At 43.0% G+C, this 144,179-nt stretch overlaps 2 protein-coding genes across 2 annotated transcripts in view; one reads left to right on the forward strand and one right to left on the reverse strand.

Moving 5' to 3' along the window:
* Nucleotides 1–43,591, forward strand: part of LOC142194137 (glycerophosphodiester phosphodiesterase domain-containing protein 5-like) — a 227,434-nt gene extending 183,843 nt beyond the window's left edge. Inside the window, exons 10-16 of the mRNA XM_075263154.1 lie at nt 13,675–13,825; nt 16,668–16,859; nt 19,857–19,999; nt 38,320–38,467; nt 40,262–40,344; nt 41,436–41,497; nt 43,527–43,591. Of these exons, the coding sequence (XP_075119255.1) occupies nt 13,675–13,825; nt 16,668–16,859; nt 19,857–19,999; nt 38,320–38,467; nt 40,262–40,344; nt 41,436–41,497; nt 43,527–43,591 (844 nt within the window). The remainder of the gene's footprint in view (nt 1–13,674; nt 13,826–16,667; nt 16,860–19,856; nt 20,000–38,319; nt 38,468–40,261; nt 40,345–41,435; nt 41,498–43,526) is intronic.
* A 3,934-nt stretch (nt 43,592–47,525) lies between these two features.
* Nucleotides 47,526–117,636, reverse strand: MYO7A (myosin VIIA). The gene is made up of 49 exons (XM_075266236.1): nt 117,532–117,636; nt 107,121–107,234; nt 105,241–105,393; nt 98,660–98,844; nt 98,191–98,312; nt 97,548–97,690; nt 97,113–97,226; nt 96,700–96,853; nt 96,433–96,509; nt 94,723–94,842; nt 93,914–94,056; nt 92,712–92,922; nt 91,502–91,637; nt 91,204–91,310; nt 88,238–88,294; nt 83,554–83,691; nt 80,808–80,966; nt 80,010–80,102; nt 75,968–76,062; nt 75,660–75,744; nt 75,051–75,269; nt 74,544–74,651; nt 71,186–71,395; nt 70,842–71,045; nt 69,852–70,028; nt 69,473–69,562; nt 66,559–66,686; nt 65,767–65,893; nt 65,470–65,589; nt 64,220–64,393; nt 62,438–62,665; nt 61,984–62,154; nt 61,203–61,320; nt 60,858–60,984; nt 59,698–59,867; nt 59,333–59,523; nt 59,128–59,252; nt 58,843–59,000; nt 57,622–57,775; nt 56,842–56,997; nt 54,041–54,146; nt 53,198–53,311; nt 52,728–52,815; nt 52,245–52,351; nt 51,250–51,435; nt 50,975–51,091; nt 50,420–50,503; nt 48,590–48,709; nt 47,526–48,158 (listed from the first exon to the last, which is right to left on the reverse strand). Exons 1-49 carry the CDS (start codon nt 117,634–117,636, stop codon nt 48,069–48,071), a joined length of 6,678 nt encoding a protein of 2,225 aa, XP_075122337.1. The 3' UTR covers nt 47,526–48,068.
* Between the last annotated feature and the right edge of the window lie 26,543 nt (nt 117,637–144,179).

The following is a 144,179-nucleotide window of genomic DNA, read 5'->3' on the forward strand; positions in this document are numbered from 1 at the left end:
CATGGAGTCAAAAAACACCCTTGGATTTAACATATCCAGCCCACCCTCTCTCCTCTGTAGGTAGGTTATCCCTCTTTTTACTGGGTTCAACCTGTTCCCCCACAAAAGTTGGAAGAACAGGCTAAAGAGCCTAGCGGAGAAAGATTCTGGCAAAGGAAAGACAACAGAGACGTACAAGAAGACAGGGACCAGGTAAGTCTTCAACATTTTAACCCTTTCTCTATAGGTCAGCCTCCAGTTCTTCCATCGCTGAACCTTTGCATTTCCGGATTCCAACTTTTCTTCCCAATTTAGTCTGCAATTATCATCCCTCCCGAATTTCACCCCAAGGATCTTAATATAGGAGGAGGCCTGGGCAAACTGCGGCAGATCAAATGTAGGACCAGTATGACCCGTCCAGAGAGCTTGACTCTTCTCAAGGTTGACAAGAGACCCGGAGGCCTCTGAGTAACTTCTGATGGCTGCAGACAACATCTCCACCTCACGAGGCTCAGATATCACCACAGTCACATCATCCGCGTAGGCAACAACTCTCAGGGGCAAGCAGTGGGGGACCGGCGCCCCCTGAAAATCACACTCCTGCAGTGACCTAAGAAACGGGTCTATGGCAAACACATACAGTAATGGACTCAGTGGGCAACCTTGTCTCACCCCTGCCTCAACCCTGAAAGCATCACCCTGCCAACCATTAATCAGAGGAAAGCTCTCCGCCTCACGGTACAAAGTTCTCAGCCAATCCACAAATTGTCCCGGAATACCGTACTTTGTCAAAGTCGCCCATAGATACTCATGGTCTACTCTGTCAAAGGCCTTAGCCTGGTCAAGACTCACAACATATCTCCCACACCTCAGAGCTTTACATCTCTCAAACATCTCCCTTATCGAGATAACTGCTCCAGAGATGTTCCGCCCTTTAACTGTGCCAAACTGTGAGCCTGCCAACAGTGCCGGGGACAAACAAACTAATCTAGAGAACAGAATTTTTGCAAGAATCTTCCTATCGACATTCAAGAGGGCAATTGGCCTCCAGTTCTTGATGTCACTAGGCTCTTTACCTTTAGACAGCAGGATCAGGGAGGACACTCTCATGGATGGAGGCATCAGGTGGTTTTCTAGACTAGTTTTGTATACATCCACGAGAATTGGTGCCAAGAGGTCTCGGAATTTCTTATAGAACTCAGCTGTAATCCCATCTGGACCTGGTGCCTTCTTCAGATGTAACTTATCTATGGCCTCTTTCACCTCCTCCACTGTTAACTCTGCTGTCAAAGGAGAAAAGTCCAAATCATTAGTATCAGGACCTGGAGTTGCCTCCAAGAATTGAGCCACCTTCTCTCTATCCAAAACCTTCTTCTGAAACAAGTCAGCATAGTAAGTTCTCACCACCCCCAGGATACCCTCCCGAGACTCCTGTAACACACCCTGGGAGTCAGTGAGACCTGTGACCGATTTATTTGCCACCCGCTCCCTGCAATTCTCAAAAGGATCCGGAGCCCCTAAGGACCCATAATCCCGTTCAAGAACCAGGGATGTATACCTGCGGTACTGATACTGACTGATCTCAGATTTCAGCCGGTCAATCTTCTGTTGGTTATCCCCGCCCGCCGAATAGAGTGACTCTAATTCTTTCCGCAGCCTGAGATACTGGCTATACTTACTCTTCCCCTTCTTAACTGACAGTCTCCTTAAGAGGGATCTGATCTCCTCCTTGACATCCTCCCACCAGTCTGCCATGTTATCATAAAACACCACTCTCTCAAGCTGGTTCTGAAATAGAGAGTGGACACAACTCCGGACACAGTCATCGTCCAAGAGGCTGGAATTGAGCTTCCATAGGCCTCTCCCAATATCAGGGCGTTTTGTGGAGCCCAAGCAAAAATACAAAGCCAGATGGTCAGAATAAGGGACTGTCTTTTCACTTTTCTCACTAACATGCTCAGCGGGACTGACCAGAGCTAAGTCTATCCGACTGCATCTACCAGCGCAGGAGTAAGTGAATTTTGGTTTCCTACCACCCTCAGTAAACACATCAGACAGACCAGCCTGTGAAATAATTCTGCTTAAGACCTTGCAGTCCCTGGTGAGAGGCCGACCAGTAGGTCTGTCACTGGATGACATGGTGGCATTGAAGTCCCCTGCCATGACTACCGGAACAGATGTAAACAAGTACTGCTTGACTTCATCAAACAGACGTGCCCTTTCAATCACCGACTGCGGTGGACCATAGATATTAATGAGTCGGAGCCTTCTGCCTCGGATGGTAACTTCTAAAACCAGGCACCTCCCCATCAGAACCTCAGTTAATCTGTGTATGGTGACATCAGGGGTGTTAAACAGTATAGAAACCCCGGCATAAGGTTCCACAGCCAGAGACCAGAAGGACGGGCCAGATTTCCATTCTCTCTCTGCTTCTCGTATTAGTCCTAAAGTATTTAAACGGGTTTCTTGTAAGAAATAGACATCGGCATCAAGATATCTCAGATGTTCATACACTGCGTGTCTTGTCCTCCTTGCTCGGATGCTATTCACATTACTAGAGATAACTTTAAGATAGAAACCTGCCATCAGAACAACTAGGAATATGAGAAACAGAGAGATGGGCCCCATTGTCATAGATCAGAGTCAGAGGTGTCCTGGTGACCAGCTGTTTCCATGTCTGATTCGGACTGCCCCTCATCTCGGTGGGGTCTCCTCTTATTGGGAGGATCGCCCTCTGGCTCCTCCTCATACTCCGCCATCATCCGTGAGAGTTCTCTGTCTAGTTCTGCTTCTCCGTCTGACTCTGATAGGACACTAAATCTATTCCCCGTTGCAGTGACCTCGCCTGCACTACTTACTCTCATCTTTGTAGGCTTTTCTACCGTGGTCCACTCACCCTCAGGCTTACGGCTGGCTTTATCCTTCTTCCTCCTTTTATTATTGTTGGATGATCGGGCAGGAGAAGAGACGACCACTGAGGGTTGTACAACCTGCTCAACAACCTCCATGGTCGTCTCAATGGGACCTGACTCGGCCTGGTCTTGGGTGGTATCACCTGTATGTGGTTGAGGCTCCGCCTCCGTGACTACTGACCCTGACAATAGCGCCTCCTCCTCCTCCTGTATGTCATCAGCCGCTGCCAGCAAGTCCTCATCAGGGCTATCCTTACAGATGTTATGCCAGGCATCAGGACAATCTCTGTGGGGGTGACCGATCCGACCGCACAGGTTACACCTAATGCTTTGGCATGTGGCACTCACGTGGCCCATTTCATTACATAGGCTACACTTTACCATGGAGCATACACTGGCCACATGGCCGGCCTTCCCACACTTGAAGCACCGGCGAGGCTGACCCGCATAGAAGCAGATCCCTTTTTCTCGGCCTATAAAGAATGAATTGGGCAGATGTTGGGTTATGTTGTTCTGCTGACGCAACTTCACCAGGACCCTCCACCCACCGGTCCAGACCCCGTCTTCATCCCTGTTCTTACTAAGATCGGACATGAGGTCACAATGCCTCCTGAGCCAGATGACTATGTCCTGAGGGGGAACGGCTTCATTCCAAAATACAATTGTGACAGAGGCTGTATCTGGCCTAGAGATGGGGATGAAACTAAACTTATCCCAACCTTCCGTATCTCTCAACCTGGTGAGATTGGCCCAGAACCGGTCCAGATCAGACATCAGCTTAAAACTAACATCATACCCCTGGCGGTCAGGAAGGTTTATGACGGCCAGGATATCAGTCGGCACAAAGCCCATCTGGGTACATAGGAGCTCTCGGACCACAAACCTCCTATCCGGCAGATCCTCCTTGGCACCTCCGTGCCTAAACCTGACTACATTCCTCCTCCTGAAAGCCTGGCCTGTATAATTGGAGTTTGATGCAAAAGATGGAGCACCGCGGCTCCAGGCATTCCCTGAGGAGGTACGGCCGGATCCGCCATCTTGGCGTGTTTGTGGGCGCTGTGTGGGCTGCTGAGCACCTGTACCATGTGGTTCTGCTACTGTGCGAGTATCCAGAGGGGGAAAGTCCTGCACACTGGACTGTCCTGTGTCCGCCCCACCATCAACCTCTATGTCTGCAATATCACCAGACTCCAGAGACTGGACTGCAGAGGGGTCTGACGCCATAGATCGTGAAGGATCCCCCCCAGAAACACCTTCCCCTGCTGGGCCGTTATCACATACAGGAATATCCATAATATCAGGCACATTAGTCAGACAATCAGCGGCAGCAGAGTCCTGCACAGCAGAGTCCATATTAGTATTATAGTCAGCGGCAGCAGAGTCCTGCATAGCAGAGTCCATATTACCACTACAGTCAGCGGCAGCAGAGTCCTGCACAACAGAGTCCACAACCTGTAACCCCAAATATGTTACTCCCCCAGTACCTTCAGGTAAGAGTCCATAGTCCTGCTGCAATGACTTGTCTCCTGGGACTTGTGGTGTCTGCACAGCTGCTACTTCATTACCATTAGGCAGGGGTCCATGACCTGGTTGCAAAGTGCTGGTTGCTGGGACTTGTGGTGCCTTGCTGAGAACTGCTGCAGGTTTTTGCTGTTGCTGAACACTGGTCGCTTTCCCGTACAAATTCCCTTCCTTAAAAGGGAAACTTGCTGGCTGCAGAACTGGTTTTACATGGGACTGCTGGCTGCCACCTTGAGAGGGTTCAGACCCAGCTTTAGCACAAGGTGATGGTGACTTCTGGTATTCCTGGAACCGCTGCTGGTTTCTGTACGATTCTCCCACCGGTCCCATTTGCTCCAGTACAGTCTCGGTCTCCCGTACGTTCTCGGCGAGCTCTTTCGCCAGTGCGCTCAGCTTCCTGTCCAGTAACACCAGTTTCTCAGGGCATGCAGACTTTTTTAGATTATACGCACATTCAATCTGTCTCTGCAGATATATTTTACTGGCCTTCAATGTCTCCAGTCGCTTGACCAGTGCTGGGATCTCATCTGCCAGGCGCAGTTCTGGTGCTCGCTCAGTAGCTGTGACAGTCTGTGCATTGTTGGAAAGCTTTGCAGGTTGGTTACCCCCAGTATGGCTTCTGGTTGGTGTAGCCTGTGATTTCTGACATGCTACGGCTGTTGTCACTGCCATGGGCCCACAATGTCCAGACTGGGGACTATGTCCCAGTTTATTTCCAGTGACTGTACTGCTGGTACCTTGAAGCTTCCCCGCTGGTCTCCCTTTGATCTCCTCCACTGCCTTCACTACATTTTTGTAGTTACCGCTTCCAGATCTTGTCCGCTCAGACCGTACCAATACAGACTGCTGCATGTTCTCCTGCATGGTCTGCTTCTCCAGGGATGTTCTCCTCTGTCTGCAGGAGGGTGGGGTGGACTGGACACCTGCAACCTGCAATGGAGTCTGCACAGGCTGCAAAGTTTGCTCCTTACATTCAACCATTTTGCTTGGTTGTTGCACCGTACTACTGCTTGCTTCCGTTACTTCTTCCTTTACAACTTTCTTCCCATCTTGGCTTGCTGCACTAGGACTGCTGACACACTGGACACGATTCCCATTACTGGGGACTTTAGGATTTCCATCCATTTTTTTAGTTGTCTGGGAATTGCTTCCCAGAGAAGGCCTTGGAGCCTGGGCCTTGGCAGGGGAACTTCCCCACCCAGGGCGGCCCCGCCCTGGGCTATCTCCAGACATCAGGAGCCTCAGGAGAGCTACAAAAACACGTCCTCACAGCTAGGAGGTAGTATTATAGTAGTTATATTCTTGTACATAGGAGCAGTATTATAGTAGTAATATTCTTGTACATAGGAGTAGTATTATAGTAGTTATATTCTTGTACATAGGAGCAGTATTATAGTAGTTATATTCTTGTACATAGGAGTAGTATTATAGTAGTTATATTCTTGTACATAGGAGCAGTATTATAGTAGTTATATTCTTGTACATAGGAGGTAGTATTATAGTAGTTATATTCTTGTACATAAGGGCAGTATTATAGTAGTAATATTCTTGTACATAGGAGCAGTATTATAGTAGTTATATTCTTGTACATAGGAGGTAGTATTATAGTAGTTATATTCTTGTACATAGGAGCAGTATTATAGTAGTAATATTCTTGTACATAGGAGTAGTATTATAGTAGTTATATTCTTGTACATAGGAGCAGTATTATAGTAGTTATATTCTTGTACATAGGAGTAGTATTATAGTAGTTATATTCTTGTACATAGGAGCAGTATTATAGTAGTTATATTCTTGTACATAGGAGGTAGTATTATAGTAGTTATATTCTTGTACATAAGGGCAGTATTATAGTAGTAATATTCTTGTACATAGGAGTAGTATTATAGTAGTTATATTCTTGTACATAGGAGCAGTATTATAGTAGTTATATTCTTGTACATAGGAGTAGTATTATAGTAGTTATATTCTTGTACATAGGAGCAGTATTATAGTAGTTATATTCTTGTACATAGGAGGTAGTATTATAGTAGTTATATTCTTGTACATAAGGGCAGTATTATAGTAGTTATATTCTTGTACATAGGAGTAGTATTATAGTAGTTATATTCTTGTACATAGGAGCAGTATTATAGTAGTTATATTCTTGTACATAGGAGTAGTATTATAGTAGTTATATTCTTGTACATAGGAGCAGTATTATAGTAGTTATATTCTTGTACATAGGAGTAGTATTATAGTAGTTATATTCTTGTACATAGGAGCAGTATTATAGTAGTTATATTCTTGTACATAGGAGTAGTATTATAGTAGTTATATTCTTGTACATAGGAGCAGTATTATAGTAGTTATATTCTTGTACATAGGAGCAGTATTATAGTAGTTATATTCTTGTACATAGGAGCAGTATTATAGTAGTTATATTCTTGTACATAGGAGTAGTATTATAGTAGTTATATTCTTGTACATAGGAGCAGTATTATAGTAGTTATATTCTTGTACATAGGAGCAGTATTATAGTAGTTATATTCTTGTACATAGGAGCAGTATTATAGTAGTTATATTCTTGTACATAGGAGCAGTATTATAGTAGTTATATTCTTGTACATAGGAGCAGTATTATAGTAGTTATATTCTTGTACATAGGAGCAGTATTATAATAGTTATATTCTTGTACATAGGAGCAGTATTATAGTAGTTATATTCTTGTACATAGGAGTAGTATTATAGTAGTTATTATTATTATTATTATTGTTTATTTATATAGCACCATTAATCCCATGGTGCTTTACATTTGGGGGTTACATACATTGCACAAAATATACAGGTACATATCATACTAACAGTGATCGGCTGTCACAGTGGGGTAGAGGGCCCTGCCCGCGAGGGCTTACAATCTATGAGGGAAGGGGGTAGAGACAAAAGGAGAGGGGGAGACTGTACAGATGGCAGTGCGGTGATAGTGTTATTGGAGGTTGTAGGCCTTCCTGAATAGGGGAGTCTTCGGGGCCTTCTTGAATCCTGTGATTGTGGGGGTCAGTCTTATGTGTCGTGGTAAGGAGTTCCAGAGTATGGGGGATGCACGGGAGAAGTCTTGGAGACGGTTGTGTGAGGAGCGGATGAGGGCAGAGCGGAGTAGAAGGTCGTTGGAGGATCTGAGGTTACGTGTGGGCAGGTAGCGGGAGATGAGGTCAGAGATATATGGAGGGGACAGGTGAGGTCAGAGATATATGGAGGGGACAGGTGAGGATGAGGTCAGAGATATATGGAGGGGACAGGTTGTGGATGGCTTTGTATGTCAGCGTTAGTAGCTTGAACTCAATTCGCTGGGCTATTGGTAGCCAGTGGAGGGACTGGCAGAGGGGAGCAGCCGATGAAGATCAAGTGGTGAGCTGGATTAAGCGAGCAGCACAGTTTAGGGTGGACTGGAGGGGGGCGAGGGTGTTTGCCGGGAGTCCATGCAGAAGGGTGTTGCAGTAGTCTAAGTGGGAGATTATGAGGGCCTGGACGAGCATCTTGGTAGTTTCTGGGGTGAGGAAGGAGCGGATTCGGTAGATGTTCTTGAGCTGGAGGCGACAAGAGGTGTTGAGGGTTTGAATATGTGGTTTGAAGGATAAGTCGGAGTCCAGGGTTACCCCAAGGCATCGGGCCTGTGGGACAGGGGTAAGTGGGGTTCCATTAACTTTGATAGATGGGTCAGGTGGAGGGGCCATACAGGATGGGCTGAAGATGATAAACTCTGTTTTCTTCATGTTGAGTTTGAGAAAGCGGGAGGAGAGGAAGGAGGCTACGGCCGCTAAACAATCTGGAATTCTGGCCAGCAGGGAGGTAATGTCTGGTCCAGAGATGTATATTTGGGTGTCGTCGGCATAGCAGTGGTACTGAAAGCCGTGAGATTCTAAGAGTTGGCCCAGGCCAAGGGTGTAGATGGAGAACAGGAGGGGTCCTAGGACGGAGCCCTGGGGGACACCTACAGAGAGAGGGCGAGGTGAGGAGGTGGTGTGCGAGTGGGAGACGCTGAATGTGCGTGTCACGGAGCAAAGGTATACGTCCTTCCTCCGGATGGTCTTTTGAATCAACAGGGACGCAAGAGGTCGGGAGACAACAGCAATTTATTGTAATCCACAAAGTTAGTAGCCGGCGGCGGTCACATCAACCGTAATAACAATAAGTCCACAGAAGTCACAATCCAATGATAACTTTGGTTCCTTGGTCCTGTAACTAAATCCTGGCTCTCTGCAGAGCTGTGCACAGGCCGGCTAACACATACTAACTCCAGCTACAACTATATACTAAGACTGTTACACCTATATCTGTGGGTGGGAAGGGCTGAGTCACAGATCCTTCCCCCCTCACCTATACCAAGGAGAGCAGACTCCCTGTCTACTATGGACAATGCACCATCCAACATCTTCTTGGAGACACTGATCAGATTATCTCCACCCATTGTCCTCACTAGTTAGAGGTATTTGCATACAATGTGCTAACACACTAGACCCTAATCAGCCAACTACACATTGATGTATATAACAGGTTAGAGAATACATTCCACATGAAATATATATTACACATTGCCTATAGTATAGACTCTAACCATCCCGTGACAACCCCTCCCCCTCTCAAAACATGTGCATGACACAATTGGCCTACACAGGTAAATTGGGGAATGCACATCAGTCTCTATAGCTCATATGTCCTCCTGCCGGGATAACCCATCCGCGTTCTCGTGTTGGTTCCCTCGGCGGTACTGAATGGTAAAGTTGTAGGGTTGAAGGGCTGGCATCTGGCAGAAAATCCGGTCGATCCATGTTGGCGTCTCTCTGAGCTTGGCTTCGGGTCACTGCTCCCACAAAGTGGCACTGTAGATTTCCAACATCGTTGCCTAACAGAACATCGGCCGGCAGCCCGCTCATCACACCAATTGTGCATCGTTTTGGTCCATAACCATAGTCGAGTTCCACGGTAGCTTTAGGAATACGTTTCCGAGTACCTCCTGCCAACTCGATAGAAAGGCCAGGGCCCTCCTCTAGGGCCTCGGGTCGAACCACTCGGGGGTCCGCTACCGTTAGGAAAGCTCCCGAGTCCCGGAATCCAACAACTGTTCGGCCATCCAGTAGGACCTCCTGCAAGTGCTTCCGCTGAAGGTTTGCGGGATGTGTGGCGGAAGGCTGAATCCCATAGACCCCTGGAGGTGGAACAGATGGGTCATTCATGGAGTCATCTGGAAATGGGGCCAAACTTTCAGTCCTAGGGGTGGTTCCCAGGTAGTGAATAGGCCGGGATGCCACGGTGGCCCGTGCCCCCATGTTAACAGGGCAACTAGCTTGCAAATGTCCAGGCCGCCCGCACCCAAAACATCTGCGCTCTAGCATTCTTCCAGTAGGTTGTTGTCTAGGGACAGGGTTGTTCATAGCTGGAGGCCGATGGGCTGGGGCAGGGGTAGAGGGGGAATTGTAATCCTGAGGCCGGGCACGAAAGGTGGGTGGCTGGATGAAGGGTGTCTGGCGGACTGTGGTAGTTTTCCGCTCCTCTGCAAACAACCTCTTCCACTGCGGCTTGATGGTCAGGCCCTCATCTGCAAGGGAAGCAGCTTGCTCAACTGTGGCTGGGTTCCGTTCCAGCACCCACTCACGAATCTCAGCGGGGCACTGGGAAAAGAACTGTTCCTTAAGTATGACTTGGAGGATCTTATCGACTGTGACAGCCTCCTCTCCTTCTAGCCAGCGCTTGCATGCTTGCTTCAACTTGTGGGCGAACATGTGGAAGGAGCTTCCCCCATTGTAAGACAAAGAGCGGAACTGAACTCGGTAGGTCTCTGGAGTGACTGCATAATACTTCTGCACCGCTCTTTTAATGGCCTCATAGTCCCGCTGATCACTAGGGTCCATGGCTCTGAGAGCTTCCGCAGCCCCATCTCGTAGGTGCCCCACCAGATACCGGACCCAATCCTTTTCTGGGACTTCCATCAGGTGGCACTGGTGTTCGAAGTCCTGAAAATATCCATCAACATCCCCAGCCGCTTCATCAAAGGTCTTGAAGTGTTTATGGGAGACATATGGTGGTTCTCTCACTGTTGGGCTGGGGGTCGACGTTTGATTATAATTCCGCGTAGTTATCTCAGCCATTCGCATTTCATGCGCCATTCTTTCCTTTTCATGCGCCATTCTCTGTTCCTCCGTCTCCGTTTCCTGAGCCCTCTGTAATGCTCTACTCCTTTGCTCTGCAGTTGCTCCTAGCCCCAGCACTGCCAATTCCTCCTCACACAAAACAACCCATCTGCTCTTTTGGGTCTGTACCTGCCACTCCCGTATCTCTCCAGTCTCCTGGGGGCAGCCCTCCTCATGGTCGCTTTGCAGGGTCATCTCCTCCAGTGCCTCGATCAGTTGCTCTTTCGTTCTTCCCTGATAACTCAGGTTTAGTTCCTGGGCCCTTACTTGTAGACTTGCCATAGTCCAGTTCCTGTATTCTGAGGTTGTGGCTCCATTAATCGCTGGGCTGCTGTAGTCCATCTCGCTGTCCGCTGTTGATCCCACCGCTGCCAACCAGTTGTCACGGAGCAAAGGTATACGTCCTTCCTCTGGATGGTCTTTTGAATCAACAGGGACGCAAGAGGTCGGGAGACAACAGCAATTTATTGTAATCCACAAAGTTAGTAGCCGGCGGCGGTCACATCAACCGTAATAACAATAAGTCCACAGAAGTCACAATCCAATGATAACTTTGGTTCCTTGGTCCTGTAACTAAATCCTGGCTCTCTGTAGAGCTGTGCACAGGCCGGCTAACACATACTAACTGCTAGCTACAACTATATACTAAGACTGTTACACCTATATCTGTGGGTGGGAAGGGCTGAGTCACAGATCCTTCCCCCCTCACCTATACCAAGGAGAGCAGACTCCCTGTCTACTATGGACAATGCACCATCCAACATCTTCTTGGAGACACTGATCAGATTATCTCCACCCATTGTCCTCACTAGTTATAGGTATTTGCATACAATGTGCTAACACACTAGACCCCAATCAGCCAACTACACATTGATGTATATAACAGGTTAGAGAATACATTCCACATGAAATATATATTACACATTGCCTATAATATAGACTCTAAGCATCCCGTGACAGTGCGGTCAGAGAGGTATGAGGAGATCCACGAAAGGGCCAGGTCTGAGATACCAAGGGATGAGAGAATTTCTAACAGGAGGGAGTGGTCAACTGTGTCAAAGGCAGAGGAGAGGCCGAGGAGGAGGAGGACAGAGTAATGGCGCTTGGCTTTGGCGGTTAGCAGGTCATTGGTGACTTTTGTTAGGGCAGTTTCAGTGGAGTGCCGGGGTCTGAAGCCTGACTGAAGTCTGTCAAAGAGCAGGTTGGACGAGAGATAGGAGGAGAGTTCTGAGTGGACGTGTTGCTCAAGAAGTTTTGAGGCGTACGGGAGCAGTGAGATGGGACGATAGTTGGCAGGAGAGGACGGGTCGAGGGACGGTTTCTTAAGTATAGGAGTGACAGTGGCGTGTTTGAAGGCTGAGGGGAAGGATCCATTGGTTAGGGATAGGTGGAAGAGATGGGTTAGGGCTGGAGTGATAACTTCAGTGAGCATGGGGATGAGATGTGATTGAATCGGGTCGAGCGTGCAGGAGGTAAGGTGGGATTTGGAGATTAGGGAGGAGAGTTTTTCATCAGTGATGAAGGAGAAACAGGTCAGGGATGGGGAGCAGCGAGTAGTTAGGTGGATGGATTGTCGGGGGAGTAGGGTGAGGCTGTCTCTGATGGTGTCAATTTTAGTTTTAAAGTAGGAGGCGAAGTCATCAGCTGAGATAAGTGATGTCGGAGGGGGGGCGGGAGGACGGAGGAGGGAGTTGAAGGTGGAGAATAGTTGTTTGGGGTTGCGAGAGAGTGCGGATATGAGTGTGGTGAAGTAGTTATGTTCTTGTACATAGGAGCAGTATTATAGTAGTTATATTCTTGTACATAGGAGTAGTATTATAGTAGTTATATTCTTGTACATAGGAGTAGTATTATAGTAGTTATATTCTTGTACATAGGAGTAGTATTATAGTAGTTATATTCTTGTACCTAGGAGTAGTATTATAGTAGTTATATTCTTGTACATAGGAGCAGTATTATAGTAGTTATATTCTTGTACATAGGAGCAGTATTATAGTAGTTATATTCTTGTACATAGGAGCAGTATTATAGTAGTTATATTCTTGTATATAGGAGCAGTATTATAGTAGTTATATTCTTGTACATACGAGCAGTATTATAGTAGTTATATTCTTGTACATACGAGCAGTATTATAGTAGTTATATTCTTGTACATATTGGGTAGTATTATAGTAGTTATATTCTTGTACATAGGAGGCAGTATTATAGTAGTTATATTCTTGTACATAGGAGGTAGTATTATAGTAGTTATATTCTTGTACATAGGGAGCAGTATTATAGTAGTTATATTCTTGTACATTGGAGCAGTATTATAGTAGTTATATTCTTGTACATAGGAGTAGTATTATAGTAGTTTTATTCTTGTACATAGTAGTATTATAGTAGTTATATTCTTGTACATAGGAGTAGTATTATAGTAGTTATATTCTTGTACATAGGAGCAGTATTATAGTAGTTATATTCTTGTACATAGGAGTAGTATTATAGTAGTTATATTCCTGTACATAGGGGCAGTATTATAGTAGTTATATTCTTGTACATAGAGGTAGTATTATAGTAGTTATATTCTTGTACATAGGAGCAGTATTATAGTAGTTATATTCTTGTACATAGGAGTAGTATTATAGTAGTTATATTCTTGTACATAGGAATAGTATTATAGTAGTTATATTCTTGTACATAGGATTAGTATTATAGTAGTTATATTTTTATATTTAGTGGCAGTGTTATAGTAGCTATGTTCTATGTTTGATAGGTGACAGACAGTATTATATGCAGGGTATGCTAAATGTGAAATCTGAAATGAAGAAGTTATATAATTTCATGTGCCATATTGTATATTATTCTATATGAATTGCTGCTACATGTGGTACCACAGTTAATATGACTGCTATTTGCAATTAAGTGACAATTATTTGGGATGTAGATTTGATTACGGAGATGACTTTTGCAGTGTCCCATGTTTCTGGTCAGGATCTCCTCATTGTCATTGTATGAATGGACAGTTCTGTGTATCACTTGGTGTTGGCTCAGTGTGTACGGTCAGCGACTAACCTTATGTTTACCATAAATGACAGTAATGGTTTCCTTTGCAGTAAAGACGGCATCCCCTTTCTTATGCATGATCCCGACTTGAAGAGAACGACAGATGTGATGGAAATATTTTCCAACCGTACCAACACAGACGCTGAATCGTTTCGCTGGGATGAGCTGGCGTCTCTAAGTGCCAGCAAGTGGTTTATGAAGGTAATACCAATGCCCTGTGTGTACAGCGCCAAGCTCAACTACCGTGGATTTGGATTTAAGAGGTTGGCTGATTTGGGGGCCCATGTACCCAGAATTTCCAAATTAGACAGTGAAAATGGATTTAGTACATGTGAACATGCACTATCTTGCTTCAGGATGAATAGTTATCTCATAGTCATTGTACTGCTAGTGCTGCAGCCCAGATGGAGGGAATCGGAGGATGGGAGTAGTAGTGGCGGATAAGCCGAGTTCACCCAAACAATCTCCCCAGCTTTGCTCCTAGGCTGGACATCGAAGAGGCGGCCTGCTCTACTACCTGATGGTGGAGTGTAGTAGTTTCCCCCGGGGCGCTTCCAGTTGGAGAGGGGACCTCTCTGCTCTGAGCCGGTGTGATGGTATTTGGAAGGGTCCTGATGGTAAGGCAGGAACAACTCAGGAGACAGATGTGCATTCGAAACAGGGTGGAACTTTTCTCATCAACTGAACAAATAATCCAGTAGCTGCCAAATGGGGTTTTTAGTTTACCAGTATTCAACTCCTCCAGCCTTGGTCTTGGGAGGATGCCCAGGTATGTTAAAGGGGTTGTCCAGGCAAAAATGTACATGGTTTAGATCAGCCGGGGGCAGCAAATAAAATGTAAAAAATCGGTACAAGAGACTGCAAAGTGTGCAGCAGAGGAGTGAGGAGAGGTGAGTATCAGTGTTTTATATGTTAAACTTTGTCAGATGAATAGGGACATTATACTGCAGGGGCAGATGGAGAGGGGACAATAAACTGGGGGGCATATGAAGAGGGACATTACACTTTGGGGGAAAATAGAGAGGGCATTAAATCGTGGGACAGAGGATGAAGGACATTAAACTGGGGCAGATGGAGGGGGCATTAAACTGGGGGACATGTGAAGAGGGACATTACGCTTTGGGGGAAAATAGAGAGGGCATTAAATCGTGGGACAGATGATGAAGGACATTAAACTGGGGCAGATAGAGGGGGCATTAAACTGGAGGCAACTAGAGGGGGACATTAAACTGAGGGCAACTGGAGGAAACTCTAGTTGCCCCCAGTTTAATGTCCCCCTACTGCTGACCCTACCTTTTAATGTGACCCTTCAATTTCCCCAGCTCATTGTCCCCCACCAGCTAACCCCACAGTATAATGTCCCTCTCCAGCTGCCTCAGTTTAATGTCTCCCTCTAGTTGCCCCCAGTTTAAACTGAAGCAGATGTAGGGGAACATTGAAATGGGGCAGCTAGAAGGGGAGATTAGAATTTTGGTGCACCAGGAGAGAAAGTTTGTACTGTGTGGTCAATTTGAGAAGAGTATTATAATGTGGGGATATATAATATTAGGGTGACTGTAGGAGCATTATACTGTGCGGGGAGCACAAAGAGAAATGGATCGGAATGGGTGGAGTCAATTTAGAAGTGGGTGGGGCTAAATTTGGCGCAGTGCACATTTTATCCCTCTTTCCATTCTCTGAAAGTTGGGAGGTATACATACATAGAACATGTAAATAGAGCATACAAAGACATCCCAGAGGTACAAAGGCAAACTCAGTGTAAACAGGATCTCTATGATCTGCTGCCAGGCTGGGCCACAGGGAGTTGGGGCCCACGACCAGAAGGAAATGGCCGGGGCCTTGGCCACTATGATTGTGGTAAGGAAAAGCCTGGTTCCCTGACCGCCTAACATATCATTAATGGAAAGGGGTCCAATTATTGCCAGGCCCCTTTCCAATTGATGCCAGACCAGGGAAGGTCACTAAAAATAAAAAATAAAAATTATACTCACTTCTCCTGGGCTCAGCAGCCTTTCTGGGGCTCTTCCTGCTTGTGATTGAGTTTCCGCGTAATGACGTTATTGGGCCATACGTGACCGCTGAGGCCCAATCGCAGGCCCCAGCAGTGACGTCTTGGGCATGGGAGTTGTCAGGCAGAAGAGGACTAAAGAAGATGCCACAGACAGCAAGACGGAGCAACGATGTCCAGGAGAGGTGAGTATAAGTGTTTGTTATTTTTCATCACTTCCCTGGGCCTCTACTTTTTATACTCTGATAACTGAGGAGACCCCAGAGTATAATAATAACACTAGGGATCATATAATACTGTGGGGGAGGGCACTGTGGAGCATCTAATACTGTGTGGGGACATTGTGGAGCATATAATACTATGTGGGGGCCACTGTGGAGAAGATTGTACTGTGTGGGGGAGGGCACTGTGGAGCATATAATACTGTGTGGGGGCCCGAAGAAAATCCTTAAAATGAAAATGTTCATGGAATTAATACTATATACATGTAATACCACATTAAAAGGGGTTAGCCAGTTTCGTTAGGTTAGGCTAGCAAAATTAGACTTATTGGGGTTCACCACCCTGAATACCGCTTATCAGCTGCACCGGTATTGTGTACATGCTGGGAGCCATGATCGCCTGTGAACCGTCATTGTGACTTATCACCCTTTAAGACTTGCTCAGTGGGCGCCATTCCATACTTACCAACTGTGGGTTTCCTGAAATAGTAGGCAAATCTGGTGGCTACCGGCTACCATCTGCCGGGCTCTTGGTCATAATATCTATGACATTATTTGCCTAGGACGTTACAAAAACAGGCATGACCGGCACGCTTAGTGTCCATATTACAGAAAGGGGTGTGTCATACACTAGAGGGGCGGGGCTTATTTACAGGGGCTTGTCCATATAAAAATATTTGTGCTGCTCTTCACATGCCGGCTGTCCTGGACACCTTGGCTAGTATGACTATGATAATGGCATCTTATTACAGTACAGAATAAAGTGTTTTCACAGTTTCACTTGAAAATTGACCTTCTCCTTCCTGTTCTCCAGAAACCGCCATTTTCCGATATGAAGTCCCTGTCCCCTGCAGAACAGGAGATGGTCGTGAATCAGAATATATGCAAACTGGCCGATTTCCTAGAACTCGCTAGCAAAGAAAATAAGATGGTGATCTTTGACAGCGATGCACCGGAAAACGCTGTGCTGGAAGTCATCAAGAATTCCGGAATAGATAAAAATCAGGTATATAGAGATGAAAAAGAGAAGGCGTATATTCTCTTAAAGGGATAGTAGCAATGATAGTCTGTAACAGAAACAGTGTAGAGCTCTTCCTGCTGAATGAAATAATGTCCCTGCCGACATGTTCTAATTTATTCCAGCCCAGCAGGTAGATAGGTTAGTGTCACCAGACCCAGCATATCACCCCAGCCCTGCAGATAGATAGGTTATTGTCACCAGATCCAGCATATCACCCCAGCTCTGCAGATAGGTTATTGTCACCAGAACCAGCATAACACCCCAGCCCTGCAGATAGATAGGTTACTGTCACCAGAACCAGCATATCACCCCAGCCCTGCAGATAGATAGGTTACTGTCACCAGAACCAGCATATCACCGCAGCCCTGCAGATAGATAGGTTACTGTCACCAGAACCAGCATATCACCGCAGCCCTGCAGATAGATAGGTTACTGTCACCAGAACCAGCATAACACCCCAGACCTGCAGATAGATAGGTTAGTGTCACCAGAACCAGCATAACACCCCAGACCTGCAGATAGATAGGTTAGTGTCACCAGAACCAGCATATCACCCCAGCCCTGCAGATAGATAGGTTACTGTCACCAGAACCAGCATATCACCCCAGCCCTGCAGATAGATAGGTTACTGTCACCAGAACCAGCATATCACCCCAGCCCTGCAGATAGATAGGTTAGTGTCACCAGACCCAGCATATAAGATAAGATAAGATAATCCTTTAATAGTCCCACAGTGGGGAAATTTCAGTATGTTTCAGCTGCATAGTAATACAGATACATGATAATACACAGTAAATATTACAGAAGTAGTAGACACACATATGCTGAGAAAGATATACTAGGAGTCCTTAGCAGCTTAGGAACAGAGAAGAAAGAAGGAGGACATTCATAATCATTAGTTCTCTGTGCGGAGTGATATATCACCCCAGCCCTGCAGATAGATAGGTTACTGTCACCAGAACCAGTATATCACCCCAGCCCTGCAGATAGATAGGTTACTGTCACCAGACCCAGCATATCACCCCAGCCCTGCAGATAGATAGGTTACTGTCACCAGACCCAGCATATCACCCCAGCCCTGCAGATAGATAGGTTACTGTCACCAGACCCAGCATATCACCCCAGCCCTGCAGATAGATAGGTTACTGTCACCAGACCCAGCATATCACCCCAGCCCTGCAGATAGATAGGTTACTGTCACCAGAATCAGCATATCACCTCAGCCCTGCAGATAGATAGGTTAGTGTCACCAGAACCAGCATATCACCCCAGCCCTGCAGATAGATAGGTTACTGTCACCAGACCCAGCCTATCACCCCAGCCCTGCAGATAGATAGGTTACTGTCACCAGACCCAGCATATCACCGCAGCCTGCAGATAGATAGGTTACTGTCACCAGAACCAGCATATCACCCCAGCCCTGCAGATAGATAGGTTAGTGTCACCAGAACCAGCATATCACCCCAGCCCTGCAGATAGATAGGTTAGTGTCACCAGACCCCAGCCCTGCAGGTAGATAGGTTACTGTCACCAGACCCCTGTATATCACACCAACTTCAGCAACAGAGGCAGCGATTCAGAAGAGGAACACACTTATTCAGGTGGCACTAGCCTATCCATCTGCAGGATTGGGGTGATATACTGGGGTCTAGTGACACACTCCCTTTAAGGAACATGGCCATAGACATAGATATTTGAGTAGTTGAAGACAACTTTGAAAAGTTTAAGTGAAAATTTAAAGGTAGGTTGTCAAAATAACTACATCTACACCAGAGGTGTAACTAGGAATGGCGGGGCCCCATGGCAAAGCTTTGACATGCCCCCCCCTCCCCCAAGAGGGGTACATGGGCGTGCAGGCTGTATGTGAACAAGAGGGTGATGTGGGGTACAGGGTGTGTATGAGCAAGAGGGAAAATGGGGATGCTCACCCACACCCTGCATCACCCACTCCCCCTTCTTTCTCACACAGCCTGCGCCCCTACTTCACCCTCTTTGCTCACACACAGCCTACATGCCAATGTACTCCTCTTACTCACATAGGAGGGAATGGGGGGTGCAGACTGTGAGCAAGAGGAGGGAATAGGGGGGGTGCAGACTGTCAGCAAGAGGGGTACATGGGTGTGCAGGCTGTGTGTGAGAAAGGGGGGAATGGGGGTGCAAACTTTCTCACACACAGCCTGCACACCCATGTACCTCTCTTACTCACAGTCTGCACCCCCCCTATTCCCTCCTCTTGCTCACAGTCTGCACCCCCCCCTATTCCCTCCTCTTGCTCACAGTCTGCACCCCCCACTCCTCCTCTTGCTCACAGACAGCCTGCAATCCTTTTCCCCCATTGTATACTGACCTGTACAATCTGAGTAGCTCCGCCCACACAATACTTAATCGGATTCTATCTTAGTAGGTTAAAGGACCTTTGATGACATCCTGACACAGGTCCTGTAACTTACTAGGATAGATGCTGAAACAAGGTATCAGGGCTTGGGGACAGCGGGCAGGAGATAGAAATTTCTCCTGCCCACTGTCACCATACAAGTGCAGGGAGGCAGGAGCCCAGACAGCAGGCGGCCCCTGCTTGAGTACAGTAGTGAAGCCAGCAATTGCGGACTTCACTACTGTTAAAAGATGGACTATGGAGGAGGCCACTCCTCTCCTCTCCATCTTCATGCAGTAAATAGGGCCCGTTACCTGCTGGAGTTACTCCAGCAGGTAACGGCCTATTAGAAAAAAATTCTGCAGAGGTAGCAGATGCTACTGGACCCCCGAGTGTCCCGGGCCCTGTGACAGCCGCTACCGCTGCTACCCCGATAGTTACGCGCCTGATCTACACCAAACTAACTTTATATGCCACCCCCTGGTCCCATATAACGGCCATATGGTAGATGTGTCCCAGAGTGTAGGGTATACATGAAAGTATATAATATCTGTGTACACGAAGATATGACCTCTGACTCTTCAAATACCTGGGTTATTATTTTTTAGGTTTTTTGGCTGACCAATCACATGGGAGGATATTCCGACTATCAGAAGATATATAGTGGCAAAGGGAGACTCAAAGACCTTAAAGACAATGACATTCGGAACGTGAGCCTGCCGTACAGTATGATGTCCCAACATGATATCAGGTAGACCCACACACTGTGTATTATATCCTATGTGATGAGGCTCCTACTCTATATGTATAGGGGAACTCCATTGTAAGAATGCTTTAATTCATAATTCTGGAATGACAGTCAATGAACTGCTGTATCATCACTGACCCCTGCTGTGACATCACTGACCTCTCCCCTTTAAATTTGCATGTTATAATGTACTAGAATAAACCTCCTGCTTATCTTGGGCAAGAACTAAAGGCCATTGATGTTATACCTGAGCACAGCTCATGCGGTAGGTGGTGAGGTACATGCACACTCGACTATACTTACTTTCTATAAAAGTGGTGGGGCTGTTGAAAAAAGGAAACTTGCAACAGTTCTATCTGGGATCTATAGGTCTTTCAATGTCCCAAATTTATTGTCATAAATTCAAAATCTCCAAAAAGATGTGACTTCTTTTTGAGAACTTTTCCAATTTTCATCAGACTTTTTGGGGTTAAGAAGTAAGAATTATTTAAGGTTATAAGAAGGAATGTATTTATAAACCGGATTATTTGGCAGCAGTGACACAATGATAGTGCTGGTTATCCACACACTGCTATACAATCCAGGATCACAGCCGACTGCGCTGTCTAATGGCCCCTTAACAGCAATAGTCGCCCACACACACGCGAGATGTCCATGATCAGAGAAAACCAACCCAGTGTATTGTTATATAAGATCTGTATATACCCTGCACACTGTCACATCACACTGCAGACACCGACCCCTATACATAGTGATATATACCGGAGTGACTATTCTGCAGTTATACAAGACAAGGGTAGTATATCTGGTTATTAATCCCTTATGTACAAGAATATAACTGCTATAATACTACTCCTATGTAGAAGAATATAACTGCTATAATACTGCTCCTATGTACAAGAATATAACTACTATAATACTGCTCCTATGTACAAGAATATAACTACTATAATACTACTCCTATGTACAAGAATATAACTACTATAATACTGCTCCTATGTACAAGAATATAACTACTATAATACTACCTCCTATGTACAAGAATATAACTACTGTAATACTACTCATATGTACAAGAATATAACTACTATAATACTGCTCCTATGTACAAGTATATAACTACTATAATACTGCTCCTATGTACAAGAATATAACTACTATAATACTGCTCCTATGTACAAGAATATAACTACTATAATACTGCTCCTATGTACAAGAATATAACTACTATAATACTGCTCCTATGTACAAGAATATAACTACTATAATACTACTCCTATGTACAAGAATATAACTACTATAATACTGCTCCTATGTACAAGAATATAACTACTATAATACTGCTCCTATGTACAAGAATATAACTACTATAATACTACTCCTATGTACAAGAATATAACTACTATAATACTACCTCCTATGTACAAGAATATAACTACTATAATACTACCTCCTATGTACAAGAATATAACTACTATAATACTGCTCCTATGTACAAGAATATAACTACTATAATACTACTCCTATGTACAAGAATATAACTACTATAATACTGCTCCTATGTACAAGAATATAACTACTATAATACTACCTCCTATGTACAAGAATATAACTACTGTAATACTACTCATATGTACAAGAATATAACTACTATAATACTGCTCCTATGTACAAGTATATAACTACTATAATACTGCTCCTATGTACAAGAATATAACTACTATAATACTGCTCCTATGTACAAGAATATAACTACTATAATACTGCTCCTATGTACAAGAATATAACTACTATAATACTGCTCCTATGTACAAGAATATAACTACTATAATACTACCTCCTATGTACAAGAATATAACTACTATAATACTACCTCCTATGTACAAGAATATAACTACTATAATACTGCTCCTATGTACAAGAATATAACTACTATAATACTGCTCCTATGTACAAGAATATAACTACTATAATACTGCTCCTATGTACAACAATATAACTACTATAATACTGTTCCTATGTACAAGAATATAACTCTTATAATACTACCTCCTATGTACAAGAATATAACTACTATAATACTACCTCCTATGTATAAGAATATAACTACTATAATACTACCTCCTATGTACAAGAATATAACTACTATAATACTGCTCCTATGTACAAGTATATAACTACTATAATACTGCTCCTATGTACAAGAATATACTACTATAATACTGTTCCTATGTACAAGAATATAACTCTTATAATACTACCTCCTATGTACAAGAATATAACTACTATAATACTACCTCCTAGCTGTGAGGACGTGTTTTTTGTAGCTCTCCTGAGGCTCCTGATGTCTGGAGATAGCCCAGGGCGGGGCCACCCTGGGTGGGGAAGTTCCCCTGCCAAGGCCCAGGCTCCAAGGCCTTCTCTGGGAAGCAATTCCCAGACAACTAAAATAATGGATGAAAATCCTAAAGTCCCCAGTAATGGGAATCGTGTCCAGTGTGTCAGCAGTCCTAGTGCAGCAAGCCAAGATGGGAAGAAAGTTGTAAAGGAAGAAGTAACGGAAGCAAGCAGTAGTACGGTGCAACAACCAAGCAAAATGGCTGAATGTAAGAAGCAAACTTTGCAGCCTGTGCAGACTCCATTGCAGGTTGCAGGTGTCCAGTCCACCCCACCCTCCTGCAGACAGAGGAGAACATCCCTGGAGAAGCAGACCATGCAGGAGAACATGCAGCAGTCTGTATTGGTACGGTCTGAGCGGACAAGATCTGGTAGCAGCAACCACAAAAATGTAGTGAAGGCAGTGGAGGAGATCAAAGGGAGACCAGCGGGGAAGCTTCAAGGTACCAGCAGTACAGTCACTGGGAATAAACTGGGACATAGTCCCCAGTCTGGACATTGTGGGCCCATGGCAGTGACAACAGCCGTAGCATGTCAGAAATCACAGGCTACACCAACCAGAAGCCATACTGTGGGTAACCAACCTGCAAAGCTCTCCAACAATGCACAGACTGTCACAGCTACTGAGCGAGCACCAGAACTGCGCCTGGCAGATGAGATCCCAGCACTGGTCAAGCGACTGGAGACATTAAAGGCCAGTAAAATATATCTGCAGAGACAGATTGAATGTGCCTATAATCTAAAAAAGTCTGCATGCCCTGAGAAACTGGTGTTACTGGACAGGAAGCTGAGCGCACTGGCGAAAGAGCTCGCCGAGAACGTACGGGAGACCGAGACTGTACTGGAGCAAATGGGACCGGTGGGAGAATCGTACAGAAACCAGCAGCGGTTCCAGGAATACCAGAAGTCACCATCACCTTGTGCCAAAGCTGGGTCTGAACCCTCTCAAGGTGGCAGCCAGCAGTCCCATGTAAAACCGGTTCTGCAGCCAGCAAGTTTCCCTTTTAAGGAAGGGAATTTGTACGGGAAAGCGGCCAGTGTTAAGCAACAGCAAAAACCTGCAGCAATTCTCAGCAAGGCACCACAAGTCCCAGCAACCAGCACTTTGCAACCAGGTCATGGACCCCTGCCTAATGGTAATGAAGTAGCAGCTGTGCAGACACCACAAGTCCCAGGAGACAAGTCATTGCAGCAGGACTATGGACTCTTACCTGAAGGTACTGGGGGAGTAACATATTTGGGGTTACAGGTTGTGGACTCTGTTGTGCAGGACTCTGCTGCCGTTGACTGTAGTGGTAATATGGACTCTGCTATGCAGGACTCTGCTGCCGCTGACTATAATTCTAATATGGACTCTGCTGTGCAGGACTCTGCTGTCGCTGATTGTCTGACTAATGTGCCTGATATTATGGATATTCCTGTATGTGATAACGGCCCAGCAGGGGAAGGTGTTTCTGGGGGGGTTCCTTCACGATCTATGGCGTCAGACCCCTCTGCAGTCCAGTCTCTGGAGTCTGGTGATATTGCAGACATAGAGGTTGATGGTGGGGCGGACACAGGACAGTCCAGTGTGCAGGACTTTCCCCCTCTAGATACTCGCACAGTAGCAGAACCACATGGTACAGGTGCTCAGCAGCCCACACAGCGCCCACAAACACGCCAAGATGGCGGATCTGGCCGTACCTCCTCAGGGAATGCCTGGAGCCGCGGTGCTCCATCTTTTGCATCAAACTCCAATTATACAGGCCAGGCTTTCAGGAGGAGGAATGTAGTCAGGTTTAGGCACGGAGGTGCCAAGGAGGATCTGCCGGATAGGAGGTTTGTGGTCCGAGAGCTCCTATGTACCCAGATGGGCTTTGTGCCGACTGATATCTTGGCCGTCATAAACCTTCCTGACCGCCAGGGGTACGATGTTAGTTTTAAGCTGATGTCTGATCTGGACCGGTTCTGGGCCAATCTCACCAGGTTGAGAGATACTGAAGGTTGGGATAAGTTCAGTTTCATCCCCATCTCTAGGCCAGATACAGCCTCTGTCACAATTGTATTTTGGAATGAAGCCGTTCCCCCTCAGGATATTGTCATCTGGCTCAGGAGGCATTGTGACCTCATGTCTGATCTTACTAAGAACAGGGATGAAGACGGGGTCTGGACCGGTGGTTGGAGGGTCCTGGTGAAGTTGCGTCAGCAGAACAACATAACCCAACATCTGCCCAATTCATTCTTTATAGGACGAGAAAAGGGGATCTGCTTCTATGCGGGTCAGCCTCGCCAGTGCTTCAAGTGTGGGAAGGCCGGCCATGTGGCCAGTGTATGCTCCATGGTAAAGTGTAGCCTCTGTAATGAAATGGGCCACGTGAGTGCCACATGCCAAAACATTAGGTGTAACCTGTGCGGTAGGATCGGTCACCCCCACAGAGATTGTCCTGATGCCTGGCATAACATCTGTAAGGATAGCCCTGATGAGGACTTGCTGGCAGCGGCTGATGACATACAGGAGGAGGAGGAGGCGCTATTGTCAGGGTCAGTAGTCACGGAGGCGGAGCCTCAACCACATACAGGTGATACCACCCAAGACCAGGCCGAGTCAGGTCCCATTGAGACGACCATGGAGGTTGTCGAGCAGGTTGTACAACCCTCAGTGGTCGTCTCTTCTCCTGCCCGATCATCCAACAATAATAAAAGGAGGAAGAAGGATAAAGCCAGCCGTAAGCCTGAGGGTGAGTGGACCACGGTAGAAAAGCCTACAAAGATGAGAGTAAGTAGTGCAGGCGAGGTCACTGCAACGGGGAATAGATTTAGTGTCCTATCAGAGTCAGACGGAGAAGCAGAACTAGACAGAGAACTCTCACGAATGATGGCGGAGTATGAGGATGAACCAGAGGGCGATCCTCCCAATAAGAGGAGACCCCACCGAGATGAGGGGCAGTCCGAATCAGACATGGAAACAGCTGGTCACCAGGACACCTCTGACTCTGATCTATGACAATGGGGCCCATCTCTCTGTTTCTCATATTCCTAGTTGTTCTGATGGCAGGTTTCTATCTTAAAGTTATCTCTAGTAATGTGAATAGCATCCGAGCAAGGAGGACAAGACACGCAGTGTATGAACATCTGAGATATCTTGATGCCGATGTCTATTTCTTACAAGAAACCCGTTTAAATACTTTAGGACTAATACGAGAAGCAGAGAGAGAATGGAAATCTGGCCCGTCCTTCTGGTCTCTGGCGGTGGAGCCTTATGCCGGGGTTTCTATACTGTTTAACACCCCTGATGTCACCATACACAGATTAACTGAGGTTTTGATGGGGAGGTGCCTGGTTTTAGAAGTTACCATCCGAGGCAGAAGGCTCCGACTCATTAATATCTATGGTCCACCGCTGTCGGTGATGGAAAGGGCACGTCTGTTTGATGAAGTCAAGCAGTACTTGTTTACATCTGTTCCGGTAGTCATGGCAGGGGACTTCAATGCCACCATGTCATCCAGTGACAGACCTACTGGTAGGCCTCTCACCAGGGACTCCAAGGTCTTAAGCAGAATTATTTCACAGGCTGGTCTGTCTGATGTGTTTACTGAGGGTGGTAGGAAACCAAAATTCACTTACTCCTGCGCTGGTAGATGCAGTCGGATAGACTTAGCTCTGGTCAGTCCCGCTGAGCATGTTAGTGAGAAAAGTGAAAAGACAGTCCCTTATTCTGACCATCTGGCTTTGTATTTTTGCTTGGGCTCCACAAAACGCCCTGATATTGGGAGAGGCCTATGGAAGCTCAATTCCAGCCTCTTGGACGATGACTGTGTCCGGAGTTGTGTCCACTCTCTATTTCAGAACCAGCTTGAGAGAGTGGTGTTTTATGATAACATGGCAGACTGGTGGGAGGATGTCAAGGAGGAGATCAGATCCCTCTTAAGGAGACTGTCAGTTAAGAAGGGGAAGAGTAAATATAGCCAGTATCTCAGGCTGCGGAAAGAATTGGAGTCACTCTATTCGGCGGGCGGGGATGACCAACAGAAGATTGACCGGCTGAAATCTGAGATCAGTCAGTATCAGTACCGCAGGTATACATCCCTGGTTCTTGAACGGGATTATGGGTCCTTAGGGGCTCCGGATCCTTTTGAGAATTGCAGGGAGCGGGTGGCAAATAAATCGGTCACAGGTCTCACTGACTCCCAGGGTGTGTTACAGAAGTCTCGGGAGGGTATCCTGGGGGTGGTGAGAACTTACTATGCTGACTTGTTTCAGAAGAAGGTTTTGGATAGAGAGAAGGTGGCTCAATTCTTGGAGGCAACTCCAGGTCCTGATACTAATGATTTGGACTTTTCTCCTTTGACAGCAGAGTTAACAGTGGAGGAGGTGAAAGAGGCCATAGATAAGTTACATCTGAAGAAGGCACCAGGTCCAGATGGGATTACAGCTGAGTTCTATAAGAAATTCCGAGACCTCTTGGCACCAATTCTCGTGGATGTATACAAAACTAGTCTAGAAAACCACCTGATGCCTCCATCCATGAGAGTGTCCTCCCTGATCCTGCTGTCTAAAGGTAAAGAGCCTAGTGACATCAAGAACTGGAGGCCGATTGCCCTCTTGAATGTCGATAGGAAGATTCTCGCAAAAATTCTCTTCTCTAGATTAGTTTGTTTGTCCCCGGCACTGTTGGCAGGCTCACAGTTTGGCACAGTTAAAGGGCGGAACATCTCTGGAGCAGTTATCTCGATAAGGGAGATGTTTGAGAGATGTAAAGCTCTGAGGTGTGGGAGATATGTTGTGAGTCTTGACCAGGCTAAGGCCTTTGACAGAGTAGACCATGAGTATCTATGGGCGACTTTGACAAAGTACGGTATTCTGGGACAATTTGTGGATTGGCTGAGAACTTTGTACCGTGAGGCGGAGAGCTTTCCTCTGATTAATGGTTGGCAGGGTGATACTTTCAGGGTTGAGGCAGGGGTGAGACAAGGTTGCCCACTGAGTCCATTACTGTATGTGTTTGCCATAGACCCGTTTCTTAGGTCACTGCAGGAGTGTGATTTTCAGGGGGCGCCGGTCCCCCACTGCTTGCCCCTGAGAGTTGTTGCCTACGCGGATGATGTGACTGTGGTGATATCTGAGCCTCATGAGGTGGAGATGTTGTCTGCAGCCATCAGAAGTTACTCAGGGGCCTCCGGGTCTCTTGTCAACCTTGAGAAGAGTCAAGCTCTCTGGACGGGTCATACTGATCCTGCATTTGATCTGCCGCAGTTTGCCCAGGCCTCCTCCTATATTAAGATCCTTGGGGTGAAATTCGGGAGGGATGATAATTGCAGACTAAATTGGGAAGAAAAGTTGGAATCCGGAAATGCAAAGGTTCAGCGATGGAAGAACTGGAGGCTGACCTATAGAGAAAGGGTTAAAATGTTGAAGACTTACCTGGTCCCTGTCTTCTTGTACGTCTCTGTTGTCTTTCCTTTGCCAGAATCTTTCTCCGCTAGGCTCTTTAGCCTGTTCTTCCAACTTTTGTGGGGGAACAGGTTGAACCCAGTAAAAAGAGGGATAACCTACCTACAGAGGAGAGAGGGTGGGCTGGATATGTTAAATCCAAGGGTGTTTTTTGACTCCATGTTTCTAAAAGTAAATTTTGGTTGCCTGGACTCAGATAACGGCTCCCTGTGGGTAAATAGTATCAGGAATTGGATATTGCCTTTTGCAGAATCCTGGGTGCGAGGCGGCAGCCTTAAGAGGGGTCGATCGACTCGTGACTACCTCCCCCAGTATCTGGACTATGGCATAAGGTGCCTGAAAAAATGGGGAATTGAAAAGACCTATCTGGTGAGTAAGACCAGGAAAAATCTGTACACCCGGGTATGTAAGACCTTCTATTGTCTCCAGCCGGCATTGAGGGACTGCACATCTACAACCCTGCAGGATAGTCTGAGGCTCCTCACTGGTCTGAGGCTCCCTGCAAAGTTCTTTGACATTGCCTGGCTATCTTTGCATGGGAAGCTGTTTGTAAGAGGCAACTTAAAACATCTCAGTGTGTCAGATCGGGCATGTCCATTGGGTTGTCAGCAGGAGGAGACAATGGCACATTTTATATCGGAGTGCTGGGGAGGGCGAAAGATCTGGCAGGAAATATCCCGGAGGCTGAAAATTCCCCGATTACAGTCTCTCAAATACCCCGAGATTGTATATGGCATCCCAACTAATATAGGTGACATTAACCGGGAGACCCTGTACATTATCATAACTGTCATCAAATATTATCACTGGCATACGAGGACCCAGGTGTCCCTACACAGAGAGCCCTTCCATCATATGGCTGCTGTCACATATATCATGTCTGAACTGAGGTGGATAAAGTCTCTGGAGGTCAGAAAAAAGCCCGATAATGTAAAATTGTGGAGAAATGTAAATATCGATTGCTGAATACTCTGATAACACTGCAAATAAGTCTGTTCATTTATTTATGGATTTATTTTTTCCCCTTTTTTTTTCCTGCCAGCAATGGACTCTTAAGTTAAAGTGATTATCATTTGTGTTATCTGACGGACATGTCTGATTTATGTTATATTATTATTAGTTACTAATTCTGTTGGAATGTAATGTATTTTTGTTTTGTTTTTACTAATAAAAATTACCTCCTATGTACAAGAATATAACTACTATAATACTGCTCCTATGTACAAGAATATAACTACTATAATACTACTCCTATGTACAAGAATATAACTACTATAATACTGCTCCTATGTACAAGAATATAACTACTATAATACTGCTCCTATGTACAAGAATATAACTACTATAATACTACTCCTATGTACAAGAATATAACTACTATAATACTGCCCCCTATGTACAAGAATATAACTACTATAATACTGCTCCTATGTACAAGAATATAACTACTATAATACTACTCCTATGTACAAGAATATAACTACTATAATACTGCCCCCTATGTACAAGAATATAACTCCTATAATACTGCTCCTATGTACAAGAATATAACTACTATAATACTGCTCCTATGTACAAGAATATAACTACTATAATACTACCTCCTATGTACAAGAATATAACTACTATAATACTACTCCTATGTACAAGAATATAACTACTATAATACTGCTCCTATGTACAAGTATATAACTACTATAATACTGTTCCTATGTACAAGAATATAAGTCTTATAATACTACCTCCTATGTACAAGAATATAACTACTATAATACTACCTCCTATGTACAAGAATATAACTACTATAATACTACCTCCTATGTACAAGAATATAACTACTATAATACTACCTCCTATGTACAAAAATATAACTACTATAATACTGCTCCTATGTACAAGTATATAACTACTATAATACTGCTCCTATGTACAAGAATATAACTACTATAATACTGCTCCTATGTACAAGAATATAACTACTATAATACTGTTCCTATGTACAAGAATATAACTCTTATAATACTACCTCCTATGTACAAGAATATAACTACTATAATACTACCTCCTATGTATAAGAATATAACTACTATAATACTACCTCCTATGTACAAGAATATAACTACTATAATACTGCTCCTATGTACAAGTATATAACTACTATAATACTGCTCCTATGTACAAGAATATACTACTATAATACTGTTCCTATGTACAAGAATATAACTCTTATAATACTACCTCCTATGTACAAGAATATAACTACTATAATACTACCTCCTATGTACAAGAATATAACTACTATAATACTGCTCCTATGTACAAGAATATAACTACTATAATACTACTCCTATGTACAAGAATATAACTACTATAATACTGCCCCTATGTACAAGAATATAACTACTATAATACTGCTCCTATGTACAAGAATATAACTACTATAATACTACTCCTATGTACAAGAATATAACTACTATAATACTGCCCCCTATGTACAAGAATATAACTACTATAATACTGCTCCTATGTACAAGAATATAACTACTATAATACTGCTCCTATGTACAAGAATATAACTACTATAATACTACCTCCTATGTACAAGAATATAACTACTGTAATACTACTCATATGTACAAGAATATAACTACTATAATACTGCTCCTATGTACAAGAATATAACTACTATAATACTACTCCTATGTACAAGAATATAACTACTATAATACTGCCCCCTATGTACAAGAATATAACTACTATAATACTGCTCCTATGTACAAGAATATAACTACTATAATACTACTCCTATGTACAAGAATATAACTACTATAATACTGCCCCCTATGTACAAGAATATAACTCCTATAATACTGCTCCTATGTACAAGAATATAACTACTATAATACTGCTCCTATGTACAAGAATATAACTACTATAATACTGCTCCTATGTACAAGAATATAACTACTATAATACTACTCCTATGTACAAGAATATAACTACTATAATACTGCTCCTATGTACAAGTATATAACTACTATAATACTGTTCCTATGTACAAGAATATAAGTCTTATAATACTACCTCCTATGTACAAGAATATAACTACTATAATACTACCTCCTATGTACAAGAATATAACTACTATAATACTGCTCCTATGTACAAGTATATAACTACTATAATACTGCTCCTATGTACAAGAATATACTACTATAATACTGTTCCTATGTACAAGAATATAACTCTTATAATACTACCTCCTATGTACAAGAATATAACTACTATAATACTACCTCCTATGTACAAGAATATAACTCTTATAATACTACCTCCTATGTACAAGAATATAACTACTATAATACTACCTCCTATGTACAAGAATATAACTACTATAATACTGCTCCTATGTACAAGAATATAACTACTATAATACTACTCCTATGTACAAGAATATAACTACTATAATACTGCCCCTATGTACAAGAATATAACTACTATAATACTGCTCCTATGTACAAGAATATAACTACTATAATACTACTCCTATGTACAAGAATATAACTACTATAATACTGCCCCCTATGTACAAGAATATAACTACTATAATACTGCTCCTATGTACAAGAATATAACTACTATAATACTACTCCTATGTACAAGAATATAACTACTATAATACTGCCCCCTATGTACAAAAATATAACTACTATAATACTGCTCCTATGTACAAGAATATAACTACTATAATACTGCTCCTATGTACAAGAATATAACTACTATAATACTACCTCCTATGTACAAGAATATAACTACTGTAATACTACTCATATGTACAAGAATATAACTACTATAATACTGCTCCTATGTACAAGTATATAACTACTATAATACTGCTCCTATGTACAAGAATATAACTACTATAATACTGCTCCTATGTACAAGAATATAACTACTATAATACTGCTCCTATGTACAAGAATATAACTACGAAAATACTGCTCCTATGTACAAGAATATAACTACTATAATACTACCTCCTATGTACAAGAATATAACTACTATAATACTACCTCCTATGTACAAGAATATAACTACTATAATACTGCTCCTATGTACAAGAATATAACTACTATAATACTACCTCTATGTACAAGAATATAACTACTATAATACTGCTCCTATGTACAAGTATATAACTACTATAATACTACCTCTATGTACAAGAATATAACTACTATAATACTGCTCCTATGTACAAGAATATAACTCTTATAATGCTACCTCCTATGTACAAGAATATAACTACTATAATACTACCTCCTATGTACAAGAATATAACTACTATAATACTGCTCCTATGTACAAGTATATAACTACTATAATACTGCTCCTATGTACAAGAATATAACTACTATAATACTGCTCCTATGTACAACAATATAACTACTATAATACTGTTCCTATGTACAAGAAAATAACTCTTATAATACTACCTCCTATGTACAAGAATATAACTACTACAATACTACCTCCTATGTACAAGAATATAACTACTATGATACTACCTCCTATGTACAAGAATATAACTACTATAATACTACCTCCTATGTACAAGAATATAACTACTATAATACTGCTCCTATGTACAAGTATATAACTACTATAATACTGCTCCTATGTACAAGAATATAACTACTATAATACTGTTCCTATGTACAAGAATATAACTCTTATAATACTACCTCCTATGTACAAGAATATAACTACTATAATACTACCTCCTATGTATAAGAATATAACTACTATAATACTACCTCCTATGTACAAGAATATAACTACTATAATACTGCTCCTATGTACAAGTATATAACTACTATAATACTGCTCCTATGTACAAGAATATACTACTATAATACTGTTCCTATGTACAAGAATATAACTCTTATAATACTACCTCCTATGTACAAGAATATAACTACTATAATACTACCTCCTATGTACAAGAATATAACTACTATAATACTGCTCCTATGTACAAGAATATAACTACTATAATACTACTCCTATGTACAAGAATATAACTACTATAATACTACTCCTATGTACAAGAATATAACTACTATAATACTGCCCCTATGTACAAGAATATAACTACTATAATACTGCTCCTATGTACAAGAATATAACTACTATAATACTACTCCTATGTACAAGAATATAACTACTATAATACTGCCCCCTATGTACAAGAATATAACTCCTATAATACTGCTCCTATGTACAAGAATATAACTACTATAATACTGCTCCTATGTACAAGAATATAACTACTATAATACTACCTCCTATGTACAAGAATATAACTACTATAATACTGCTCCTATGTACAAGAATATAACTACTATAATACTGCTCCTATGTACAAGTATATAACTACTATAATACTGTTCCTATGTACAAGAATATAAGTCTTATAATACTACCTCCTATGTACAAGAATATAACTACTATAATACTACCTCCTATGTACAAGAATATAACTACTATAATACTACCTCCTATGTACAAGAATATAACTACTATAATACTACCTCCTATGTACAAGAATATAACTACTATAATACTGCTCCTATGTACAAGTATATAACTACTATAATACTGCTCCTATGTACAAGAATATAACTACTATAATACTGCTCCTATGTACAAGAATATAACTACTATAATACTGTTCCTATGTACAAGAATATAACTCTTATAATACTACCTCCTATGTACAAGAATATAACTACTATAATACTACCTCCTATGTATAAGAATATAACTACTATAATACTACCTCCTATGTACAAGAATATAACTACTATAATACTGCTCCTATGTACAAGTATATAACTACTATAATACTGCTCCTATGTACAAGAATATACTACTATAATACTGTTCCTATGTACAAGAATATAACTCTTATAATACTACCTCCTATGTACAAGAATATAACTACTATAATACTACCTCCTATGTACAAGAATATAACTACTATAATACTGCTCCTATGTACAAGAATATAACTACTATAATACTACTCCTATGTACAAGAATATAACTACTATAATACTGCCCCTATGTACAAGAATATAACTACTATAATACTGCTCCTATGTACAAGAATATAACTACTATAATACTACTCCTATGTACAAGAATATAACTACTATAATACTGCCCCCTATGTACAAGAATATAACTACTATAATACTGCTCCTATGTACAAGAATATAACTACTATAATACTGCTCCTATGTACAAGAATATAACTACTATAATACTACCTCCTATGTACAAGAATATAACTACTGTAATACTACTCATATGTACAAGAATATAACTACTATAATACTGCTCCTATGTACAAGAATATAACTACTATAATACTACTCCTATGTACAAGAATATAACTACTATAATACTGCCCCCTATGTACAAGAATATAACTACTATAATACTGCTCCTATGTACAAGAATATAACTACTATAATACTACTCCTATGTACAAGAATATAACTACTATAATACTGCCCCCTATGTACAAGAATATAACTCCTATAATACTGCTCCTATGTACAAGAATATAACTACTATAATACTGCTCCTATGTACAAGAATATAACTACTATAATACTGCTCCTATGTACAAGAATATAACTACTATAATACTACTCCTATGTACAAGAATATAACTACTATAATACTGCTCCTATGTACAAGTATATAACTACTATAATACTGTTCCTATGTACAAGAATATAAGTCTTATAATACTACCTCCTATGTACAAGAATATAACTACTATAATACTACCTCCTATGTACAAGAATATAACTACTATAATACTACCTCCTATGTACAAGAATATAACTACTATAATACTACCTCCTATGTACAAGAATATAACTACTATAATACTGCTCCTATGTACAAGTATATAACTACTATAATACTGCTCCTATGTACAAGAATATACTACTATAATACTGTTCCTATGTACAAGAATATAACTCTTATAATACTACCTCCTATGTACAAGAATATAACTACTATAATACTACCTCCTATGTACAAGAATATAACTCTTATAATACTACCTCCTATGTACAAGAATATAACTACTATAATACTACCTCCTATGTACAAGAATATAACTACTATAATACTGCTCCTATGTACAAGAATATAACTACTATAATACTACTCCTATGTACAAGAATATAACTACTATAATACTGCCCCTATGTACAAGAATATAACTACTATAATACTGCTCCTATGTACAAGAATATAACTACTATAATACTACTCCTATGTACAAGAATATAACTACTATAATACTGCCCCCTATGTACAAGAATATAACTACTATAATACTGCTCCTATGTACAAGAATATAACTACTATAATACTACTCCTATGTACAAGAATATAACTACTATAATACTGCCCCCTATGTACAAAAATATAACTACTATAATACTGCTCCTATGTACAAGAATATAACTACTATAATACTGCTCCTATGTACAAGAATATAACTACTATAATACTACCTCCTATGTACAAGAATATAACTACTGTAATACTACTCATATGTACAAGAATATAACTACTATAATACTGCTCCTATGTACAAGTATATAACTACTATAATACTGCTCCTATGTACAAGAATATAACTACTATAATACTGCTCCTATGTACAAGAATATAACTACTATAATACTGCTCCTATGTACAAGAATATAACTACGAAAATACTGCTCCTATGTACAAGAATATAACTACTATAATACTACCTCCTATGTACAAGAATATAACTACTATAATACTACCTCCTATGTACAAGAATATAACTACTATAATACTGCTCCTATGTACAAGAATATAACTACTATAATACTACCTCTATGTACAAGAATATAACTACTATAATACTGCTCCTATGTACAAGTATATAACTACTATAATACTACCTCTATGTACAAGAATATAACTACTATAATACTGCTCCTATGTACAAGAATATAACTCTTATAATGCTACCTCCTATGTACAAGAATATAACTACTATAATACTACCTCCTATGTACAAGAATATAACTACTATAATACTGCTCCTATGTACAAGTATATAACTACTATAATACTGCTCCTATGTACAAGAATATAACTACTATAATACTGCTCCTATGTACAACAATATAACTACTATAATACTGTTCCTATGTACAAGAAAATAACTCTTATAATACTACCTCCTATGTACAAGAATATAACTACTACAATACTACCTCCTATGTACAAGAATATAACTACTATGATACTACCTCCTATGTACAAGAATATAACTACTATAATACTACCTCCTATGTACAAGAATATAACTACTATAATACTGCTCCTATGTACAAGTATATAACTACTATAATACTGCTCCTATGTACAAGAATATAACTACTATAATACTGTTCCTATGTACAAGAATATAACTCTTATAATACTACCTCCTATGTACAAGAATATAACTACTATAATACTACCTCCTATGTATAAGAATATAACTACTATAATACTACCTCCTATGTACAAGAATATAACTACTATAATACTGCTCCTATGTACAAGTATATAACTACTATAATACTGCTCCTATGTACAAGAATATACTACTATAATACTGTTCCTATGTACAAGAATATAACTCTTATAATACTACCTCCTATGTACAAGAATATAACTACTATAATACTACCTCCTATGTACAAGAATATAACTACTATAATACTGCTCCTATGTACAAGAATATAACTACTATAATACTACTCCTATGTACAAGAATATAACTACTATAATACTACTCCTATGTACAAGAATATAACTACTATAATACTGCCCCTATGTACAAGAATATAACTACTATAATACTGCTCCTATGTACAAGAATATAACTACTATAATACTACTCCTATGTACAAGAATATAACTACTATAATACTGCTCCTATGTACAAGAATATAACTACTATAATACTGCCCCCTATGTACAAGAATATTACTACTATAATACTACTCCTATGTACAAGAATATAACTACTATAATACTGCTCCTATGTACAAGAATATAACTACTATAATACTGCCCCCTATGTACAAGAATATAACTACTATAATACTACTCCTATGTACAAGAATATAACTACTATAATACTGTCCTCTGTGGATAGCATTATACCCTCAGTGGCCAAAAGTCATGGGAAGGTACCAGATGCGCCACTAATAGAGGTCGCCCCTCCATGAGCCCTAATAACTGCCTGGGCTCCACGAGGTGTTGGAGGAGTTCTGGAGGGATATTGATCCACGCAGTCTGCACTGCAGCCTACAATTGGTTGGCGCTGAGTCCATGGAGCGGACACTGGTGTCCAGAGTATCCCATAAAAGCTGTATGGGGTTGAGGTCAGGCGAGCGGGCACTCCAATAGAGGGTCGTGAGGTCACTCTTGTGTTCATTAAACCAGTCCTGTGCCACCAACGAGCGATGACATGTTGCATTGTCCTGTTGGTACACAGCGTCCCCACCAGGGAACTCTAACACCAGAACGATGGGGCTCAATTGTGACCATGTGAACACGGCCCAGACCATGACGGAGCCACCTCCCGCCTGGACACGTCCCTGTTGGCATGCAGGATCCGTGACTTCATGGGGCATACGTCACACTCTCACACGCCCATCGGCTCTGTACAACTGGAACCGTGATTCATCAGACCATGCCACATGCCGCCACTGTTCCATGGTTCAATGATGACGGTTGCGGACCCATGCCAGTCTTGGAGTATGTGTTGCGGCATCAGCAAAGGGACACGGGTCAGGTGTCAACTGTTGAAGCCTATGCGGTGCAGTTCTCGGCGTTCACTCCTGGTGGAAATGGGGTCTTGGCACCCTACATTCAAATTGGCGGCGAATTGACCCACAGTAGACCATCGAGAGCCCCGTACGAGTCTGCGGAGGTGATTTGACGTCCATTCATCGAACACTCGTGGTCGACTGGTGCGCCGGTTTACGCGTCTGTCAACGTTGTCTCTGTGATATTGAAGGTCCACACGAGACACTGTTGACCTCAGAAACCCAAATTCCCGGGTAATCTCCAAAATGCTATGCCTCATGCGTCTTGCACCGATTATCATCCCATGTTCAAGGTCACTTATCTCGCGACGTGCTGCCATGTTCACGAGACACCTGTCTGCATCAGACTGCTCAGATATCCTGGCGACACTGGCGCCATAGGCCGCATCGCGTCACACTGTTTGGGCAACACAACCAGCACTGGGACACGCCTGCCCGTGACTTTTGGCCACTGAGTGTGTGTATATACATATGACCATGATGTACGTTCTTTCTGTGTCTTCCTACAACTGATCTCCGGGGTTATTTTTGTACTTGTAGTGTCTACGCTGTGGCTAATATCACCACTAACCTGTATGTGATCAGTGAGCCTTGGCTCTTCTCCTTGGCCTGGTGCTCTGGAGCTCATTCCGTTACTACAAATAACATAGAGCTGCTGAAGGATATGACGGCGCCCATGTTTCTCATGGTAATATATATAATATATTCTGAGTGTACAGTGATAGTTACATGTGCAATAACTATATACAGCACTATACACTACATCTCCCGGTATGACCTGGTGACTATACATGACCATAATACAAATATATTATATTCTATACATAGAACACTACAACCAGTGGCGTAACTAGGAATGGCAGGGCCCCGTGGTGAACTTTTGACATGGCCCCCCCGACCGACGCCAAAGACCTCGACTAACCCCCTCCTACGCATTCCTGCACGCTCTATTATCCCCCATAGTGTCCCCTGCACACAGTATTATGTCCCATAGTGGCCCCTGCACACAGTATTATCCCCCATAGTGTCCCCTGCACACAGTATTATACCCCATAGTGGCCCCTGCACACAGTATTATCCCCCATAGTGTCCCCTGCACACAGTATTATCCCCCATAGTGGCCCCTGCACACAGTATTATGTCCCATAGTGGTCCCTGCACACAACATTATGTCCCATAGTGGCCCCTGCACACAGTATTATGTCCCATAGTGGCCCCTGCACACAGTATTATGTCCCATAGTGGCCCCTGCACACAGTATTATGCCCCATAGTGGCCCCTGCACACAGTATTATGCCCCATAGTGGCCCCTGCACACAGTATTATGTCCCATAGTGGCCCCTGCACACAGTATTATGTCCCATAGTGGCCCCTGCACACAGTATTATGTCCCATAGTGGCCCCTGCACACAGTATTATCCCCCATAGTGGCCCCTGCACACAGTATTATGCCCCATAGTGGCCGCTGCACACAGTATTATGTCCCATAGTGGCCCCTGCACACAGTATTATGTCCCATAGTGGCCCCTCCACACAGTATTATGTCCCATAGTGGCCCCTCCACACAGTATTATGTCCCATAGTGGCCCCAGCACACAGTATTATGTCCCATAGTGGCCCCTGCACTCAGTATTATGTCCCATAGTGGCCCCTGCACACAGTATTATCCCCCATAGTGACCCCTGCACACAGTATTATCCCCCATAGTGGCCCCTGCACACAGTATTATGTCCCGTAGTGGCCCCTGCACACAGTATTATGTCCCGTAGTGGCCCCTGCACACAGTATTATGTCCCGTAGTGGCCCCTGCACACAGTATTATGCCCCATAGTGGCCCCTGCACAGTATTATCCCCCATAGTGGCCCCTGCACACAGTATTATCCCCCATAGTGGCCCCTGCACACACTATTATGTCCCACTGTGGACACCCATAAACAATTATTATACTCTGGGATCTTTTCAGACCCCAGAGTATAATTATCGGAGACTCAGGGGGAGAAAACCATAAAAAAAACTCTTTTGCTCACCTATCTCCCAGCTCCTACAATGTCGGCCTCCGCTGTAGTCTATCTTCAATGACGTCAGACGTCACATGACCTGGGACGCAGGCCGGGGTCATGAGACGTCAGATGACTAGGCCGAAGCCTGCCTGGATCGTGGAGAGGTAAGTAACAGTGTTTTTTATGTTTCTTACCTCTCCCGGGCCGCTGATCATTATACTCGGGGGTCCGAAAAGAGCCCGGAGTATAATGATGGCAGCGGTAGCAGCTGTCACCGGGCCACTAATGTCCCGGGCCCTGTGGCAGCTGCCTCTGCTGCTACGTCGGTAGTTACGCCCCGACTACAACCTCCAACATGGCCTGACCAGTAAATGACAATAACACTATATACTGTCACACTCTATACATAGACTATTATATGATTCCTCCTCCCTGTATACTCTCACCAGGTCACATGATCTCTCACTATATTGTCTTTCAGACCCCCGCTGAGTACAATGTGATGTGGACTCTCTCAGATATATTCTCTGGTTTGCTGATCATTCTCATCTTTGTGCTGCACTGGTAGGTTTGGCTTGTCCTACCCATATATATATATATATATATATATATATATATATCCTACCCCTATATGTCCAACCTCTCTATAGAGTTCCGTGTTCTGCCTTACAAACAATGTCTCCTATGTCCCTGGTAGTTGTGGGTGCTCCATCCCACACTACACTAAATATATAGTGTCAGATACCACCATCATACAGCCTCTAGTGTTAATGGTAATGTTCCCCGGTGGTCTAGTGCAGTGAAGGGTTAAATGCAAATATTACTCGTGTTCTACGGTATTGAAAGGGTTTATTTCAACTTCCCTGGTGATATAGAGTAAGGATAAATAGGCCCCTTCACTACCCTAGACCACTAGGGAGAAAGATATTATTACTGTCACAACCCTAGACCCCCCGGGAAACTGTTAATGTCCTCCTCCACTATCCTAGACCACCACTACTTTCCTTAGGATCTAAGGTAGTGGTAACTGTTTATCTGTTGGTCTGTGATAGTGGAGGAGATTATTAACAGTTTCCCTGGCGGTCTAGGGTAGTGAAGGGAATTAATAGCCTTTTATCTAGTGGTTAAGGGTAGTGGAGGGATAATAGTCTTCTCTCTGGTGGTCAAGAGTAGTGAAGGAGGTTATTAATGGTTTCCCTGGGGGTCTAGGGACGTGAAGGAAATAATAGTCTTCTTTTTGGTGGTCTAAGGTAGTGAAGGAGGATATTAGCGGTGTCCTTGGTGGGGTCTAGGGTAGTGGAGAGAATAATAGCCTTCTATCTAGTTATCTAGGGAAGTGGAGGACATAATAGCCTTCCCACTAGTGGTCTAGGGTAGTGAAGAAGGATATTAGAGGTTTCCCTGGGGGTCTAGGGTAGTAAAGGGTGTAATAGCCTCCTCTCTAGTTGTCTAGGGTAGTGGAGGGGATGGTACTTGTTTCCCTGGGGGTCTAGGGTAGTGAATGGAATAATATCCTTTTCTATGGTGGTCTAGGATAGCAGAGGAGGTTCCTGTGGGGGTCTCGGGTAGTAGAGGGGATAATATGTTTTTCCCTGGTGTGCTAGGGTAGCAAAGGGAATGACTGATCTTGTAATAATGATCTGTATGTTGTATAGGTGGAGAGAGAGGGGCTTCCCATGCTTGCCAAAAAGCGAATTGCACAACGCATCTATTTTGGGTAAGTAATCTAATGAGACGGTCGGAGAGCAATGAACAACTTTCTTACCCCTGCCCAGGGCCGGCTCCAGGTTTTTATGGGCCCTTGGGCGACAGAGCCTCAGTGGGCCCCCTTATAAAGGAGGCGGGGGAGTCGAGACACTGTGCGTTGCAGATGAAGCAAGTGACGTCACGCAGGAGTGTGGCGTCACCAACGCCATACCTCCCAACTTTTAAAGAGTAGAAAGAGGGGAAAAATGCACGGTGGCAAATCTGGCTCCACCCACTTTTATGTTGACTCCGCCCACTCATTCATTTATCATGTGCTCCCACACAGTATAATCCTCCTACAGTGACCCGTAAATTATGTGCCCCCCCCTCCATCTCTCCCCCAGTTTCATATACACCCTTCCTCTGCCCCCAGTTTCATGTCCCCCCCTCCACCTCTGTCCCCAGTTTCATCACGTTCTCCCCCTTCATCTGCCCACAGTTTCATGTCCCCCGTCTCTGCCCCAGTGTCATGCTGTTCCACCCCCCCATCTGCCCCAGTGTCATGCCGTTCCCCCCCCTCCCCTTCATTTGCCCCCCTCAGTTTCATTGGGCCCCCTCCATCTCTGTCCCCAGTGTCATGCCATTCCCCCCTCCCCTTCATTTGCCCCCCCCCCCAGTTTCATTGGGCCCCCTCCATCTCTGTCCCCAGTTTCATGCCGTTCTCTCCCCACCCCCTTCATCTTCCCCAGTGTCATGCCATTCCCCCCTCCCCTTCATTTGCCCCCCCCCCCAGTTTCATTGGGCCCCCTCCATCTCTGTCCCCAGTTTCATGCCGTTCTCTCCCCACCAACTTCATCTTCCCCAGTGTCATGCCGTTCCCCCCCCTCCCCTTCATTTGCCCCCCAGTTTCATGGGCCCCCTTCATTATGTTCCACCTTAATATAATACAAAACAAACACACTCACCTTCCATCGTTCCCCCGACGCTCCTCTCTCTGCTCTCACTCCATTCACATAGGCGATTAAAGCAAGAGCTGTGAGAGCAGGTCCTGCTTTAAAGCCGCGGCCCGGCTTGCGTGTGTAGGCGCGATGTGATGACGTCATCGCGCCTACACACGCAAGCCGGGCCACGGCTTTAAAGCAGGAGCTGCGCTCACAGCTCCTGCTTTAATCGTCTATGTATTCAGCTCATCGGCGTCCGTCGGACGCCGATGAACTGAAATCGGGACAGGCAAGTGCTGGGGCGGGCAAGTGCCGGGGGGCCCCCAGAGGCTCTGAGGGCCCCGGCACTTGCCCGACTATGCCGTGCGCTGACGCCGGCCCTGCCCCTGCCCATTAGTATAGTCATTGTAGGTAAATTCTGCCATCTTTATATGCTTGTTACCTTGTTCAGCATTCTGATGGTTTCCTTGTACTAGAGAGGTGATAGTAGTTATACAGGTAGAGTGGAGTCAGTCAGTCGTATGTGGCTCTATAGAGGATCTAAAACACTATCTGCTTCTAAGGGCAGACTGCAGAATTTTGAAAACAGCTGTGGGGGTAACTGGAGGAAATCTACAGCAATAAATATAGGAAAGTATTTGCAAAGTTAAAGGGGCTGTCCACATTTGACAACCTTGGACCTTGCAAATCCGTCCAGTAACCCCTGGGATTTACTAGGAAAATGTGTACAATCCCAGAGGAGTATCCTGTCGTACTAGCTATGGTCTAGCAGGGCATATAACAAACATGCTGATCCTTACAGGGGATCACCCCAGGAAGGGTGACCCGACCAATGACGTCCATGTCCATTAATCAGGGAGTGCACTGTCCCTTTAAATGTTGTGATGTGGTACACAACCTTTATAAAGCGCGCTATATAGCCATCTAGTGGTGAGATGTGATATGGCGTGTGGCTATACAACAAAAAGTAGTAATAGTACCCGCATTAAATCTGCTATATGATCATTGACTATATTACAGTGATGCTAGTGAAGGGGCGGGGCTGTGACAACTGCGCCTTCTGTGGTTGTCGCACTGACGTAGTTGTCACACAGATCTAATCACCTTTCATTCTTACAGACACGGACAGCTCTATATATGAGCCCACCTACTCCAGGCACCTACCGCTCTCCCTGAATGCCTGAGCCAAAGGTGAAGACTGAGCGAGAGAGAGAAGACCGCACCGACCACTCATACTCAGGTCCATATAGAGGGCCACTCCACCTGCAGAGATACTAGCCTGACCAAGGACTAGAGACATTCTGCCCAGGGTGAACCAGTATCCACCTCCCCAAATTGAGGGTCGGGTATAGTATGGTGACCCTATAATACTGTGATCCCTCCTACTTGTGCCCATTGAGGTAGCCACATCATAATAGTCTCCCTATTGTCAGACCCATTGAGGTTCCCGAATCATAGTGTCAGACTCATTGGAATAGTCAGAGTCCAGTCCTCACCCATCACTAGAGATGGATGTCTGTACATGACTGATGCCACTTCTCAGTGCTGCCCCAACAGGCAAGGAGGTGCCTAGCAATTTATGAAGCTCTGCAGTGGATCATCTCCTTCCATTATGGTCTTCAGATTCAGTAACCAGATCGCACAGAAGTCATCAGGTACACCTGGGGCCATATAAGGACAATGTACAAAACGAGACCCCATTGTTCTCCCCAAATCTGGAGCCACCGATGATGTCATCCTGCTTTATTTGATTCGGTGTAGACTATTCTGGACACATAAGGTCCTATTACATCCCTTGGTAGTGGACCTGACCTCTGACACCACTGCGCCCCATATGGCCCCTTCTCAACATGTACTGGTGACTAATCACAGCTTTCCCCGCACCCACATTTGCAGGAGGCTTAGGCTGCACTACTGAGACATCATGTTCTATCCTCTTCAAAGAACAACATAGGGACCTGGTGTGGAGCACTGAACCGCACAAAGTCTCCATGATAAGACGTTGAAGGGGTCATGTGATCATCAGATTCTCAGTAGTGCAGCCCCAGGCTTTGAAGCCTTGGGCTATAGTTGCTTTCTACTCCTGTAAGTATGTCGCTGTGTGTGTATAGCACCCAATTCATTTACACAACTCATAGCTAAAGGCTTAAGGGCCCTGACGCAAAAGTTTAGCTTAGGTTCCGCCCCCTTACAACTTCTTTTATGGCCGCCACCCCCGTTTATAAATATAGGACTACATACTGACGTCATGCAATGGAAAATTGCCAGAGTGCCTTTAATGTACATGAATGAGTCTCATTGTGACACAGGGATTGCAGCATTTTTCCTTCGATTGCAAATCGAAGCACCGTTGCGGCGCCCTTGGGCTACAGAGTGACCTAGTGTGTAGTCGTGGTCTATCAGTTGCAACTCTGGGACTTTTAAGTGACCCACTGATGCACTATCCACCATGGGCCTCCTTTATACCCCCTGAAAATTTAATTATGGATTCCACAAGGTAACAGTCCCCTAATAGTGCCCCCCTCAAATTTAAGTAATGTAATGTATGTACACAGTGACTGTACCAGCAGAATAGTGAGCACAGCTCTGGAGTATAATACAGGAAAAGTAATGTAATGTATGTATACAGTGACTGCACCAGCAGAATAGTGAGCGCAGCTCTGGAGTATAATACAGGATAAGTAATGTAATGTATGTACACAGGGACTGCACCAGCAGAATAGTGAGCGCAGCTCTGGAGTATAATACAGGATAAGTAATGTAATGTATGTACACAGTGACTGTACCAGCAGAATAGTGAGTGCAGCTCTGGTGTATAATACAGGATAAGTAATGTAATGTATGTACACAGTGACTGTACCAGCAGAATAGTGAGCGCAGCTCTGGAGTATAATACAGGATAAGTAATGTAATGTATGTACACAGTGACTGTACCAGCAGAATAGTGAGCGCAGCTCTGGAGTATAATACAGGATAAGTAATGTAATGTATGTACACAGTGACTGTACCAGCAGAATAGTGAGTGCAGCTCTGGTGTATAATACAGGATAAGTAATGTAATGTATGTACACAGTGACTGCACCAGCAGAATAGTGAGCGCAGCTCTGGAGTATAATACAGGATAAGTCATGTAATGTATGTACACAGTGACTGTACCAGCAGAATAGTGAGCGCAGCTCTGGAGTATAATACAGGATAAGTAATGTAATGTATGTACACAGTGACTGTACCAGCAGAATAGTGAGCGCAGCTCTGGTGTATAATACAGGATAAGTAATGTAATGTATGTACACAGTGACTGTACCAGCAGAATAGTGAGCGCAGCTCTGGAGTATAATACAGGATAAGTAATGTAATGTATGTACACAGTGACTGCACCAGCAGAATAGTGAGCGCAGCTCTGGAGTATAATACAGGATAAGTAATGTAATGTATGTACACAGTGACTGTACCAGCAGAATAGTGAGCGCAGCTCTGGAGTATAATACAGGATAAGTAATGTAATGTATGTACACAGTGACTGTACCAGCAGAATAGTGAGCGCAGCTCTGGAGTATACACTCACCGGCCACTTTATTAGGTACACCTGTCCAACTGCTCGTTAACACTTAATTTCTAATCAGCCAATCACATGGCGGCAACTCAGTGTATTTAGGCATGTAGACATGGTCAAGACAATCTCCTGCAGTTCAAACCGAGCATCAGTATGGGGAAGAAAGGTGATTTGAGTGCCTTTGAACGTGGCATGGTTGTTGGTGCCAGAAGGGCTGGTCTGAGTATTTCAGAAACTGCTGATCTACTGGGATTTTCACGCACAACCATCTCTAGGGTTTACAGAGAATGGTCCGAAAAAGAAAAAACATCCAGTGAGCGGCAGTTCTGTGGGCGGAAATGCGTTGTTGATGCCAGAGGTCAGAGGAGAATGGCCAGACTGGTTCGAGCTGATAGAAAGGCAACAGTGACTCAAATAGCCACCCGTTACAACCAAGGTAGCCAGAAGAGCATCTCTGAACGCCGCACAGTACGTCCAACTTTGAGGCTACAGATGGGCTACAGCAGCAGAAGACCACACCGGGGGCCACTCCTTTCAGCTAAGAACAGGAAACTGAGGCTACAATTTGCACAAGCTCATCGAAATTGGACAATTGAAGATTGGAAAAACGTTGCCTGGTCTGATGAGTCTCGATTTCTGCTGCGACATTCGGATGGTAGGGTCAGAATTTGGCGTCAACAACATGAAAGCATGGATCCATCCTGCCTTGTATCGGTAACGGTTCAGGCTGGTGGTGGTGGTGTCATGGTGTGGGGAATATTTTCTTGGCACTCTTTGGGCCCCTTGGTACCAATTGAGCATCGTTGCAACGCCAAAGCCTACCTGAGTATTGTTGCTGACCATGTCCATCCCTTTATGACCACAATGTACCCAACATCTGATGGCTACTTTCAGCAGGATAATGCAATGCCATGTCATAAAGCTGGAATCATCTCAGACTGGTTTCTTGAACATGACAATGAGTTCACTGGACTCCAATGGCCTCCACAGTCACCAGATCTCAATCCAATAGAGGAGCATCTTTGGGATGTGGTGGAACGGGAGATTCGCATCATGGATGTGCAGCTGACAAATCTGCGGCAACTGTGTGATGCCATCATGTCAATATGGACCAAAATGTCTGAGGAATGCTTCCAGCACCTTGTTGTATCTATGCCACGAAGAATTGAGGCAGTTCTGAAGGCAAAAGGGGGTCCAACCCGTTACTAGCATGGTGTACCTAATAAAGTGGCCGGTGAGTGTAGTACAGGATAAGTAATGTAATGTATGTACACAGTGACTGCACCAGCGGAATAGTGAGCGCAGCTCTGGAGTATAATACAGGATGTAACTAAGCAGAACAGTGAGTGCTGTGTGATGGCTGTTTTTAATGTCTGTGTGAATAAGGCCTTATCTTGTGTACCTCCGTCATGTAATCACCATTATGGGAAGATTGATATTGATCTCCTCTCTCCGGGAATGACACTGGTTTAGACAGATTTCCCATGGGTTCTGGCTGCCATCTTTATAGACACACATCAGTTTTTTACTTTTTCACAATTCTATATTTTTTTTTCAAATTCAGAACAAATTGTGACATCATCATTTTAAGTTAAATAAATAAAGGAGATGGATTTACTCTTAAATACTGGGAGGCTCCTCTACGGCTACTCTGGGATTCGGAATATATTATAATCTTTTTCATAAATTTTATATAAAAGTCCATTTTATGTTCTGGAGTATTTCAGGCGTCGCCCGTCACATCTGTCATGTCGTTCTTGTTCGGTGGCTGCGACCAGATCCTAAATACCGAAAATTTACACCAGATATAAGACACGGCCTTTGACCCCATGGAGAATCTTCTCCTTCACGATACAAAAGGGTCCGTCTAAACACAGCGCCCCCTTTTGTGACTCAGGGCTGTAAACGTCACTGCACCCTCACAGGTATTCATCCTCGCTGGATGGTGAGTTTGAACCTTCAGTCTCTGAATCGGATGAGATTTGGGATTCGGTCCTGCTCATGTTCCAGACTTGAGGGGAGAACGTCTTACCCCAGCTACACGGATACCCCACAGACTTCAGGCAACGGATCAAGTCTATCACAAGATGCCATCGCTCCTTCTCAGTTCACTTACTGCCCTTAGCCCCTCGCTGTTTGCTCATGGATGTCAGCATCTGGCTGATGTAGGAAGTCAACAGGTCGTCCATCTTGTATCCCTGACAAAGAAGAGATTAGGAAATTAAAGGGGTTAGGCCACAAAAGTATTTACCCCCTACCTATAGCCAATACTTGATTGGTGGTGCTCTGACCACTGAGACCACCACAATCCTGAGATACTGGGGGGGTTGGCTGGAGCTTTTCCCCACTCATCAAAGGCTTGACTGGTGGTGTAGACATCGAAAATAAGGCAGAAAGTGAATGAGAGCGCCATCCATCACAAGTCATTCCACCACCAGTGTAGTCAGGGTAAGCAGGGTCAACAGCAAGATCCAGCAAGATCTCGTTTTTTCGGCGACCTACTTCAGTCTCTGCCTTCCATTGAATACAATACGAATTTGGTGATTTAGACAACTGACCCCAAGGAGTGGGGTCAGGGTGAGCTGGATGGGGTTGGCTTAGTTGGCGCATAGACAATCGGATCACTCACCAGCGAGGTCTCACACAGCAGTTTGCTGCCTCTCACCAGATTCCCAATGGTTATATGGAAGTAAGTGTTCCCGCTGCTCCAGTTGGAGATCTTGGTGAAGGGATGTGTGGCCAAAATGTCCTGCAAGAAACGCCAGAAGGTGTTACAGTCCTATGAAAAAGTTTGGGCACCCCTATTAATCTTAATCATTTTTAGTTGTAAATATTTTGGTGTTTGCAACAGCCATTTCAGTTTGATATATCTAATAACTGATGGACACAGTAATATTTCAGGATTGAAATGAGGTTTATTGTACTAACAGAAAATGCGCAATATGCATTAAACCAAAATTTGACCGGTGCAAAAGTATGGGCACCTCAACAGAAAAGTGACATTAATATTTAGTACATCCTCCTTTTGCAAAGATAACAGCCTCTAGTCGCTTCCTGTAGCTTTTAATCATGTCCTGGATCCTGGATGAAGGGATTTTGGACCATTCCTCTTTACAAAACAATTCAAGTTCAGTTAAGTTTGATGGTCGCCGAGCATGGACAGCCCGCTCTCAAATGATCTGAAAACAAAGATTGTTCAACATAGTTGTTCAGCGGAAGGATACAAAAAGTTGTCTCAGAGATTTAACCTGTCAGTTTCCACTGTGAGGAACATAGTAAGGAAATGGAAGACCACAGGGACAGTTCTTGTTAAGCCCAGAAGTGGCAGGCCAAGAAAAATATCAGAAAGGCAGAGAAGAAGAATGGTGAGAAGAGTCAAGGACAATTCACAGACCACCTCCAAAGAGCTGCAGCATCATCTTGCTGCAGATGGTGTCACTGTGCATCGGTCAACAATACAGCGCACTTTGCACAAATAGAAGCTGTATGGGAGAGTGATGAGAAAGAAGCCGTTTCTGCACGTACGCCACAAATAGAGTTGCCTGAGGTATGCAAAGCAGATTTGGACAAGCCAGCTTCATTTTGGAAGAAGGTCCTGTGGACTGATGAAACTAAGATTGAGTTGTTTGGTCATACAAAAAGGCGTTATGCATGGCATCCAAAAAACACAGCATTCCAAGAAAAACACTTGCTACCCACTGTAAAATTTGGTGGAGGTTCCATCATGCTTTGGGGCTGTGTGGCCAATGCCGGCACCGGGAATCTTGTTAAAGTTGAGGCTCGCATGGATTCCACTCAGTATCAGCAGATTCTTGAGAATAATGTTCAAGAATCAGTAACGAAGTTGAAGTTACGCCGGGGATGGATATTTCAGCAAGACAATGATCCAAAACACTGCTCCAAATCCTCAGGCATTCATGCAGAGGAACAATTACAATGTTCTGGAATGGCCATCCCAGTCCCCAGACCTGAATATCATTGAACATCTGTGGGATGATTTGAAGCGGGCTGTCCATGCTCGGCGACCATCTAACTTAACTGAACTTGAATTGTTTGTCCAAAATACCTTTATCCAGGATCCAGGAACTGATTAAAAGCTACAGGAAGCGACTAGAGGCTGTTATCTTTGCAAAAGGAGGATCTACTAAATATTAATGTCACTTTTCTGTTGAGGTGCCCATACTTTTGCACCGGTCAAATTTTGGTTTAATGCATATTGCACATTTTCTGTTAGTACAATAAACCTCATTTCAATCCTGAAATATTACTGTGTCCATCAGTTATTAGATATATCAAACTGAAATGGCTGCTGCAAACACCAAAATATTTAGAACTAAAAATGATTAAGATTAATAGGGGTGCCCAAACTTTTTCATAGGACTGTATATACTGAGGAGCGGTACTGTCGGTGAGTCACCACGATCCCTATATCTGGGACACGATTGACTGTATATGGTACCTTTGACTTGGGATCTATTAAGCTGACTCCATGTTTGTTGATCGCTATCAGGAGGATTTCGGGGAAATGTGGCTCTGTGGTTTGCTGAAGAAAAAGAGGAAAAAATAAAGTTATTCATGAAATCATCAAATTCTGCAAAACTAGAAAACTTCAGCAAATCCGAATCTCACTCCAAAGGAGTTTCCTGTCCCCCAAGTGTTTTTTATACTGTTGACCTATTCATATGATAGGTCATCAATATCTGATTGGTGTAGGTCCGACACCAATCCAGCCACATCCCGAAGCCAGAAGCTGCTGCTGTGAACAGGGCTGGTAATAGCAATATCTATAGCAGAACTGTGGCCCCATCCACTGTATAGCGGTGATACCGGAGTATATAGTAAGAATACAAAAAGTCCTTGCTGGACCTTGGACACTAAGTCAGGATATTGACCATCGTTGACTATAGTAATATCCCATAGTCACGGGTGCTGCTGTGGTCAATAGTGGACTTCTATCCTTTCATACAGCCCTATAGATCTCAGCTTCTAAGCGTGAAACAAACCCATGTCTTACCTTAACCTCAAAGAAAGCTGAACCAAACGTTGGCCACTTGTAGATAATCTTCAGAAAGGCAACCTTGGATTCCTCTCGCGTCTTGCCAGCGTGTTTATTGAAGTAGGCAATAATGGACTGTAGGGTCGAAGAAAAAAAATCAGTCTCAGTATCAGTGATCAGAGTGATATAGCTCCCATATGCAGTGAGCTCCCCCTAGAGGTGTGTGCAGGCAGCAAGAATTATATCATTTATCAGTTCTAAAAACAGAGGATGGTGGGGCATCTCCTACTCACCCTCTTCCAGTCATCTGGATTTAGTTGCCGGATTAAGTCTTGAGGGACCAGTTCCTTCAGCATTTTGGGGATGTTTGGGAAGTAGGATTTGTCATCTTCATACTTGACCCTGTATATAAGGGCAGCCAGCTGCAGAACGTCTTCCCGGGTGCACTTGTGGTAACCGCGCAGGTACTTCGGAAGCTCCTGGAACAAGACCAGTTATGGAAGATGCTCAAAATTTGGTTTGAAGGAGCAAGTCCATGATTTCCTCCTAAAGGTGTGTGGCTACAAAGAAAGAGTCGTGGTCTTGTCCAAAAAAATTGGAAACCCACTCCACAATGTGGAGAAGAATGGTTGTAGTTGCCAGATTAAGCTATAAGGTTGGAGGAACATCATCAGTAGGTTTGAGCGATTGGGATCGGAAAAGATCGGATTCCGATTCCAATCTTTTCCTGCAGGATCGAGGTCGGAGGTTATTTCCCGCAAAGCTTGGCTACTGGCCAATCATTGTGGGAAAAGCTAACAATGATTGGCCAGTAGCCAAGCATTGTGGGAAATAACCTCCGACCTCGATCCCGTGGGAAAAGATTGGAATCGGAATCCGATCTTTTCCGATCCCGATTGCTCAACCCTAATCATCACCTATCCTGGGGCCCAGTGGCATCTTCTCAAGCCAGATGTTTAGCCTTACAGCTACAGCTAGCCAAGTGCTACCAGATCAACAAGTGAGTTGGAGTTGGCTTCCAAATTCTTTGGGCAAGACCACAGCTCTTTCTGTGTGGCCACCCAACTTTGGGATGTCTTTTTTATTACATGAACAAGCCAATGTCATGGCGATGTCCCTTTCGTGATTTGACTGGCACATAACATGTCTATGTCACAGGTAAAATGACGGTAGACACAGGAGCATGCTGGGCCCACTTTTTTCGGGACTCTAGGAGGTCTCCTCTTCTTTACAAGCTTCCGGACATTCTGTAAGAGTTGACAACTATGACTATAATAAGAACCCATACCTGGTAGTAGTGGAAGATGGAATCCGCCATCGAGTCCTTTCCAGGAACTGTGTTGGTCCACAACTTCTTCATGAAGAACACTTGATAGGTGAGGGAAGGCACTATACCTGAAATATGGGAGTATTAGTGTCATATTTGTTTACAGTTAGGGTTGAGCCGATCTTGAGATTTCAGGATCGTTTTTAAAATGCGATTTTCGATCATTTTCCAGTCGATCCCGATCATGAAATTTGCTCCATCACTGACCGGAATCTGATCTTTCCTGATCCCGATCGCTCAACTCTATTAATGATATATACATGAATATGGTTGAGCCGATCTTGAGAAAACCTCCGACCTCGATCTCGCCGGAAAAGATCTGGATCAGAATTCCGATCGTGATTGTGGAATTTACTCAATCGCCGATCGGAATCCGATCTTTTCTGATCCCAATCGCTCAACCCTACTTACAGTATTACAGTACATGGATTGGTCATTTCTTACCATCCTTGGATGGTCGGGCTTTCTTGATCCAGTCTGTCAGGTGTCGGACAAAATCAAAGAAAAAGTCTCCTTCAGGGACACTTATTACCTGCAAGATATAAAGAAATCTAAAAGTAAAAAAGTAGCTAATGGTATATGTGATTACCGCCCTACATAGTCTACAAATTACTGACATTTCAAGTCTTTTTATTGCCCCTTATGGCTATAATTGGTACTGCAACTTTTTAAAATTTGATTCTTATATTGGTAGAAACCTTCTAAATCAATTTAGTAAAAAAATAAATAAATAAGGGTCACACCGGCTGCCAAAAGATTTAATTGAGGTGGTAAACAGACCCTCAATTACACCAGTTGATTTAGTCCTGATTTAAAGGGATCTTCCATAATGACACACCACTTCAGACTCCCAGATAAAGAGTTAACCAGCCTGATTTTATTTGTGTCCCCCTCCCCTCTCGCCCAGTTCTTACCTTATCGGAGATCTTCACAAACAGACTGAAGCCTTCTGGGGATTTCAGGAGTAGCCGGTTCGCAATATCTTGGCAGAAATCCTTGGCTTTGGTGCTTGACTCCACTTCAAACGCCTGTAAGAGAAGAAGCGGTGTGAACATCCACAGTGACACTTTGGGATAATATTCTATCTTGCAACGTCTTATGAGTACAAAGGTGGGAAAGAGAAGCGGACTGATCCCATCTGCAGCGTTACAGTAAAGCATTGTAGTCCATGGAAGATGCTGGAAATGGGTCTGAGCCTGTCCTGGAAGGAGGTGAAGGAACGTGTCTGACACAGATAACTCTACCAGCTCATGGATCAGATACATTTCATACACCGATGTGTTTCACACCAGGATTTTCTTGCAACTTACAAGTTCCCATAGAGACATAAGACACCACAATGAGGACCCCCACTCTTATCTGACTGCCAAATCCTGGAGTGGCACAATGATCTAGGCCGCGGTCCTCTTCAGTTTGGTCATTGGTGGTGGTCTCTGCTCATGGACCTCCACCTAAAAACTGTGACTCTGTCACAGCCATGTTACATGACCATAACCAAAATTATTTCAGACCCGGATCAGAACCCTAAATTAATCTGGACCCCAAACTAATTTATACTTGAAACCAGACCCCTAAATGAATTCAGAATTCAGACAAATAATTTAGACCCGAGATCTGATCCCCAAATTAATTCAGACTATAAAGCAGACCCCTAAATAATTACAAACTCCAAATCAGATCCCATGACCCCAGACCCCTAGATCAGTCCAGTAAGGCAGACCCCACACCGCAATCTTATGATCAGAGTGTTTTCTCACCTCATCTGTGTCATCGGGGAAGTACACTTTGTGGAATATTTGAGTGGTTTTATGTTGAATGGCCTCCACTTCAACCAAATGTGGTGGATACTTTCTGGAGCCGTTCCTAAAAATGAGAGAAACAGCCAGGATTTTTTACTTTTGAGATTTTCAGAAAATGTAAGGAATGTAATGTAGAAAAAGGAATCCTATACATGCTGCGGTCTGGTGACACTAACCTATCTATCTGCAGGTCTGGGGTGTTATGCTGGTTCTGGTGACAGTAACCTATCTATCTGCAGGGCTGGGGTGATATGCTGGTACTGGTGACAGTAACCTATCTATCTGCAGGGCTGGGGTGATATGCTGGGTCTGGTGACAGTAACCTATCTATCTGCAGGGCTGGGGTGATATGCTGGGTCTGGTGACAGTAACCTATCTATCTGCAGGGCTGGGGGGATATGCTGGGTCTGGTGACAGTAACCTATCTATCTGCAGGGCTGGGGTGATATACTGGTTCTGGTGACAGTAACCTATGTATCTGCAGGGCTGGGGTGATATGCTGGTTCTGGTGACACTAACCTATCTATTTGCAGGGCTGGGGTGATATGCTGGTTCTGGTGACAGTAACCTATCTATCTGCAGGGCTGGGATGATATGCTGGATCTGGTGACACTAACCTATCTATCTGCAGGGCTGGGGTGATATGCTGGGTCTGGTGACAGTAACCTATCTATCTGCAGGGCTGCGGTGATATGCTGGTTCTGGTGACACTAACCTATCTATCTGCAGGGCTGTGGTGATATGCAGGGTCTGGTGACAGTAACCTATCTATCTGTAGGGCTGGGGTGATATGCTGGGGTCTGGTGAGAGTAACCTATCTATCTGCAGGGTCAGGGTGATATGCTGGGGTCTGGTGACAGTAACCTATCTATCTGCAGGGTCAGGGTGATATGCAGGGTCTGGTGACAGTAACCTATCTATTTGCAGGACTGGGGTGATATACTGGGTCTGGTGACAGTAACCTATCTATCTGCAGGGCTGGGATGATATGCTGAATCTGGTGACACTAACCTATCTATCTGCAGGGCTGGGGTGATATGCTGGGTCTGGTGACAGTAACCTATCTATCTGCAGGGCTGCGGTGATATGCTGGTTCTGGTGACACTAACCTATCTATCTGCAGGGCTGCGGTGATATGCAGGGTCTGGTGACAGTAACCTATCTATCTGCAGGGCTGGGGTGATATGCTGGTTCTGGTGACACTAACCTATCTATCTGCAGGGCTGGGGTGATATGCAGGGTCTGGTGACAGTAACCTACCTATCTGTAGGGCTGGGGTGATATGCTGGGGTCTGGTGAGAGTAACCTATCTATCTGCAGGGTCAGGGTGATATGCTGGGGTCTGGTGACAGTAACCTATCTATCTGCAGGGCTGGGGTGATATGCAGTGTCTGGTGACAGTAACCTATCTATCTGCAGGGCTGGGGTGATATGCTGGTTCTGGTGACACTAACCTATCTATCTGCAGGGCTGGGGTGATATGCAGGGTCTGGTGACAGTAACCTACCTATCTGTAGGGCTGGGGTGATATGCTGGGGTCTGGTGACAGTAACCTATCTATCTGCAGGGTCAGGGTGATATGCTTGGGTCTGGTGACAGTAACCTATCTATCTGCAGGGCTGGGGTGATATGCAGGGTCTGGTGACAGTAACCTATCTATTTGCAGGACTGGGGTGATATGCTGGGTCTGGTGACAGTAACCTATCTATCTGCAGGGTCGGGGTGATATGCTGGGTCTGGTGACACTAACCTATCTATCTGCAGGGCTGCGGTGATATGCAGGGTCTGGTGACAGTAACCTATCTATCTGCAGGGCTGGGGTGATATGCTGGTTCTGGTGACACTAACCTATCTATCTGCAGGGCTGGGGTGATATGCAGGGTCTGGTGACAGTAACCTACCTATCTGTAGGGCTGGGGTGATATGCTGGGGTCTGGTGAGAGTAACCTATCTATCTGCAGGGTCAGGGTGATATGCTGGGGTCTGGTGACAGTAACCTATCTATCTGCAGGGCTGGGGTGATATGCAGTGTCTGGTGACAGTAACCTATCTATCTGCAGGGCTGGGGTGATATGCTGGTTCTGGTGACACTAACCTATCTATCTGCAGGGCTGGGGTGATATGCAGGGTCTGGTGACAGTAACCTACCTATCTGTAGGGCTGGGGTGATATGCTGGGGTCTGGTGACAGTAACCTATCTATCTGCAGGGTCAGGGTGATATGCTTGGGTCTGGTGACAGTAACCTATCTATCTGCAGGGCTGGGGTGATATGCAGGGTCTGGTGACAGTAACCTATCTATTTGCAGGACTGGGGTGATATGCTGGGTCTGGTGACAGTAACCTATCTATCTGCAGGGTCGGGGTGATATGCTGGGTCTGGTGACAGTAACCTATCTATCTGCAGGGCTGGGGTGATATGCTGGTTCTGGTGACACTAACCTATCTATCTGCAGGGCTGGGGTGATATGCTGGGTCTGGTGACAGTAACCTATCTATCTGCAGGGTCGGGGTGATATGCTGGGTCTGGTGACATGCTGCATCACATCTTAAGACTAGTACGGACAATAGAGTTAAATGTAGTTTTAGTCTTTTGTACAGTGACTTTCGACCACTCACTGCAGACACTGAACCAGCAGGGGGCAGCAATTTGATGTCAGATCTGGTAACCTAAGGCCATGTTCACACTTGTGATGTGGTTTTTGTTCATTGCTGGTGTCAAATGAAGAGCAGAATGAGAAGATACAGGACTGGCACTTACCGGAGGGCTCTCTGCAGTCGGTGCATACAGTCTGCCGCCAGAACGTGCTGCTTCCGGGACTGGATGAACCTCTGTACATGAGGTAGTAGGATATTGCTGGGTGGAAAGAGACCTGTGGCCAACCATAGCAGCTCCCAGCCCTTCTCCTCACTGTACCTGAAACAGCATGGTCAGCATTAATGGGGCTACCCAGGTTAGAAAACCCATTTCCATACACAAAACCCTATAACGGTATGTTCACAAGTAGGAATTTGGTGTGAGACACTCGACTGATTAGCCCCAGGGGAATTCTTCCTCATTTTGCGTCATCTGAGTGGACTCTTAGAGTATTTGGAGGCAAGAAAATCTCTAATTCTGGACTTCTATGTTTATAAAGAGTGTCTCTCGCTCTGGAGGACCCAAAAAATCCATCTATTGCTTGAGCAGTGCATTGATTTTAATAGACACCATGTAATGCTTCATTTCTCCTGTGGTGGCGCTGCAGGCAATACTTATTCCCAAGATTCTTCACACATTGGGACCTTTTCCAACAAGAGTGGATTCTCCAAAATGCAGAGCCCCTTAACTGAACTCAATGTAAAGACTGTCACTAAAACGTATGTCCTGGTGAGGGTTGAGCGATCGGGAAAGATCGAAACCTGATCGGTGATTGATAAAACTTCACGATTTGGATCAGCTGGAAAATGATCGGAAATCGGATTTTAAAATCGATCCTGAAATCTCAAGATCGGCTCAACCCCAGTCCTGGTGACAGTGACATCACTGGTTGTAGACACTCACTTGATGTGGTTGTCTGTCAGCTGCTTGAGAATCTGACAGTACATCTCGTCCTTCAGGGCTTCTGCTTTTAAGGCACCTTCAAAAATTTGATCCGTCAGCTCGTTGACTGAGCGCATTCGCTTGGACGGGTAGTCTCCCATATACTTCAATATAGGTGCAGGGGACAAGTCAAGGAATATTCGGGGTAGTACAATATCTGTCACACATCTTAGGACTGTGATGGCGAACCTATCGCACAGGTGCTAGAGGTAGCACACAGAGCCCTCTCTTTGGGCACCCATCCGTGGAACAGATTGTACTGTGTGAGGGCCACCGTGGAGCAAATTGTACTGTGTGGGGGCCACTGTGCAGCAGATTATACTGTGTGGAGACCACTGTGCAGATTATACTGTGTGGGGGTCACTGTGGAGCAGATTATACTGTGTGGGGACCACTGTGGAGCAGATTATACTGTGTGGGGACCACTGTGGAGCAGATTATACTGTGTGGGGACCACTGTGGAGCAGATTGTACTGTGTGGGGGCCACTGTGAAGCAGATTGTACTGTGTGGGGACCACTGTGCAGCAGTTTGTACTGTGTGGGGGCCACTGTGGAGCAGATTGTACTGTGTGGGACCACTATGGAGCAGATTGTACTGTGTCGGACCACTATGGAGCAGATTATACTGTGTGGGGACCACTGTGCAGCAGTTTGTACTGTGTGGGGGCCACTGTGGAGCAGTTTGTACTGTGTGGGGCCACTGTGGAGGAGATTGTACTGTGTGGAGGCCACTGTAGAGCAGATTGTACTGTGTGGGGCCACTGTGGAGCAGATTGTACTGTGTGAGGGCCACTGTGGAGCAGATTGTACTGTGTAGGGGCCACTGTGGAGCAGATTATACTGTGTAGGGGCCACTGTGGAGAAGATTTACTGTGTGGGGGTCACAATGGAGCAGAAAGCTCCATAAAGCCCCATTCGTATGACCATATTTTGCAGGTCTGTAATTGTGTGTAATTGTGGATCCGCACATTATTATGGTTAAATTGCCGTGTTGGTATTTTGTGATAAATTATTGGGTTTTGGGTTGCAGTTTGGGCACTCGGTCTCTAAAACGTTCTCCATCACTGTCTTAGGACAACCCATTGAGGCCACCCCTTAAGGGACAAGTCCTAAACATCCCCCGCATAAACACCTCAGCTGAAGCCTGAGGTGCGATAAATTTTTGACTTAGGAAAGGATATCGATGAAGGCCATGCAGGCTTCCTGTGAGAGCTCGTCGCTCATCAGCACCTTCCTCAGGAGGGCCTGTTTTATGGGTTCCCGGGTGTAACACCACAGCCGGTCCTTCCCTCGGTTCTTGGTGATCATGACGCGGCTCAGGGTGTGCTTTGGAGGTGGCCTGAGGAGAATAATGAGATTACCGGGAGGATCGATCGAGATGAACATAATCTTGTTACAGTTAGTGGGATACTAATGGGTTCCTGGTACCTGAGGTCTCATGATGTTATGGGGGCACCCTGACATACCTGAAATAATCATAGGAGAATTCCTCCAGTGTGTACGGCTTTGTCTTCTCCTCCTGCTCCACCGTGGTCATCTGGACCGTCCGCACTACGTCCTGCCGCTGGTCCGGTGTCATCGTCACCAGGGTCTAAACAAGAGGACTTGGTTTTATATATTTCCAAAGAACATACTCAACCCAGGAACCTCAGCCCTAGGACAAGAACCTACCACAATCTCCGAGGGGGGCTTGGTGACGCTTGGCATGACGTATACAATCTCGGTGGGAAAGTCTCCTTTTTGCTTGGTCCTCTCATTGTAGCCGTGGGCCCAGCCAGAATTCATGATGGATTCCCCGGTGTCCTGGTCTAGGATTATCAGGTCTCCCTTCATAAAACTGAGGAATCCTGAATTTTCTCCGGCTGAAGAAGCCAAAACCCAAGAACGTGAGATCAGATAATACGGACAGATGTATTTAATAAAAGGAATTTGAACGTTTTCTGTATTTTTGGGTTCAAGTATGAAGCACTGGCCGCAATGACAACCACTAAATGGATATGGGTGTATTTACAGAGGAGTCTGGTGACTTGTCTTACCAGGGTTTGGATTGTCCTGAAGAGCCACCACGTACTTGGACCGCTTTCTAAGACCTTCTAGGAAGGTCACCACAAGTTCTCGGATATCTTCTGCATTGTTGGAGGTGAAGGTGTATTCGTCTCCTTTAATGGTGGCCAAGGTGAAACTCTGTCCCTGCAGCTTACCGCCCCTATAAGAGACCGCAATGACACAATGTCTTCCTAGTAAGAGGAGCATAAAATAAGAGGAAGGGGCTGCTTGTATAAGAGGGTGGGGGGAGCAGGACTCACAGGCTTTCACTATGAGTGGGGGGAGCAGGACTCACAGGCTTTCTTTATGAGGGGTGGGGGGAGCAGGACTCACAGGCTTTCTATATGAGTGGGGGGGAGCAGGACTCACAGGCTTATCTATATGAGTGGGGGGAGCAGGACTCACAGGCTTATCTATATGAGTGGGGGGAGCAGGACTCACAGGCTTTCTCTATGAGTGGGGGGAGCAGGACTCACAGGCTTTCTCTATGAGTGGGGGGAGCAGGACTCACAGGCTTTCTTTATGAGGGGTGGGGGGAGCAGGACTCACAGGCTTTCTATATGAGTGGGGGGGAGCAGGACTCACAGGCTTATCTATATGAGTGGGGGGAGCAGGACTCACAGGCTTTCTCTATGAGTGGGGGGAGCAGGACTCACAGGCTTTCTCTATGGGGGGGAGCAGGACTCACAGGCTTTCTCTATGAGTGGTGGGGGGGAGCAGGACTCACAGGCTTTCTCTATGGTGGGGGGAGCAGGACTCACAGGTTTTCTCTATGAGTGGGGGGAGCAGGACTCACAGGTTTTCTCTATGAGTGGGGGGAGCAGGACTCAGGCTTTCTCTATGAGTGGGGGGAGCAGGACTCACAGGCTTTCTCTATGGTGGGGGAGCAGGACTCACAGGCTTTCTCTATGAGTGGGGGGAGCAGGACTCACAGGCTTTCTCTATGAGCTACTTCTGAGCTCAGCTCCCCCCTCTCTATCATACACTGTCCTCAGATATAGACCTATAGACCCCTTTGCTCTGTAGTTCTCATAGTCTGGCAGTACATGTGATAGCAGAACTATTTCTTATACATATATTCCATTACTATATATTATTATTGCCTCTTACAAATACAGCCATGGATCTAATATCTGTCTGGTTGTTTTACCTGCTGCTGGACACGGCTGTGATCTCGGGGAAGGACAGCTCCAGGAGGACTTGCTCCTGCTCATCTACAAAGTAGACCCCGGTCCAGTTAACAGCCACGATCACGTCATTCTTGGGAAGGCTCGGTCCTGAAAAATCCCATGACACGCAGATTTGGTAAAGGTAATGCATAATGCATGCCTATATAAAATAAAAATAATCCAGCAACTGCAGCCTCCACTAGGGGGAGCCCTGGAACTTATTGCCTACTGTATAATTCAGTTCAGTATGCAGGATGCTCAAAGGCTTCCCTAGTGGTGGCTTCAGGAATTTTTAAGCAATGTGCTTTTGTGTCTGGTTACTGTACCTGAGAACTTAAAGGCCTCATAGAACCTGGAGAACAACAAAGGCCACTTAAACCGCGCAAAATCCACCACGTTCTCTTTGACCTTCTGGGCATCCGACCTCCTCTGGGCGTATATACCCTGCAGGGGCGAAAAGGGAATGTATCATCAATTTTTGGTTTTATTTTTATCACTTTTTTCTAATCTGTTTTTATTTCCTGATTGTAGATTTTATTATTCTATTTTCTGTCCATGATTATGGGGGCGGCCATCTTGCCTGAGCTTCTTCTCTGCCCTGTTAACAGCATTTAGTGATCTGCTTTACAGCACAGTCATAGCCATAGACAGCAATAGTCTGAAGCCGACTCATTCATGGACATGGTCGGGGGAGGAGATAAGCTGTGATGTCATCTATTGTCTGTAGTGATGTAATGATGGGTCAGCGGTGTTTTCTATAGAGGTGTTATCTTCTATTGTAATCCTGTCTGTGATGTACATGAGGCTGCAAAGAGAACCACTACAGAATTGGCATATCTCAGTCTATTATTAGGCTTAGTGGTCAAAGTGAAGATTGTAGGATATTGTACTTTTAGTGGAAAATTTTACAAAACACATCAACATAAAAACTTAAAAATAATTTTAAAAAATAGGCTATTTTCTGGTGACGCAATCCCTTTAAGAAATGAGATGAGAAGGAACGAGAACACATCATGGCAGGTAGTGCCTAAAACTGGTTCGTAAAATCGGGGAACCCCTTTAAGGTGTTCCTTATATATTTCCATAGACCGGCAGAGGGCGTCTTACCTTCTTGTGAGCGGCGATTATGTACTGCGCCCATTTCTCCACGTTTTTGGATGGCGTGATCTCACGGTCGGGGATGTAGGACGGTATAAGATTTAATAGTCTCTCCATTAGCAGCTCCGAGCCATAGTCCACATAGTACTGCTGGGACGCCAGCTCCGCTAGGTCTTCCTCCTGAGGGCAGGGCAATAATTGGGGTGAGGTGTAACACTCCGACAGGGTACAAGACAACTATCAGGGGCAGACATACAATTGGTGCAGCTGAACAGGGCCCCACAAGGTCAGGGGGGCCCGAGCACTTCAACACTGACTGTCTATTAGATTGTGAGTGAGTGCCTAAGCTAAATAGACTTCATGGTGTAAGGGGGCGCTCTGTGCTAAGGTGTTGGAAAACAAGGGGCCTATAGTTGTTTTTGCACGTGGGCCCTTGGTGGAGGTCATGGTGGATGGCGCTCACCTTATCACACCGGTACTCGCCAAACTTCACCCCCCTAACAACTTGCTGATAAATGAGACTGGTCGCCACGTTGTCTTCTGCAGGGTTGTGCCATGGGGTGAAGATTTCCTTCCTGAAGAAGAGTCTCCAGGGGGCGTTCCTCTCCTGCGCACCCTGCTCCTTGGCGTACTGTTCACATTGAGACACGGCGTCCATCACATGGTCATTCCCGCTGCCCAAGGAGGACACCTGGTGGGCACAGGAGGAAACGCACATGGAAGTCATACTGAGGTAGGTCAGAGATGTAAGTTACTACTAGTGAATGTAATGTAAGGAGAGGGCACTGTATATAGTATTAGTGCACTGTATATAGTATTAGTGCACTGTATATAGTATTAGTGCACTGTATATAGTATTAGTGCACTGTATATAGTATTAGCGCACTGTGCAGTATGGTTACGGTTATGTAATCATACTGAAGGATTATTACATAGGTGTTGTATGGTAGTATTATTTAGTTACAGTATGGTACTATTATTTGGAACTTTATCGTGCCATCTGTCAGCATTGTATATGGCACAGTATGGTGCAGCCATTAGCGCTAAGTAACGGTGTCATTTTTGCACTATTGGCAGTATTACTTGGTTATTGTAATGTACTATTACTTGGCACTGTGTGGCGGCATTTTTAGGCAGTGTATGTGGCACAATATTGTACTGTCATAAAGCACTATATAGGGGCATTATTTTAACACTAGATAACACTATCTTTCTTGCACTACATAGTAGTATTATTTGCCTAATATATAGTACTATTATTCAGCACTGTCTTGTGGCATATTTCAGACATTATATGACAGTATTATGTGGGCACTCTTATAGCACGGCATAGGGGTATCATTTCAGCACTTCTTGCACTACTTGGAACTGTATAACATTTGTAGGCTTTGTATATGGCACAGTATGGCTATATGGCACCATATAGGAGTATTATTTTATCACTATATAGCACTGCCTTTTTGCACTCACTAGCAGTTATTATTTGGTTATTATATAATAGTATTATTTGAATTGTATGATGCCATTTTTAGGTGTCTGTAGGATACTGTTATAGTACTGTATAGCGGTATTATTTTAACATTAAACACTCTTTTTTACACTATTTGGCAGTATTACTTGGTTATTGCTTATTATTATTCAGCACTTTATTGTGACAGTATTTATGCGAGCACTGTATAGCGGTATAGCAGTATTATTTGGTTATTGTATAGCACTGTTATTCAGCACTATATTGTTTCATATTTCAGACATTGTATGACAGTATTATGTGGGCACTCTATGACATTGTTACAGCTCTGTATAAGAGTATTAGGTTATTTTAACACTATACAACACTGTAATTCTTGCACTATTTGGTAGTCTTTTTACTTCCTTATTGAATGGTATCATTACTTGTCACTATATGGTAGTATTTGTTAGCTCTGTATGCGGCACAGTTGTATAGCACCTTATAGGAGTATTATTTCATCACTATGTGGCACTGTCTTACTTGCACTGTTTAGCAGCACTATTTAGTTATTGTGTAGTACTAATATTTTACAATGTGGGATTGTACACTATACAGCACTGTCATACCTGCACTATATTACAGTATTATATTGGTCATTGGCGCTGTATGGTGATATTATACAAACACTGAATAGACCAATAACGGAAGTGGGTCCAAGTTTTCCTTAGATTCTGGTGAGAACATGTACAAACATTGCACACGACGAAGATTCTGGAGTAACATGGCCGCAGGTACCTTATCAAATAGGGCGATGTATAAGGAGAAGCCAAATCTGTCCTTCAGGTTGACTTTATCGGCCAAGGAGTTGCAGAGTTCCTTGGCTGTGGTGGCCGAATCCGTCAGAAGGGTCTTAGTCGTCCCGTCCATGAAGGTCACAGGAAGCATTATCGGCTTCTTGGATTTGGTGGCCTGTCAAGAACCAAAGGAAATTTCGTAAAATAATCAATGGTGCACATTTACTAATACCGTACATGGTATAAATGCAGATCAGACAGTCTGAACACGCACCAAGTTATATGGCAGCAGGTGGTGCCAGTCCGGAGCTTTCTCCACTGTCTAGTCTAAGCTTATCGGATCTATTGGTTGGTTTACTTTGCACCTCAATTTTACGACAAAGGTTTGGCACAATTGGTGTTGCATCTTAAAGCACGGCCCTTGGCATCTAAGCCACGCCCCCTTGTCAAGTTAGACAGAAAACAGGTCTAAAACTAGGGCTAAGATGGGGACAGATTTAATACAGATTACCCCACAAAACTGGCACAACTTAAGGTTGAAATCTACACCAGTCCCCATTCTATGTCCAATCACCAGGTCCCCAATGATCAGAAAAACAGGGTACTGGCAGACCCCCATGTGTCCTCCTTGTGAATAGAGAATTCACTGCTATGGGGCTCACAGAGATTACTGGGCCAGCCATGCAGAGGAATGGAGGACTTTCAGTCAGTCATTCTCCTCAATGTTGGAGGACCTGGACGTGGGACCCTCAGCAATCGGACACATAAGTTTCCTTTAGGGTGATGTTCCGTTATGGACACCTATCCACAGGACAGGGGATAAGTGTCTGATCACCGGAGGGCCTGATGGCCAGGTCCCCAGTGATCCAGTGGATGGGGGACCAAAAGTCCCTGTAAGGCAGGGGTAGGGAACCAGCTGCTGTGAAACTACAATTCCCATCATGCTCCATTCACTTCCATGGGAGTTCCAAGAACAGCAGAGCAAGTATGCATGCTGGGAGTTGTAGTTTTGCAACAGCTGGAGAGCCGTACGTTCCCTACCCCTCCTTGTGAATGGAGCACCAGTGCACTTGTCTCACCAGTGCTCCATCCACTTCTATGGGGCTTCTGGGACTGTAATCTCCACCAGCAGCCATGTATAAGTGAATGGAGTCCATAACGGGACGACCCCTTTGACTGGAATCCACTGGATAAAGTAAAACCTCAGTAGAGCGCCCCCTAGGAAAGCAGCCCAAATATCAGGAAATGCACCTGAAGCTCCAGCCAGCTGGGGGGTTGTGTCCTGGTGCCGTTGCCGAATGTCCTTCTCAAGCGCTCTTCACAGTATGGAGCATATCCAGGGGGCCCGCCGCTAATAAAGTTTCTCAGATACTGAAATGAAAGATACAAGATGTGGTCACAAGGTGGAGCCACGTATGATAGTAGTACCCCTGAGGTGTTGTGGGCCCAGGGTATTAGGCACTATGTCACGTTGATGTGGGCACTGTGCCATGTTGATAGGGGCATTGTGACATTATTAATAGGGGTACAGGTATGGGATACACTGACCTTCACAAACTTCTCCGAGGGGGCAAAGCATCCCACACACAGAGACATGAGGATCCAACCACGGGCATGGCTGCTTTTGGAGGGGTTCTGGGTGAGTTGCTTGGAAATTTGGCAGTAGATTTCATCCCTGAAGGAAAAATAACAAAGAAAGATGAAAGGGTAACTGCACCGACGTCTACCATGTCATGTCATATCTTATGCTCCGGAGCTGTATTCACAATTCTGCTTTTGCCCTCTTGAAACTGATCAGACACGACCCATTCCATAGACATGGGTTACTATAACACATTTTTGAAGGTGAACCGGCCCTTTAAATTATGTTGTAAGTGTCAGGAAGCTGCAGGTAAAGGCTTCCATGGCCATTATTTATTCATGTCGGCCCATTGACAGTGATACGACGATCACACAGATGGCAGGTGCGGGCGACAGCTGCTACAGGAACAACACTGATCCATTATTAATAGTCAGGGACATGGTAAATTAAAGAGGCCTTTATAAGGGAGGCGCTGTGAACCCCTCACCTCTATTCATGGGGGGTCATGACGCCCCCAAGGAAGGTATTAGGAAATCTACATGTAATGCTGATGGGTTTACAGACACTTTGCTACCATCTAAAATTCATGCCTTGTGCTCTAGTCACATCCGGAGCTGCCGCGAAATATGTGCTATTTTCTAGATAACAAAGGCGAATGCTCTGCTGTATTGCATTGTAGGATGTGTAGTGTTTGCATGTCATGCAGCTTTAGAAGTGATTGGAGTAGAAGTCACGTGAGATAAGAAGGAGGGTCTGACCGTAGCGCCGGCCTCAGGATGCCGTTCCCAATGATAAAGTGGAGCTTCTCCAGGTTCGAGGTGGGGCGGTCCTCCAGCATGCTGTTACCCTGCAGGGTGGACTCTCCGTCATGGAGTCTCTTAGTGACCTGTTCAGTATTGATGAAGAGGAAGCGATGAGAGATGGAGGGAACAGACCCTACTAGATTTACTTTAGGGCCTGTAGGATGGGGGTCCCCAACTCAACCGACCCTAACACTAACCATGTGACCCTCCTCAGGTCCACCACTTCACCTCCTGCCAATCAATTGGTTAGGTTGCCCTAATCTCCTACAAGGGGCCTTCTATCCATTAGCAGGGGTGATGCTAACACTTTGTACTGGGGCACCTGGATATATTACAAGCACTTTGCACTGGGTCTCTTACAAGCACATTACATCATGGCACCTTGATCTCCTACAAACACTTTGGGTTAGGGCACTGCCATCTGTGGCTCTTGCAAGCACATTAATCTAGGGGAACCTTAGTTTCATGTAAGCACTTTGCAACAGGGGCACCTGAGTCTCTTTTATGAAGTATAATCTAAAACTTGGCCTTACTATAACTCCTAGGCAGCAGGCCCGCTGCCTCGGGGTCACTTGCACGTTCATGTCACCTCCACCTCAAAAACATCTCCAGAATACGCCCTTTCCTTACCAGAGATACACTAAAGACACTTACTGTCTCTCTGATTCATTCTCGCCTTGACTACTGTAACTCCTTACTAATCAGTCTTCCCCTCACTAAACTCTCCCCTCTACAATCTATTCTGAATGCAGCGGCCAGGCTCATCTATCAGGCTAGACCAGGGGTCTCAAACTCAACTCAGCATGTGGGCCGCAGAGCAAGATCCCAGCCAGTCGGCGGGCCGCACCGCGGCAAATTTAGCTCCACCCACTTTTATGTTGACTCCGCCCATTATTTTTTCACGTGCCCCCACACTGTATAATCCTCCTACAGTCACCCATAAACTATATGTCCCCCCTCCATCTTTCCCCATTACATATACACCCTTCATCTGCCCCCAGATTCATGTCCCTTCATCTCTGCCCCCAGATTCATGTCCCCCCATCTCTGCCCCCAGATTCATGTCCCCCCATCTCTGCCCCCAGATTCATGTCCCCTCCATCTCTGCCCCCAGATTCATGTCCCCCCATCTCTTCCCCCAGATTCATGTCCCCTCCATCTCTTCCCCCAGATTCATATCCCTCCATTTCTGCCCCAGTGTCATGCCGTTCTCCCACCTCCCTTCGTCTGCCCCCAGTGTCATGAGCCCCTTCATTCCACCTCAATGTTTAAAGAGGGCCTTTCACCATTTTGCCCACAGGCAGTTCTATATACTGCCGGAAAGCTGACAGTGCGCTGAGTTCAGCGCACTGTCGGCTTTCCCGATGTGGGCCCGGTGTGAAGAGCTTACGGTCCGGTACCGTAGCTCTTCTTTGGTCAGAAGGGCGTTTCTGACAGTTAGCCAGAGACGTCCTTCTTATCAGGGAGGGAGGGGGGCGTTCCTCCCGGCTCTCACAGCACAGCGCGATTGGCTGTGCTGTGAAGAAGGACGTCTCTGGCTAACTGTCAGAAACTCCCTTCTGACCATAGAAGAGCTACGGTACCGGACCGTAAGCTCTTCACACTGGGCCCACATCGGGAAAGCCGACAGTGCGCTGAACTCAGCGCACTGTCAGCTTTCCGGCAGTATATAGAACTGCCTGTGGGCAAAATGGTGAAAGGCCCTCTTTAACACACAAAAAAACACTTATACTCACCATCCAACGCTCCCCCGCCGCGCTCTGCAGTTTCACTAATAGACCTGTATGTCCACTAGCCGCTACGTTCGACAGCAGATCACTAGTAGTGGCTAGTGGATATAATGATCTCGCAATGTATTCAACTCGGATCCGGCGTCCCTAGGCTTGTGCGGGCCGCACAAAATTTTTCAGGGGGCTGCATGCGGCCCGCGGGCTGCGAGTTTGAGACCCCTGGGCTAGACGCTACAGCGATGCCTCCGGTCTGTGCCAGTCACTACATTGGCTGCCTATTCATTATAGAATAAAATATAAAGTTATCACTCTCATCCACAAGGCTCTCCATAATGCCGCACCTCCCTACATTTCCTCCCTCATCTCTGTCTACCGCCCAACCCGTGTTCTCCGCTCACTCAATGACCTAACACTTACATCCTCTATTATCAGAACCTCCCCCGCTCGTATACAAGACTTCTCCCGAGCTGCACCACTTCTCTGGAATGCTCTACCCCGGACAATAAGATTAACTCCCAATCTCTACAGTTTCAAACGCAAACTAAAGACGCATCTTTTCAGACCGGCCGATCACAATGTCTAACGTAAACCCTTAACCCTCCTCTGTCCCCGCTCCCACATTTCCCCACATGATATGATGTCATCTCAGGATAACTTTATCTGTCCAAGCTCCATCCACATGTTACAGGACACGACTGTCGACAGCTCATAAAGTTTTATGTTTGTGTAATGACAGTCACTTCTATTACAAAATTGTCTGAACACTGTATAAGCAATGCCGCCCCTGCTACCTCTTGTGTCACCCCCTCTACCCCATAGATTGTAAGCTCTTGCGAGCAGGGCCCTCAGTCCCATTGTGTGAAATGACGTTCTTTGTAATGTATCTTTCTGTCTGTATTTGAACCCTACAAATTGTACAGCGCTGCGGAATATGTTGGCGCTATAGAAATACAATTTATTATTATTATTATTATTGGACAGCAGGTTTTGTTTTAATTTGAGAGCCCCAAACAGTGTTGGCCACCTCCTTGTCATAGCTTGGTCACTGTGCAGGGGCACAACGTCTAGCCAAAGTTTGGCTATGGGCCCCTTATTTTTTGTTAGAGCTATGTATGTCTCTATAGATACAAGCACTGCACCTCCTCGGTCAGCTTGGACTTCTTCTTCAAGGTCAGGGACACCAGCTTATGTCGCACACTGTTCTTCTTCAGGCTGTCGACGTGACCGCTCTGCATTGAGAAGAAAAAACATAGCAAGAAACAGGGGGCAGCATAGTGCTGGAGAATTGTGACCAAGATGCAGGAACAAAAATACTAGTACACGATATACATACAGTTATACTATTATATAATGCTATCAATAAAAAACAGCGCCACACCTGTCCTCAGGTTGCGTGTGGTATTGCAGTGGATGGAGCTGTGATGCAATACCACGCACCACCTGTAGATTAGTGACCAATCCCATATCCCACCCCATACCATTGCTATATGTTCCCGTTCTTGGGTCGCCATGTCTTACCTCCCCCTCTCCTTGCAGGGCCTGGAGCTCTCTCTTGTAAGTCTTTTTCCCCAGGGTTTCATAGATCTTTGTCATCACCGGGATCTTCTCGCTCCCATCGCTCATGGCCGTGTGGTACTTTGGTTCAGGTAGATCACCCATGAAACGCAGAACAGTAATCCAAACAGCAAGCGCGGCCTGGGAAACCAAACCCATCAATAGAAATTTTTAGACACGCAAAAAAAATTTAATTTAAAAAATTCTAGTTATTTTTGAAAAGAGAATTCTCAAAGTCAAAAATTTACTGGCAAACTTGTGGCAAAACGGTTCCTACTAAACATGATCCTCCTGATCCAACACTTCCCGATTCCCAGCTGGTCTTGACAAACAGGAAATGATGCTCAGCCAATCACAGAATGGGGCGGGTCATTGCTGTGGCCTGTGATTGGCTGTGTATTGAGATTGGACCAGGAAGTAACATTGGATAGGCCGGGCAGGAAATTGGGAAAAAAATCATTGACAAAACCAGCGATATCTCGGCAACAGAGGAAGTGACCCTGACCTATCTGTGGGGTGATCTGATGGGTTCTGGTGACAGACTGCCTTTAAAGAGGTTGTCCAGGATTTATTTTTTTGTATTAGGCCGGGGAAGGTGAAAAAAACCCCCCAAAACATACTCACCCCTCCTGGGTACTTCTGTGTCTCCCAGCACGGTCCAGTCTTGTTGCTCCGTTGTGCTCTTGCGGCAGAAGTCCCTGCTCTACCGTGACATCTCGTGATTGGTCTCAGCGGTCACTTGCGGCGGGGACTTCCACCAGAGCTGTAGGAGCTGGGAGACACTGGAACACCGGGACAGGTGAGTTTGGACACTCAAGATGAGCGATTCAGAGGCCCTGTTCTCTGTCTCGGTGGGGATCCACAGCATCGGACCCTCCTCTGTCTACCACTTATTTCCTATCCATTGGTATCGTTGTGGGTCAACCCCATTCAAACCGGGCAGATATTACATACCAGTTGATCGCCTTCATCTTCATGGTAGAGCAGAGGTTGCTTTAGGGGTCTTCGGATATAGGTGTTAGTGGTGGTCCCTTGGAAGTAAGTGGCAGCAAACTTTGCAAACTTGTACTCGGAGAGATCTTCTTCTTCTTCTTCAGGGAGAGGCAGAGCTTGATCTAAATCCTCCTCCACCATCTCACCTTGGACTCTCTCCAAATCCTAGAAGACATACGTGATATCAATGATGAGTTCAGATCAGGAGTTGGCAAATCCAAAGTGTTGCGATCATTTGTTCGTGGGCTTCATGTAGGCCTACCATCTGTTGGGCAAGGATCTCATTAAGAAGGACCACACTGTACCTCAAAACCAGTTGGCGCCTGCCCCTCCTGCCCAGGCAGTGATGATGTGGTACCAAGGAAGCCGAACATTTTGTCAACCATGTCGGAGTCATTGACTGGTTCATTTCTGGCCTTCTCCATCTTCTCAAGCAGTTCCTTCTTCCGACGAGCTTCCTCCTTCTCCCGCACCTCCCTCTCTGCGTCTTCACGGGCCAGCTGGGCCAAACGCTCCTAGTGATAGAAAGAGGTAAATGCTCATCAAACCCGAGGGCAGTATCTATATATACAATGACGTCTGATATACAAGACAGACTGGGTGAGAACTGTATGAAATGTGGCTATAAATTGTCATTATCCGTGTGGCTATTATGTACATGGAGATAGATATTATAGTAGTTATATTCTTGTACATAGGGGCAGTATTATAGTAGTTATATTCTTGTACATAGGAGCAGTATTATAGTAGTTATATTCTTGTACATAGGTGCAGTATTATAGTAGTTATATTCTTGTACATAGGAGCAGTATTATAGTAGTTATATTCTTGTACATAGGGGCAGTATTATAGTAGTTATATTCTTGTACATAGGGGCAGTATTATAGTAGTTATATTATTGTACATAGGAGTAGTATTATAGTAGTTATATTCTTGTACATATGAGTAGTATTATAGTAGTTATATTCTTGTACATAGGGGCAGTATTATAGTAGTTATATTCTTGTACATAGGAGTAGTATTATAGTAGTTATATTCTTGTACATATGAGTAGTATTATAGTAGTTATATTCTTGTACATAGGAGTAGTATTATAGTAGTTATATTCTTGTACATAGGAGTAGTATTATAGTAGTTATATTCTTGTATATAGGAGCAGTATTATAGTAGTTATATTCTTGTACATAGGGGCAGTATTATAGTAGTTATATTCTTGTACATAGGAGTAGTATTATAGTAGTTATATTCTTGTACATAGGGGCAGTATTATAGTAGTTATATTCTTGTACATAGGGGCAGTATTATAGTAGTTATATTCTTGTACATAGGAGTAGTATTATAGTAGTTATATTCTTGTACATAGGAGCAGTAATATAGTAGTTATATTCTTGTACATATGAGTAGTATTATAGTAGTTATATTCTTGTACATAGGAGCAGTATTATAGTAGTTATATTCTTGTACATAGGGGCAGTATTATAGTAGTTATATTCTTGTACATAGGGGCAGTATTATAGTAGTTATATTCTTGTACATAGGAGTAGTATTATAGTAGTTATATTCTTGTACATAGGAGCAGTAATATAGTAGTTATATTCTTGTACATAGGAGCAGTATTATAGTAGTTATATTATTGTACATAGGAGTAGTATTATAGTAGTTATATTCTTGTACATATGAGTAGTATTATAGTAGTTATATTCTTGTACATAGGAGTAGTATTATAGTAGTTATATTCTTGTACATAGGAGTAGTATTATAGCAGTTGTATTCTTGTACATAGGGGGCAATATTATAGTAGTTATATTCTTGTACATAGGGGGCAGTATTATAGTAGTTATATTCTTGTACATAGGGGCAGTATTATAGTAGTTATATTCTTTTACATAGGAGCAGTATTATAGTAGTTATATTCTTGTACATAGGAGCAGTATTATAGTAGTTATATTCTTGTACATAGGGGGCAGTATTATAGTAGTTATATTCTTGTACATAGGGGGCAGTATTATAGTAGTTATATTCTTGTACATAGGAGTAGTATTATAGTAGTTATATTCTTGTACATAGGAGTAGCATTATAGTAGTTATATTCTTGTACATAGGAGTAGTATTATAGTAGTTATATTCTTGTACATAGGAGCAGTATTATAGTAGTTATATTCTTGTACATAGGGGCAGTATTATAGTAGTTATATTCTTGTACATAGGGGTAGTATTATAGTAGTTATATTCTTGTACATAGGAGTAGTATTATAGTAGTTATATTATTGTACATAGGAGTAGTATTATAGTAGTTATATTCTTGTACATATGAGTAGTATTATAGTAGTTATATTCTTGTACATAGGAGTAGTATTATAGTAGTTATATTCTTGTACATAGGAGCAGTATTATAGTAGTTATATTCTTGTACATAGGAGCAGTATTATAGTAGTTGTATTCTTGTACATAGGAGCAGTATTATAGTAGTTATATTCTTGTACATAGGAGCAGTATTATAGTAGTTATATTCTTGTACATAGGAGCAGTATTATAGTAGTTATATTCTTGTACATAGGAGCAGTATTATAGTAGTTGTATTCTTGTACATAGGGGGCAATATTATAGTAGTTATATTCTTGTACATAGGGGGCAGTATTATAGTAGTTGTATTCTTGTACATAGGAGCAGTATTATAGTAGTTGTATTCTTGTACATAGGAGCAGTATTATAGTAGTTATATTCTTGTACATAGGGGGCAATATTATAGTAGTTATATTCTTGTACATAGGGGGCAGTATTATAGTAGTTATATTCTTGTACATAGGAGTAGTATTATAGTAGTTATATTCTTGTACATAGGAGCAGTATTATAGTAGTTATATTCTTGTACATAGGGGGCAGTATTATAGTAGTTATATTCTTGTACATAGGAGCAGTATTATAGTAGTTATATTCTTGTACATAGGAGCAGTATTATAGTAGTTGTATTCTTGTACATAGGAGCAGTATTATAGTAGTTGTATTCTTGTACATAGGGGGCAATATTATAGTAGTTATATTCTTGTACATAGGGGGCAGTATTATAGTAGTTATATTCTTGTACATAGGAGTAGTATTATAGTAGTTATATTCTTGTACATAGGAGCAGTATTATAGTAGTTATATTCTTGTACATAGGGGGCAGTATTATAGTAGTTATATTCTTGTACATAGGGGGCAGTATTATAGTAGTTATATTCTTGTACATAGGGGGCAGTATTATAGTAGTTATATTCTTGTACATAGGAGTAGTATTATAGTAGTTATATTCTTGTACATAGGAGCAGTATTATAGTAGTTATATTCTTGTACATAGGAGTAGTATTATAGTAGTTATATTCTTGTACATAGGAGCAGTATTATAGTAGTTATATTCTTGTACATAGGAGCAGTATTATAGTAGTTATATTCTTGTACATAGGAGCAGTATTATAGTAGTTATATTCTTGTACATAGGAGTAGTATTATAGTAGTTATATTCTTGTACATAGGAGGTAGTATTATAGTAGTTATATTCTTGTACATAGGAGTAGTATTATAGTAGTTATATTCTTGTACATAGGAGCAGTATTATAGTAGTTATATTCTTGTACATAGGAGCAGTATTATAGTACTTTTATGTAATTGTAGACATTTATTTACTTGGTGTTTCTTTTCTGCTTCCTGTTTGGCTTTTTTCGCACTCATCTCCTTCTTGAATCGTTCTTCTTCAGCAAGGCGCATTTTTTCTGCTTCCAATCGTCGGTGATACTTTTTAAGGGAAATTGATGAATAATTAGGACATTTCTTTTCCTTACATCAGTAAATATATTATAAGTTGGCTATACATGATGATAACGTGATGTCATTTCAATGGGAGATGATCTAGATTACAACATCTCCTTTGTTGGTGTCTCAACATCTAGACCCCGATGATGTTTTCTATAGGACAGAAGGTGACATTGGCCTTGGAGCAGCCATAGATGGGAAGATCTCTTAAAGGCCTTGGGAATGGCATCTAGTCACCCTCGGACTGCGCATAGGGCCTAGTTTTAAGAAAACCGCTAGCTTGAGTGAAAGTATCATACCATGTATTACCAGCATTAAACTTTGTATGGCAATAAAATATGTCCCCATGCGCTGGCTCCTCCCATGTAGACATTTTCCTACCTCTCCTTTAAGGCGCTTGTAAAGTCTTCGAGCGATCATTCCCCGACAATGGGCCTGAATGGTATAAACTGCCCACAGCCGATGTCGGAACGCCTTTCGGACCAGGTACCCTCGCAGACGTGCCTGGAAATGGCTGATTCGCTGGCGAACGATATGGTACTGCTGGTGAAGTCTCCTGGAGCGGTAGAGGGCCTGAAGCCTCAGAAAACCTACTTTCATCTGGTAAAAAGATTGAAAAATAAGCGGCATCAGACTTGTCATCTGAACACAGCCTTAGAAATCAGGTGTTAGATCACATGACTGACAGAAGGAGGGGCCAAACCGCTGTCTGTTACCATGGCAATGCAGCTTCGGATGTGAATTGAGAAATAACAAATAATTTGGAAATCCTTTGTATCAGCAGTGATATAGGAATTTAGTAATGCTACGTTCACATCTGTGATGTCCTGTCCGTTGTTCTGATCCATCACAACACCAAAAGAATGAAAAAGCCGACCGTCAAATAATGGACAGCAATGGAACCTGAAGGACTTTAATGGGGTCAATCGGGAGTCCATGTTTTTTCACTTGGCCCGGGATCCCGCTGTATTGTGTATTGCTATCACTTACCACGGTGTAGTTCCTTCTGCAGTTGTATCCTCTCCAGTATCTCTGGATCATGAGAGCCGATTTTCTAACTTTTACAAAATTGGATCTGGAAATATAAAGAATTGTATTCAGTCCGGGGTGTTACCTCTAATGGACCATAACTGGGGCGTATTATATACGATGCAGTCACACCTTGGTGACTAATGGGGTCTTCCTGCCACATAGGAAGACACTACTCATGGCGTATGGTATGTGGGGGCCCTAGTACGGATTTTGCATTGGGTGAAGGAGATCCCAACATGGCTGCTGCACCTCTTGCAGATACTCACCTGTCCTTGAAGCCTCGCACCACCTTCTGGATGAGGATGACCTTGTCCGTAATGGCTTTGTCTCTTTCAATTTCCAATAACATATCATGGTGGTCCTGTAACAAAAAACCAAAATATAGATCAAACTTCCCTGACATGGAGTAAGGTGAAAATAATAACCCCCAACGCGACTGCTAGAGACCCAACGTATACTAATACAGAAATACTGTATACTGCACCGCTTATCTAAGCCACCATTATAAATAAATACACCCGCCACACATGTCCAACTGCTAACATTCATATAGAAGTAATAACCAAATTTTGAGTCCTATCCCAAAATACCATTTTTGTATTTTCTGTGAGTGATATTAAGATACACCTCTACTCATAGTGCTCTCCTATGACCGATGCAAAAATTCTGACACCTCTATCCAAAGTGCTTGTCTATGGCTATTGCAAAAATTCTGACACCCCAAGTCTTCATGCTCATTTATGGCCAATGTAAAAGTGATGGTACCTCTACCCACAGTTCTGTTCTATGACAAATGCAAAAATACTCACACCCCAACTCATAGTGCTCATCTATGACCAATGCAAAAATACTCACACCCCTACTCATAGAGCTCATCTATGACCAATGCAAAAATATTCACACCCCTACTCATAGTGCTCATCTATGACCAATGCAAAAATACTCACACCCCAACTCATAGTGCTCATCTATGACCAATGCAAAAATACTCACACCCGAACTCATAGTGTTCATCTATGACCAATGCAAAAATACTCACACCCCAACTCATAGTGCTCATCTATGACCAATGCAAAAATACTCACACCCCAACTCATAGTGCTCATATATGACCAATGCAAAAATACTCACACCCCAACTCATAGTGCTCATCTATGACCAATGCAAAAATACTCACACCCCAACTCATAGTGCTCATCTATGACCAATGCAGAAATCCTGACCATTCCATCCATAGCGCTCTTGTACTCCCAATAGAAAAATATTGATCCTTTTACCCATAGTGGTCATCTATGACCAATGCAAATATACTGACACCTCTATCCAAAGTGCTTATATATGGCCAAATCAAAAATACTGACCCGTCTACCCATAATGCCTGTCTATGACAAATACAAAAATACTGACACTCCCATGCATAATTCTCATCTATGACCAAATAAAATAACCTGACACCTGTACCCATGGTGCTTGTCTGTGACCACTACAAAAATACTGACACCCTCAACCACAGTGCTTGTGTTCGACCAGTGTAAAATTCCTAACATCCTAAATCCTAGTCCCCATCTAAGACCAATGCAAAAATACTGACAACCCCGACCACTTGTCTCTGTCCAGTGGATAAATTGTCATGCCCCCACCCATTATAGAAACACTGACTCTTCCCAAATGCCTGTCTATATGTATAAATATTGGCACCCTCTCCACAACCAGTGCAGAGACTCTGGCATCCCCTCCACCCCCTGTCTAAGACCAGGGCAGAAATCCTGACACCTCTCCATTCCCTTCTGACTGTTTTTTCTCCATGTATAAACATAGAAGATTCTTCCACAGAGACAACATCATGTAAAGCTCTCGCCCCGGCCGGCCGCGCGTTGTGTTGATGTTATGGGTCGTCCGCCCAGCTGTTCTCTCCATTTCCTACTGGGGAAACCTCCATTTCCTGCCAGTGTTTCCTCCAGGACTGGCAGAGTCCCGATAAAAGACATTAGAGGGGATTCTGAGCTGGGTAGGATGTCATAAAAAATTCTCAATGGCTTTTGTGGGGCCGGACAGCTGGAAAACGGGAAAGTGACAAGGACTTTCTAAGAAAAACTTACAGTTCTCTTCCGGAACTTTGGCAGATTGATGGAGAATTCACTTGATGGGTCATTACAAAAATTTCAGGGCCTGATGCTTTCCTACCGTGTAATGCTTAAGTATGGAAAAGAGTCACAACCACCTCTTCTATGGCCGAGATGTCCTTAAAGGGATTCTATCATTAAAATCACATTTTTTTTTCTCGATCACACGTAAGAATAGCCTTAAGAAAGGCTATTCTTCTCCTACCTTTAGATATCTTCTCCGTTCGCTAGAAATTTGGGTTTTCTTCAGTATGAAAATGAGTTCTCTTGCAGCACTGGGGGCGGGCCCCAGCGCTCAAACAGCACTGGGGGCGTCCCCAATGCTGCGAGAGAACTCTCCAGTGCCGCCTCCATCTTCTTCAGGAACGGCCTCTCTGTGTGTCTTCTTCCGAAATTGGGTTCAAACTTCTAGGCCTTGGGCAGCGCACAGGCCACAAGAAAATGGTCGCTTACTTACTGTGTAAGCGGCCATTTTTCTTATGGCCGCGGGCATGCGCAGTCGGCTCTGCCCAAGGCCTAGAAGTGTGAAGAAGATGCGCTCCGGAAGAAGATGTGCAGAGAGTCCGTTCCTGAAGAAGATGGAGGCGGCGCTGGAGAGTTCTCTCTGGTGCTGTTTAAGCGCTGAGGACCTCCCCCAGTGCTGCAAGAACTCATTTGCATACAGGCGAAAACTGGGTTTTCTACCGAATGGTAGAATGGCAAAGAAGACATCTAAAGATAGGAGAAGAATAGACTTTCTTAAGGCTATTCCTACATGTGATCGAGAAAAAAATGTGATCTTAATGATAGAATCCCTTTAAGAGGGCCAATAACAGAATCGGCCTACTGTCCCAGCCACAGTTGCCCCCTTTAAGACTAACCTTACAATCCAGATGGACAATGACCAAAAACATACTATGAAAGAAGCCCAGGGGTTTAAGGCAAAGAAGTGGAACTTTATATAATGGCCGAAATAAGAAAATGTTTGTTTTTGTACCGTGTTAGCCAGTGGGTGTGAAATATAAACAAAAACAAAAAACTTGAGAGTCTTCAGTAGATGATACTTTTTTAATGGCTAACTCATAATGATGACAGAATATAACGTTTCGAAGCTCTTTGGCTTCTTCTTCAGATATAACTAAGAACAATTTCTGCAGGCTGCATATTTATGTACAACAGGACACATAGGGATAGGATTTCAGGAGGAGGGGGGAAGAGACTTATTAGTATATACATGTAAACAATTCACAGTTCCCAGGTTCTTATCTTTATGGCTGTCTTAGTTCAGTGATTTCTATAGAATGACATGAACCCATGTGAGACATTCATTCCATTTTCCAGAGTGTTAAATAGGGTCATGCTCTTGTACTCCTAAATCCGTCGCTCCTTCCTTGATTTAAAATTCCCTCTTAAAACCAAAATTTTCATGTCACTGGTGATATTATGATCTTTATTGCAGAAATGTTTTGGCACGGGAAGGTCCATCCTTTGTTCTCTAATTGTATGGCGATGTGAATTAATTCTCATTCTGAGCTTCTGACCGGTCTCTCCAACATACAGATTTTCGGTGGAACATTTGGTGTACACTATTAAATACACTACATTAGGTGTGTTACAGGTGAACGCACCTGGGAATTAATTCACATCGCCATACAATTATAGAACAAAGGATGGACCTTCCCGTGCCAAAACATTTCTGCAATGAAGATCATAATATCACCAGTAACATGAAAATTTTGGTTTTAAGAGGGAATTTTAAATCAAGGAAAGAGCGGTGGATTTATGAGTACAAGAGCATGACCCTATTTAACACTCTGGAGAATGGAATGAATGTCTCACATGGGTTCATGTCATTCTATAGAAATCACTGAACTAAGATAAAGAACCTGGGAACTGTGAATTGTTTACATGCGTATACTAATAAGCCTCTTCCCACCTCACTCCTGAAATCCTATCCCTATGTGTCCTGTTGTACATAAATATGCAGCCTGTAGAAATTGTTCTTAGTTATATCTGAAGAAGAATCCAAACAGCTCAATGTGGTGGCTGAAGTTCGACTCACAGAGATTGTGTTACTGGCCTTACTGTACGTGCTGGACCTTACGGGTCTCCCACCTGACCCCATATCCTCACCATGGGTCTATTATAGGTTCCTCTGGAGTTTAGGCCACCCCTGTACCAACTCATCAGTTATAGTTCTGTGTACCTTTAAGAAAATCTTAGTCTTGCCGATCTGCCAGTCGCCATCCCTGCCCAGCACACACTCGGCTATGCGTTGACACGTCCCCCGAAGATCCCCCTAGAAAAAATAACAAGTTGTAATGTTTTCGAAAATTGCATTTTTTATTCATTTTAAAATATTGGGCAAATTATTGAAATTTTTGGATTTGGAACCGAGAACTTGGTATTTAGGGGTGAAGTTAGGGATGGTCAGGCTTATGATAGTCAAGGCTTTTCCTGCACAATGCAAGTCCCGCCCGTTATAAAAGAGGGTGAGGGGTGCTGGGAGTTTTGTTTGGCAAGTCTATGGATGATGGGTGTCACTGTTTTCCTATTCCCAGCAGCCAAGTGTGGGCTTTGAGATGATGGACGATGAGACGTCTTCAGTCTACAGTCTGTATGGGTCATTTCCAGACCCCCTTAACTGTCTCCCACTGTGACTGGACCCTTCATCCTAATTTCCTCCCTCCTCAAAGCAATTCATAGTTCTCAGCCCGGCCTAGTCTATGTTGTGGCTACATCATTCGCCACCATGTCAGACATCTCTATGGTAGAAGTGACGGATCTCCCAATGCCAGGCAGGCACTTGGGGGCAAGACTAACTCTATGGGGTAAGGGGCCTGTAAATAGCTCCTCATATCTCAGCTTCTTGGAGATGATATTTTCGGGATCATACCGCCATGACACAAAGATCTGATCTTATATATTCATGCCTGTATTTTTCCTATACAGCCCCAGCGTGCTGATACTTTTAGTGCCACAAAATACCGCGCCTGTATAATACCTGTTTGTACGCGGGCTTCACCCCTGGCATTAAGACGCGATATCGGTCCACAAACTCGACAAATGTGTAGCGTATGGGGTACCCCGCTCTGCGGATCCGGATGGTCTCCATCATTCCTGAATATCTCAGCTGACGAATACACAGCTCTCTGTCAAACAGCTGCAGGAGACAAGGACATCATTACTACAAGAACAGAGGACACTACGGAATCTGGGAGAGCAATACGGCAGCCATTACAGCTCCTGAATGTGTTGTCACCCAGCTTTCTCAAGCGCCTGAACATCACATTTTACACAATCATTGTCACCTTAGTCAGCCTGTCATTACCCTGTACCCCAAGTATCAGCCTGTCATTATCCTGTACCCCAAGTATCAGCCTGTCATTATCCTGTACCCCAAGTGTCAGCCTGTCATTATCCTGTACCCCGAGTGTCAGACTGTCATTATCCTGTACCCCAAGTGTCAGCCTGTCATTATCCTGTACCCCGAGTATCAGCCTGTCATTATCCTTATCCCAAGTATCAGCCTGTCATTATCCTGTACCCCGAGTATCAGCCTGTCATTATCCTGTACCCCAAGTGTCAGCCTGTCATTATCCTGTACCCCAAGTATCAGCCTGTCATTATCCTGTACCCCAAGTGTCAGCCTGTCATTATCCTGTACCCCAAGTATCAGCCTGTCATTATCCTGTACCCCAAGTGTCAGCCTGTCATTATCCTGTACCCCAAGTATCAGCCTGTCATTATCCTGTACCCCAAGTATCAGCCTGTCATTACCCTGTACCCCAAGTGTCAGCCTGTCATTACCCTGTACCCCAAGTATCAGCCTGTCATTATCCTGTACCCCAAGTATCAGCCTGTCATTATCCTGTACCCCAAGTGTCAGCCTGTCATTATCCTGTACCCCAAGTGTCAGCCTGTCATTATCCTGTACTCCAAGTGTCAGCCTGTCATTATCCTGTACCCCAAGTGTCAGTCTGTCATTATCCTGTACCCCAAGTATCAGCCTGTCATTATCCTGTACCCCAAGTATCAGCCTGTCATTATCCTGTACCCCAAGTATCAGTCTGTCATTATCCTGTACCCCAAGTATCAGCCTGTCATTACCCTGTACCCCAAGTATCAGCCTGTCATTACCCTGTACCCCAAGTATCAGCCTGTCATTACCCTGTACCCCAAGTGTCAGCCTGTCATTATCCTGTACACCAAGTATCAGCCTGTCATTATCCTGTACCCCAAGTATCAGCCTGTCATTATCCTGTACCCCAAGTATTAGCCTGTCATTATCCTGTACCCCAAGTATCAGCCTGTCATTATCCTGTACCCCAAGTATCAGCCTGTCATCCTGTACCCCAACGGTCAGCCTGTCATTATCCTGTACCCCAAGTATCAGCCTGTCATTATCCTGTACCCCAAGTGTCAGCTTGTCATTATCCTGTACCCCAAGTATCAGCCTGTCATTATCCTGTACCCCAAGTATCAGCCTGTCATTATCCTGTACCCCAAGTATCAGCCTGTCATTATCCTGTACCCCAAGTATCAGCCTGTCATTATCCTGTACCCCAAGTGTCAGCCTGTCATTATCCTGTACCCCAAGTGTCAGCTTGTCATTATCCTGTACCCCAAGTATCAGCCTGTCATTATCCTGTACCCCAAGTGTCAGTCTGTCATTATCCTGTACCCCAAGTGTCAGCCTGTCATTATCCTGTACCCCAAGTGTCAGCCTGTCATTATCCTGTACCCCAAGTATCAGCCTGTCATTATCCTGTACCCCAAGTATCAGCCTGTCATTATCCTGTACCCCAAGTGTCAGCCTGTCATTATCCTGTACCCCAAGTATCAGCCTGTCATTATCCTGTACCCCAAGTGTCAGCCTGTCATTATCCTGTACCCCGAGTATCAGCCTGTCATTATCCTGTACCCCAAGTATCAGCCTGTCATTATCCTGTACCCCAAGTATCAGCCTGTCATTATCCTGTACCCCGAGTATCAGCCTGTCATTATCCTGTACCCCGAGTATCAGCCTGTCATTATCCTGTACCCCAAGTATCAGCCTGTCATTATCCTGTACCCCAAGTATCAGCCTGTCATTATCCTGTACCCCAAGTATCAGCCTGTCATTATCCTGTACCCCAAGTATCAGCCTGTCATTATCCTGTACCCCAAGTATCAGCCTGTCATTATCCTGTACCCCAAGTGTCAGCCTGTCATTATCCTGTACCCCAAGTATCAGCCTGTCATTATCCTGTACCCCAAGTGTCAGCCTGTCATTATCCTGTACCCCAAGTATCAGCCTGTCATTATCCTGTACCCCAAGTGTCAGCAGATCCCTAAAATATATACAGAATAAAAAACACACATTAAGGAGCGTCAGTCATCCATCAATAATGATTTATGGCCACAAATGACACAGATTTAGGAGAAATGTCAACAACCATAAGTTTTGGCCTAAGGTCCTAACCCCTCCCTCTTCTATACGTCATTGGTAGGGAAACCTATAACACACCGGTCAGTCACATGTCATCATAAGAGATAGGGAAAGGCGCTGCATTTACATTATTTGGGGTATATGGACGCCATGGGCTTCTCCTTGGTATGCTGTGATCTGTAGTCCCTCAGCACTGGCTCCTTATCCAGGTTAACCCTCTCCATACTAGGCTGACTATACCTAGTCTTATGGATGGTGTAGGTAACGCAGGATGTAACATATACATAATAAGAAGTATTTGCCCCCTGAGGTGACTTACCATAGGCTTCTTGTATTCATTGGGCTTGATGCAGCGGACGAAGAAGGGCTGACAAACGCTGAGAGTTCTCATGAGCAGCTCCAGCGAGCGCTTGAACTGACTGCTCAGGGTGGGCGAGCGCTTCCTGGTCTCGGCCCCCTAGAACAAAAAAAAAAGAGAAATACATTGGAATTAGAAGCAAACAAATCTGTGTCAGGAAATGAAAGGATGATAAGAAGCTCTTCCTCCATTGTCACCAGAGGAAAGCACTGCCGAGTAACCCCTGCACTGCCAGGAGCATAGAGAACACTGCTGGGGCCGAGGCCGTATAACCCCTGCACTGCCAGGAGCATAGAGAACACTACCGGGGCTGAGGCCGTATAACCCCTGCACTGCCAGGAGCATAGAGAACACTACCGGGGCTGAGGCCGTATAACCCCTTCACTGCCAGGAGCATACAGAACACTGCTGGGGCCGAGGCCGTATAACCCCTGCACTGCCAGGAGCATACAGAACACTGCCAGGGCCGTATAACCCATGCACTGCCAGGAGCATGGAGAACACTGCCGGGCCGAAGCTTAATAACGCCTGCACCGCCAGGAGCATAGAGAACACTGCCGGGGCCGAAGCCGTATAACCCCTGCACTGCCAGGAGCATAGAGAACACTGCCGGGGCCGATGCTGTACAACCCCTGCACTGCCAGAAGCATAGAGAACACTGCCGGGGCCGATGCTGTACAACCCCTGCACTGCCAGGAGCATAGAGAACACTGCCAGGGCTGAGGCCGAATAACCCCTGCACTGCCATCAGCATAGAGAACACTGCCAGGGCCGAGGCCGTATATCCCCTGCACTGCCAGGAGCATAGAGAACACTGCCGGGGCTGAGGCCGTATAACCCATGCACTGCCAGGAGCATAGAGAACACTGCCAAGGCCGTATAATCCCTGCACTGCCAGGAGCATAGAGAACACTGCTGGGGCCAAGGCCGTATATAATCCCTGCACTGCCAGGAGCATAGAGAACACTGCCAGGGCCGAGGCCGTATATCCCCTGCACTGCCAGGAGCATACAGAACACTGCTGGGGCCGAGGCCGTATAACCCCTGCACTGCCAGTGCATAAAGAACACTGCCGGGGCCGAGGCCGTATAACCACTGCGCTGCCAGGAGCATAGAGAACACAGCTGGGGCCAGGGCCTTACAACCCCTGCACTGCCAGAAGCATAGAAAACACTGCCGGGGCCAAGGCCGAATAACCCCTGCACTGCCAGGAGAATAGAGAACACTGCCGGAGCCAAGGCCGAATAACCCCTGCGCTGCCAGGAGCATAGAGAACACTGCTGGGGACAAGGCCGAATAACCCCTGCACTGCCAGGAGCATAGAAAACACTGCCAGGGCCGAGTAACCCATGCATTGACAAGAGCATAGAGAACACTGCCGGGGCTGAGTAACCCCTGCACTGCCAGAAACATAGAGAACACTGCGGGGCCGAGGCCGTATAACCCATGCACTGCCAGGAGCATAGAGAACACTGCTGGAGCCGAGGCCGTATAACCCCTTCACTGCCAGGAGCATAGAGAACACTACCGGGGCTGAGGCCGTATAACCCCTTCACTGCCAGGAGCATAGAGAACACTGCGGGGGCCGAGGCCGTATAACCCCTGCACTGCCAGGTGCATAGAGAACACTGCCGGGGCCGAGGCCGTATAACCACTGCGCTGCCAGGAGCATAGAGAACTCTGCTGGGGCCGGGGCCGTACAACCCCTGCACTGCCAGGAGCATAGAAAACACTGCCGGGGCCAAGGCCGAATAACCCCAGCGCTGCCAGGAGCATACAGAACACTGCCAGGGCCGAGTAACCCCTGCATAGCATAGAGCATAGAGAACACTAGCAAGAGCATAGAGAACACTACTATATAGCCAGCACTTCCAGAGGGGCACATTAACCCCAGCACTGCTAGGAGAATAGGGAGCACTGCAGGACTGAAAGCATGGTGATATATAACACGTACACCGTATACACCACAATTACACACACTACAGCACATCACAATCACACGACATGCAGCGGTACGGTTGTCAGGAAGTGATTCTTCTTTTAATCCATCAGTAAATGTAATGGTCAGGAGAATCTCTCCACTTTTAAAGGTGAAAATTGAAATGGAAATTTATGAAGTTTTCTCATTTTAAAAACTCCCTTAGGCTGGGGTCCTACATGGCAGAAACGCTGCGGCAAAAAACGTGGCATTGTACAGTCCCTGCAAAGTGGTGGGACACTAGAGAATCTCATCCACACATACCTACCTTATACCTACAGAAACGCCGCTACTTTCCCTATAGCTATAATGGAAGCAGTAAGTCCGCAGAGGAAACCTCTACAGATTTTCTGTGAAAAGCGCTGCAGGAAAAACTGTGATGCGTTGCAACCGCGTTTTTTTTCCCGCAGCACTTTTTCGCTGTTGCTCGTTATGTGGAGTCATCGCCTCACGGTGTATATATATATACTGTAAGAATAGCTGGGACATACAGTATATTATAGGTATGCCTAACTCCCCTCATACATAAACCACTGATGGCAAAGGTGCTTTTTACCAAAGCAATTACAAAAAGCTGCAGTACCATTTATGGCCACTAGATGATACAGTGGGGCAGATTTCTTAAAGGGATCCTATCATTAAAACTCAATTTTTTCTCCTTAACATGTAGGAATAGCCTTAAGAAAGGCTATTCTTCTCCTATGTTTAGATGTCTTCTCCGCGCCGCCGTTCCGTATAAATCCCGCTTTTCGTTGGTATGCAAATGAGTTCTCTCGCAGCACTGGGGGCGGTCCCCAGTACTGAAACAGCACTGGAGGCGTGCCCAATGTTACTAGAGAACTGTCCAGCGCCGCCTCCATCTTCTTCAGGAACAGGCTCTTCTTCATGTCTTCTTCCGGCGCTGGCTTCAATCTTCTAGGCCTTGGGCAGCCGACTGCGCATGCCCGCTGGCCACAAGAAAATGGCTTACGATACTGTGTAAGCCATTTTCTTGTGGCCGGCGGGCATGCGCAGTCGGCTTTGCCTTAGGTCCGAGTCCTAGAAGTTTGAAGCCAGCGCCGGAAGAAGACGTGAAGAAGAGCCCGTTCCTGAAGAAGATGGAGGCGGCGCTGGAGAGTTCTCTCACAGCATTGGGGACGCCCCTAGTGCATGCCGACAAAAACTGGGATTTCTACCGAACGGCGGCCTGGAGAAGACATCTAAAGGTAGGAAAAGAATAGTCTATCTTAAGGCTATTCCAACATGTTAGGGACAAAAAAATTGAGGTTTAATGACAGGATCCCTTTGAACTATCTAAAAGCAAAACTGCCTTTGTTACATATATATCTGCCATTGTCTGCTCATTCAGACTATACTGTACATATAAGGATAGGCCATCAATATCAAAGTCCTTGAGATCCCCTTTAAGACACCCCCCCTCTCACAGCATGTGGTCACTCTTACATACAGTGAGGGAGAAAAACTGCAGCTGCATCCCCCTCCTCTCCCCTCCTCATAGTCTTTCATTTACTATACTAGATGGATTTTTCGGTTGCCAAGGAGGTATGTGAACATGTACAAGGGGAACATAAATAGCACGAGGAAGATGTCACTCACCCCTAAGAGAATATATTACTCCAGGGTGCAGAGGCGTATCATAAGGCTCCTGGGCCCTGATACAAAATCTGTATCATTTATACTACTGTCCTTCTCATATTGGGAAGAAACAACTTAAGATCCCGCTAAGACTCCAATGCCTGAGTGCAACCACATCCCCTGCGCCACCTAACAAGGCAGCGCAGGTACCAGGGGTGGTGGGTGCACTCTGCCTAGGGCTAAGCCATGACCCTCTATTACAATATATAGGCGGGTACCCTTTAAGCCCAAATGTCGTGTCCTCAGAGGTGCTAACAATAGAGTTATTATCGTATCTCAGTGATGATATAAAGCTGGGTTCCGGACAAAGGAAACAGGAAAAAACACCAGTCCCGAGGACGGCCGCCGCTATACGGACTTTCACTCTGAGTGATGAATGGGGGATACAGAAATAGTCCGGCTTATGTACAGAGCGCCGGCTGCTCCTCACCTCCATAATATGGGGTATGGAAGCGTAATACTGCCCCAATACACTGGGAGGATAGCCGCCTGCGAGGGGTGGCCTCTATGGTACTGTATATATGGCCGACCTATATCTCCAACCTAGGTGGTCACGTCGCATTGTGTTATGTTACATTATGTATTGTATTGTCATATAATAATATTTTGTATTGTGTTACGTTTTCTTATATTATGTTGTATTATCTTTTATGATGTTACACTGTATTATGTCCATTTGTCTTACGTTACATTGTGCTGTACTGTATTATTTTGTAATATATTACAGTATGTAATAATATCTTAGACTTTACTAGGTTATATTATGTTGTGTTATGTTTTGTAGCATTTTCTTGAGTACAATTGTGTTATATTACATTATGCTGCACTGTGTTATTTTATATTGGGTTCTATTATGTTGTCTTGTATTCTATGACAGTATTGTGTTATGTTACATTACACTCTATCGGAGTACGTCATATTATGTATTATGGAACGTCAGTGTTTATTCTCACTATTGTCACACAGTCTCAACCACTTGGCTTCAATACCATTCATCCACAATGAGGGGGGGAAGCAGAGACCTTCCATTACCTTTGCAGGAGGGGTAGATGATTGGCCAAAAGCACTGCTGGTATAGCCACAGAGAAACTACAGGACGGGGGCAAAGCGGAGAGGACAGAGAAACAGATAGAAGAGCGGTCAGTATAAGAGGATTAGTAGCTGTGAAGATATAATAGTCCCCCAGAGGGAGCCGCGCAGACGCCGAGGACACCGCCATATAATACCGGATTATTGTTACATAATGTCCTGCCAAGCACAACAACATGGGTGGAGGATGGAGAGGAACGTGCAATACGTGCGCTGTACCCCAAGAGTCATTGTCCTGTACCCCAAGTGTCATCCTGTCATTATCATGTACCCCGAGTATCAGACTGTCATTATCCTGTACCCCAAGTGTCAGCCTGTCATTATCCTGTACCCCAAGTGTCAGCCTGTCATTATTCTGTACCCCAAGTATCAGCCTGTCATTATCCTGTACCCCAAGTATCAGACTGTCATTACCCTGTACCCCAAGTGTCATCCTGTCATTATCATGTACCCCGAGTATCAGACTGTCATTATCCTGTACCCCAAGTATCAGCCTGTCATTATCCTGTACCCCGAGTATCAGCCTGTCATTATTCTGTACCCCAAGTATCAGCCTGTCATTATCCTGTACCCCAAGTATCAGACTGTCATTACCCTGTACCCCAAGTATCAGCCTGTCATTATCCTGTACCCCAAGTGTCAGCCTGTCATTATCCTGTACCCCGAGTATCAGCCTGTCATTACCCTGTACCCCAAGTATCAGCCTGTCATTACCCTGTACCCCGAGTATCAGCCTGTCATTATCCTGTACCCCAAGTATCAGCCTGTCATTACCCTGTACCCCAAGTGTCAGCCTGTCATTACCCTGTACCCCAAGTATCAGCCTGTCATTACCCTGTACCCCAAGTGTCAGCCTGTCATTATCCTGTACCCCAAGTGTCAGCCTGTCATTATCCCGTACCCCAAGTGTCAGCCTGTCATTATCCTGTACCCCAAGTGTCAGCCTGTCATTATCCTGTACCCCAAGTGTCAGCCTCTCATTATCCCGTACCCCAAGTGTCAGCCTGTCATTATCCTGTACCCCAAGTATCAGCCTGTCACTATCCTGTACCCCAAGTGTCAGCCTGTCATTATCCTGTACCCCAAGTATCAGCCTGTCACTATCCTGTACCCCAAGTGTCAGCCTGTCATTATCCTGTACCCCGAGTGTCAGCCTGTCATTATCCCGTACCCCAAGTATCAGCCTGTCATTATCCTGTACCCCAAGTATCAGCCTGTCATTATCCTGTACCCCAAGTATCAGCCTGTCATTATCCTGTACCCCAAGTGTCAGCCTGTCATTATCCTGTACCCCGAGTGTCAGCCTGTCATTATCCTGTACCCCAAGTGTCAGCCTGTCATTATCCTGTACCCCGAGTATCAGCCTGTCATTATCCTGTACCCCAAGTATCAGCCTGTCATTATTCTGTACCCCAAGTATCAGCCTGTCATTACCCTGTACCCCAAGTATCAGCCTGTCATTATCCTGTACCCCAAGTGTCAGCCTGTCATTATCCTGTACCCCAAGTATCAGCCTGTCATTATCCTGTACCCCAAGTATCAGCCTGTCATTATCCTTATCCCAAGTATCAGGGTGTCATTATCCTGTACCCCAAGTATCAGTCTGTCATTACCCTGTACCCCGAGTATCAGCCTGTCATTATCCTGTACCCCAAGTGTCAGGGTGTCATTATCCTGTACCCCAAGTATCAGTCTGTCATTACCCTGTACCCCGAGTATCAGCCTGTCATTATCCTGTACCCCAAGTATCAGCCTGTCATTACCCTGTACCCCAAGTGTCAGCCTGTCATTATCCCGTACCCCAAGTGTCAGCCTGTCATTATCCTGTACCCCAAGTATCAGCCTGTCATTATCCTGTACCCCAAGTATCAGCCTGTCATTATCCTGTACCCCAAGTATCAGCCTGTCATTACCCTGTACCCCAAGTATCAGCCTGTCATTATCCCGTACCCCAAGTGTCAGCCTGTCATTATCCCGTACCCCAAGTGTCAGCCTGTCATTATCCTGTACCCCAAGTATCAGCCTGTCATTATCCCATACCCCAAGTGTCAGCCTGTCATTATCCTGTACCCCAAGTATCAGCCTGTCATTATCCTGTACCCCAAGTGTCAGCCTGTCATTATCCTGTACCCCAAGTATCAGCCTGTCATTATCCTGTACCCCAAGTATCAGCCTGTCATTATCCTTATCCCAAGTGTCAGCCTGTCATTATCCTGTACCCCAAGTATCAGCCTGTCATTATCCTGTACCCCAAGTATCAGGCTGTCATTATCCTGTACCCCAAGTATCAGCCTGTCATTATCCTTATCCCAAGTATCAGCCTGTCATTATCCTGTACCCCAAGTATCAGCCTGTCATTATCCTGTACCCCAAGTATCAGGCTGTCATTATCCTGTACCCCAAGTATCAGGCTGTCATTATCTTGTACCCCAAGTATCAGCCTGTCATTATCCTTATCCCAAGTGTCAGCCTGTCATTATCCTGTACCCCAAGTATCAGCCTGTCATTATACTGTACCCCAAGTATCAGCCTGTCATTATCCTGTACCCCAAGTATCAGCCTGTCATTATCCTGTACCCCAAGTATCACCCTGTCATTATCCTGTACCCCAAGTATCAGCCTGTCATTATCCTGTACCCCAAGTATCAGCCTGTCATTATCCTGTACCCCAAGTATCAGCCTGTCATTATCCTGTACCCCAAGTATCAGCCTGTCATTATCCTGTGATGATATTATAAAGCTCTCTGACACCTCTGTAGTGTAGTATAATACTTCTATTGCGGTATTTGGATTCTTGTCCTCCCGGCAGTCAGTGACTACACAGTTACTTCTATTATTGCTGTATACCATCACACTCTCACTGTAAATATTCACATAAGCCCCGTCTGTACACGTTGGTGGAGATTTACCATGGCCACGTCTGCCTGAAATATCTGCTTGATGAATTTATTCTTGGAGGAGTGAACCAGCTGTATGATATCTCCATGAAGAGTGTCCCGATTCTTCTCTAGGAATCCTGCAATGGAGAGAACCAGAAATGTGACCATGACCACATATATACAGTATATACCTGTTGTATTGTGCTTGTGTCATTGTAATATACTGCATCGTGTTCTGTTCTGTTATATTGTTGTAATATTCTAGTTCTGCCATACATGTATTCATATCTCATATCCCATAAAGCAGGGACAAGGAGATTTTCCTCACCTTTTGTTTCATAGTAGACAATCCCGGCAAAGTGATTGATCCCAAATTGTGTCTCGTAGTTGTTTTTCGGGGGGATGTAGAAGGTGTTGAGCTTGTGCTGGCTGTTGAGTTTGTTCAGCATTGTGGTGTCTGTACCCTAAGAACCAAAAAAACCCATTATAATGTAATACCTATAACCGCACCACGTGCTCTATATATACAGTGTACATAGTGAATGTGCTAGAAAATCTGAGGAAGAAGGGTTTGGGCATTGCAGAAGACAGAAGCAGAGGGGCGATGGTACTGGTACTTTCTCTCCTCTGCAGGCCTTGATACTACTGCAGGACCTGCAAAGTGGTCACATGACCAGATCTGTGCAGGTTCTGAAGCCGGAGAACAAGGAGAAGCTGAGGTTTGAGTGTCTGGGGTCTGTGTTGTTTAAAGGGGCACTCTCCAGGTCTGGACGTCTGTATAAAGGCAATGTCTGGGAGTCATTAACAGGGGGACTGGTCTGGGGGTCTGTATTTATAATGTGGAAAATATGTATGTAATGTCTGGTGAACGAGACGCCAAAATCTTTGCACTGGGCAAACAAATGTGTGAAAACGGCGATTTTCTTGTCCTACAATGTCTCCCATAGTTTTTGGAATTTGGAAGGGATTTTCCTATGGTTGTAAAGCCGCCTCTTATACGGTAGCATAGACTTGACCACTGGAAGCCATATAACAAGTGAAAGAGGATCCATCTCCAGTTCTGAAATATCCACTGACATCCATCATCTGATTGGCGCTGTGACCCTGAGGGTTTTGATACTTTGTTTATCTGAATCTGTTCAGCTGTTCCACAGATATAAGCCCTGGTAGTGTTGATAGGGCGGTAACACTGTTTTTTCTGGGGGCGGGGTCTCTGTGTGCTGTATGTCGTGCACTGTTACCACCCACTTGACTAATATACCCTAATCTGTATCAACACTAGAAAGGCTTATATCTTTGGAATAGCTGAATGGATAGGGACCCCACATCAGCTGCACAAACGACCCCTAGGTTACATATACTGTTGGGTTAGACATTTTGATAAAGTATAACGGCATGTAAATACAACTAGTATAAGCTAAAGAAATCATATAAGGGTTGTACTCCATAGAACAGACATGAGATTAATAGGCTATGCCCTATTAACAGCAATATTTAGGGGCCAGGGATGGGCGTTGTTTGGGGGTTAGGTTTTGCACCTTTGGGAATTTGCTCTCCTCATCAATGAGTGAGATGATGTTCATGGGTTTGATGGCAATCATGTCCAGAGCGTCCTGGTTGTCCGTGAACTCGATGTGTTGCCAGTTGATGTTCTCCAGGTTGTATTCCTCCTGCTCCAGTTTAAAGACGTGACGGACAAAGAACTGCTGCAGGTTCTCATTGGCAAAGTTGATGCAAAGCTGCTCAAAACTGGAAAAATAGGTTATAATAGACACTGAGAATGATAGATAGATAGATAGATAGATAGATAGATAGATAGATAGATGATAGATAGATAGATAGATAGATAGGAGATAGATAGATAGATAGATAGATAGGAGATAGATAGATAGATAGATAGATGATAGATAGATAGATAGATAGATGATAGATAGATAGATAGATAGATAGATAGATAGATAGATAGATAGGAGATATATAGATAGATAGATAGATAGATAGATAGATAGATAGATAGATAGATATGGAGGGAGACAGATAGATAGATAGATAGGAGATAGATGGATAGATAGGAGATAGATAGATAGATAGATAGATAGATAGATAGGAGATAGATAGATAGATAGATAGATAGATAGATAGATAGGAGATAGATAGGAGATATATAGATAGATAGATAGATAGGAGATAGATAGATAGATAGATAGATAGATAGATAGATAGGAGATAGATAGATAGATAGATAGGAGATAGATAGATAGATTAGATAGATAGATAGATAGATAGATAGATAGATAGATAGATAGATAGATATGGAGGGAGATAGATAGATAGATAGATAGATAGATAGATAGATAGATAGATAGATAGGAGATAGATAGATAGATAGATAGATAGATAGGAGATAGATAGATAGATAGATAGATAGATAGATAGATAGATAGATAGGAGATAGATAGATAGATAGATAGATAGATAGATAGGAGATAGATAGATAGATAGATAGATAGATAGGAGATAGATAGATAGATAGATAGATAGATAGATAGATAGATAGGAGATAGATAGATAGATAGATAGATAGGAGATAGATAGATAGATAGATAGATAGATAGATAGATAGGAGATAGATAGATAGATAGATAGATAGATAGATAGATAGATAGATAGATAGGAGATAGATAGATATGAAAGTCTGCTGTCTGATCAGGTCACTTGATCTAAACAAGTCTATAATTACCTGTTTACAGTGAAGTTCTCAAACCCAAATATATCCAGTAGACCGATGGATCTCCGAACTATTTTTGGTTCGTGAGAAAGCGGCCTGTAAATAGCGGCATTGATCTTCTCCACAATCCAGACGAATAGTCGCCCATAAATTCCCTGTCATATACGAAATAATTTGATAAAATTACACCAAATTTATAAAAAAAAAAATGGTGCATGTGACTTAATATATGGGAGGCAGCTCTCTAGGAATACTTCTTTTTCTTCTTTACCAGTATAAATGGTACCTTATTTTGGCAAATGTGTCTCTGAATTATAAGCTACAGGGCTGCTGCTCCTAGGTACCCAAAAATCAGAGGTAACATGTTTGGAAATCTCGTAGTAATTGTTCAGATTCCCTATAGCACACCCGCAGGAGAAATGGAGTATTACATAGTTCTCAATTTCAACAACTGGCTGTCCATGAAATATACAGTCATGCTGGGTCCTCCAGAGAGAGACGCTGTTAGTTGTTGCTTTCTGCCCTGAATAATAATGAAGGATCTATGTCGGGGTTTCGTATTTAGACATTACATTTATAACATATTCTTTAAAGGATGCAAATAAAGCAAATCATGAGAGAAAACAATAAAAGTACTGGGCAGTGCAAAACTTGGTCTATCATTTAAAAGACTGCCGCCTGAATCTGACAATTGCCCCACAGTGCTACCTCACCTGATATACACAAGGGTTACCCAATGTAGCCAGAGCATGGCCAGCACACAATACATTAGACCCTTTTGGGTCTTTTATATCGTGTACAGAAAACAACCAGATAAATACCTTAACAAAGGCATCCCTGACATCCAAAGCTTGTTCCATGCTCAAGGGAGTGGACACGGTCTCTCCCCTAGTGATAATAGTCCTGCTGGTGAGACAATTCATCAAGTCTTGTGGCTCAACCTGTTGTTATGTAAGAAGGAAAAATTACTACAGGGAGGACAATGAAAAAAAAAGTCCCAGAAGTCAGTACTTTGGCCATATTTTTGGTTTATTGTATCTATGAACAAGAAAACTTACCCTATCTATAAAAATAAAACTACTATAATACTGCCCCTATGTACAAGAATATAACTACTATAACACTACCTCCTATGTACAAGAATATAACTACTATAATACTGCTCCTATGTACAAGAATATAACTACTATAATACTACCTCCTATGTACAAGAATATAACTACTATAATACTGCTCCTATGTACAAGAATATACCTACTATAATACTACTCCTATGTACAAGAATATAACTACTATAATACTACCTCCTATGTACAAGAATATAACTACTATAATACTGCTCCTATGTACAAGAATATAACTACTCTAATACTACTCCTATGTACAAGAATATACCTACTATAATACTACTCCTATGTACAAGAATATAACTACAGACAAAATGAATTGATAGAAGGATCCGCTCTACCAGGAATATTTCTTTAAAAAATAACTTTTAATCCATAATGATTAAAAAACACTCCATAGACAGGAACAAAAGTGCAAAAGTAGGAAAAAAGTGATTAAAACCGCATAGGTTTCATTGTGGCTGACATGTTTCGACACGTCTGTGTCTTACTCATAGCCCAATCTAGCTACTCTAATACTACTCCTATGTACAAGAATATAACTACTATAATACTGCTCCTATGTACAAGAATATAACTACTATAATACTGCTCCTATGTACAAGAATATACCTACTATAATACTGCCTCTATGTACAAGAATATAACTACTATAATACTGCTCCTATGTACAAGAATATAACTACTATAATACTGCCCCTATGTACAAGAATATAACTACTATAATACTGCCCCCTATGTACAAGAATATAACTACTATAATACTACCTCCTATGTACAAGAATATAACTACTATAATACTACTCCTATGTACAAGAATATAACTAGTATAATACTGCCCCCTATGTACAAGAATATAACTACTATAATACTACCTCCTATGTACAAGAATATAACTACTATAATACTACTCCTATGTACAAGAATATAACTACTATAATACTACTACTATGTACAAGAATATAACTACTATAATACTACCTCCTATGTACAAGAATATAACTACTATAATACTACTCCTATGTACAAGAATATAACTACTATAATACTGCCCCTATGTACAAGAATATAACTACTATAATACTGCTCCTATGTACAATAATATAACTACTATAATACTACTCCTATGTACAAGAATATAACTACTATAATACTACTCCTATGTACAAGAATATAACTACTATAATACTGCTCCTATGTACAAGAATATAACTACTATAATACTACTCCTATGTACAAGAATATAACTACTATAATACTGCTCCTATGTACAAGAATATAACTACTATAATACTGCTCCTATGTACAAGAATATAACTACTATAATATAATAACTGCCTGTATGTACAAGACAGTAGCTACTATATATACTGTGCCCCAGGTATAGATATACGTATAGCTCACCTCCAGGAGATTGGCCGCTGTTGTTAATGAGGTGGAATAAATCACTTCACAGGCGTCCAAGTTATCGTACATACGAGCTGCAGATATATAATGTCACCAGGATACAATATCACTATATATGTATATATATAATCTTTAGTAAATTGCTTATTGCGTGTGCTCAGCTCTTTGCATGTTTTCTCTCGGCTGTTCTCTAGCGAGTACTGTCTATATGGTTGTAGTACTGAGGGGCCCTTGAACTCTATACAGTAATACATGGGCCGTTACCTTCATAACGCAGGTTTCCCAAATGCAATATGGCAGCCAGAAGGCGGGAGATCTCCCAGTTCTCGGTATCAGTAAACATCAGGACTTTCATGGCAGAACGAATGTTGGCATATTCCTTACTGTCATCTCTGCCGTCACACGTGGTGCAGTTCCCCTGCAAGGAACATCAAGTGATTAGTAAAGGCCTAAAATATCTACGGTGTGGGAACGTGCTGGTTCACCTTATGGAGACATCGCTGGTGCAGGCAATGCTTCCTGGGAAAAGTATGCAAATTAGCTCTCTAGTGCCACCTGTAGGACACTACCCTGTATGAGCCATTGTCTCTGGCTTACAAAGAGTACAAGAAAGATCCTTCTAGGGCTCAGGATCTTTATCGTTGGTCTCTGGGCGCCTTATGAAGACCACCACTCACCATACAGAGGTAGTTGTAGTCCGTGGCTTTGCCAAGGCCCAGCTTCTTCTTCTGCTCTGGCGGCATCCCTTTCAGCATACAGTAGAAGACGTGGTAGTTCCTCTCATCTGAAGCCTAAAAGGAAAAACACAAAAAGTTATCTACTCATATAAAAACTGCCCTGTAAGGTCGAGGACCCGGAATCGCAACGACTAACCTGCTGCAGCCTACAGTAGCCTCATAGAGGATGAGACCAATCCACATGTTGTGGCAAAACCAGAGGGCAGGGGTCATCAAAGAACATCAGCCATCAAAGGAAGCCAGAAAGGAACGTTTTGCCACTCTTATTGTGGTCCGGATCACCTGTGGGCCCCCCTGGCTACTGGGCCCTCTTACCACTGTGACCCCAAGAGTTATGCCAGTGCAGTCCAGGTGATCAAAATACTATTTCCTTACCTGTCTGCAGACCCGAGACTTCTCTAGAAGATACTGCTCAATCTTGGCGCCCTCAATGGCTCCTTTCTTATTAAAATGGATGTCGATGTATTTCCCAAAGCGGCTGGAATTGTCGTTGCGAATTGTCTTGGCATTGCCAAATGCTGGAGGGTATCAATAAGAATATCAGATACTTGGAGAGAATCGGGGTCATGAATCAATATTGTAACTATTATAACGTATATCTGTTTAACCACGTCCCAATTTTTTTAAAAATGGTTGATACAGGAGGAATTAAGGGGGCGTGACTCAGTGCTCCCTGATATTGTCCAATCGGAGGCAGACGATGGAGAGCCCACAATCACGCCCCCTTAGAGTCAGGCACCAAAAATATCTGCACTGATTGCTCAGGAATGGTGGGGGATAGAGAAATACTTCCAACTATGCCAGAATCAGTGGGGCGGAGCCTAATAGGAGTGGGTGGAGATAGTGAAAGGTCCTTTACAGAAAGGTGAATTGCAGTCAATTTTTTAGGCCAAGGCATCTGTTCCCTGGACCATCTTGGTCCCCCACCCTGGTCGCTGGCGTAGATGGGTTAGTAAATTCCCCCCACTATCTTTTTCTGTATTGACAATTGATTTTTTGTGCCGTATTTCTAACTGACCCTCCAGGATGGGATTGGCTTCCAGGACTTGTTGCTCTATCCACGAGTGCTGGCCACTGATGGCTGCCAAGAACTGCAGGATCAGTTTGGTGCTCTCCGTTTTTCCAGCGCCGGATTCACCGCTGTAACAGATCACGAGGAAACAAACTCAACAACGAACAGGCACAAACTATTTTATAATAATCGCTACTTGCAGCCATCACTAGAGGGAGCTCAAGAGCTATTGCCTTATGTTCAATGGGTACAGTGTGCAGCTGGCGCCATCTAGTGGTGACTGCAGGAAGCCAGAATTTTACAAGGGGATTTGGAGCACTGTATCACAAAATCAGAAATTCCACTAATATATACATGATTTATCAAGATATTCACTTATATTTAATGAATTGTTAACTATTTGTATGCCCCCAAAAAAGCCTATTACCCCATAGGAGGGAGAGCTTGGACTGTGTCATGGGGGTGTTTTTCTCACCTAATGATACAACACTGGTCCTTACTGTTTCGCTGCATGTTGAAATAACAGTTGTCGGCTATGGCAAAGATGTGGGGGGGCATTTCTCCGATTTTTTTGTTGGTGTACAGGCGTATCTGGTCTGGAGTGTAGATGGGGAGCAGCTGGTAGGGGTTCACCGCTACTAAGATGGATCCGGTGTATGTCTGCAGGAAGAGAGAACAAGGCAAATAAGGGACATGGCGTTTATGCAGAAAGGACTGACGACACAGGGTTTCTTTTTGTAGTCTGTTACCATGAAGACACATTGGTCTGTATAGGGGAGATTATTTGCAAAGTTTAATGCCCAGATCCTATTAACGCCCTGGAACCCAAACAGTAGGACATTTTCAATCTCTCTCCGTCCCCTACTAAGGCTGTATTTACATGTCGGTGGCTCCATTAGTAGCCCCGCAGAGCAGATTCCCTTAAAAAAATGGACAAAATGGTGCATTGTGGGGTAAAACGATGACAGGTTTACCCGATTACAGACCCGTATTATAGATATACACCAATATAGTTCATCAAGTCTTCCTCTTTGGACTCTCTGCCCTTATTACAGCTATACCGAAAACGCCATTGTCTCCATAGGTACGTGACAATTTTTCAAATCGCAACATGTCCGCTGCAATTATTATTCTGCAATGTGTGGATGGGATTAGCCACGCTGCTGTTTTTGCTATGGCATCTCTGCTGTGTTTTCGCAACATGGCGCCACAGCCTGAAGAGGCCGCTGCCTGACTCCGGCACTCGGGGGCCATGACTGACGTTAAAAACATCAGTTGTGATATGTCTTCCCCAATGAGCTCCATTTGACGCCATTCACATCTGTCTATAGTTTTTCTGCTCCCATAAGGGTAAGTTCAGATGGGGTTTTTTTGGACCGGAACCTGAAGCAGAGGCTGCCTCAGGTTCCAGGCCAAAAGACGGGTAGCCGTGACTGAAAGCCGGTGCACTGCACCGACATCCAGCCGCGTGCTCCGCTCCGGATTAGGACCAATGAATGGGTGTGTCTTCAGGCCAAATCGCGAAGCAAAATGGTCGGAAGAATGAACACCTCGCTTCTTTTTCCAGGAGCCGGAACAAGCCGGCTCCCGGAAAAAGCTTCTGAGCGGCTCCCATTGATTTCTATGGGAGCCGTTGTTTTGGTCAGGATTTTGAGGCAAATACGACCTCAAAATCCTGACCAAAAATCTCTGTCTGAACTTACTCTTAGGTTAGTGCAGATGTGAACAGAGTCTAAGCACCTAGGTTTCATCTAAGGAATACCCCTTTAATACGTATACGTCCTTTATCTTTTATGGTCCAGATCTAGTACCTGAAAAATGGCTCAGTCAGTTTTTAGAAGCCCTTTTTGGCCCAGACAATGCCCACATTTGCTGCCATTGTTTATGATAATCCTTCACTGTCCGGGTAAATGTGAGGCAGTCGTCAGCTATGTCGGGGTTGTATACTTCGAAAATACAGCCATGTTAAATGGCACTTAGTAGGCCTCATTGCCCATGGTAACCAGTCACGGCTCTGCTTTTACTTCTTCAGTTGCTGAGGTAAAATGGACGCTGCGTGGTGACGGATTGCAATGGGCAACGAGGCCTATTTAACAGTAAGGCCCCGGTTCACACGGGGCAAGTGGGGGCGGATTATGGCGCTGAATACACCCCCTCACAATGGAGGTCTTTGGAGACCGCCAGCTTACTTTTTTTTCCGTGAGCAGCATGTTGCCGCTCATGGAAAAAAGAAACGAGCTGTCCTTTCTTGAGGCGGACTCCGCGGCTGATTCAGCCCCGACGTCTGCCTCGCACCAGCACCCTCCTGAGTAGGCTCATTCATTTAAACCTACTCCGGAGAGGGAAGCCGCGACAATTGTGGCAGGCGCATTTTGGCCCGAAAGTGACGTGGCTTCCCGCGTCACTCTCGGGGCCAAAATCCACCAATCTGCTCCCCATGTGAACAGTGGCCTAAGTTCTGAGCTTCAATTGTTCTTTTCTGATCTGTTACAGGGAAAAAAACCCAGAAATAACTGCGGCGCCGGATTTGTCACGTGATGGACCCCACTGACTTTAACTTATAGGGTTCCTGTCACGATCTCACCAACATGACACATGAAATGCCCACATATAATAGTGGATATGGGAAAGGTCCGCCAAGCCCGGGAGATTTGCCCACTCTTCTGGATTGCTAGGAGGCCACATTTTTTTGGAGGCGTTCACGTGATGTTTCAGGATGTTTCAAGATCTCAGGCATCCAATAAGGGCATAGACGGGGCGGATTATGGAGCAGAATCCACATCATAATCCGCCCCCTCCCAATGGTGGTCTATGTAGGCCGCCAGGCTACTTTTTTCCGTGAGCGGCATGTTGCTGCTCATGGAATAAAGAAGCGGGCTGCCCTTTCTTCAGTCGGACTCGTTGAGCCGCGGCGTCCGCCTTGCGGCAGCAACCTCCAGAGTTGGCCCATTCATTTGAGACTACTCCGGAGAGGGAAGCCGCAACTGTCGGAAACTGCAACAGTCGTGGCAGGCGGGTTTTGACCCAAGAGTGACGCGGCTCCCTGCGTCACTCTCGGTGCCAAAATCTGTGCTTCCGCTCCCCGTGTGAACTTACCCTACATGGGAACGCTGCGAGTGAAAACTGTGTAGACATAGCATCGCCTCAGCTCAGTATGGACTGACTGCATATTATATGGCTAAAATTACATTAACAATGGGAGCGTGCCGCCATGATTTTTTGGCTACGTCATCATCTCACTCACCAGGCGGCTGCTTCATGAGGCCTTACTCTTCGCCATGTGCTTTGGCAGTGTAGTAGCCATGTTGTTAATGGCCAGCACAATGATCCACTATTTTCTATGGTCCCCTATACACACCCATATATTATTATAGGAAACCAGGGGGAAAAACTGAAGAAAGGTCCTATTTCTGCGGGAAATCAATGGGTCCATGGAGGCCCAGGCCACCCACATTTCATCCATATGCCGTCTGCGCCATTTTTCCAATAACCAATTGCTGCACAGATTTGTGCCGATTTAGCCTTAGTGTTAGGCCACATGACCGAGTGTGCCAAACAACGAGGGCCCCAATGCGCCGTCCCGGTCCATATTATAGAGCAGGTTCTATCTTAGGGTGCATGCACACTACGTAACGCCGGGCGTGTATGAGAGCCGTACACGCCAGCGTTACAGCAGGGCTGCCGAACACTTCCCATTCACTTCAATGGGAGCGCTCGTAAACGCCGCTGTTACGAGCGCTCCCATTGAAGTGAATGGGAAGTGTTCGGCAGTCTGCTGTAATGCCGGCGTGTACGGCTCTCATACACGCCCGGCGTTACGTAGTGTGCATGCACCCTTACTCTGTGATATTGGACTGGATTAGTTTGAGTCCACTGTTTCGAACAGAAGGGTCTAGAGTATAAGACTGTCCAAAGCTGGAGAGACGCCAATATTTGGAAAGAGTGAAGGCACATTTGTTGGAACTATCGGTGGAGTTTCTGTGCCTCTGGTCCAATCTGAATAGACTCGACTATATCCAAAATGTTTTGCATGATAACACGATACAGGCAAGACACAGCCATTATGACATGTAGTATAGAATATATGGCATGCACATGAGATATTTACATGGATGTTATAATGGGATGTGAACATGCGGCAGACATGGAGAACATGCCATGAGGACCAACAAGCTGGAGAGATGCCTGCTCTGTACTTGATGGTTACTATAAACTCTGAGGAACTCCAAGACTGTGCAGGTCTTGGGTGCCAAGGAGTACTGGCATGGAAACAGGGTTTCCTATAGGTGATTTGTGCCATATGGTGGGTTCTTTCCCACACAAATAAGAATATTACAATTGTTGAATGTTCTAGAGAGGGGGCTGAAGTTTGGTGCCACCTACTGCAAGACTAGAAAGGTTATTGTGCTACGGAGATCACTTCCCTATCTTGCCTTGACCTACTGGTCTACATGTAAGTTTGGTGTTCATCACCTGCTTTTCTATATGTGCCAGCATCAAGTCCAGTACACCAGATGGACCAATAGGCAATGACTGCTGGGATACATGACCTATGTGACAAGCAGAATGGGAGATGAGGCAATGACCTGAGGCATAATGGTGGAAAGAAGAGGCAGTGACCTGAGGCATAATGGTGGAAAGAAGAGGCAGTGACCTGAGGCATAATGGTGGAAAGAAGCCATGATGGGAGATGGCGGCACTGCAGTATACTGCGGTATACTCACCCTCCCTCCACAGTTGGTCTTAGGAAAAAAGAATGGATGATATAATTATCAATCACTTTATATACACAGATCTGATTGTGAACTCTATGATCTAGAACAAGTACTAGTTGTGTGATTCATTGGTTCATTTGGTTACTGGAAAATGTCAACAAACTGCTGTTGATGGATCTTTCTTATAATCTGTCTCAATACTATTTGATCTTTATGTTTCTCCGTATTGTAGCATCACGGTATGCCCGGTATATCGCATGATGAAGACAAACAGTGTCCAAATTTATCAGCCCTATAATAGCATCCATTGGGGATCTGTCAAGGTTTCCATCATATTGGCAACAAGAATAGCACTGCATGCCGCGTTATTCTTGTGCCGGCAAACTTGACAAAATCCTCAGATGTAGAAGTGAAGATGAATGTAATATTTAATTGGGGGACAACTTCTTTAACCTCCACCAACTTCAGCTCTTTTAATATCCACCGCTCCACTGATTCTGTCACAGTTGGAATTTTTCCTCTAGTCCTCACCATTCCTGAGCAATCAGTTATGTTAGTTTTGATGTCTGATATGTTAACTAGACTCCCTAATATTAAGAGGGAGGAGCGGGCAAAGGAGGCGTGGCTCAGAGCTCTGACATAGTCTGGCTCTGATTGGCCCCTTGCCTGTTCCTGCCTGACCCCACCCACTTAACATTAGGGAGTCTAGTTCACATATCAGACATCAAAACTAACAGCACTGATTGCTCAGGAATGGTGAGGGCCAGAGAAAAAACTCCAACTGCGCCGGAATCAGAGGAGGGATACTTATTAAGTGGCACAATTCATGGACATGGTGAAAGGTCCTCTTTAAGTAATAAATAAGCGAAACATGATTAGAACAGATCAGTCGTCAGCAGCTTGTAGACCGTTTCCATTTTCTTTATACCGCATCGGAGATTCACGAAATAAAAAATAAGGTTACGCAGAAGAAATATTAATGAAGAAATATGACAAAGACACTGAATTCATTTAACAGCATTTCCATTCGATGACACAAAGCAAGAACTCGATAATAGGGAGGAGTTAAAAGACAACGTTTGTTAGAAAATAGCAAAAATTTTATCATAAATTGATCAATATCTATCAAGCCACAAAAACATAAGAGTGTCAGCCTATGGGCGAGATCTGCAGAAGGAAATCTTATGTCAATAACCCACTTAAAGGGCAACTCCATCAAAAAAATGTTACCCCCCCCCCCAAAAAAAAAAACAAAAAAAAAAACAAAAAACAAAAAACAAACTGAATTTCCAAATGTTGGTTGAATATAGCAGCCAAGAGAAAGGAACACTTCCAATACATAACGTTTCGATCAATAAACTGCAGGGCAAAATATATAATGACCCCCAGAGAACCTCAAAGATGTGGAGTACAGGGGTCGCTGTAACCCCAGTATTGGTGTATGTCAGCATAAGTAATACAAGGTCTCCCGGGGGACACATCTCCAATTCTTATCATGAATTATTCAGGGCAGTGATAGGGTTAATTCTGCTCAAACAATGGCAGCCGCAACGCGCATTAAATCTTAATGCAGATCATGTAGACAGTGGACTTACGATCCGCCATAATTATCCGTCTCATATCTCACCCTCGTATCGGCGTGTCACGTTCCTGCGGATGAGCAGGTGTACACAACGCAATGTCACAACTTTATTAATTTGTAGATTACATTCTATACTCCAGTCACACCCAGAGCTGCATCAAAATGTCTTCAGTCCTCAGTTTGGAATCTGACACTCCTTCGACAGATGACTAATTTTATATTAGATTGTTAACGGTATACACCAACAGGGGGCAGAATTGAGTTAACAGGGTATAAGAGATACAGAAAGGAACAAAACATTTTTGGACAGTTTGATAAATTCTCCATATTGAATCAAATGCTAAAAAAGAAATCTGAACCATAACCTTACAGTATGAATGATGCCATAGAAGAACTGTCCACGTTTCAAAACAAAGGGTCCAAAATGATGCAGCGATTACTCTTATGATATACCTTTATAGTGCTCGGAGTTCTGTTTTTCTGATAAAATTCTGCTGTCTGCAGGCACCACTAGGGGGAGCAGGTGAGCTAACTGAATACTGTTTGATTATAGAGTTCAATGTATAGACAGTACGCTCCTAAGCTCCCCCTAGTGGTGGCGTCAGATAATTCTATGTCTATGCAGGGGATTTTCCTTGCTTCCTAATAATGGATCTCCGGGATTGTTAAATTTTATTTATATGCCTCCATCTTTGTTCACCAAAAATCCTTAGAATTGCACAACGTGAATATAGCAAGTATCAGTGTTGGCAGACTCACGTATATGAGGTGCTCCCTATATCTAATGAGTAGATTGCGAAGGATCCCAGCCTCGTTGAGATCTCCCAGGCGGATCATGTCCTCCACTCCATGGATCGATGTTGGATGCATCGGTTTAATGTTTATCGCATTTTGGGGAGATATCCAGTGTTCCTGTAAGTGAAACAGAACAGAATAGAAGAATCCAGTAACGCCCCCTTGTTACATTCATACCAACCAACATCTCTTTTGAGGTCTAGATTTTGCAACTGACCCTTGGAAAATTCTTCCCTTATAGTCTAGGGGAATGTAGGGATTGATGACTGCTTCACTGGTGGTCTAGGTTAGCGGAGAGATTGATGTCGGTTTCCCTTGTAGTCTAGGGTAGTGGATGGATTCATGACTGCTGCCCTGGTGGGCTAGGGTAGTGGATGGATTCATGTCTGCTGCCCTGGTGGGCTAGGGTAGTGGATGGATTCATGTCTGCTGCCCTGGTGGGCTAGGGTAGTGGATGGATTCATGTCTGCAGCCCTGGTGGGCTAGGGTAGTGGATGGATTCATGTCTGCTGCCCTGGTGGGCCAGGGTAGTGGATGGATTGCTTCCCTTATAGTCTAGGAGACTGTAGGAATTGATGTCTGCTTCACCGGTGGTCTAGGTTAGCGGAGAGATTGATGTCGGACTTCCTTGTAGTCTAGGGTATTAGACAGAGGCATGTCTGATTTCGGGTGGTCTAGGGTAGTGTAGGGGTTGATCTCTGCTTCCCTGGTAATTTAGGGTAGTGGAGGGAAGGTCTGTTTTCCTAGGGATTCAAGCCTGCTATAGTGGTATATAGAAATTTAAGGCTGCACCCCTTGTGGTCTAGGATGATGGAGGACTTCATGTCTGTTTCCCTAGTGGTCTAGGGTAGTGGAGGGATTACTGTTTCTGGTGATCTAGGATAGTGGTGGGGTCTATAACTAATTTCTTAGTGGTCTAAAGACGTGGAAGAAGTTATTGCCCATTTCTCGGGTGGTCTAGAGTGGTGGAGGGGGTTATTGTCTATTTTCCTAGTAATTGAGAGTCGTGGATGGTTATTGTCCATTTTCATGGTGGTTGAGCATAGTGGTCACTAATGTTTCTGCACCAAAATGTAAAGCACTCGATTTATAAATGTTGCTTGAAAACTGCCTGAAAACCCTCTAACGTTCCTGCCTCTAGGTGTCTCCCTTCTATTTAATTTCTTCTTTACTCTGTTTCTCTGGAACTTTAGTCCTTATTTATTATAGTGAGACAAGACAAGTGTGGAGGAGGAGGGTCTGTTCTCACACCCTGAATGGAGAGAGGAGGGGCTATTTTTCCCTCACACATATCTCCAAATGTCTTTCTCTGTGCAGGGGACTGAACATTCTGCACATCTCACAGCTTACAATGTAATAAACATCTACTTATGTACTTGTATCTACTTCTGACTAGCTTCCTGTTTTATTGTGATGTTAGTCTTAGACAGTAAGCAGCTTTCCTGACAGTGCTCATAGATTCAGGAATCTGTTTAGCTGCATAATGCCCTGTGTTTGCAGTCCAGGGTTCCTGCATCTCCTATATTATAGACACTTAGGTGTTTCTTATCTATTTGTTTGTTATTTTACAGTTACTCCTGGCAGAATGACATAACACCAATATTAGTAGTAATAATGGATAGGGAAGGGGGCAGACTGTTCCTTATTGTACACATCCCCAGCCTCAGGGAGAAATGTGCTGCAGCCATAATGGGGCTATTAGCAGTAGAAGAACTGATAGGACACCATGTATGATGGCGTATATAGTCAGAGAACAGATTGCCCAACAGGACCTTCTAGATATTTAAACTTTTTCATGAAAACTCAGGCACCTTTAAGGCTTTACAAATAACATTCACTCTTACATTTCCTTCATCATCCAGGACCTGGATCTGACCGGAGTCACACAGCTTAACCACGGCTCCCACCGGGACATCAAACTCTCGACCCGTCTTGAGGTCCAGCCAGACATAGTCGCCCTGAAAGACGGCAGAACAAATAAGATAAGACGGAATTCTTCAAGGTTGTTATAGTTCTTACTATTATTATTATTATTATAATTATATATAGCACTATTCAGGCAATGGTGCTGTACTTTAGCATAAGAAGGGGTTAAAATATATAGTACAAGTATAACAATCAATGTGAACAAGTCCATTCGGAGGACCACATGAGGAACCGAATATAGACTGTTGGTGGCCTATGGCCCAAGTGTATTGTCCATCCTAGTCTGCTTAATTAAGAGGAAAAACAGACACACAAGGAAAACTATTACTCAAGGTAATATACCAGGGGTAGTTATGTAACAACTTGACCACCAGGGATAAGACACTAAATCACCAGGGGTAGTTATGTAACAACTAGACCACCAGGGATAAGACACTAACCAGGGGTAGTTATCTAGCTACTTGACCACCAGGGATAAGACACTAACTCACCAGGGGTAGTTATGTAACAACTAGACCACTAGGGATAAGACACTAACTCACCAGGGGTAGTTATCTATCTACTAGACCACCAGGGATAAGACACTAACTCACCAGGGGTAGTTATCTATCTACTAGACCACCAGGGATAAGACACTAAATCACCAGGGGTAGTTATCTAGCTACTAGACCACCAGGGATAAGACACTAACTCACCAGGGGTAGTTATCTATCTACTAGACCACCAGGGAAAAGACACTAACTCACCAGGGGTAGTTATCTAACAACTAGACCACCAGGGATAAGACACTAAATCACTAGACCACCAGGGATAAGACACTAACTCACCAGGGGTAGTTATCTAACAACTAGACCATCAGGAATAAGACACTAACTTACCAGGGGTAGTTATCTATCTACTAGACCACCAAGGATAAGACACTAACTCACCAGGGGTAGTTATCTAACAAGTAGACCATCAGGGATAAGACACTAAATCACCAGGGGTAGTTATCTAGCTACTAGACCACCAGGGATAAGACACTAACTCACCAGGGGTAGTTATCTAGCTACTAGACCACCAAGGATAAGACACTAAATCACCAGGGGTAGTTATCTAGCTACTAGACCACCAGGGATAAGACACTAACTCACCAGGGGTAGTTATCTAGCTACTAGACCACCAAGGATAAGACACTAAATCACCAAGGGTAGTTATCTAGCTACTAGACCACCAGGGATAAGACACTAAATCACCAGGGGTAGTAATCTAGCTACTAGACCACTAGGGATAAGACACTAAATCACCAGGGGTAGCTATCTAACATCTAGACCACCAGGGATAAGACACTAACTCACCAGGGGTAGTTATCTATCTACTAGACCACCAGGGATAAGACACTAAATCACTAGACCACCAGGGATAAGACATTAAATCACCAGGGGTAGTTATCTATCCACTAGACCACCAGGAATAAGACACTAAATCACTAGACCACCAGGGATAAGACACTAACTCACCAATGGTAGTTATCTAGCTACTAGACCACCAGGGATAAGACACAAAATCACTAGAGGTAGTTATGTAACAACTAGACCATCAGGGATAAGACACTAAATCACCAGGGGTAGTTATCTAGCTACTAGACCACCAGGGATAAGACACTAACTCACCAGGGGTAGTTATCTAGCTACTAGACCACCAAGGATAAGACACTAAATCACCAGGGGTAGTTATCTAGCTACTAGACCACCAGGGATAAGACACTAACTCACCAGGGGTAGTTATCTAGCTACTAGACCACCAAGGATAAGACACTAAATCACCAAGGGTAGTTATCTAGCTACTAGACCACCAGGGATAAGACACTAAATCACCAGGGGTAGTAATCTAGCTACTAGACCACTAGGGATAAGACACTAAATCACCAGGGGTAGCTATCTAACATCTAGACCACCAGGGATAAGACACTAACTCACCAGGGGTAGTTATCTATCTACTAGACCACCAGGGATAAGACACTAAATCACTAGACCACCAGGGATAAGACATTAAATCACCAGGGGTAGTTATCTATCCACTAGACCACCAGGAATAAGACACTAAATCACTAGACCACCAGGGATAAGACACTAACTCACCAATGGTAGTTATCTAGCTACTAGACCACCAGGGATAAGACACAAAATCACTAGAGGTAGTTATGTAACAACTAGACCACCAGGGATAAGACACTAAATCACCAGGGGTAGCTATCTAACATTTAGACCATCAGGGATAAGACACTAACTCACCAGTGGTGGTTATCTAGCTGCTAGACCACCAGGGATAAGACACTAAATCACCAGGGGTAGTTATCTAACATCTAGACCACCAGGGATAAGACACTGAATCACTAGACCACCAGGGATAACACACTAACTTACCAGGGGTAGCTATTTAACAACTAGACCACCAGGGATAAGATACTAACTCACCAGGGGTAGTTATCTAGCTACTAGACCACCAGGGATAAGACACTAAATCACCAGGGTTAGTTATCTAGCTACTAGACCACCAGGGATAAGACACTAAATCACCAGGGGTAGTTATCTAACATCTAGACCACCAGGGATAAGACATTGAATCACTAGACCACCAGGGATAAGACACTAAATCACCAGGGGTAGTAATCTAGCTACTAGACCACCAGGGATAAGACACTAAATCACCAGGGGTAGCTATCTAACATCTAGACCACCAGGGATAAGACACTAACTCACCAGGGGTAGTTATGTATCTACTAGACCACCAGGGATAAGACACTAAATCACCAGGGGTAGTTATCAAACAACTAGTCCACCAGGGATAAGACACTAAATCACCAGAGGTAGTTATCTAACAACTAGACCACCAGGGATAAGACACTAAATCACCAGGGGTAGTTATCTATCTACTAGACCACCAGGGATAAGACACTAAATCACTAGGGGTAGCTATCTAGCTACTAGACCACCAGGGATAAGACACTAAATCACCAGGGGTAGTTATCTATCTACAAGACCACCAGGGATAAGACACTAAATCACCAGGGGTAGTTATCTATCTACTAGACCACCAGGGCTAAGACACTAAATCACCAGGGGTAGTTATCTATCTACTAGACCACCAAGGATAAGACACTAAATCACTAGACCACCAGGGATAAGACACTAAATCACCAGGGGTAGATATCTGGCTACTAGACCACCAGGGATAAGACACTAACTCACCAGGGGTAGATATCTGGCTACTAGACCACCAGGGATAAGACACTAAATAACCAGGGGTAGATATCTATCTACTAGACCACCAGGGATAAGACACTAAATCACCAGGGGTAGTTATCTATCTACTAGACCACCAGGGATAAGACACTAAATCACCAGGGGTAGTTATCTATCTACTAGACCACCAGGGATAAGACACTAACTCACCAGGGGTAGTTATGTAACAACTAGACCACCAGGGATAAGGCACTAACTCACCAGGGGTAGTTATCTAACAACTAGACCACCAGGGATAAGACACTAAATCACTAGACCACCAGGGATAAGACACTAACTCACCAGGGGTAGTTATGTAACAACTAGACCACTAGGGATAAGACACTAACTCACCAGGGGTAGTTATCTATCTACTAGACCACCAGGGATAAGACACTAACTCACCAGGGGTAGTTATCTATCTACTAGACCACCAGGGATAAGACACTAAATCACCAGGGGTAGTTATCTAGCTACTAGACCACCAGGGATAAGACACTAACTCACCAGGGGTAGTTATCTATCTACTAGACCACCAGGGATAAGACACTAACTCACCAGGGGTAGTTATGTAACAACTAGACCACCAGGGATAAGGCACTAACTCACCAGGGGTAGTTATCTAACAACTAGACCACCAGGGATAAGACACTAAATCACTAGACCACCAGGGATAAGATATTAACTCACCAGGGGTAGTTATCTAACAACTAGACCATCAGGAATAAGATACTAACTTACCAGGGGTAGTTATCTATCTACTAGACCACCAAGGATAAGACACTAACTCACCAGGGGTAGTTATCTAACAAGTAGACCATCAGGGATAAGACACTAAATCACCAGGGGTAGTTATCTAGCTACTAGACCACCAAGGATAAGACACTAAATCACCAGGGGTAGTTATCTAGCTACTAGACCACCAGGGATACGACACTAACTCACCAGGGGCAGTTATCTAGCTACTAGACCACCAAGGATAAGACACTAAATCACCAGGGGTAGTTATCTAGCTACTAGACCACCAGGGATAAGACACTAAATCACCAGGGGTAGTAATCTAGCTACTAGACCACTAGGGATAAGACACTAAATCACCAGGGGTAGCTATCTAACATCTAGACCACCAGGGATAAGACACTAACTCACCAGGGGTAGTTATCTATCTACTAGACCACTAGGGATAAGACACTAAATCACTAGACCACCAGGGATAAGACATTAAATCACCAGGGGTAGTTATCTATCCACTAGACCACCAGGAATAAGACACTAAATCACTAGACCACCAGGGATAAGACACTAAATCACCAGGGGTAGTTATCTATCTACTAGACCACCAAGGATAAGACACTAAATCACTAGACCACCAGGGATAAGACACTAAATCACCAGGGGTAGATATCTGGCTACTAGACCACCAGGGATAAGACACTAACTCACCAGGGGTAGATATCTGGCTACTAGACCACCAGGGATAAGACACTAAATCACCAGGGGTAGTTATCTAACAACTAGACCACCAGGGATAAGACACTAAATCACCAGGGGTAGTTATCTATCTACTAGACCACCAGGGATAAGACACTAAATCACTAGGGGTAGCTATCTAGCTACTAGACCACCAGGGATAAGACACTAAATCACCAGGGGTAGTTATCTATCTACTAGACCACCAGGGATAAGACACTAAATCACCAGGGGTAGTTATCTATCTACTAGACCACCAGGGATAAGACACTAAATCACCAGGGGTAGTTATCTATCTACTAGACCACCAGGGATAAGACACTAAATCACCAGGGGTAGTTATCTATCTACTAGACCACCAAGGATAAGACACTAAATCACTAGACCATCAGGGATAAGACACTAAATCACCAGGGGTAGATATCTGGCTACTAGACCACCAGGGATAAGACACTAATTCACCAGGGGTAGATATCTGGCTACTAGACCACCAGGGATAAGACACTAAATAACCAGGGGTAGATATCTAGCTACTAGACCACCAGGGATAAGACACTAAATCACTAGACCACCAGGGATAAGACACTAAATAACCAGGGGTAGATATCTATCCACTAGACCACCAGGAATAAGACACTAAATCACTAGACCACCAGGGATAAGACACTAAATCACCAGGGGTAGTTATCTATCTACTAGACCACCAGGGATAAGACACTAAATCACCAGGGGTAGTTATCTATCTACTAGACCACCAAGGATAAGACACTAAATCACTAGACCACCAGGGATAAGACACTAAATCACCAGGGGTAGATATCTGGCTACTAGACCACCAGGGATAAGACACTAACTCACCAGGGGTAGATATCTGGCTACTAGACCACCAGGGATAAGACACTAAATAACCAGGGGTAGATATCTATCTACTAGACCACCAGGGATAAGACACTAAATCACCAGGGGTAGTTATCTATCTACTAGACCACCAGGGATAAGACACTAAATCACCAGGGGTAGTTATCTATCTACTAGACCACCAGGGATAAGACACTAAATCACTAGGGGTAGCTATCTAGCTACTAGACCACCAAGGATAAGACACTAAATCACCAGGGGTAGTTATCTATCTACTAGACCACCAGGGATAAGACACTAAATCACCAGGGGTAGTTATCTATCTACTAGACCACCAGGGATAAGACACTAAATCACTAGGGGTAGCTATCTAGCTACTAGACCACTAGGGATAAGACACTAAATCACCAGGGGTAGTTATCTATCTACTAGACCACCAGGGATAAGACACTAAATCACCAGGGGTAGTTATCTATTTACTAGACCACCAAGGATAAGACACTAAATCACTAGACCACCAGGGATAAGACACTAAATCACCAGGGGTAGATATCTGGCTACTAGACCACCAGGGATAAGACACTAACTCACCAAGGGTAGATATCTGGCTACTAGACCACCAGGGATAAGACACTAACTCACCAGGGGTAGTTATCTAGCTACTAGACCACCAAGGATAAGACACTAAATCACCAGGGGTAGTTATCTAGCTACTAGACCACCAGGGATAAGACACTAAATCACCAGGGGTAGTAATCTAGCTACTAGACCACTAGGGATAAGACACTAAATCACTAGGGGTAGCTATCTAACATCTAGACCACCAGGGATAAGACACTAACTCACCAGGGGTAGTTATCTATCTACTAGACCACCAGGGATAAGACACTAAATCACCAGGGGTAGTTATGTATCTACTAGACCACCAGGGATAAGACACTAAATCACCAGGGGTAGTTATCTATCTACTAGACCACCAGGGATAAGACACTAAATCACTAGGGGTAGCTATCTAGCTACTAGACCACCAGGGATAAGACACTAAATCACCAGGGGTAGTTATCTATCTACTAGACCACCAGGGATAAGACACTAAATCACCAGGGGTAGTTATCTATCTACTAGACCACCAGGGATAAGACACTAAATCACCAGGGGTAGTTATCTATCTACTAGACCACCAAGGATAAGACACTAAATCACTAGACCACCAGGGATAAGACACTAAATCACCAGGGGTAGATATCTGGCTACTAGACCACCAGGGATAAGACACTAACTCACAAGGGGTAGATATCTGGCTACTAGACCACCAGGGATAAGACACTAAATAACCAGGGGTAGATATCTAGCTACTAGACCACCAGGGATAAGACACTAAATCACTAGACCACCAGGGATAAGACACTAAATAACCAGGGGTAGATATCTAGCTACTAGACCACCAGGGATAAGACACTAAATCACTAGACCACCAGGGATAAGACACTAAATCACTAGACCACCAGGGATAAGACACTAACTCACCAGGGGTAGTTATCTATCCACTAGACCACCAGGGATAAGACACTAACTCACTAGACCACCAGGGATAAGACACTAAATCACTAGACCACCAGGGATAAGACACTAACTCACTAGACCACCGGAGGTTGTTATCTAAACACCACAGAGTCACCGCATTATATCAGGTAGTCATTAGGGACAGGCCCGTAGAGTCGCCCATATAACATTATACCATGTAGTCACCAAGGACAGGCCTGTAGAGTCGCCCGCACAATACTATCTGATCCCTGAGATCTGGGCAGGATGCCATTGTGTCACCAGGGAGTCTGTTTGTGTTGTTGTTGGTACGGGCGGTGACAATCGTTCATTTCATCAGTTATATGTGACAAGCTGTGGTTTTCTCTGCAGGACATCACCCTGAGTGTCTGTATACAGAGAGCTGACACATACCTGTATACTGTATACTGACTGCTTACAATCTGCCAGAGTCAATGATATAGAATGTAAGAGCAACATCGGCAAGTGGTATAAGAAAATATCCAAGTACAACTCCCATCGCACACTGACAGCCTCAGGCTGGGACTTGTAGTTCCACAATGTGGGGACAGCCACCGCTTTGCACTTTCCCATACACCATGCTCACAACTACTGCCATCTTGTGGCTAAGGCTAGCATTGTACATGTCCTGTCATTTTCCTCAGTTCAGGCCTTCAGTGTCAGACTCATCATTTTACTGTATATATGAGGTGACAGATCTGCCTAATATTAATAATGCGGACGTCTACCGCTGCTGCCTGCCCTCAACAATCCTGGGGCAACCATGTACCCCTGGCAGGGGAATACTCACGGGCTACTCAAAGGATTGGGCTACAGTTAAGAAAACATATGGTGGGTTTGTATACTCTGTCCTCTTGTAGTGGTAGTAGTTACACCTGGGCCCTGGTGTGTGGGGGGCCCGATGGTACCTCTACCACATAAGACACCAGTATATGGCATATCATAGCGTCACACTCTGAACACATAGCATTGCCATATAGTGCCCATATAATAGTGTCATACACTGAACACGTAATGACATATAGTGTGTATATAATAGTGTCATACACTGAACACATAACAATGCCATATACACTCACCGGCCACTTTATTAGGTACACCTGTCCAACTGCTCGTTAACACTTAATTTCTAATCAGCCAATCACATGGCGGCAACTCAGTGCATTTAGGCATGTAGACATGGTCAAGACAATCTCCTGCAGTTCAAACCGAGCATCAGTATGGGGAAGAAAGGTGATTTGAGTGCCTTTGAACGTGGCATGGTTGTTGGTGCCAGAAGGGCTGGTCTGAGTATTTCAGAAACTGCTGATCTACTGGGATTTTCACGCACAACCATCTCTAGGGTTTACAGAGAATGGTCCCAAAAAGAAAAAACATCCAGTGAGCGGCAGTTCTGTGGGCGGAAATGCGTTGTTGATGCCAGAGGTCAGAGGAGAATGGCCAGACTGGTTCGAGCTGATAGAAAGGCAACAGTGACTCAAATAGCCACCCGTTACAACCAAGGTAGCCAGAAGAGCATCTCTGAACGCCGCACAGTACGTCCAACTTTGAGGCTACAGATGGGCTACAGCAGCAGAAGACCACACCGGGGGCCACTCCTTTCAGCTAAGAACAGGAAACTGAGGCTACAATTTGCACAAGCTCATCGAAATTGGACAATTGAAGATTGGAAAAACGTTGCCTGGTCTGATGAGTCCCGATTTCTGCTGCGACATTCGGATGGTAGGGTCAGAATTTGGCGTCAACAACATGAAAGCATGGATCCATCCTGCCTTGTATCGGTAACGGTTCAGGCTGGTGGTGGTGGTGTCATGGTGTGGGGAATATTTTCTTGGCACTCTTTGGGCCCCTTGGTACCAATTGAGCATCGTTGCAACGCCAAAGCCTACCTGAGTATTGTTGCTGACCATGTCCATCCCTTTATGACCACAATGTACCCAACATCTGATGGCTACTTTCAGCAGGATAATGCAATGCCATGTCATAAAGCTGGAATCATCTCAGACTGGTTTCTTGAACATGACAATGAGTTCACTGTACTCCAATGGCCTCCACAGTCACCAGATCTCAATCCAATAGAGGAGCATCTTTGGGATGTGGTGGAACGGGAGATTCGCATCATGGATGTGCAGCCGACAAATCTGCGACTGCAACTGTGTGATGCCATCATGTCAATATGGACCAAAATGTCTGAGGAATGCTTCCAGCACCTTGTTGTATCTATGCCACGAAGAATTGAGGCAGTTCTGAAGGCAAAAGGGGGTCCAACCCGTTACTAGCATGGTGTACCTAATAAAGTGGCCGGTGAGTGTAGTGCCCATATAATAGTGTCATACACTGAACACATAACAATGCCATATAGTGTGTATATAATAGTGTCATACACTGAACCCATAACAGTGCCATATAGTGCCTATATAATAGTGTCATACACTGAACACATAATGCCATATAGTGCCCATATAATAGTGTCATACACTGAACCCATAATGACATATAGTGTGTATATAATAGTGTCATACACTGAACACGTGACAGTGCCCTATAGTGCCTCAGTACAGTACATAATAGCGCTATAGCATCACACAATAAATACAGTAAATATACAATTCCCCATTGGCTGGAGCAGAAGTATTTTCTAGATTTACATGATCATATAGCGGGATATCCCTTATTACATACGATCCCTGATGTGACTGATACTCAGTATATATATGTGATGTAAAATATCTTTTTACCTTATGGTAATTCCCTACAAGACAGTATAGTAAATATATTGCAGTGCCCAGATAACAGTGCCACGCTGTATATTGCCTAAATAATAATACAACCGCTATAATCATGACGGAAATCTGAGGGCGCCCCAATGATCCCTTTGCCACCTATACTATCCCACTATTCTAAATGGCACCATGGGGCCCCATTACAGATTTTGCATTGGGGCCCAGAAGCATCAAGTTACCCCTCTGTGGGGACTATTGTTGTCCCCAAAATGGTGGAGCCCATGTAATAATCTTCATTTTTGGTACCAAACTCGATAAAAACAGTTTAGATTGGTGACTGTATCCAGGACAAGAGCAGGTTACGAGGCCTCTGGTGCCGGATCCCACTGTACCCCTAATCCCGCTCCCACACACGGCGCCCCACTGTTATGGTAAGGATAGGTGTCTCTCACCGGTAGTAGCGTGCTGGGTTTCACCGCCTGGTTAATGTTACGTAGCAGAGCCCACTTGCCCTGGTCTTTTTCCAAGATGTCCTCCACTCCTCTACGTTGGTACATCCCGTCTATCGCAGTCAGTAAACACAAGGCAAACTCACAGAGGACGATCTCGCCACCATACTCCCCTGCGACGTCAGAAACTGCCCACAATAATCCGGTTCAAGGAAACATCGCCATTATGTCTGAAGACGTCACCAAAAATTCAAAAACGTTCCAAGAGTTGAAACAAAATATCAATCCTACAACCGATCATCGAAAAGCAAACCTCGAGGTTAAGATTTTTTGGGATCTGAGATACCTTCCTTGGCCGAGCCTTGTGGACTCTGAGACTGATCAGGAGCCTTTGGGAGTCCGTCTTGGTACTTATTAATCCGCAGATGGTCCCGGCGGTATGTAACACATGGCTTTTGATTAACTTAATACCTTACCAACCACCGGTAAAGGCAAAACACTGAGGGAACCCAAAACCAAGACCCACCTGCAGCTCCTCAGCGTCTACACAGATAACCTACTTCCATAGCAACTCCTCCTTACATAATTTATGGATTCGTCACCTTCCTTAAGCAGTCCCCGCTCCTCCGAGTGTTCACTTCTCTCCAGGCCTCACTAATCAATTTCTGCTAAGCAAAACCAATAGATGGATTCATGGATGGAAGACGTCTGAAGATGACCCAGTGACCCCGGGGTTACAGGCCGAGGGGGGCAGAATGGGAATAGAATACCTGGAAATGGTGAAAAACTATAGAAATAATAATAATAATACTGCAATATGTAATAATAGTGATATCACCTGGGTCATACAGAATTGAACTGGATGTAAAAAAATAGCTGTAATAATTAACATTAATTCCTAAACTCTGTCTATTATCTATCTATCTATCTACTATCTATCTCCTATCTATCTATCTATCTATCTATCTATCTATCTATCTCCTATCTATCTATCTATCTATCTATCTATCTATCTCCTATCTATCTATCTATCTATCTATCTATCTCCTATCTATCTATCTATCTATCTATCTCCTATCTATCTATCTATCTATCTATCTATCTATCTATCTATCTCCTATCTATCTATCTATCTATCTATCTATCTATCTATCTATCTCCTATCTATCTATCTATCTATCTATCTATCTATCTATCTATCTATCTCCTATCTATCTCCTATCTATCTATCTATCTATCTATCTATCTATCTATCTATCTATCTACTATCTATCTCCTATCTATCTATCTATCTATCTATCTATCTATCTATCTCCTATCTATCTATCTATCTATCTATCTATCTATCTCCTATCTATCTATCTATCTATCTATCTATCTATCTATCTATCTATCTCCTATCTATCTATCTATCTATCTATCTATCTATCTATCTATCTATCTCCTATCTATCTATCTATCTATCTATCTACTATCTATCTCCTATCTATCTATCTATCTATCTATCTATCTATCTATCTATCTCCTATCTATCTATCTATCTATCTATCTACTATCTATCTATCTATCTATCTATCTATCTCCTATCTATCTATCTATCTATCTATCTATCTATCTATCTCCTATCTATCTATCTATCTATCTATCTATCTCCTATCTATCTATCTATCTATCTATCTATCTATCTCCTATCTATCTATCTATCTATCTCCTATCTATCTTTCTATCTATCTATCTATCTATCTATCTATCTATCTATCTATCTATCTATCTATCTATCTCCTATCTATCTATCTATCTATCTATCTATCATCTATCTATCTATCTATCTCCTATCTATCTATCTATCTATCTATCTATCTATCTATCTATCTCCTATCTATCTATCTATCCATCTATCTCCTATCTATCTAGATATGTGATAGACAGATGTTTAGATAGTAAGAGAGACAGAAAGTTTGATACATATAAAATGATTGTTAGGTAGACTTTTATACAATATCTGTCTAGTTATCTATTCTTCTCTAATCTATCTGTTCATCTGTATCTACATCGTTTATACCTATTATAGAAAAAAATGAGATATGAAGATAAATAGATAGATAGATAGATAGGAGATAGATAGATAGATAGATAGATAGATAGATAGATAGGAGATAGATAGATAGATAGATAGATAGATAGATAGATAGATAGGAGATAGATAGATAGAGGATAGATAGATAGATAGATAGATAGATAGATAGATAGATATGAGATAGCTAGATAGATAGATAGATAGATAGATAGATAGATAGATAGATAGAGGATAGATAGATAGATAGATAGATAGATAGATATATAGATGATAGATAGATAGATAGATAGATAGATAGATAGATAGATAGGAGATAGATAGATAGGAGATAGATAGGAGATAGATAGATAGATAGATAAATAGATAGGAGATAGATAGATAGATAGATAGATAGGAGATAGATAGATAGATATGAGATAGATAGATAGATAGATAGATAGATAGATAGGAGATAGATAGATAGATAGATAGATAGATAGATAGATAGATAGATAGGATATACTGTACATATATAGATACTAATCTCTGTCACAGGTCTGCGGTTTCCGGTATTATTCCGCACACAGGAGGTGATGGGATACTTCTTCTATAATACACACATACCACACACCTCCATAGGTTCTTATTGCTATAAGTGTCTCTCTCCTCACTTGTCTCTTATTCTGATGCTAGTGGTGGACTATGAGGAATTGATGGCTCCTCATTCATTACTATGTAGAAGTGTCAGCTGTGAGGCCAGGACAGTGCGGATATATCCCCGGGGAACCAGCACTGAGAACACTGTCAATAATGTATGACTGAGAGCGTCCGACCTCATGTGTCACAGCTGACACTATAATGTATGCATGGGAATACAGGGACTGCAAAGCACAACCCTACAACCATAGAACTATACTGCAACCACACAAGTATACCATAATCCTACAAGTATATCACAACCCTACATGTATACTACAACCCTACACGTATGCCTGAACCTTACAAGTACAGTCCTATGAAAAAGTTTGGGCACCCCTATTAATCTTAATCATTTTTTGTTCTAAATATTTTGGTGTTTGCAACAGCCATTTCAGTTTGATATATCTAATAACTGATGGACACAGTAATATTTCAGGATTGAAATGAGGTTTATTGTACTAACAGAAAATGTGCAATATGCATTAAACCAAAATTTGACCGGTGCAAAAGTATGGGCACCCTTATCATTTTATTGATTTGAATTCCCCTAACTACTTTTTACTGACTTACTGAAGCACAAAATTGGTTTTGTAACCTCAGTGAGCTTTGAACTTCATAGCCAGATGTATCCAATCATAAGAAAAGGTATTTAAGGTGGCCAATTGCAAGTTGATCTCCTATTTGAATCTCCTCTGAAGAGTGGCATCATGGGCTACTCAAAACAACTCTCAAATGATCTGAAAACAAAGATTGTTCAACATAGTTGTTCAGGGGAAGGATAGAAAAAGTTGTCTCAGAGATTTAACCTGTCAGTTTCCACTGTGAGGAACATAGTAAGGAAATGGAAGACCACAGGGACAGTTCTTGTTAAGCCCAGAAGTGGCAGGCCAAGAAAAATATCAGAAAGGCAGAGAAGAAGAATGGTGAGAACAGTCAAGGACAATCCACAGACCACCTCCAAAGAGCTGCAGCATCATCTTGCTGCAGATGGTGTCACTGTGCATCGGTCAACTATACAGCGCACTTTGCACAAATAGAAGCTGTATGGGAGAGTGATGAGAAAGAAGCCGTTTCTGCACGTACGCCACAAATAGAGTTGCCTGAGGTATGAAAAAGCACATTTGGACAAGGCATCTTCATTTTGGAAACAAAAATTGAGTTGTTTGGTTATAAAAAAAGGCGTTATGCATGGCGTCCAAAAAGAAACAGCATTCCAAGAAAAACACATGCTACCCACTGTAAAATTTGGTGGAGGTTCCATCATGCTTTGGGGCTGTGTGGCCAATGCCGGCATCGGGAATCTTGTTAAAGTTGAGGGTCGCATGGATTCCACTCAGTATCAGCAGATTCTTGAGAATAATGTTCAAGAATCAGTGACGAAGTTGAAGTTACGCCGGGGATGGATATTTCAGCAAGACAATGATCCAAAACACCGCTCCAAATCCTCAGGCATTCATGCAGAGGAACAATTACAATGTTCTGGAATGGCCATCCCAGTCCCCAGACCTGAATATCATTGAACATCTGTGGGATGATTTGAAGCGGGCTGTCCATGCTCGGCGACCATCTAACTTAACTGAACTTGAATTGTTTGTCCAAAATACCTTTATCCAGGATCCAGGAACTGATTAAAAGCTACAGGAAGCGACTAGAGGCTGTTATCTTTGCAAAAGGAGGATCTACTAAATATTAATGTCACTTTTCTGTTGAGGTGCCCATACTTTTGCACCGGTCAAATTTTGGTTTAATGCATATTGCACATTTTCTGTTAGTACAATAAACCTAATTTCAATCCTGAAATATTACTGTGTCCATCAGTTATTAGATATATCAAACTGAAATGGCTGTTATAAACACCAAAATATTTAGAACTAAAAATGATTAAGATTAATAGGGGTGCCCAAACTTTTTCATAGGACTGTATATCACAACCTATATGTATGCCACAACCCTATAAATATACCACAGCCTTAGAAACATTCCACCACCTAAACAATTACCAGAACACTATAAGTATTCCACAACCCTAAAAATATACCGCAACCCTAAGGATTATACCGCGACTGAAGATGTATTCCACAACCGCATAAATATACTGCAACCCCAGAAGTATTATACAGCCCCCGAAATATACCGTAACGCTTGAATTATACCGCAACCATACATGTGTACCATAACCCTAGAAGTATATCACAACCAAGAAGTCTACCAACACCCTAGTATTAAACCGCAACTCTAGATGTATACCATAACCCTAGAAATATATCACAGCCCTAGAATTATACCGCAACCCTAGACATGTACCATAACCTTAGAAATATTCTGCCACCCCAGAGGTATTCCTTAACCCTAAAAATATTCCCCATACGCTTGCTCATTTTCCTGCTTGCACTGACTGCCTCTTATATCCGCCAGTCAGACACCATGAGTGTTACCACTGGTTTTAATGATATGGCTGATGGGTGTATAGCGCCATGGTTAGAACAGACAGCTGCACTGTTGTTATGATAACAGTATGGCGGCATTACTACTACTGTTCTAGGTCTACAACATGCCATTTATTTTATTGTTACTGTCCCTTTAAGCAGCGGCGTTAAGATTAGTCAGTGACCAGAGATCGCCTCCCGGTGGAGTAATATGGAGAATGTACATCTTGTAATTCCTCCCCTGACGATGGTAACGCTGAGATGGAAATAATTTGATCAAGTGACTTCTGGGAGCTCGGAAGTCGGGTCGTAAATGTCACCACGAGATCGAAACCGCTCGCTGGGCGGCAGCGTCTTAATTGTCTCAATAAATTGTCTCCACTTCCTGTGATTGTAGAGACCATCAAAATGTCATCGCGGCCAAAAATAGCGCCCATAATGGATGGTAGTGGCGGTTTATATCGCAATCTATATGCTAATGTGATCTTCTACAGGACGTGAAATAAACCAGGGCAGATCGGATCCAAACCATCGACTTAGGCTCGAGATTACAGGGACATGGGCAATCCCTTTTTGTTGGAAGGACCCCCCGCCCAACCCCATAGAAATAAGCTGGTCATGGGGTGTTTGCTGTAGGAAACCCCAATGATCATCTGTAATCCCTGGGAACCCAGTAGTAAGTGTTCACTTTACCTGCAGTGCCTCCGCAGGACAAATCAAGTATTACATGATACCTATACAAAGAGGACCTTTGACCATCACCGTCAACTCCAGATCTTTGCATTATATAACAGGCATCTCTCCACTGATTCCTGCCAGCGCCGCACCTCCCATGAGGCGACCTGAAGCGACCGCGCTGTGTCGGGCCCCCGGGGGGGAGGGGGGGGGGGCATTTTTGCTGACCTAAGCCAGTCCATTAGCGTCACCATCTCGGCAACCCGGCACGGGAAGCGAGCGGTGGATTGGGGAGGCCCTGTGGACGCAGCGCTGCTCCACCGGCCTCCCCTCACGCTCAGGCAGAGAGCAGGTCCTCTCCCTGCCTGCTCTCTGCCTGATAACGATGCTCGGCCCTGCCCCCTCCGCTCCGCCCCCTCCTCCCAGGGGGGAAGGCAGCTTTCTGTCGTCCGCCTCAGGCGGCATAAAAGTTAGGTTCACCCCTGATTCCTGCACAGTTGGAATTTTTTCTCTAGCCCTCACCATTCCTGAGTAATCACTGCTGTTAGTTTTGTAGCCTGACATGTGAACTAAACTCCCTAATGTCAAGTGGGTGGCGTCAGACAGGACCAGGCAAGGGGGTGTGGCTGACAGCTCCAGTCATAGGCAGAGAGTCTCAGAATTCAAAGCTCCTTATTCACACCACCCACTTGTCATTAGGGAGCTTGGTCATTGGGAACTTGTCATTAGGGAGCAAGCACCAAAACTACCAGCACTGGGTGCTCAGGAACTGTGGGGACTAGAGAGATAATTCCAACTGAGCTGGAATCAATAGGAAGAGTGTAAAAATTATACTAAATCTATTTAATTCATCCGCTTCTGTGGGTGGCTATTGTTTACAATGATGTATTGTAATAAACTCCACCTACTATTTGAAGTACCGCCCATGAGGTTCTAGCAATGAAGCGTAACTTGATCTCCTGGGGACCTATGTATAATCTGTGTCAATCTCCCCCTACCACGTGCCTTTTACAATACTGGTGCCCTATTATGTGGCACAGAAGCCTTTGAACCCCCTCAGGTAACAGTTCCCGGGTACAGCTACTACCTATACACCCCATACAGTTACACCCACGCCTGTCTTGAACATTTTGTGTTCCTCAGGAATGTCTTATAAGATGACTTGTATATTATAAGTCTCTATCAGGCGAGTATAATACAAACATGCTCTTATTTGCTCAGGTGATGGCCGCTCAGTCCTTCCCAGTGTTCTCTATTTCAGGCTACAGAGATAACAATGGATAAGTTACCTGTCTGGGCGTAGGGCGAGGGCGATCACCCAACCCAACATTCCAGGAGTGGCCCTCCGACTGCTCGTCCACACACCTGGGTGACTCTGCGGCCATCATACCAGCTATCTCCACCGACACCTCTTCACCAGCAATCTCAGTCCAAGTCACTGCATAGTGAGCCGCAACGTTCTCAAATCATCAAAATAAATTTCCGGAACAAAAAGGGAACGTCCATGTAACAGTCCAGACACAGAGACAGTCACAGCCTCATTAGACCCCCACTAGTAGACATCCCGACAAACCCCATTGTCTACCAGAAAAGACGTGACAACCCCAATTTGTCAATGAAAAGTGGAGAAGTGCTGGCCCCATCCGAGAGCGTTCCCTCATGTAAATACTTCTGTATAAGAGCAGCGAGCGGAAAAAGTGTCCTGTATGAATGCGGAGGAATGTTTACTCCTTACTGCATGAGGAGATCTGTAATATTTATCCAGACAAACACTGAGATATATGTCTGCCAGCAATGTGCGCGGAGTATACAGCTACAGAGAGTGGGGCATAACTCCTGTATACAGCATTAGTATAGTAGTTATATTCTTGTACATAGGAGTAGTATTATAGTAGTTATATTCTTGTACATAGGAGCAGTATTATAGTAGTTATATTCTTGTACATAGGAGTAGTATTATAGTAGTTATATTCTTGTACATAGGAGCAGTATTATAGTAGTTATATTCTTGTACATAGGAGCAGTATTATAGTAGTTATATTCTTGTACATAGGAGCAGTATTATAGTAGTTATATTCTTGTACATAGGGGGCAGTATTATAGTAGTTATATTCTTGTACATAGGAGCAGTATTATAGTAGTTATATTCTTGTACATAGGAGTAGTATTATAGTAGTTATATTCTTGTACATAGGAGTAGTATTATAGTAGTTGTATTCTTGTACATAGGAGTAGTATTATAGTAGTTATATTCTTGTACATAGGAGCAGTATTATAGTAGTTATATTCTTGTACATAGGAGTAGTATTATAGTAGTTATATTCTTGTACATAGGAGGCAGTATTATAGTAGTTATATTCTTGTACATAGGAGGTAGTATTATAGTAGTTATATTCTTGTACATAGGAGTAGTATTATAGTAGTTATATTCTTGTACATAGGAGTAGTATTATAGTAGTTATATTCTTGTACATAGGAGTAGTATTATAGTAGTTATATTCTTGTACATAGGAGCAGTATTATAGTAGTTATATTCTTGTACATAGGAGCAGTATTATAGTAGTTATATTCTTGTACATAGGAGCAGTATTATAGTAGTTATATTCTTGTACATAGGGGGCAGTATTATAGTAGTTATATTCTTGTACATAGGAGCAGTATTATAGTAGTTATATTCTTGTACATAGGAGTAGTATTATAGTAGTTATATTCTTGTACATAGGAGTAGTATTATAGTAGTTATATTCTTGTACATAGGAGGTACTATTATAGTAGTTATATTCTTGTACATAGGAGTAGTATTATAGTAGTTATATTCTTGTACATAGGAGCAGTATTATAGTAGTTATATTCTTGTACATAGGAGTAGTATTATAGTAGTTATATTCTTGTACATAGGAGTAGTATTATAGTAGTTATATTCTTGTACATAGGGGCAGTATTATAGTAGTTATATTCTTGTACATAGGAGTAGTATTATAGTAGTTATATTCTTGTACATAGGAGTAGTATTATAGTAGTTATATTCTTGTACATAGGAGTAGTATTATAGTAGTTATATTCTTGTACATAGGAGTAGTATTATAGTAGTTATATTCTTGTACATAGGGGCAGTATTATAGTAGTTATATTCTTGTACATAGGAGCAGTATTATAGTAGTTATATTCTTGTACATAGGAGCAGTATTATAGTAGTTATATTCTTGTACATAGGAGTAGTATTATAGTAGTTATATTCTTGTACATAGGAGCAGTATTATAGTAGTTATATTCTTGTACATAGGAGTAGTATTATAGTAGTTATATTCTTGTACATAGGAGTAGTATTATAGTAGTTATATTCTTGTACATAGGAGCAGTATTATAGTAGTTATATTCTTGTACATAGGAGCAGTATTATAGTAGTTATATTCTTGTACATAGGAGCAGTATTATAGTAGTTATATTCTTGTACATAGGAGTAGTATTATAGTAGTTATATTCTTGTACATAGGAGTAGTATTATAGTAGTTATATTCTTGTACATAGGGGCAGTATTATAGTAGTTATATTCTTGTACATAGGAGCAGTATTATAGTAGTTATATTCTTGTACATAGGAGCAGTATTATAGTAGTTATATTCTTGTACATAGGAGTAGTATTATAGTAGTTATATTCTTGTACATAGGAGCAGTATTATAGTAGTTATATTCTTGTACATAGGAGTAGTATTATAGTAGTTATATTCTTGTACATAGGAGCAGTATTATAGTAGTTATATTCTTGTACATAGGAGCAGTATTATAGTAGTTATATTCTTGTACATAGGAGCAGTATTATAGTAGTTATATTCTTGTACATAGGGGGCAGTATTATAGTAGTTATATTCTTGTACATAGGAGCAGTATTATAGTAGTTATATTCTTGTACATAGGAGTAGTATTATAGTAGTTATATTCTTGTACATAGGAGTAGTATTATAGTAGTTATATTCTTGTACATAGGAGTAGTATTATAGTAGTTATATTCTTGTACATAGGAGCAGTATTATAGTAGTTATATTCTTGTACATAGGAGTAGTATTATAGTAGTTATATTCTTGTACATAAGAGGCAGTATTATAGTAGTTATATTCTTGTACATAGGAGGTAGTATTATAGTAGTTATATTCTTGTACATAGGAGTAGTATTATAGTAGTTATATTCTTGTACATAGGAGTAGTATTATAGTAGTTATATTCTTGTACATAGGAGTAGTATTATAGTAGTTATATTCTTGTACATAGGAGCAGTATTATAGTAGTTATATTCTTGTACATAGGAGCAGTATTATAGTAGTTATATTCTTGTACATAGGAGCAGTATTATAGTAGTTATATTCTTGTACATAGGGGGCAGTATTATAGTAGTTATATTCTTGTACATAGGAGCAGTATTATAGTAGTTATATTCTTGTACATAGGAGTAGTATTATAGTAGTTATATTCTTGTACATAGGAGTAGTATTATAGTAGTTATATTCTTGTACATAGGAGGTACTATTATAGTAGTTATATTCTTGTACATAGGAGTAGTATTATAGTAGTTATATTCTTGTACATAGGAGCAGTATTATAGTAGTTATATTCTTGTACATAGGAGTAGTATTATAGTAGTTATATTCTTGTACATAGGAGCAGTATTATAGTAGTTATATTCTTGTACATAGGAGTAGTATTATAGTAGTTATATTCTTGTACATAGGAGTAGTATTATAGTAGTTATATTCTTGTACATAGGGGCAGTATTATAGTAGTTATATTCTTGTACATAGGAGTAGTATTATAGTAGTTATATTCTTGTACATAGGAGTAGTATTATAGTAGTTATATTCTTGTACATAGGAGTAGTATTATAGTAGTTATATTCTTGTACATAGGAGTAGTATTATAGTAGTTATATTCTTGTACATAGGGGCAGTATTATAGTAGTTATATTCTTGTACATAGGAGCAGTATTATAGTAGTTATATTCTTGTACATAGGAGCAGTATTATAGTAGTTATATTCTTGTACATAGGAGTAGTATTATAGTAGTTATATTCTTGTACATAGGAGCAGTATTATAGTAGTTATATTCTTGTACATAGGAGTAGTATTATAGTAGTTATATTCTTGTACATAGGAGCAGTATTATAGTAGTTATATTCTTGTACATAGGAGTAGTATTATAGTAGTTATATTCTTGTACATAGGAGTAGTATTATAGTAGTTATATTCTTGTACATAGGAGTAGTATTATAGTAGTTATATTCTTGTACATAGGAGTAGTATTATAGTAGTTATATTCTTGTACATAGGAGCAGTATTATAGTAGTTATATTCTTGTACATAGGAGTAGTATTATAGTAGTTATATTCTTGTACATAGGAGTAGTATTATAGTAGTTATATTCTTGTACATAGGGGCAGTATTATAGTAGTTATATTCTTGTACATAGGAGCAGTATTATAGTAGTTATATTCTTGTACATAGGAGCAGTATTATAGTAGTTATATTCTTGTACATAGGAGTAGTATTATAGTAGTTATATTCTTGTACATAGGAGCAGTATTATAGTAGTTATATTCTTGTACATAGGAGCAGTATTATAGTAGTTATATTCTTGTACATAGGAGCAGTATTATAGTAGTTATATTCTTGTACATAGGAGCAGTATTATAGTAGTTATATCCTTGTACATAGGAGCAGTATTATCCTATTAATATTATAAAGGTGAAAGTTTGTGAGTTTGGATGTTTGTGGGTTTGTGTGTTTGGATGTTTGTTCCTCAATCACGCAAAACCCGCTCCACCGATTTGGCTGAAATTTTCCACAAACATAGTCTCTACACTCGATTGCACAATAGGCTACTTTTCGTCACAATAGCACACATACGTTTTTCCCAGGACCCCCACAAAACACAAACTCACATCACTACCTCTGCAATCTCACACACTTTGGACCATAGCAAACCACAAAATTCATATTACCCTCTATAACAGAGGTCAGCAACCCCTGGCACACATGCCAAGAGTGGCACTCCTGCCATATTTCACTGGCACACCAGCAGCACAGGACCTGCAAGACTTAAATGAAGTCCCTTAAGTGCTCTGTTAGAGCTCAAGCATAAGGACACTCCCCTTTGAGAGGGGTGCAGGAAACCCAGGGGGTGGAGCTTAATCGCTCAGGTCTGTGCCTGCTATAGTGGTCTGCATCCTGCAAACATTCCCCGAGGAGAAGAGGAAGCTGCTAGCAAAGTGAAACTGAAAAACATGCAGGTACATAGGATTACTGTTCTCATTAATGTCAGGCATTTGGGGTTATTAGTTTAGTCTTAGTAACTCCATGTGCCCCATATTAATAGCAATAAACCCCATCATGTCCCTCATATTAACCCCTGTGGGCCCCATATAAGGGTTACTAATATGTGAGACATATGGAGGTACTAATAAAAAACCTCAATAATTAAGATATTTAATTATTACCTCCAATTCTCTCACATATCAGTAACTCTTACACAAGGGTTAATGTGAGGGACATGATGGTGTTAATTGCTATTAATAAGAGGCGCATGGAGTTACTAAACTGTCATGCACAGGGCCAGACTTTATGTGGCTGCTCGAGAGTATTCTGTGCCCAAAACGTACATGTACTGGCGGAAAATAACAAATCATACAATGTCGTATATTGAAGTATATTAACCTGAAATACCTCTGTCCCAAAGACACTATGTACAGTTTCTCACAACACCGTATAGCAGTTGAAATACAAATTACATTCAACACAAAAGTCTCATGTGCTCTCAGAATTACCGCAAAAACAAGATACAAAGTTACATTTCATATCCCATACCTTATACACAGTACGAAAACCTTACCCGCGTCTGTATATACCCACTGCTACAATCACCGCAGACGAAGTCGCGGGTACCAGCTAGTAGTAGTTATATTCTTGTACATAGGAGGTACTATTATAGTAGTTATATTCTTGTACATAGGAGTAGTATTATAGTAGTTATATTCTTGTACATAGGAGGTAGTATTATAGTAGTTATATTCTTGTACATAGGAGGCAGTATTATAGTAGTTATATTCTTGTACATAGGAGCACTATTATAGTAGTTATATTCTTGTACATAGGAGTAGTATTATAGTAGTTATATTCTTGTACATAGGAGTAGTATTATAGTAGTTATATTCTTGTACATAGGAGTAGTATTATAGTAGTTATATTCTTGTACATAGGAGCAGTATTATAGTAGTTATATTCTTGTACATAGGGGTAGTATTACAGTAGTTATATTCTTGTACATAGGAGCAGTATTATAGTAGTTATATTCTTGTACATAGGAGGTAGTATTATAGTAGTTATATTCTTGTATATAGGGGGTAGTATTATAGTAGTTATATTCTTGTACATAATAGTATTATAGTAGTTATATTCTTGTACATAGGAGCAGTATTATAGTAGTTATAGTCTTGTACATAGGAGGTAGTATTATAGTAGTTATATTCTTGTACATAGGAGTAGTATTATAGTAGTTATATTCTTGTACATAGGAGCAGTATTATAGTAGTTATATTCTTGTACATGGGAGCAGTATTATAGTAGTTGTATTCTTGTACATAGGAGCAGTATTATAGTAGTTATATTCTTGTACATAGGAGTAGTATTATAGTAGTTATATTCTTGTACATAGGGGTAGTATTATAGTAGTTATATTCTTGTACATAGGGGTAGTATTATAGTAGTTATATTCTTGTACATAGGGGTAGTATTATAGTAGTTATATTCTTGTACATAGGAGTAGTATTATAGTAGTTATATTCTTGTACATAGGGGTAGTATTATAGTAGTTATATTCTTGTACATAGGTGCAGTATTATAGTAGTTATATTCTTGTACATAGGAGCAGTATTATAGTAGTTATATTCTTGTACATAGGTGCAGTATTATAGTAGTTATATTCTTGTACATAGGAGGTAGTATTATAGTAGTTATATTCTTGTACATAGGAGTAGTATTATAGTAGTTATATTCTTGTACATAGGAGCAGTATTATAGTAGTTATATTCTTGTACATAGGAACAGTATTATAGTAGTTATATTCTTGTACATAGGAGGCAGTATTATAGTAGTTATATTCTTGTACATAGGAGTAGTATTATAGTAGTTATATTCTTGTACATAGGAGTAGTATTATAGTAGTTATATTCTTGTACATAGGAGTAGTATTATAGTAGTTATATTCTTGTACATAGGATTAGTATTATAGTAGTTATATTCTTGTACATAGGAGGTAGTATTATAGTAGTTATATTCTTGTACATAGGTGCAGTATTATAGTAGTTATATTCTTGTACATAGGAGGTAGTATTATAGTAGTTATATTCTTGTACATAGGAGTAGTATTATAGTAGTTATATTCTTGTACATAGGAGCAGTATTATAGTAGTTATATTCTTGTACATAGGAACAGTATTATAGTAGTTATATTCTTGTACATAGGAGCAGTATTATAGTAGTTACATTCTTGTACATAGGAGGTAGTATTATAGTAGTTATATTCTTGTACATAGGAGCAGTATTATAGTAGTAAATATAATTAGATATAATGTATATAATATATAGTAGATATATCATTAAATACAGGAGATACCCAGGTTATAGCAGCATGGTCCATATCACTATATACAATGTATAACTTATATCTGCTGCACTATTCCCTTATAATTCTTATACTACATGTATACAGTCTCCATGTTATACAGACATCTTTACACCACCATGGCCTCAGTAAGAACACTGCCCAATGAGCTGTACAACAATGTCCGTATTTTATTCTCTAAAATGATAAAACTTTTTTCCTAAAATAACAGCACATATGACCCAGGTTTCTATATATAGAGGAAAAATTGTCACGCCTGAAGTCACTTTATTAGACCGTCTATAAAACTAAAGCACCATACCTGCCGCAGAATGACCATCTCGCCAGAATCTTCAGAGACATCAAGTAGCAGTTGTCTGGGGAAGAATAAACATAAATCTCTGTTATTACAGGCAATGGATGTATGAAGGCTGCAAAGATCACACATTAACCATCAACATGGGTCACATGTGGCGATTCTAGGACACTAATGAAATTACCGCAGCCACCAATGATAAGCTGGTAATAGATGAAGACGTAAATTCCCATTGATAAATTAGACAAGTCACATGACCTCCATATGTCCGCAATGAAACATTTAATAAATCGTCCCCAAATTTGTTTTTGTTTCTTCATTGACCAGTGACACAATAGAAAGACTGAGACAGTAGCCAAAAACTCTTCAGTGCACAGAACCTAACAAAGGGAGAGAATACAAAGACACCGAACAACAAACACACCCTGACTTACAGGGCGTATCCACTAAAACGCTAATTTTCAACCATGGCATTGTAAGCATTTCTAAATAATAACATAATGGTAGGTTTTGTCAAATACTGCCCCCTATGTACAAAATTATACATATTGCCCCTCTGTACAAGAATATAACTACTATAATACTGCCCGCTATGTACAAGAATATAACTACTATAATACTGCTCCTATGTACAAGAATATAACTACTATAATACTACCTCCTATGTACAAGAATATAACTACTATAATACTACTCCTATGTACAAGAATATAACTACTATAATACTGCTCCTATGTACAAGATTATACCTACTATAATACTGCCCCTATGTACAAGAATATAACTACTATAATACTACTCCTATGTACAAGAATATAACTACTATAATACTACCTCCTATGTACAAGAATATAACTACTATAATACTGCTCCTATGTACAAGATTATACCTACTATAATACTGCCCCTATGTACAAGAATATAACTACTATAATACTGCTCCTATGTACAAGAATATACCTACTATAATACTTCTCCTATGTACAAGAATATAACTACTATAATACTACCTCCTATGTACAAGAATATAACTACTATAATACTGCCCCCTATGTACAAGAATATAACTACTATAATACTACTCCTATGTACAAGAATATAACTACTATAATACTGCCCCCTATGTACAAGATTATACCTACTATAATACTGCCCCCTATGTACAAGAATATAACTACTATAATACTGCCCCCTATGTACAAGAATATAACTACTATAATACTACCTCCTATGTACAAGAATATAACTACTATAATACTACTCCTATGTACAAGAATATAACTACTATAATACTGCTCCTATGTACAAGAATATAACTACTATAATACTGCCTCCTATGTACAAGAATATAACTACTATAATACTACCTCCTATGTACAAGAATATAACTACTATAATACTACTCCTATGTACAAGAATATAACTACTATAATACTACTCCTATGTACAAGATTATACCTACTATAATACTGCCCCCTATGTACAAGAATATAACTACTATAATACTGCCCCCTATGTACAAGAATTTGACTACTATAATACTGCTCCTATGTACAAGAATATAACTACTATAATACTGCTCCTATGTACAAGAATATAACTACTATAATACTACTCCTATGTACAAGAATATAACTACTATAATACTACTCCTATGTACAAGAATATAACTACTATAATACTGCTCCTATGTACAAGAATATAACTACTATAATACTGCCCCCTATGTACAAGAATTTGACTACTATAATACTGCTCCTATGTACAAGAATATAACTACTATAATACTGCTCCTATGTACAAGAATATAACTACTATAATACTGCTCCTATGTACAAGAATATAACTACTATAATACTACCTCCTATGTACAAGAATATAACTACTATAATACTGCCTCCTATGTACAAGAATATAACTACTATAATACTACCTCCTATGTACAAGAATATAACTACTATAATACTACTCCTATGTACAAGAATATAACTACTATAATACTACTCCTATGTACAAGATTATACCTACTATAATACTGCCCCCTATGTACAAGAATATAACTACTATAATACTGCTCCTATGTACAAGAATATAACTACCATAATACTGCTCCTATGTACAAGAATATAACTACTATAATACTGCTCCTATGTACAAGAATATAACTACTATAATACTACTCCTATGTACAGGAATATAACTACTATAATACTACCTCCTATGTACAAGAATATAACTACTATAATACTACTCCTATGTACAAGAATATAACTACTATAATACTACTCCTATGTACAAGAATATAACTACTATAATACTGCTCCTATGTACAAGAATATAACTACTATAATACTACTCCTATGTACAAGAATATAACTACTATAATACTACCTCCTATGTACAAGAATATAACTACTATAATACTACTCTTATGTACAAGAATATAACTACTATAATACTGCCCTCTATGTACAAGAATATAACTACTATAATACTACTCCTATGTACAAGAATATAACTACTATAATACTACGCCTATGTACAAGAATATAACTACTATAATACTACTCCTATGTACAAGAATATAACTACTATAATACTACCTCCTATGTACAAGAATATAACTACTATAATACTGCTCCTATGTACAAGAATATAACTACTATAATACTACCTCCTATGTACAAGAATATAACTACTATAATACTGCCCTCTATGTACAAGAATATAACTACTATAATACTACTCCTATGTACAAGAATATAACTACTATAATACTACGCCTATGTACAAGAATATAACTACTATAATACTGCTCCTATGTACAAGAATATAACTACTATAATACTACCTCCTATGTACAAGAATATAACTACTATAATACTGCTCCTATGTACAAGAATATAACTACTATAATACTACCTCCTATGTACAAGAATATAACTACTATAATACTGCTCCTATGTACAAGAATATAACTACTATAATACTACCTCCTATGTACAAGAATATAACTACTATAATACTGCCCTCTATGTACAAGAATATAACTACTATAATACTACTCCTATGTACAAGAATATAACTACTATAATACTACGCCTATGTACAAGAATATAACTACTATAATACTGCTCCTATGTACAAGAATATAACTACTATAATACTACCTCCTATGTACAAGAATATAACTACTATAATACTGCTCCTATGTACAAGAATATAACTACTATAATACTACCTCCTATGTACAAGAATATAACTACTATAATACTGCTCCTATGTACAAGAATATAACTACTATAATACTACCTCCTATGTACAAGAATATAACTACTATAATACTGCCCTCTATGTACAAGAATATAACTACTATAATACTACTCCTATGTACAAGAATATAACTACTATAATACTACGCCTATGTACAAGAATATAACTACTATAATACTGCTCCTATGTACAAGAATATAACTACTATAATACTACCTCCTATGTACAAGAATATAACTACTATAATACCGCCCACTATAAACAAGTTCCTTATATCTCATGTTCCTTATTTCTAGAATTATCCATGCTCCGCCGGTACTGCCATCGCTCGCAAGGCCCTGATTCCCGTCACATGAGAGGTTATGTCGCTATAATCTCATGTAACCCTTTGTGTACATGCGTCTCCTCTCCTGTGACACATTGTTACACATCAATCTCCCTGTAGCTCTGACCTCAGTATATATAGGGGCGCTCAGCCTTTGTATTGTCTTTGGGGTCTTGTAGACTGTCTTCCAGAGTTGTATGAAGGGGAAATGTATATCATGAATTTTCTTTCATTGGAGATAAGCATCACTGTAGGAATCTGGCCGCTTCTTATTTCCCTGTGTGCAGTTCCATGTCATGCCTGTTTGGCTCCTTAGAACATTACAGCTCAGTGCTGCCCTCTGCAGTGCTGTTCTGAGCATGCTACCCACTCATTTTACACGGTGCACGGTGGGGATAATAGCACCTGTACAATTCTTCCCTGTACTCCAGGAATGAGTGAACTATTCCCCCCGCCCCGCTGACCTCAATTGCATGTTCTTTTAACCCTTTCCTTTACGGTGCATGTAGCTCAGGGGTAACACTGCAATCTTGGTCAAAGAAACTTGATTAACAGTGCACCAATTATAGAGTGGGCCTGCACCAGTGCACCAATAGACCCAACATGCGACAGTGCACCTTGCAGCTCCACCCTACTAGGGTGCCAGTATTGCAGGTGACCCCGCCGTGATGCAGCAATAACATCACCAGTGCATCCAGCCAAACACCAGTGTGCCAGGCCCAGTGCCCCTATAACCCCATGGCCCTGCTCTGGTCTCTACTCCTCTATATAAGAAGTAATATGTGAGCAGTCATTGTGTACTGCAAACACCAGCATAATATAGAGCGCCCCCTGCTGGTCAGCAAACCTCCCTGCCGAAGCCAGTAGTGTTGGCCATAAATATGAGACCCTTTTAGCAGAACCTTTTTGATTTGGAGGAGATTCATTGCCCCGGTGTCTGCATAGCTGGAGACACAATGGTCGGGCCGCCTGATATTTACCTGGCGATGTCTTTGGTTCCTCCAAGTTCTTTTTAAGGTGTATGTGGTGAAAAAATTCTCAGTGGGGGTGCGTGCCGATATAAGAGCACCCGGCACCTTAGTCAGGTAAATCAAGTCTATTATAACTATGGTAGTTGGTGAAGGGCCAAAACATTTGGAGCAAGGGGCCCAAACCCATCAGTCTATCTCTGTTCTGGACCTTCAGGGCTATGCGGGCCTATGACTAGGGAACACAGCCAAGTGGTCATTAGTGGTCTAACATACCCTGGAGGGGACAGAGAGGTCTGGAAGGGTATGGAGGGGTCCGAGAAGTCTTGAAGGGTCAGAAGATTCTGGAAGGGTCTGGAGGGGACAGAAATCTGGGAGGGGACATAGGTGCCTGGAGGGTACAGAGAAATTTCGAAGGGGCAGAGGGTCCTGGAAGGGATAGAGGGGTCTGGATGGGACAAAGAGTTCTGAAGGGGAAATAGGGGTCTGGAGGTGACCGAGAAACCTGGAAGTGGCAGAAGGTTCTGGAGGGGACAGAGAAATCTGAGGGGCAGAGGGTTCTGCAGGGTGCAGAAGGTTCGGGGGGCACAGAGGAGTCTGGGGGGAGACAGAGAGGACGGAGTGTTTTGAAGGGGTCAGAGGGTTATGCAGGAGATAGAAAATTTAGAAAACGACAGAGAAATCTGGAAAAGGCAGAGGGTTCTGGGGGGAGGGAGATATCTGGAGGGGACAGAAATGTGTAAGAGGCAAAAGGTTCTGGAGGGGACATTGTGGTCTGAAAGGGACAGAAAAATCTGGAAGAGGCAGAGGTTTCTGGAGGAGGCAGAGAAACCTGGATGGGGCAGAAGGTTCTGGAAGTGACAGGGAAATCTGAGGGGCAGAGGACTCTGGAGGGTGCAGAGAGTCCAGGGAGCACAGAGGAGTCTGGGGGAGACAGAGGGGCCTGGAGGGGACAGAGTGTTCTGGAGGAGGCAGAGGGTTCTAAAGGGAACAGAGAAACCTGAAAGGGGCAGATGGTCTGGAGAAGAATGAGGGGTCTAAAGGGAATAGAGGAATCTGGAGAGCACAGTGGAGTCTGGAGGAACGAAAATGTTATGGAGCAAAATAATGGGGTCTGGAGGACACATACCTAGAGTGGACGGAAGGGTTTGAAGGGGACAGAGAGAGATTTTGAGGCATAGTCGCCAAGAGTCAGAATTTTTCAGTAACAATCCCAGCAAATTTGACTTGCCCTGGACTGAAATGGAGTGGTTGTCCTCAAGTAGAATGGGGATTATTCCAAGAAGCACTGCGAACACCTTTAGAAACACTTACTGAGAGCTGAGAATTTGGCGTATACCTGACTCCTGTAGTCTACAAATTAATTTCTACAACTATACAGTAAAGCTCTATACTACCACCAGGTGGTCACTGATGGTACTGCGTCCCGGGTCATGTGACGTCTGACGTCATTGAAGATGGACTACAGCGGAGGTTGAGCCGGGAGATAGGTGAGTAACAGAGTTTTTTCATGATTTTCTCCCTGTGGGTCTCCGATTATTATACTTGGGGTCTGTAAAGGTGTAAGAGGGGGTCGGTCGAGGTCTTCGGTGTCGGTCGGGGGGGCTCCATGTCAAAAGTTTGCCACGGGGCCCCGCCATTCCTAGTTACGCCACTGCGTCACATGACAGAGGATATAATATAATATATATATACTCCGAGATTATTACTACATTATTGATGTCACTCATAGGAGTGCAGATATCACATCTCCGTCCTGTGGATAGAGGAGGGGGCTTGTTATTGTCGGATACAGTTGCACTATACTTTCCTCTGTTGTTTTGCTCTCTTCTATAAGAATGTGACACCTCATAAAGATTTTATGGCATTGCCCGCTGTGTGCACATGAATAGACTGGCCTTGCTCATCACAGAGTCGTGTAATACTAAAGCTCTGCCGCCGACTTATGGGGAGGAAATAGTTAAAAATACTTATACACAACGATATTAGTAGAGGAGTCAATATTAACCCTTTAATGGCATTGATATCTTGTTCCATGAAAGACCTGGAACATCCATGTATTATATATATTAGGCCCTGTTCACATCAGCGTTCGAGGATTCTGTTCCCCTCTCCGCAGGAAAAATGTGGGGAGAAAAGTCCTGCAAGCAACACTTCTCACTCCGTATTTTTTGTGCGGAATCCACACAGACCCCATTATTGTCTATGGGGTCCGCATGTTTCCTAAGATAACTGCCTTTTTATGCGGATTAGGTTTCCATTCGGGCGGTCCCCATGCTGATGAAGCCATGAACAGATACCGGGCCTTATATATGCACAGGCCATTGATTTCAAGAGGAATTAGGCAATGCCTCAAAATACCTGTGGAGGAGCTGCAGCAGGAATGAAGTAACTCTAAAATACAGTCATATACTGTAGACCTTACATTACTGATACTAATCCTGTAGTATACTCCAGAGCTGCGCTCACTATTCTGCTGGTGCAGTCACTGTGTACATACATTACATTACTTATCCTGTATTATACTCCAGAGCTGCGCTCACTATTCTGCTGGTACAATCACTGTGTACATACATTACATTACTTATCCTGTATTATACTCCAGAGCTGCGCTCACTATTCTGCTGGTACAGTCACTGTGTACATACATTACATTACTTATCTTGTATTATACTCCAGAGCTGCGCTCACTATTCTGCTGGTACAGTCACTGTGTACATACATTACATTACTTATCCTGTACTGATCCTGAGTTACATCCTGTATTATACTCCAGAGCTGCGCTCACTATTCTGCTGGTGCAGTCACTGTGTACATACATTACTTATCCTGTATTATACTCCAGAGCTGCGCTCACTATTCTGCTGGTACAGTCACTGTGTACATACATTACATTACTTATCCTGTATTATACTCCAGAGCTGCACTCACTATTCTGCTGGTGCAGTCACTGTGTACATACATTACATTACTTATCCTTTATTATACTCCAGAGCTGCGCTCACTATTCTGCTGGTACAGTCACTGTGTACATACATTACATTACTTATCCTGTATTATACTCCAGAGCTGCACTCACTATTCTGCTGGTACAGTCACTGTGTACATACATTACATTACTTATCCTGTATTATACTCCAGAGCTGCGCTCACTATTCTGCTGGTGCAGTCACTATGTACATACATTACATTACTTATCCTGTATTATACTCCAGAGCTGCGCTCACTATTCTGCTGGTACAGTCATCGTGTACATACATTACATTACTTATCCTGTATTATACTCCAGAGCTGCGCTCACTATTCTGCTGGTACAGTCACTGTGTACATACATTACATTACTTATCCTGTATTATACTCCAGAGCTGCACTCACTATTCTGCTGGTGCAGTCACTGTGTACATACATTACATTACTTATCCTGTATTATACTCCAGAGCTGCGCTCACTATTCTGTCATAGATCCCTATCTAATCTGGGTCTTCTATACAGTGTCGGTATCTGATCTGAGTCTTCTTTACGGTGTTGGTATCTGATTTGTGTCTTGTATACAGTGTCGGTATCGGAGCTGGCTCTGCTATATGGTGTCGGTATCTGATCTGGCTCCTCTATACGGTATCTGAGCTGGCTCTTCTATACGGTATCTGATCTGGCTCTTCTATACAGTGTCGGTATCGGAGCTGGCTCTTCTATGTGGTGGGACCCTTAGGCTTGTTTATTCTCTTACTTCTGTGTTCTCTTACGTCGCTGTCATGTGACCTGAAGCACCTCCAGTTTATATGGTTGTGTGACATTATATAGGAGGGTGACCGTGACCCGCCCGGGTATGTGACACTTCTTCGGTCTTCCTTGGCTTATTTTTGCTTTACAGTAAATCTATTTTTAACCATCGTTACACTGTGAGGAATTGTAATACCTTCTACACCAAATAGAGCAAGTGAGGCGTATACTGTGACAGATATGGGAGCACCCAGCCCATACTGTAGGTGACACTTTGAACTCGGGGAACTTTCTTCAGTGTGTCTGTAGAGTTTGAGAGGTTTAGGATATTCTATGTTGCTGTCAGATTTCTGTTTTAGTCCTTATGTTTTCTAGTCCTCTTTTCTCTGAGATGCTGCTTGTGGTACTGCGGGTTCAGAGCTCAGTGGGCATTCCCTGCTTCAGGGGTAGACAACCTTCAGCACTCCAGCTATTGCAAAACTACAACTCCCAGCATGCATACTTGCTCTGCTGTTCTTGGACCTCCCATGAAAGTGAGTGGAGCCTGTTGGGAGTTGTAGTTTCACAGCAGCTGTAGAGCCGAAGACAGCTGACCCCTGCCCTGCTTGTTAATCTGCAGACTCAACGCTCAATTGGCATTCCCTGTTTAACAATCTGGAAATTCAGAGCTCAGTGGGCATTCTCTGTTTAATCTGCAGGGTCAGGGTTCAGTGGGCAGTCCCTGTATATTAATCTACAAATTAAGTGCTCAGTGGGCATTCCTTATTTATTAACCTACAGGTTCAGAGCTCAGAGGGCATTCCCTGTTTATTATTCTACAGGATCAGATATCAGGGTGAATTCTTTGCTTATTCAGATGCAAGTTCAGAGCTCAGAGGGCATTCCCTGCTTGTTCAGGTGAGCTGTTCTTTCTCTTCTCTCTCCTTCTCTTACTGCCCTAGACTGTTTTTTCTCTTTCTCCTTCTTCACTGTGTCAGACAGGACTGTAAGTAAATTTCGCTCTGCAGTCTCCTCAGGGAGATATAACATATGTAGACTACAGACATTGTATACAGTGTTGTCCAAAAGTCTTGTCCCCCTGCAGTCCTGTCAGATAATCCTCGTTGTCTCCCAGATAATGATTACAAGCACAAACTCTTTGGTAATATCTTCACTTATTTTGCTTGCAATGAAAAAACACAAAAGAAAATGAAAAAAAAGTCACATCATTGATCATTTTACACAAAACTCCAGAAATGGCCCGGACAGAAGTATTGGCGCCCTCAGCCTAATACTTGGTAGCACAACCTTTAGACACAATAACTGCGCACAACCGCTTCCGCTAACCAGCAATGAGTTTCTTACAAGGCTCTGCTGGAATCTTAGACCCTTCTTCTTTGGCAAACTGCTCGCGGTCCCCCCTGAGATGTGAAGGGGGCCTTCTCCAAACTGCCACCAAGAGATCTCTCCCCCTCCCCCACAGGTGTTCTATGGGATTCAGGGCTGGGCTCATTGCTGCCACTTTACAAGTCCCCAGGGCTTTCTCTCACCACCATTTTCTAGTGCTGACCTGAAGTGTGTTTTGGGTCCTTGTCCTGCTGGAAGACCCCTGACCTCTGAGGGAGACCCGGCTTTCTCACACTGGGCCCTACATGATGCTGCACAATGTGTTGGTCGCCTTCAGACTTCATAATGCCATGCACACGGCCAAGCAGTCCAGTGCCAGAGGCAGCAAAGCAACCCCAAACCATCAGGGACCTCCGCCATGTCTGACTGTAGGGGGCGTCTTCTTCTCTTTGAAGGCCTCTTTTTCCCTGTAATCTCTATGTTGAGGCCTTTTCCTACTTTTGTCTCCTCTGACCAGAGAACATTCTTCCAGAACGGTTTTGGCTTTCTCAGGTAAGTTTTGGCAAACTCCAGCCTGGCTTCTGTCTGTGGGTAAGAAGTGGGGTCTTCCTGGGTCTCCTACCATACAGTCCCTTCTCATTCAGACGCTGACACTGGATAGTACGGGGTGACATTGTTGTACCCTCGGACTGCAGGGCAGCTTGGACTTGTTTGGATGTTAGTCGAGGTTCTTTATCCACCATCCGCACAATCTTGCGGTGAAATCTCTCATTAGTTATTCTTTTGCGTCCACATCTAGGGAGGTTAGCCACAGGGCCATGGGCTTTACACTTCTTACTGACACTGCGCACGGTAGACACAGGAACATTCAGGGCTTTGGAGATGGACTTGTAGCCTTGAGATTGCTCATGCTTCCTCACAATTTTGCTTCTCAAGTCCTCAGACAGTTCTTTGGTCTTCTTTCTTTTCTCCATGCTCAATGTGGTCACACAAGGACACAGGACAGAGGTGGAGTCAACTTTAATCCATTTCAATTGGCTGCAAGTGTGATTTAGTTATTGCCTCCACCTGTTAGGTGCCTCAGGTAAGTAACAGGTGCTGTTAATATAACAAATTAGAGAAGCATCACATGATTTTTCAAACAGTGCCAATACTTTTGTCCACCCCCTTTTTTATGTTTGCTGTGGAATTATATCCAATTTGGCTTTTTAACAATTCTTTTTGTGGTTTTCCATTGAAGACGAATTAAATGAAGATAATACCAAAGAATTTGTGCTTGCAATCATTATCTGGAAGAACATGAGTATTATCTGACAGAATTGCAGGGAGGCCAATACTTTTGGCCAACACTGTACCTTAATCAAACCTATAGTACCACAATAGCGATGTCTTCTAGAAACATTGGTGGACTAGTGAATTGATTCGGACTGGGACATTGTATGCTGTGCTGCCCCCCACAACCACAACAGCTGCCCCATGTTTAAAATTTCTTCCGTGCAGTTCCAAGTTGCTCCACTACTATCATGGTCTGCAATGGAAGTGATGGGAAAATTCCTTTCATCTGCCATCTAATATTCTCTATAATCTATTAATTCTGCAAATGTTTCCAACATAAACATACTTTATCTAGAATTTACCAACAACAGACCCAGGACCTAAAGCGGCAGCCACGAGCACCGACCCTGAGGTTGCCGGACAAGCTATGAGTGCTATGAATGATTTAGGAGGTGCTGTCACGCTTTGTGGGTTCAACTGGGCGACATGTAATAGAGTAGAGCAGCGAGAGGGCCGGCAGGTTACAGCGCAGTTATTAAGTGACCCTGGAGAGATGCAGTTACCAGGGATTAAGAGGCGTTTAACCTATCAGCGGTGCTATCAGTGCCGTATACCGCCCTCCGGTGCCAGCACAGCCAAAGGCAGGGGGGGGCGGCTGTAGGGAGCAGACAGGTAGCAGTCACACCCGGGCCCTGGTGAGTGAAGGGTCCAATGGGCCACAGGAGAAGACCCAACATTGAACATTCATTGTTCATACTTCTTACAGATGCAGGATTGTTGCAATTGCATATCTAACAATCATAATCCCTAATGCCCCCCAGGAATGCCCCACATTACATGACTCATTGCAGTGCGGTTTATGGGGCATTGGTGGTGTCAGACTGACCCAAGTGGGCGATGGAGCAGAGGTGAAGATTTGACACAGCCAATGAGTTATACCCAATA

Source organism: Leptodactylus fuscus, chromosome 2 (genome assembly GCF_031893055.1).
Source record: "Leptodactylus fuscus isolate aLepFus1 chromosome 2, aLepFus1.hap2, whole genome shotgun sequence".
Lineage (NCBI taxonomy): Eukaryota > Metazoa > Chordata > Amphibia > Anura > Leptodactylidae > Leptodactylus > Leptodactylus fuscus.

Coding starts and splice junctions, on each gene's coding strand:
- MYO7A (XM_075266236.1), bottom strand. CDS start 117,636: ATGTACCAACGTAGAGGAGTGGAGGACATCTTGGAAAAAGACCAGGGC. Junction 80,103..80,807: donor TGAAGCCCGCGTACAAACAG/GTATTATACAGG, acceptor TATTTTTTCTAG/GGGGATCTTCGGGGGACGTG. Junction 62,155..62,437: donor GCGAGTACCGGTGTGATAAG/GTGAGCGCCATC, acceptor CCCTGCCCTCAG/GAGGAAGACCTAGCGGAGCT.